The sequence below is a fragment of the Neovison vison genome, chromosome 1 (genome assembly GCF_020171115.1).
Source record: "Neovison vison isolate M4711 chromosome 1, ASM_NN_V1, whole genome shotgun sequence".
In the NCBI taxonomy this organism is placed as follows: Eukaryota; Metazoa; Chordata; class Mammalia; order Carnivora; family Mustelidae; genus Neogale; species Neogale vison.
Genome location: NC_058091.1, coordinates 162,341,786 through 162,485,082, shown reverse-complemented (window position 1 = coordinate 162,485,082; position 143,297 = coordinate 162,341,786). Strand labels below are relative to the sequence as shown.

General features: G+C 47.9%; 2 protein-coding genes and 1 pseudogene across 5 annotated transcripts; 1 reads left to right on the top strand and 2 right to left on the bottom strand.

Annotated features, from left to right (window-relative positions):
• Positions 1 to 42,600: 42,600 nt before the first annotated feature.
• Positions 42,601 to 44,579, bottom strand: LOC122915206 (annotated as a pseudogene).
• Positions 44,580 to 83,145: 38,566 nt separating this feature from the next.
• On the bottom strand, positions 83,146 to 89,697 carry JMJD4 (jumonji domain containing 4). 4 transcript variants are annotated; one of them, XM_044261864.1, is made up of 6 exons: positions 89,391 to 89,697; positions 89,116 to 89,281; positions 87,153 to 87,278; positions 86,626 to 86,893; positions 85,993 to 86,139; positions 83,146 to 83,458 (listed from the first exon to the last, which is right to left on the bottom strand). In XM_044261864.1, exons 1-6 carry the CDS (start codon positions 89,653 to 89,655, stop codon positions 83,408 to 83,410), a joined length of 1,023 nt encoding a protein of 340 aa, XP_044117799.1. In that variant the 5' UTR covers positions 89,656 to 89,697; the 3' UTR covers positions 83,146 to 83,407. The 4 variants fall into 4 exon arrangements, with proteins under 4 accessions (XP_044117799.1, XP_044117777.1, XP_044117784.1 ...); XM_044261842.1 differs by lacking the exon at positions 83,146 to 83,458 and adding an exon at positions 85,223 to 85,604 and having other exon boundaries at positions 89,391 to 89,694; XM_044261849.1 differs by lacking the exon at positions 83,146 to 83,458 and adding an exon at positions 85,223 to 85,604 and having other exon boundaries at positions 86,626 to 86,734; positions 89,391 to 89,694.
• Positions 89,698 to 89,919: 222 nt separating this feature from the next.
• Positions 89,920 to 135,231, top strand: SNAP47 (synaptosome associated protein 47). Its single transcript, XM_044261829.1, has 5 exons — positions 89,920 to 90,168; positions 96,461 to 96,990; positions 115,966 to 116,456; positions 122,770 to 122,894; positions 133,990 to 135,231. Exons 2-5 carry the CDS (start codon positions 96,506 to 96,508, stop codon positions 134,134 to 134,136), a joined length of 1,248 nt encoding a protein of 415 aa, XP_044117764.1. The 5' UTR covers positions 89,920 to 90,168; positions 96,461 to 96,505; the 3' UTR covers positions 134,137 to 135,231.
• Positions 135,232 to 143,297: the final 8,066 nt, after the last annotated feature.

The window sequence follows — 143,297 nt, the reverse complement described above, 5'->3', positions numbered from 1 at the left end:
AACTGAAATTCTACTTTATTTAATGAACAAAATCTATAAAGGCATTATACGGGTGTATATAAAACACAAATATTACAAAGAAGTCAATGACAGGGGAGGGGAAGAAATTTTGGGGGGCTGCAGCCTGCACCAGCTGCTGCACAGGGCCTGAGGATGGTTGCTCCACTGAGGCAGCTGGTGGTTCAGGCCATTCAGACATCTGAGGAGCAGGGGCAAGACCCCGCTGGACCTCCAGGTCAGGCTCAGGGGCTGATAGCTCTTCCATCTCAGGAGAGTGAATTAGAACCCTGAATACCACCTGCCCTGGGATCAACAGGGCAGGTGGTGTCCCTGGTCATCCTGACAGGTGAGTCACAGCAGCAGGGATGAGGTGGGCCAGCTCAGGCTCTAAAGATGCAGCAGTATCCAGAATGGGTGTGGGAACGAATTCCTGAGGTGGATCAGGATCTTGCTCTGGAGCTGGTGCTGTAGCTCCAAAAAGAGAAACTATCATCAGCATGACTGACTTCCCTTTTGCCTCATACACAAAAGAAACTTCCCACCACTCAATGTGCTCTGCATTCCATACCCAATCCCTGGAAGGTCTCCCCATCTGAAGCCCATGGGGACAGAGATCTGAGACTACTCATTCCTCTTGGCCTATGGAGGTTTACTTAGTGTTGCCCACCCTGTCTCCTCCTCAGGCCCACATCAGTCACTCCCAGTCCTCCTCACCCCCAGCCTCTGGCTCCATGGGTTCGACGTGTTGCAGCTATGAGAGCAGAACCTGGGAACAGCACTCCAGGTCTGAGCCTGGCACATTGAGACCCAGGTATGCCAGCAGGCTATTTAGGCTGGTAAATTCTGGGGGATGGAAAAAATCCCCGGGATATTGTTCCAGCAATATGCTCAAGATGGAATAAATGGTCCTAGGGAGAGACAGGTAGGCAGAGAAGTCAGAGGACAGGGCACTCTCCCAAACAAATATCCCAGGGAACCCTGTGTGAACCTGGGTCCTGGGTTTCCAGCTCCTTTCAGATACCAGTCCTATTCCTTGTTCACCTGCGATCTGGCAGTCCTGCCTGAGACAGACCTTGTCACAGATGGAAGGGTAGCTGAAATTCACTGTGAATGTGGATCCTTGATCAATGGTGTGAGCATTTCTGTCCTCTCCAGGAAAACTGGACACACTCCCCACCCTGTCTCTTTGCCCACTTGCCACTTGAATTCAATGGCATGTGTGCCCAGGAAGGTGTGGTGTCTGGCCTCTTAATTACCCTTACTGCACATGCCATTGCTTTAGGAAGATACAACCAAGATGAGAACCAAGGGACTCTGTCTCTAGCCAGAACTACCCAGGACCCTCCCAATTGCTCAAAAGTTACCTCCTGTGCCCCTGTGCTGCCTTATTCACTAGGTGCCATGAGAGAGTCTCCTTCCACTGACACTAATCTCTCACATGTATGGGATGTCTGGTCCCTGAGCTCCCACTGGGACTCCTGAGCACCCTCTGAGCATCCAGTATCCAGGCTCCAACAGACTTTTGTGTGATTGTTTCTAAATTCTCAGTTCTGGGTTCCAGTATTTAGGTAGAGATAGGGCTGGGAGGGGGCAGGCATGGAGAATGACCCTCTTAGGGGTTGAAGCTGTCCTCCATCCCCTTATGCTCTCCCACAGTACTCACACACCAACCACATCTCTCCAGGACATCGTCCCATTTTCCAGAAGAAGCTCTTAAACCTTTACCCTAAAGCAGGAATAACAGATATGTGGATGAAAGTCCAGAAGCCCCTCTAATTTACAGTGCCTCCCTACCCTGGTGGAGGGGGGAAGGCCCTCCTTTATCAGATCCGTGGATGTGCTCTAGCACAGATAAGAGGCACCTCAGGAATCCTCTTTTCACCCTGCCCAAAATGACATTGGTGTGAACAAGAAGGGATCACCAGGGTATCCACTGTGCTCAACCTCCTCTAGCCCATGGGCAGGAACACCCACATATTCCTCTTTCCCTAAAACTCAAGAGGAAGGGATAGGGCTGCCCTTGGATAGATCATAGGGGTGGGCATCACTTAGTCTTCTTAGTATTAAGTACCTTATGGCATCTCTTGCCAAATGCCCTGAGGAGTTGGGGGCCAGGTTTGAGCCAATGTCTGCAGCATGTGAAAAAGCCATTCCCCTGGTGTTCTGGAAGACAAAGCCCCATGAAATAGGCAAGCAGTAAGAGAACATCTTTCCATATCAGATGTCTCCAGCCAAGTAACCCTGATATTGGACTACACTAGAATATGGGTGCCTGGTTGCAGGGGTTCCAAGTTCTGTTGTGGTCTGTGGTCAAGGAAGTGACATCACTGCCTGGGATCCCCTACCACAGTCCACTCCTGGTTTGATACCTAGACAAAGAGTGCTCTGGCATGCCATTTCCTTATCCTCTTTTTCATGAAAGGTCACATCTGTACACAGTGACACCAAGAAGCCCCTCTGCACAGGCCCCCAGGGAAGATCTGGGTGCAGCCCTGGCCTCAGCTTGGAAACATCCCTGGTTTCAGACACAATTCTCTATTCTTCGATGGTTTTGACCCTAGATAAACCATTGTGCCTAACAGGGATGGTCCTCTCTGGAAAATACAGATGATTCTAGAATGTCCTTCTATCAGATATCGATAGACGTAGGTTGAATAATATCTATGATGTTAGAGGAGCGGTGTCACATGTAGAAAATACCTCCAAACAAATTTCATTCCTCTTATCAACTTCATTGAATCTGCTACTAGTCAGATCCCAGAGCACAGTCCCTACTGGTTTGTATGTTTTTGTTTGTACATGCACACTCGCTCCTGTGTGCACACATGTGTTAATCAGTGCTCACAATCTGGAGTCCTGGAAGAACAGGGTAAAAGCTTGGGTAATATCTTCCCAAGATCTTAGGCTTCTAATTTTCTTTCTTTCTTTTTTTAAGATTTTATTTATTTATTTGACAGAGAGAGAAGTCACAAGTAGGCAGAGCAGTACGCAGAGAGAGAGGGAAAAGCACACTCCCTGCTGAACAGAGAGCCCAATGTGGGACTCGAGCCCAGGACTCTGAGATCATGACTTGATCCGAAGGCAGAGGCTTATCCCACTGAGCCATGCAGGTGCCCCAGGCTTCTAATTTTCAATGCAAACCCTAAACAAGTGATTGGATCCTTGTCCCTTGATTGTCAGAATCCACCCTTACCCATAAAGACTGCCTGTCCTGTAATGTAAGCCCTTACCTTCTTTCCAAAGGGTGTGATGTCAATTCAGTGGATTGCCATGACCTAGGGTCCTCCTCAGACAAGAATATGGGGAGATGTATCCTATTTAAGATATCAATGATCAGTCTCATCCCATTACCATTTTCATGTCTATAGCCACTTCCTTCTAGACAACCTTTTCCTGAGCCACGAGTGAATGGCTAGATGTATCCAGGTCCCCACCTTTGAGGACACTGAAAGAGCTGGGTCCATGCCCAGTAAGCCTTCCTACCAGTCTGATCCTGGGCAAGGCATGGACCCTGCGGGGATCATCACTTTCTCCCCTCAGAGGTAATGTTAGTTCCCCAGATCCTCTGTAAACATCCTTGCATAACCCCCTCTGATGAGTGTGATCTGGATTTAGTCATTCACTTTCATTCCACAAAACATGGCAACATAACCAAAAGGCCCTGTTGAGATTTAGTTATAAAAGCTCATTGCTCACCCCCATGTTGTCTCTGACCGTTGTTCTCTTTCAGATCCTCAGACTGGAATACAAGCCCTTAGGTTGAACCACGACACAGGCATATGCACGTGGCCTAGCACTGTTGGTCAATAATAGAGAGAAGAACTCAAGTCTTTGAGATGGGCCATATCTAGCCAATGTCCCTAATTGAGCTCAGGTTCTAAGTGAGGCAGGTCCTTCCTTGGTGTTGCCAACAGCCCCAAACTAAAGAGACACTCTGGAAGGAACCCCTAGGTGAGCACTGATGGATTCCTGATCCCCTCAGACTGAGAAACAGTGTTTGTGGGTTCAGCCACTTAGTATGGGGGAATGTGGTCACACAGCACTGGGAGAAGGGCACTGAAACTGTCGAACTGCCCTGGACCCTTGTCCTCCTACCCTCCCTCTCTTCTCTCTTCCTCAGCTTCCTCTGGACACTCTGGCCTCCTTTCTAACCTCCACTCTGAAAACATCAAAGTCTGCCTCTAATCCTCTGTTCCATGGTGCCCTCTGACAGGCTTTGTACACTGAGATTTTTGTAGAGGCGTGTCCTTCTTTTCCTGCCACGGGAATTCTCAATGTCATCTCAGAATAGCCTTGTCATACCCCTCACTTGGTGGAGCTCAGGATTTAGTAGTAGTCCCTTGCTCTTTTCCTCTGGAGCAATTTCTCTTTTCATTCACGATTTTGTTTCTTGTTTGTCCATCTTTACTTCTAGACCCTGAGCTCTTAGAGGAAGAACCCGGTTGGTTGACAAGCACTGGTACCATCTGAGTGTGCAGTGTCCAGTGGTTGAATTAACAGGAGCCAGGATCCATCCCAACACTAACCAGCTCCATATTTTGAGCCCCATTGATTTTGCTCATGTGTAAGTCCTTTTGTTTTCTTTTGTTTTGTTTTTTAAACTAACTATGCCTGACGTGGGGCTCAAACTCATAACCCTGAGATCAACTATCCTTCCGTCTGAGGAAGCCAGGTGCCTCTTTGGTCATTTTTAAAGAATTTAGGCTGATAACTATTGAAGTTAACTTGGTGATTTCAACATGTTGTAGGTATATTACATTATGCTAAATTACCAAAGTAACTCCCCAAATTTTGGTAGCATGTCACTGCAGATTTCCCCCCATGACAGTGCTGAGTAGCTCTTCAAATTAGGAGACTGAAATCCTTTATGTGTTCTTTTAGGAATGCAGATTCCCTCTACCATGGGCCTTCTCACTCTCTGGGTTGTCATGCACCTCTGACACCATCAGCACAAGAGGAAAGATGACAAAGAAATACACAAAGGAGGGTGTTTCCCGCCAGGTCTTGAAGACCTAAATGTATACATTTATGCTCAGTATTTTATTTATTTTTTCAGGTTTTATGTCTTTATTAGAGGGAAAAGAGCACAAGAAGGAGGGGAGGGGCAAAGGGAGGATCACCAGAGAGAAACTGAGGTGAGGAGGACAGTGTTTGGCTGATATACACCTGTGGAGGGAACATCTTAGACCACACAGAGCAAGTCCTCATCAACTAGTAAGCTATGAGAAATCAGTACTCTCTCAGATCCCTGTGCTCATTACCTGCCATCAAGGGAGACCTTCCAGGGATTGCTTCATGGACTCAGAGAACATTAAATGGTGGGAAATTTGTCCTTACTTAGGAGGGACATGAAAGTCAATCATGGTGATGATACTTTCTCTTCTCGGACCAAGAGCACCAGCCACAGAAGAAGAATCTGAACCACTTCAAGAGCTCCTCTAGCTCCCACTGTGGTGCATGTGGCAGCTTCAGAGCTCAAGTGGTGTGTGTGGGAATAAGTTGTGTAGGTGATATGGCTGCAAAATTTTTATTGAAAATGAAGTGCATGATTGAAACACTTAGAAGTCTACTACTGTGGAGGACATTCCTGGCTTAAAAGTGTTCAAGTGGGGGCACCTGGGTGGCTCAGTTGGTTAAGCAACTGCCCTTGACTCTGGTCATGATCCTGGAGTCCTGGGATTGAGTCCCACATCAGGCTCCCTGCTCGGCAGGGAGTCTGCTTCTCCCTCTAACCCTCCCCCCCTCATGCTCTCTCTCCCATTCTCTCTCTCTCAAATAAATAAATAAGTAAATAAAACCTTTTAAAAAAGTGTTCAAGTGGTGAAGCAGGTTGGAATCCCAGGTGTGACAGCATGATCTTAGAATCCCAGGGTCAGAAGAAAAACAGATTGGGCCTGAATGCTTCAGAGTTCCCAGACATCAGTTAGGTCAAAATGGCTAAAAACCATGAAGCTAGGTCCTGGCTTTCTGCTCTGTGTAGCCCTATACCCCAAATCACAGATTGGTTGGTCATTCACTTTTCTGGGAGGGGTCCAGCAAAAAACAGAAGCATGGAAAGACCTCCAACACCCCCAAAAATGGTGTGGGTTTGTGCCACAAGAATCCATAGAAAATGGAGTTGGTGACGCCTGGGTGGCTCAGTTCATTAAGCAACTGCCCTCAGCTCATGTCATGATCCCAGAGTCCCAGGAGCTAGTCTCATATCGGGCTCCCAGCTCCATGGGGAGTGTGCTTCTCCCTCTGACCTTCTCTCTCTCTCTCTCTCTCTCTCTCTCTCTCTCTCTCTGTCTGTCTCTCAAATAAATAAATAAAATATTTAAAAACAAAAGAAAAATATTGGAGTTGGAACTCAGTTGCATGTCTGAGATAAAAATGCCTTTTCACTGGCAGGGTAAACACGAGTTCTGACAGAAACCGAGGAGTTAACACTGGTGGGTTTTTTTTGTTTGTTTTGTTTTGTTTTTCTGTGAGGGTTCACTGAAGAGCTTGGGAGCAAATTTTCACCTCCTGGGTAGAAAGCAGGGTGCAGCAAAATTCATCTCACACACTGGTACTGCAAGTCTTCAGGGAGTAAATCACCACATACTGGAATCCAAAGCTGCTTACATAGGGGCTTGTCTGCTGCTTAGGTGAGCTGCTTTTTCACTAGTTGAAGTACACTTGAGGATCAGAGCAAGAGGTCCCTCCCCTGAAGACTATCACGAATGACTCACTTCTCTCAAGTTTACTGATAATAGAGGGCTGCAAAGCTTCAGAGCTTAAGGAAAACACTTAGTAGCATTCTTTGTATTTTTATTTTGTAGGCTTTTAAAATTTTTTCAGGTTTTTCATCTCTTTTTTTAAATAATTTTTATTAGAGAAAGAGAGAGCGTGGGGGGCGGCTGTGCAGAGGCAGAGAATCTTGAAGCAGACTGCCTGCTGAGCACAAAGTCCAACTCTGGGCAGGGTCCCAGGTTGATTTCAGATCAATCTGAGCTCAAACTCAACAACTGAGCCATCAAGGCTCCCCTCCAAGAGTAGCTTTAATTGAGAAGAAATTAAAATAGGATTAAACTTAAATATGTATGAATAGACTTTCCCAGGATTGGGGGACAAGATGGCGGGGGCATAGGAAGAGGCGCCTTTTCAGCCGGTACCCCAAAGTGAGCTGATTACCTACCAAAGAACTCCAAACACCAATGAAATCAGCCTGAGATCAGAATTATACACGTCTGGATCTCTACAGGGGCAGAAGACGCCAGTGGGCAGGTAAAGCAGAATGGGAACCGGTGGACTGATATCGGAAGATAAACAAAAAGGGGAGGGAGCCACCAGAGGCGACCGGTGGGAAAGTAATACCCTAATACGAGCGAGAGTGTCCTGCGTCTGGGGACCAGCATTAACTTGGAGACTGGTTGAAAGCACTCCAAAAGAGCAAAGGATCATGGGGGGGAAATTGTGGGAATTGGGGCGGCTAGGGACAGGGGCTTAAGTCCCCGGCCCCAGACAGCCTCCATGGCGCTGAGGCAGAGAGAGTGCAGAGGAGAAACCGCTCTTGGTCCCTAAGCCGCCAGCGCGCCCGAGAGTGCGTGGGTTCTAGTTCCAGTGAGGGGATGGGAGCTTCGCCGGTATGCAGAACAGGCGCTAGCCCTACCACAAAGCTTGAGATATGCGCTCACGTCCCTCATGCTCCACTGAGTTACAAAGGCCCGGCCGGCGATCTTTGACCCGCGCCATTGTTTCAAAGCCTAAGCCGCACGCCTGAAACTCTTCCCCTGACCGAGCTGCACAAAAGCCCAGCCTGGGGCTTACGGACTGGCGCCCCATTCTCAGTGCCCCAGACGCGCGCCCGACCCATAGCCGCCTCTGAAAAGAGGTGTGTGCAAGCCAGGAACTCCCAGCCCTGGCAGGCGGCAAAATCTCAGTGTGCGATAGCTGCTTGGAACCTCTCTGGCGGTCGGGAGCTCCCAGACAGCCGCCACTGCCTTGGCTTTGGGTACGAGCAAAAGATCCTGCGCCCCCAGAATCTGCAACATGGAACCTGCTCTGCCAGCGGCCAAGGCGGAATTTATGCAGCTTCTGCACCCAGACTGAGGCTTCTCTCTGAGAGGGAGATCAGGGTGCGGTTTGATTTCTTCTAATACTACAAAAACCATCAAAGGCAGTCAAGGTGAGAGAAAAAAAAAAGTGAACAATCATAAAAACCGCCAGAGAACAAAAGCCTGAAAAAAAAAAAAAAACCAGTTTCCCCAGAGCCCACCCCCTTGTGGGGGGTGGGAGGACTCAACTCAGGAAACATCATAGACTGACAACCCACGTGGCAGGCCCCTCCCCCAGAAAACAAACCAAGAAAGAAAAAAAAAAAGGACTACAAGAAAACAACCACTACTTCATAGGAAAACTTGTATAGTTCAATCATTTCTACTATTCCGGTTTTTTTTTTTTTTTACACACATAGGTAATTTTTTTAACCTATTTACTATCACAGCGAACTGTACAGTACATCAAATTCCATAATACCGTTCTAATCTGAACTTTTTGATAAATACACCTATGTTTTTCTTTTGCATTTTTATTCTTTGAATTCCCTTTTTTTTCCAATTTATTTATTTTCAGAAAAACAGTATTCATTATTTTTTCACCACACCCAGTGCTCCATGCAAGCCGTGCCCTCTATAATACCCACCACCTGGTACCCCAACCTCCCACACCCCCGCCACTTCAAACCCCTCAGACTGTTTTTCAGAGTCTATAGTCTCTCATGGTTCAACTCCCCTTCCAATTTACCCAAAGTCCCTACTCCTCTCTAACGCCCCTTGTCCTCCATGCTATTTGTTATGCTCCACAAATAAGTGAAACCATATGATAATTGACTCTCTCTGCTTGACTGATTTCACTCAGCATAATCTCTTCCAGTCCAGTCCATGTTGCTACAAAAGTTGCATATTCGTCCTTTCTGATGGAAGCATAATGAATTCCCTTTTTTAAAAATTTTAGTTTAGTTTAGTCTAGTTTATTCCTTTTTATTTTTATCCTCTAATATTCATGTAGAATTAAACTTCAAAGTAATCCTCTTTCCCCAATTAATACTACCCCTATAGGTAAACCAATATTTAATCCCCTTTATCTTAGGAAAGTTGAGTCCTTTAACAAAGATCAAGATACATCCAGGAAGAATCAAAACAACCTTACTCGCACACACTGAGAATTTATAAGAACTCTCCCATCTTCTTCCACCAGTGTTTCTGTGTTTTTTGTGTTTGTCCTGATAGCATATAAATTTTACACTTGTGGCTCTTTTTGACGAGGTTCTTTCTTTATTTGCATATATATTTTTTTTTCTCTTGCCATATACTTGTATCAGTCTTTTTATCTCATTTTGTTTGTCTACTTCAAAAATCTTACCTTGGGGCCCATCTGGGATAAACCTTCTTTTTCATCTTTCCTTTCTTTCCTGTCTCTCTCTCTCTCTTTTTTTTTCTTTTTTATTCTTTTTCTTCTTCTTTTCTTTTTTTTTCTTTTTCTTTTTCATTTCTTTTGTCTCTCGTTTGGGTAGGGAATCCTGATTGCTCAGAGGTGTTCCAGGGTGCACCTTGACTGCACCAGAGTTGATACATCCAGCTGCATCTGTTCTGTCTTCTCCCACCAAAATGACTAGGAGGAGGAATGGCCAACAGAAGAAAAATAAAGAGGATGGACCTTCTGCAACAGAGTTAACAGCTATCAACATAGACAATATGTCGGAAAGAGAATTCAGGCTAACAATTATCCAGGCAATAGCTAGGTTGGAGAAAGCCATGGATGACCAAACAGAATTGATTAGGGCCGAACTGAAAGCGACCAGACAGGATGTTCACAATGTTAGGGCGGAGCTTAAAGCTACCAGGGAGGAGGTTCACAATGCTCTCAATGAGTTCCAATCTAGTCTAAACTCTCTCAAAGCTAGGGTAACTGAGACAGAAGATAGAATTAGGGATCTGGAAGACAAACAGATAGAGAGAAAGGATCAGGAGGAAGCCTGGAACAAACAGCTTAGAAACCACGAAAACAGAATGAGGGAAATAAATGATGCCATGAAGCATTGCAACTTCAGAATTATTGGAATCCCTGAAGAGGAGGATAAAGAAAGAAGTCTAGAAGATATCGTGGAACAAGTCCTTCATGAAAATTTTTGCAATCTCGCGAATGGAACCAGCGTTCATGTACTAGAGGCTGAACGGTCTCCACCCAAGATTATACATTCCATAAAAACATCACGACACCTGATAGTCAAATTAAGGAATTATAATTGTAGGTATAATCTCTTGAAAACCGCCAGGGCAAAGAGGCTTCTTACTTACCGAGGGAAGCCCATCAGAATAACGTCAGACCTCTCCACAGAGACATGGCAAGCCAGAAGAGGCCGGGGAGATATAATCAGGGCACTAAATGAGAAGATCATGCAGCCAAGAATACTTTATCCAGAAAGACTGACATTCAAAATGGATGGAGAGATAAAGAGTTTCCAAGACCGGCAAGGCTTAAAAGACTATGCAACCACCAAGCCGATACTGCAGGAAATATTAAGGGGGGTTCTATAAAAGAGGAAAAATCCCAAGAATAGCATTGAACAGAAATATAGAGACAGTATACAGAAAGAGAGACTTCAAAGGTAACTCGATGTCAATAAAAACATATCTATCAATAATCACTCTCAATGTGAATGGCCTAAATGCACCCATAAAACAGCACAGCGTTGCAGATTGGATAAAACGACAGGACCCATCCATATGCTGTCTACAAGAGACCCATTTTGAACCTAAAGATACACGCAGACTGAAAGTGAAGGGGTGGAGAAGCATCTTTCATGCCAATGGGACTCAAAAGAAGGCTGGGGTAGCGATTCTCATATCAGATAAATTAGACCTCAAACTAAAGACTGTAGTCAGAGATACAGAAGGACACTACATAATCCTTAAAGGGACTATCCACCAAGATGATCTAACAATTGTAAATATCTATGCTCCCAATATGGGAGCAGCCAATTACTTAAGAAAACTGTTAATCAAGATAAAGAGTCATATTGATATGAATACACTAATCGTAGGAGATCTTAACACGCCTCTTTCAGAATAGACAGATCATCGAAGTAGAAAATCAATAAAGAAACAAGAGCATTGAATGACACATTGGACCAGATGGACCTCATAGATATATACAGAATATCCCACCCTAAAACAGCAGAATACTCATTCTCTCAAGTGCACATGGAACCTTCTCCAGAATAGACCACATACTGGGTCACAAATCAGGACTCAGCCGATACCAAAAGACTGAGATGATTCCCTGCATATTCTCAGATCACAATGCTTTGAAACTGGAGCTCAATCACAAGGAAAAGTTCCGAAGGAACTCAAACACCTGGAAGCTAAAGACCACCTTGCTGAAGAATGCTTGGATCAACCAGGAGATCAAAGAAGAACTGAAACAATTCATGGAAACCAATGAGAATGAAGACACTTCGGTCCAAAACCTATGGGATACAGCAAAGGCGGTCCTAAGGGGAAAATATATAGCCATCCAAGCCTCGCTCAAAAAAATTGAAAAATCCAGAACACACCAGCTGTCTCTACACCTTAAAGAATTGGAGGATCAACAACAAATCAAACCAACTCCACACATAAGAAGGGAAATCATCAAGATTAGAGCTGAGATCAATGAGGGAGAAACCAGAGATACAGTAGAACGTATCAATGAAACTAGAAGCTGGTTTTTTGAAAGAATCAATAAGATCGATAAGCCACTGGCTACACTAATCCGAAAGAAAAGAGAGAAAGCCCAAATTCAAAAAATTATGAATGAAAAGGGAGAGATCACAACTAACGCCAAGGAAGTAGAAACAATCATCAGAAGTTATTACGAACAGTTATATGACAATAAGCTTAGCAACCTAGATGAAATGGATGCATTCCTGGAAAAATATAAACTACCAAAATTGAACCAGGAAGAAATCGACAACCTGAATAGACCGATATCTAATAACGAGATTGAAGCAGTGACCAAAAATCTCCCAAAAAACAAGAGCCCAGGACCTGACGGATTCCCTGGGGAATTCTACCAAACCTTCAAAGAAGAAATAACACCTATTCTCCTGAAGCTGTTTCAAAAAATTGAAGCAGAAGGAAAACTTCCAGACTCTTTCTATGAAGCCAGCATTACCCTGATCCCCAAACCAAGCAAGGACCATATCAAAAAGAAGAATTTCAGACCAATATCACTGATGAATATAGATGCTAAGATTCTCAACAAGATCCTAGCCAACAGGATCAAACATCACATTAAAAAGATTATCCACCGCTCGACAAGATGGCGGGGTACTAGGAAGAGGCGTCTTTTCAGCTGGTACCCCAAAGTGAGCTGATTACCTACCAAAGAACTCTGATCACCCATGAAATCAGCCTGAGATCAGAATCATACACGTCTGGATCTCTACAGGGGCAGAAGGCGCCAGTGAGCAGGTAAAGCAGAATGGGAACAGCGGACTGATATCGGTAGATAAACAAAAGGGGGAGGGAGCCACCAGAGGCGACCAGTGCAAAAGTAATACCCCGATACAAGCGAGAGTGCGCTGCATCTGGGGACCAGCATTAACTTGGAGACTGGTTGAAAGCATTCCAAAAGAGCAAAGGATCACGGGGGCAAATTGTGGGAATCGGGGCGGCTAGGGACAGGGGCTTAAGTCCCCAGTCTCAGACGGCCTCCCCGGCACGGAGGCAGAGAGAGTGCGGCAGAGAAACCGGCTCCTGGTCCCTAAGCCGCCAGCGCGCCCCAGAGCGCGGGGGTTCCGGCACCTGTGAGGGGACGGGAGCCGCGCGGGTCTGCAGAACGCGCACTCGCCCTACCACAAAGCTTGAGATGCGCGCGCACGTCGCTCCAGCTCTCCTGGGTTTCTAAGGCCCGGGGGCGCTTCTTGATCCAGGCCATTGTTTCAAAGTCTAAGCCGCGCGCGCGCGAAACTCTTCCCCGGACAGAGGCGCACAAAAGCCCAGCCTGCGGCTTCCAGACCAGCGCCCCGTTCTCAGTGCCCCAGACGCGCGCCCGACCCACAGCCGCCTCTGAAAAGAGGTGCGCACAAGCCGGGCACTCCCAGCCCCGGCCGGCGGCAAAATCTCAGTGTGCGATCGCTGCTTGGAACCTCTCTGGCGGTCAGGAGCTCCCAGACAGCCGCCACTGCCTTGGCTTTGGGGACGAGCAAAAGATCCTGCGCCCCCAGGGTCTGCAACTTGGAACCTGCACTGCCAGCGTCCAAGGGGGAATTTATTCAGCTTCTGCACCCAGACTGAGGCTTCTCTCTGAGACAGATCAGGAAGTGTTCCAGGGTGCACCTTGACTGCACCAGAGTGGATACATCCAGCTACATCTGTTCAGTCTTCTCCCACCAAAATGACTAGGAGGAGGAATGCCCAACAGAAGAAAAATACAGAGGATGGACCTTCCACAATAGAGCTAACGGCTATCAACATAGACAATATGTCGGAAAGAGAATTCAGGCTAACAATTATCCAGGCAATAGCTAGGTTGGAGAAAGCCATGGATGACCAAACAGAATTGATTAGGGCCGAACTGAAAGCGACCAGACAGGATGTTCACAATGTTAGGGCGGAGCTTAAAGCTACCAGGGAGGAGGTCCACAATGCTCTCAATGAGTTCCAATCCAATCTAAACTCTCTCAAAGCTAGGGTAACTGAGATAGAAGATAGAATTAGTGATCTGGAAGACAAACAGATAGAGAGAAAGGATCAGGAGGAAGCCTGGAACAAACAGCTTCGATCCCACGAAAGCAGAATTAGGGAAATAAGTGATGCCATGAAGCGTTCCAACGTCAGAATTATTGGAATTCCTGAAGGGGAGGAGAAAGAAAGAAGTCTAGAAGATGTCGTGGAACAAGTCCTTCATGAAAACTTTCCGAATCTCGCGAATGAAACCAGCGTTCATGTACTAGAGGCTGAACGGTCTCCACCCAAGATTATACACTCCAAAAAAACTACACGACACCTGATAGTCAAATTGAGAAATTATAATTGTAGGTATAATCTCTTGAAAGCTGCCAGGGCAAAGAGGCTCCTTACTTACAGAGGGAAGCCCATCAGAATAACGTCAGACCTGTCCACAGAGACCTGGCAAGCCAGAAGAGGCTGGCAAGATATATTCAGGGCACTAAATGAGAAGAACATGCAACCAAGAATACTTTATCCAGCAAGACTGACATTCCAAATGGATGGAGAGATAAAGAGTTTCCAAGACCGGCAAGACTTAAAAGACTATGCAACCACCAAGCCGATACTGCAGGAAATATTAAGGGGGTTCTATAAAAGAGGAAAAATCCCAAGAATAGCATTGAACAGAAATATAGAGACAGTCTACAGAAAGAAAGACTTCAAAGGTAACTCGATGTCAATAAAAACGTATCTATCAATAATCACTCTCAATGTGAATGGCCTAAATGCACCCATAAAACGGCACAGGGTTGCAGATTGGATAAAACAACAGGACCCATCCATATGCTGTCTACAAGAGACCCATTTTGGACCTAAAGATACACGCAGACTGAAAGTGAAGGGGTGGAGAAGCATCTTTCATGCCAATGGGACTCAAAAGAAGGCTGGGGTAGCGATTCTCATATCAGATAAATTAGACTTCAAACTAAAGACTGTAGTCAGAGATACAGAAGGACACTACATAATCCTTAAAGGGACTATCCACCAAGATGATCTAACAATTGTAAATATCTATGCTCCCAATATGGGAGCAGCCAATTACTTAAGAAAACTGTTAATCAAGATAAAGAGTCATATTGATATGAATACACTAATAGTAGGTGATCTTAACACGCCTCTTTCAGAATTAGACAGATCATCGAAGCAGAAAATCAATAAAGAAACAAGAGCATTGAATGACACATTGGACCAGATGGACCTCATAGATATATACAGAACATTCCACCCTAAAACAGCAGAATACTCATTCTTCTCAAGTGCACACGGAACCTTCTCCAGAATAGACCACATACTGGGTCACAAATCAGGACTCAGCCGATACCAAAAGACTGAGATTATTCCCTGCATATTATCAGATCACAATGCTTTGAAACTGGAGCTCAATCACAAGGAAAAGCTCCGAAGGAACTCAAACACCTGGAAGCTAAAGACCACCTTGCTTAAGAATTCTTGGATCAACCAGGAGATCAAAGAAGAACTGAAACAATTCATGGAAACCAATGAGAATGAAGACACTTCGGTCCAAAACCTATGGGATACAGCAAAGGCGGTCCTAAGGGGAAAATATATAGCCATCCAAGCCTTGCTCAAAAAAATTGAAAAATCCAGAACACACCAGCTGTCTCTACACCTTAAAGAACTGGAGGATCAACAACAAATCAAACCAACTCCACACATAAGAAGGGAAATCATCAAGATTAGAGCTGAGATCAATGAGGGAGAAACCAGAGATACAGTAGAACGTATCAATGAAACTAGAAGCTGGTTTTTTGAAAGAATCAATAAGATCGATAAGCCACTGGCTACACTAATCCAAAAGAAAAGAGAGAAATCCCAAATTCTTAAAATTATGAATGAAAAGGGAGAGATCACAACTAACACCAAGGAAGTAGAAACAATCATCAGAAGTTATTACGAACAGTTATATGCCAATAAGCTTAGCAACCTAGATGAAATGGATGCATTCCTGGAAAAATATAAACTACCAAAATTGAACCAGGAAGAAATCGACAAACTGAATAGACCGATATCTAATAACGAGATTGAAGCAGTGATCAAAAATCTCCCAAAAAACAAGAGCCCAGGACCTGACGGATTCCCTGGGGAATTCTACCAAACCTTCCAAGAAGAAATAACACCTATTCTCCTGAAGCTCTTTCAAAAAATTGAAGCAGAAGGAAAACTTCCAGACTCTTTCTATGAAGCCAGCATTACCCTGATCCCCAAACCAGGCAAGGACCATACCAAAAAGGAGAATTTCAGACCAATATCACTGATGAATATGGATGCTAAGATTCTCAACAAGATCCTAGCCAACAGGATCCAACAACACATTAAAAAGATTATCCACCATGATCAGGTGGGATTCATCCCTGGGCTACAAGGATGGTTCAACATTCGTAAATCAATCAATGTGATACAACAAATTAATATGAGAAGAGAGAAGAACCACATGGTCCTCTCAATTGATGCAGAAAAAGCATTTGACAAAATCCAACATCCGTTCCTGATTAAAACGCTTCAAAGTATAGGGATAGAGGGAACATTCCTGAACCTCATCAAATCTATCTATGAAAGACCCACAGCAAATATCATCCTCAATGGGAAAAAGCTTGCAGCCTTCCCGTTGAGATCAGGAACAAGACAAGGATGCCCACTTTCACCACTCCTATTCAACATAGTATTAGAAGTCCTAGCAACAGCAATCAGACAACAGAGAGAAATAAAAGGTATCCAAATTGGTAATGAAGAAGTCAAACTCTATCTCTTCGCAGATGACATGATTCTTTATATGGAAAACCCAAAAGACTCCACCCCCAAACTACTAGAACTCATACAGCAATTCAGCAGCGTGGCAGGATACAAAGTCAATGTGCAGAAATCAGTAGCTTTCTTATACACTAACAAGGAAAATACAGAAAGGGAAATTAGAGAATCGATTCCATTTACTATAGTACCAAGAACCATAAGATACCTGGGAATAAACCTAACTAAAGAGGTAAAGGATCTATACTTGAGGAACTATAGAACACTCATGAAAGAAATTGAAGAAGACACAAAAAGATGGAAGACCATTCCATGCTCTTGGATCGGAAGAATAAACATTGTTAAAATGTCTATACTGCCTAGAGCAATCTATACTTTTAATGCCATTCCGATCAAAATTCCACCGGCATTCTTCAAAGAGCTGGAGCAAATAATCCTAAAATTTGTATGGAATCAGAAGAGACCCCGAATCGCTAAGGAAATGTTGAAAAACAAAAATAAAGCTGGCGGCATCACCTTACCTGATTTCAAGCTTTATTACAAAGCTGTGATCACCAAGACAGCATGGTACTGGCATAAAAACAGACACATAGACCAGTGGAACAGAGTAGAGAGCCCTGATATGGACCCTCAACTCTATGGTCAATTAATCTTCGACAAAACAGGAAAAAATATACAGTGGAAAAAAGACAGTCTCTTCAATAAATGGTGCTGGGAAAACTGGACAGCCATATGTAGAAGAATGAAACTCGACCATTCTCTTACACCGTACACAAAGATCAACTCAAAATGGATAAAAGACCTCAACGTGAGACAGGAATCTATCAGAATCTTAGAGGAAAACATAGGCAGTAATCTCTTCGATATCAGCCACAGCAACTTCTTTCAAGATACGTCTCCAAAGGCAAAGGAAACAAAAGCGAAAATAAACTTCTGGGACTTCATCAAAATCAAAAGCTTCTGCACAGCAAAGGAAACAGTCAAAAAAACAAAGAGGCAACCCACGGAATGGGAGAAGATATTTGCAAATGACAGTACAGACAAAAGGTTGATATCCAGGATCTATAATGAACTCCTCAAACTCAACCCACACGAAACAGACAAACACATCAAAAAATGGGCAGAAGATATGAACAGACACTTCTCCAATCAAGAAATACAAATGGCTATCAGACACATGAAAAAATGCTCATCATCATTAGCCCTCAGGGAGATTCAAATTAAAACCACATTGAGATATCACCTTACACCAGTTAGAATGGCCAAAATTAACAAAACAGGAAACAACATGTGTTGGAGAGGATGTGGAGAAAGGGGAACCCTCTTCCACTGTTGGTGGGAATGCAAGTTGGTGCAGCCTCTTTGGAGAACAGTGTGGAGATTCCTCAAGAAATTAAAAATAGAGCTTCCCTACGACCCTGCAATTGCACTCCTGGGTATTTACCCCAAAGATACAGATGTCGTGAAAAGAAGGGCCATCTGTACCCCCATGTTTATAGCAGCAAGGGCCACAGTCGCCAAACTATGGAAAGAACCAAGATGCCCTTCAACGGATGAATGGATAAGGAAGATGTGGTCCATATACACTATGGAGTATTATGCCTCCATCAGAAAGGACGAATATCCAACTTTTGTAGCAACATGGACGGGACTGGAAGAGATTATGCTGAGTGAAATCAGTCAAGCAGAGAGAGCCAATTATCATATGGTTTCACTCATTTGTGGAGCATAACCAATAGCATGGAGGACAAGGGGCGTTAGAGAGTAGTAGGGAATTTGGGTAAATTGGAAGGGGAGGTGAACCATGAGAGACTATGGACTCTGAAAAACAGTCTGAAGGGTTTGAAGTGGCGGGGGGGTGGGAGGTTGGGGTACCAGGTGGTGGGTATTATAGAGGGCACAGCTTGCATGGAGCACTGGGTGTGGTGAAAAAATAATGAATACTGTTTTTCTGAAAATAAATAAATTGGGGAAAAAAAAAAAATAAAAAGATTATCCACCATGATCAGGTGGGATTCATCCCTGGGCTACAAGGATGGTTCAACATTCACAAATCAATCAATGTGATACAACAAATTAATATGAGAAGAGAGAAGAACCACATGGTCCTCTCAATTGATGCAGAAAAAGCATTTGACAGAATCCAGCATCCGTTCCTGATTAAAACACTTCAAAGTATAGGGATAGAGGGAACATTCCTGAACCTCATCAAATCTATCTATGAAAGACCCACAGCAAATATCATCCTCAATGGGAAAAAGCTTGCAGCCTTCCCATTAAGATCAGGAACAAGACAAGGATGCCCACTTTCACCACTCTTGTTCAACATAGTATTAGAAGTCCTAGCAACAGCAATCAGACAACAGAGAGAAATAAAAGGTATCCAAATTGGTAATGAAGAAGTCAAACTCTCTCTCTTCGCAGATGACATGATTCTTTATATGGAAAACCCAAAACACTCCACCCCCAAACTACTAGAACTCATACAGCAATTCAGCAGCGTGGCAGGATACAAAGTCAATGTGCAGAAATCAGTGGCTTTCTTATACACTAACAATGAAAATACAGAAAGGGAAATTAGAGAATCGATTCCATTTACTATAGCACCAAGAAACATAAGATACCTGGGATTAAACCTAACTAAAGAGGTAAAGGATCTGTACTTCAGGAACTATAGAACACTCATGAAAGAAATTGAAGAAGACACAAAAAGATGGAAGACCATTCCATGCTCTTGGATCGGAAGAATAAACATTGTTAAAATGTCTATACTGCCTAGAGCAATCTATACTTTTAATGCCATTCCGATCAAAATTCCACCGGCATTCTTCAAAGAGCTGGAGCAAATAATCCAGAAATTTGTATGGAATCAGAAGAGACCCAGAATCGCTAAGGAAATGTTGAAAAACAAAAATAAAGCTGGCGGCATCACCTTACCTGATTTCAAGCTTTATTACAAAGCTGTGATCACCAAGACAGCATGGTACTGGCATAAAAACAGACACATAGACCAGTGGAACAGAGTAGAGAGCCCTGATATGGACCCTCAACTCTATGGTCAATTAATCTTCGACAAAACAGGAAAAAATATACAGTGGAAAAAAGACAGTCTCTTCAATAAATGGTGCTGGGAAACTGGACAGCTATATGTAGAAGAATGAAACTCGACCATTCTCTTACACCGTACACAAAGATCAACTCAAAATGGATAAAAGACCTCAACGTGAGACAGGAATCTATCAGAATCTTAGAGGAGAACATAGGCAGTAATCTCTTTGATATCAGCCACAGCAACTTCTTTCAAGATACGTCTCCAAAGGCAAAGGAAACAAAAGCGAAAATAAACTTCTGGGACTTCATCAAAATCAATAGCAGCAATGGCCACAGTCGCCAAACTATGGAAAGAACCAAGATGCCCTTCAACGGATGAATGGATAAGGAAGATGTGGTCCATATACACTATGGAGTATTATGCCTCCATCAGAAAGGACGAATATCCAACTTTTGTAGCAACATGGACGGGACTGGAAGAGATTATGCTGAGTGAAATCAGTCAAGCAGAGAGAGTCAATTATCATATGATTTCACTCATTTGTGGAGCATAACCAATAGCATGGAGGACAAGGGGCGTTAGAGAGTAGTAGGGAATTTGGGTAAATTGGAAGGGGAGGTGAACCATGAGAGACTATGGACTCTGAAAAACAGTCTGAGGGGTTTGAAGTGGCGGGGGGGGTGGGAGGTTGGGGTACCAGGTGGTGGGTATTATAGAGGGCACAGCTTGCATGGAGCACTGGGTGTGGTGAAAAAATAATGAATACTGTTTTTCTGAAAATAAATAAATTGGGAAAAAAAAATCAAAAGCTTCTGCACAGCAAAGGAAACAGTCAACAAAACAAAGAGGCAACCCACGGAATGGGAGAAGATATTTGCAAATGACAGTACAGACAAAAGGTTGATATCCAGGATCTATAATGAACTCCTCAAACCAACCCACACGAAACAGACAAACACATCAAAAAATGGGCAGAAGATATGAACAGACACTTCTCCAATCAAGACATACAAATGGCTATCAGACACATGAAAAAAATGCTCATCATCATTAGCCCTCAGGGAGATTCAAATTAAAACCACATTGAGATATCACCTTACACCAGTTAGAATGGCCAAAATTAACAAAACAGGAAACAACATGTGTTGGAGAGGTTGTGGAGAAAGGGGAACCCTCTTCCACTGTTGGTGGGAATGCAAGTTGGTGCAGCCTCTTTGGAGAACAGTGTGGAGATTCCTCAAGAAATTAAAAATAGAGCTTCCCTACGACCCTGCAATTGCACTCCTGGGTATTTACCCCAAAGATACAGATGTCGTGAAAAGAAGGGCCATCTGTACCCCAATGTTTATAGCAGCAATGGCCACAGTCGCCAAACTAAGGAAAGAACCAAGATGCCCTTCGACGGATGAATGGATAAGGAAGATGTGGTCCATATACACTATGGAGTATTATGCCTCCATCAGAAAGGACAAATATCCAACTTTTGTAGCAACATGGACGGGACTGGAAGAGATTATGCTGAGTGAAATAAGTCAAGCAGAGAGAGTCAGTTATCATATGGTTTCACTCATTTGTGGAGCATAACCAATAGCATGGAGGACAAGGGGCGTTGGAGAGGAGTCGGGAATTTGGGTAAATTGGAAGGGGATGTGAACCATGAGAGACTATGGACTCTGAAAAACAATCTGAGGGGTTTGAAGTGGCGGGGGGTGGGAGGTTGGGGTACCAGGTGGTGGGTATTATGGAGGGCACAGCTTGCATGGAGCACTGGGTGTGGTGAAAAAATAATGAATACTGTTTTTCTGAAAATAAATAAATAAAAAAAATTTTTTTTCATAAAAAAAAAAATAATGAATACTGTTTTTCTGAAAATAAATTGGGAAAAAAAATAAGGGACTCAATATGAGAAAGGAGTTCATTATATATATATATATATATATATATTCCTGCTGCATAGTATTCCAATATATATGATATTGGATATCTCAATATCTCTCATGTTGAGAAAGGAGTCCATCATATATATATATATATATATATATATATAAGTATATAGTATATACATATATGTATATAGTATACAATGTATATAGTATATACATATACATATATAGTATATATATATGTGATGGACTCCTTTCTCAATATAGTATATACCTATACATATATGTAGTAGATATATATGATGGACTATATAGTACTATATATATATGATGGATATATATATATGTATACTATATATGTATTCCTGCTGCATAGTATTCATATATATATATATTCCTGCTGCACAGTATTCCTGCTGCACATATAATCCTATATATATATATAAAATATATATTCCTGCTATATATATATACAACTGTTTATGCTGTAATATATATGCTGTATATATATACAACTATAACTTTATAGTTGTATATATTTTATATATATAGGAATATTCCTATATATAATATATATATTAATATAGGAATATATATATATCTATGTATATATATTCCAATATATATATATTCCAATATGTGTATATATATATATTCCTATATATATATATAATATAATATTCCTGCTGCATAGTATTCCAATATATATATTGGAATTCTATGCAGCTATCAAATGAAATCTTGCCATTTGTGATGACATGGATGGAACTAGAAGGTATTACGCTGAGCAAAATAAGTCAATCAGAAAAAAAAAACAATATCATATTATCTCCCTGATATGAGGAAGTTGAGAGGCAATGTGAGGGTTTTGGGGGGTAGGAAAGGAATAAATGATACAAGATAGGATCAGGAGGAAGACAAACTACAATAGAGCCTTAATTTCACAAAACAAACTGAGGATTGCAGGGGGGAAGGAGAGGGTGGTTGGGTTATAGACATTGGGGAGGGTGTTTGCTATGGTGAGTGCTGTGAAGTGTTTAAACCTGGTGATTCACAGACCTGTACCCCTGGGGTTAACATTACATTATGTGTTAATAAAAAAATTAAAAATATATAAAAAAATTAAAAAGATTATAATCGGGATTTTAAAAATTAAGAAACGGGGCAAATTAAGATGGCACAGGTGTAGAGAGACCCTAAATTTGTCTTGCACCTTGAATACAACTATAAAGTTATAAAATCATCCTAACACCTGAGAAATCAATTGAAGATCTGAGATAACAAATACTGCAAGGCTCCAAGTAGAAAAGCAACCATCATTTGGAAGACAGAAGGTGCAGAGTTTTGGGTCCAGTGTGATAGAGCTGAGGATAAGGTGGAAGGAATGGAGCATGCTTAAGGAAGCTACCTTGAAGTATTAAAAGCAGTGGAGTATAAATTTTCAGCTCTGGGTCTAGAGATCAGAGTGCCAGCATTTTCATCCGTCACCTGTTTGGTGCTGAAACTCTTCAGGGAGTAAGACATCACTGCCTAGTGGAGTCAGAAGTTGCCTACTCTTACACCTGCCACCCTATACCCTGGAGAAGTATTTGCACTAGGGCAAGTCCACCTGAGAATCAGGACAACAGGCCTCTCCCTAAGAAGACCAACACAAACAACTGGCTGCCACCAAATTTACTGATCATAGAGGGCTGCAAATCTTCAGCTCTAGGGAAAATCACTACACAGTATTCTTTGTATTTTCATTATTCAATCTTTCAGTATTACATTTTCAGTTATATTTTTATTTTTTCAATTCTTTTTTCTTTTTTATATGAAAGAAAAATATATAGCTTTTATGTATTTATTATTTTGGCATCTAATTTATTTTTAACAAAAAGATAAAAACAAAAACAAACAAACAAAACCCCCCAAAACCCAAGATGTAGTTTTTACTGTTTTGTTTTCTTGTTATTGTTTCTGTTGCTGTTGTTATTATTGTTTTATTTTGTTTTGTTTTCTTCTTTTATCTTCTGGACAACATGATGAGTTGGAAAAATTCACTCCAATAGAAATAACAGAAGGTAGTACTCACAGGCAGGGATTTAACAAATATGATTTCAAGTAAAATCCCTGAAATAGAATTTAAAACAATTATAAAGATGGTAGATGGGCCATAGAAAAAACTAGAGAACAAAGAAGACACTAAAGAGCAAAGAAACTGAAGGAATAAACAAAAAAATCTCTCAACATACTAGAGTCCAAGGATGGATGGCTTCCCAGAGGAATTCTACCAAACATTTAAAGAAGAATCAATGCCTACTCTTCTGAAACAGTTAAAAAAGAAAAGAAAAGAAAGAATTAAAATGATATGAAAACTCCAAATTCATCTTATGAGGCCAATTTTTCCTTGACCCCCAAACCAGACAAAGACCCCACTAAAAAGAGAATTACTGACCAATATCCTTGATGTAAATGGATATAAAAGTTTTCACCAAGATAATAGCTAATGGGATCAAACAGTACATTAAAACTTTATTTCCCAGAACCAAATGGGATTTATTCCTGGGCTGTAGGGGTGGTTTAATGTCTCCAAAAGAATGTAATAAACCACATTAATGAAAGAAAAGATGAGAACCATTAGATCTTCTCATTAGATGCAAAAAAAAGGCTTTAAGAAAATACAGCATCCTTTCTTTTTTTTTCATTTATTTATTTTCAGCATAACAGTATCATTATTTTTTTCACCACACCCAGTACTCCATGCAATCCGTGCCCTCTATTATACCCACCACCGGGTAACCCAACCTCCCACCCACCCGCCACTTCAAACACCTTAGAATGTTTTTCAGAGTCCATAGTCTCTCATGATTCACCTCACCTTCCAATTTACCCCAACCCCCTTCTCTCTAACTCCCCATATCCTCTATGCTTTTTGTTATGCTCCACAAATAAGTGAAACCATATGATAATTGATTCTCTGCTTCACTTATTCCACTCAGCATAATCTCTTCCAGTCCCGTCCATGTTGCAATGAAAGTTGGGTATTCGTCCTTTCTTATTTTTTTCTGATAGGAAATGAGAGAGAACTTTATACAGCATTTTCTTTTGCAAAATATTTTTAAAAAGCATACATGAGATTGATGCATTTGGAGAACTATGGAGAACTTTCATAATTTCTTCTTTTTTTCAATTTATTTATTTTCAGAAAAACATTATTCATTAATTTTTAACAACACCCAGTGCTCCATGCAAGACGTACCCTCTATAATACCCACCACCTGGGACCCCAACCTCCCAATCCCCCCCACCACTTCAAACCCCTCAGATTGTTTTTCAGAGTCCATAGTCTCAAATGGTTCACCTCCCCTTCCAATTTACCCAAATTCCCTACTCCTCTCTAACGTCCCTTGTCCTCCATGCTATTGGTTATGCTCCACAAATAAGTGAAACCATATGATAATTGACTCTCTCTGCTTGACTGATTTCACTCAGCATAATCTCTTCCAGTCCCGTCCATGTTGCTACAAAAGTTGGGTATTCGTCCTTTCTGATAGAGGCCTAATACTCCATAGTGTATATGGACCACATCTTCCTTATCCATTCATCCGTCAAAGGCCATCTTGGTTCTTTCCATAGTTTGGCGACTGTGGCCATTGCTGCTATAAACATTGGGGTACAGATGGCCCTTCTTTTCACTACATCTGTGTCTTTGGGGTAAATACCCAGGAGTGCAATTGCAGGGTCGTAGGGAAGCTCTATTTTTAATTTCTTGAGGAATCTCCACACTGTTCTCCAAAGAGGCTGCACCAACTTGCATTCCCACCAACAGTGGAAGAGGGTTCCCCTTTCTCCACATCCTCTCCAACACATGTTGTTTCCTGTTTTGTTAATTTTGGCCATTCTAACTGGTGTAAGGTGATATCTTATTGTGGTTTTAATTTGAATCTCCCTGAGGGCTAATGATGATGAGTAATTTTCATGTGTCTGATAGCCATTTGTATGTCTTGATTGGAGAAGTGTCTGTTCATATCTTCTGCCCATTTTTTGATGTGTTTGTCTGTTTTGTGTGGGTTGAGTTTGAGGAGTTCATTATAGATCCTGGATATCAACCTTTTGTTTGTACTGTCATTTGCAAATATCTTCTCCCATTCCGTGGGTTGCCTCTTTGTTTTTTGACTGTTTCCTTTGCTGTGAAGAAGCTTTTCATTTTGATGAAGTCCCAGAAGTTTATTTTCGCTTTTGTTTCATTTTGCTTTGGAGACGTATCTTGAAAGAAGTTGCTGTGGCTGATATCAAAGAGATTACTGCCTATGTTCTCCTCTAGCATTCTGATGGATTCCTGTCTCACGTTGAGGTCTTTTATCCATTTTGAGTTGATCTTTGTGTACGGTGTAAGAGAATGGTCGAGTTTCATTCTTCTACATATAGCTGTCCAGTTTCCCAGCACCATTTATTGAAGAGACTGTCTTTTTTCCACTGTATATTTTTTCCTGTTTTGTCGAAGATTAATTGACCATAGAGTTGAGGGTCCATATCAGGGCTCTCTACTCTGTTCCACTGGTCTATGTGTCTGTTTTTATGCCAGTACCATGCTGTCTTGGTGATCACAGCTTTGTAATAAAGCTTGAAATCAGGTAAGGTGATGCCGCCAGCTTTATTTTTGTTTTTCAACATTTCCTTAGCGATTCTGGGTCTCTTCTGATTCCATACAAATTTTAGCATTATTTGCTCCAGCTCTTTGAAGAATGCCGGTGGAATTTTGATCGGAATGGCATTAAAAGTATAGATTGCTCTAGGCAGTATAGACATTTTAACAATGTTTATTCTTCCGATCCAAGAGCATGGAATGGTCTTCCATCTTTTTGTGTCTTCTTCAATTTCTTTCATGAGTTTTCTGTAGTTCCTCAAGTACAGATCCTTTACCTCATTGGTTAGGTTTATTCCAAGGTATCTTATGGTTCTTGGTGCTATAGTAAATGGAATCGATTCTCTAATATCCCTTTCTGTATTTTCATTGTTAGTGTATAAGAAAGCCACTGATTTCTGCACATTGACTTTGTATCCTTCCACGTTGCTGAATTGCTGTATGAATTCTAGTAGTTTGGGGGTGGAGTGTTTTGGGTTTTCCATATAAAGAATCATGTCATCTGCGAAGAGAGAGAGTTTGACTTCTTCATTACCAATTTGGATACCTTTTATTTCTCTTTGTTGTCTGATTGCAACAGCAGACTTAGTTCTTTCTAATACTATGTTGAACAAGATTGGTGAAAGTGGGCATCCTTGTCTTGTTCCTGATCTCAATGGGAAGGCTGCAAGCTTTTTCCCATTGAGGATGATATTTGCTGTGGGTCTTTCATAGATAGATTTGATGAGGTTCAGGAATGTTCCCTCTATCCCTATACTTTGAAGCATTTTAATCAGGAACGGATGCTGGATTCTGTCAAATGCTTTTTCTGCATCAATTGAGAGGACCATGTGGTTCTTCTCTCTTCTCATATTAATTTGTTGTATCACATTGATTGATTTGCGAATGTTGAACCATCCTTGTAGCCCAGGGATGAATCCCACCTGATCATGGTGGATAATCTTTTTAATGTGCTGTTGGATCCTGTTGGCTAGGATCTTGTTGAGGATCTTAGCATCCATATTCATCAGTGATATTGTTCTGAAATTCTCCTTTTTGGTAGGGTCCTTGCCTGGTTTGGGGATCACGGTCATGCTGGCTTCATAGAAAGAGTCTGGAAGTTTTCCTTCTGCTTCAATTTTTTGAAACAGCTTCAGGAGAATAGGTGTTATTTCTTCTTGGAATGTTTGGTAGAATTCCTCAGGGAATCCGTCAGGTCCTGGGCTCTTGTTTTTTGGGAGGTTTTTGATCACTGCTTCAATCTCGTTATTAGATATCAGTCTATTCAGGTTGTCGATTTCTTCCTGGTTCAATTTTGGTAGTTTATATTTTTCCAGGAATGCATCCATTTCATCTAGGTTGCTAAGCTTATTGTCATATAACTGTTCGTAATAACTTCTGATTATTGTTTCTACTTCCTTGGTGTTAGTTGTGATCTCTCCCTTTTCATTCATAATTTTATGAATTTGGGCTTTCTCTCTTTTCTTTCGGATTAGTGTAGCCAGTGGCTTATCGATCTTATTGATTCTTTCAAAAAACCAGCTTATAGTTTCATTGATACATTCTACTGTATCTCTGGTTTCTCCCTCATTGATCTCAGCTCTGATCTTGATGATTTCCCTTCTTATGTGTGGAGTTGGTTTGATTTGTTGTTGATCCTCCAGTTCTTTAAGGTGTAGAGACAGCTGGTGTGTTCTGGATTTTTCAACTTTTTTGAGTGAGGCTTGGATGGCTATATATTTTCCCCTTAGGACCGCCTTTGCTGTATCCCATAGGTTTTGGACCGAAGTGTCTTCATTCTCATTGGTTTCCATGAATTGTTTCAGTTCTTCTTTGATCTCCTGGTTGATCCAAGCATTCTTCAGCAAGGTGGTCTTTAGCTTCCAGGTGTTTGAGTTCCTTCGGAACTTTTCCTTGTGATTGAGCTCCGGTTTCAAAGCATTGTGATCTGAGAATATGCAGGGAATAATCTCAGTCTTTTGGTATCGGTTGAGTCCTGATTTGTGACCCAGTATGTGGTCTATTCTGGAGAAGGTTCTGTGTGCACTTGAGAAGAATGAGTATTCTATTGTTTTAGGGTGGAATGTTCTGTATATATCTATGAGGTCCATCTGGTCCAATGTGTCATTCAATGCTCTTGTTTCTTTATTGATTTTCTGCTTCAATGATCTGTCTAATTCTGGAAGAGGCGTGTTAAGATCTCCTACGATTAGTGTATTCATATCAATATGACTCTTTATCTTGATTAACAGTTTTCTTAAGTAATTGGCTGCCCCCATATTGGGAGCATAGATATTTACAATTGTTAGATCATCTTGGTGGATAGTCCCTTTAAGGATTATGTAGTGTCCTTCTGTATCTCTGACTACAGTCTTTAGTTTGAAGTCTAATTTATCTGATATGAGAATCGTTACCCCAGCCTTCTTTTGAGTCCCATTGGCATGAAAGATGCTTCTCCACCCCTTCCCTTTCAGTCTGCGTGTATCTTTAGGTTCAAAATGGGTCTCTTGTAGACAGCATATGGATGGGTCCTGTCGTTTTATCCAATCTGCAACCCTGTGCCATTTGATGGGTGCATTTAGGCCATTCACATTGAGAGTGATTATTGATAGATACGTTTTTATTGACATCGAGTTACCTTTGAAGTCTTTCTTTCTGTAGACTGTCTCTATATTTCTGTTCAATGCTATTCTTGGGATTTTTCCTCTTTTATAGAACCCCCCTTAATATTTCCTGCCGTGTTGGCTTGGTGGTTGCATAGTCTTTTAAGCCTTGCCGGTCTTGGAAACTCTTTATCTCTCCATCCATTTTGAATGTCAGTCTTGATGGATAAAGTATTCTTGGCTGCATGTTCTTCTCACTTAGTGCCCTGAATATACCTTGCCAGCCTCTTCTGGCTTGCCAGGTCTCTGTGGACAGGTCTGACGTTATTCTGATGGGCTTCCCTCTGTAAGTAAGGAGCCTCTTTGCCCTGGCGGCTTTCAAGAGATTATACCTACAATTATAATTCCTCAATTTGACTATCAGGTGTCGTGATGTTTTTTTGGAGTGTATAATCTTGGGTGGAGACCGTTCAGCCTCTAGTACATGAACGCTGGTTTCATTCGCGAGATTCGGAAAATTTTTCATGAAGGACTTGTTCCACGATATCTTCTAGACTTCTTTCTTTCTCCTCCCCTTCAGGGATTCCAATAATTCTGACGTTGGAACGCTTCATGGCATCATTTATTTCCCTGATTCTGCTTTCGTGGGAGTTGTTTGTTCCAGGCTTCCTCCTGATCCTTTCTCTCTATCTGTTTGTCTTCCAGATCACTAATTCTATCTTCTGTCTCAGTTATCCTAGCTTTGAGAGAGTTTAGATTAGATTGGAACTCATTGAGAGCATTGTGAACCTCCTCCCTGGTAGCTTTAAGCTCCGCCCTAACATTGTGAACATCCTGTCTGGTCGCTTTCAGTTCAGCCCTAATCAATTCTGTTTGGTCATTCATGGATTTCTCCAACCTAGCTATTGCCTGGATAATTGATAGCCTGAATTCTCTTTCCGACATATTGTCTATGTTGATAGCCGTTAGCTCTGTGCATAAGGTCCATCCTCTGTATTTTCCTTCTGTTGGGCATTCCTCCTCCTAGTCATTTTGGTGGGAGATGACTGAACAGATATAGCTGGATGTATCAACTCTGGTGCAGTCAAGGTGCACCCTGGAACACTTCTGAGCAATCAGGATTCCCCACCCAAACGAGAGACAAAAGAAAAGAAAAAGAAAAAGAAAAAAAAGAAAAGAAGAAAAAGAAAAAGAAAAAAGAGAGAGAGAAAGAGACAGAAAAGAAAGAGAAGATGAAAGAGAAGGTTCAGCTCAGATGGGCCCCATGGTAAGATTTATGAAGTAGACAAACAAAAAGAGATAAAAAGACTGATACAATTATATGGCAAGAGAAAGAAAATATATATACATATATACATATATATATACATATATATATGAAAATAAAGAAAGAACCTCATCAAAAAGAACCACAAGTGTAAAATTTATATGCTATCAGAACAAACACAAAAATCACAGAAACACTGGTGGAAGAAGATGGGAGAGTTCTTATAAATTCTCAGTGTGTGTGAGGAAGGTTGTTTTAATTCTTCCTGGATGTATCTTGATATCTTTGTTAAAGGACTCAACTTTCCTAAGATAAAGGGGATTAAAAATTGGTTTACCTATAGGGGTAGTATTGATTGGGGAAAGGGGATTACTTTGAAGTTAACTCTATATGAATATTAGAGGATAAAAATAAAAAGGAATATACTAGACTAAACTAAACTAAAATTTTAAAAAAAGGAATTCAAAAAATAAAAATGCAAAAGAAAAACATAGGTGTATGTATCAAAAAGTTCAGGTTAGAAAGGTATTATGGAATTTGATGTACTGTACAGCTCGCTGTGATGGTAAATAGGTTAAAAAAATTACCTATGTGTAAAAAAAAAAATATATGAACCGGTATAGTGGAAATGAGTGAACAGTACAAGTTTTCCTATGAAGCAGTGGTGGTTCTCTTGTAGTCCTTTTTTTTTTTCTTTCTTGGTTTGTTTTCTGGGGGAGGGGCCTGCCACGTGGGTTGTCAGTCAATGATGTTTCCTGAGTTGAGTTCCCCCACCCCCCTCAAGGGGGTGGGCTCTGGGGAAACTGGTTTTTTTCAGGCTTTTGTTCTCTGGCGGTTTTTTTGCTTGTTCACTTTTTTCCCTCTCACCTTGACCGCCTTTGATGGTTTTTGTAGTATTAGAAGAAATCAAACCGCACCCTGATCATCCTCTCAGAGAGAAGCCTCAGTCTGGGTGCAGAAGCTGAAGAAATTCCCCCTTGGCCGTTGGCAGCGCAGGTTCCAAGTTGCAGACCCTGGGGGCGCAGGATCTTTTGCTTGTATCCAAAGCCAAGGCAGTGGCGGCTGTCTGGGAGCTCCCGACCGCCAGAGAGGTCGTGCCGGGTTTGTGCGCACCTCTTTTCAGAGGCGGCTGTGGGTCGGGCGCGCGTCTGGGGCACTGAGAACGGGGCGCTGGTCTGTAAGCCCCAGGCTGGGCCTTTGCGCACCTCTGTCAGGGGAAGAGTTTCGCGCGCGCGTGGCTTAGGCTTTGAAACAATAGCGCGGGTCAAAGAGTGCCAGCCGGGCCTCAGTAACTCAGGGGAGCTTGAGGGTCGTGCACGCGTATCTCGAGCTTTGTGGTAGGGCTAGATGCGTTCTGCAGACCGGCGCGGCTCCCATCCCCTCACAGGAGCCGGAACCCACGCGCTCTGGGGTGCGCTGGTGGCTTAGGGACCAGGAGCTGGTTTCTACGCCGCACTCTCTCTGCCTCAGCGCCGGGGAGGCCGTCTGGGACCAGGGACTTAAGCCCCTGTCCCTAGCCTCCCTGATTCCCACAATTTCCCCCCGTGATCCTTTGCTCTTTTGGAGTGCTTTCAACCAGTCTCCAAGTTAATGCTGGTCCCCAGACGCAGCGCACTCTCGCTCGTATTGGGGTATTACTTTCCCACCGGTCGCCTCTGGTGGCTCCCTCCCCCTTTTGTTTATCTTCCGATATCAGTCCGCTGTTCCCATTCTGCTTTACCTGCCCACTGGCGTCTTCTGCCCCTGTAGAGATCCAGACGTGTATAATTCTGATCTCAGGCTGATTTCATGGGTGATCGGAGTTCTTTGGTAGGTAATCATCTCACTTTGGGGTACCAGCTGAAAAGGCGCCTCTTCCTACTACCCCGCCATGTTGTCCCCCCTCCTGACCTACCTTTTTGCCTGAGGAACTCACTGATAGTTTTACAGAGGCTGCCCTGTATATGATGAGTCACTCTTCTTTGGGTGTGGGTCTGTTTGTGTTTATCCTATTTGGCATTTGTTAAACTTGTATTGCTATATTCACGACTTTCCTCAGACTTGTGAAATGCATGGCCATTACTTCTCTGCCTTTTTCTCAATCATTTCTCCCCTGCATGTCCCATAGTGTCTATATTGGTCAGATGACGTTCTTCCATTATAAGTCTCTCAGGTTTTGTTCACTGCTCTTCCTTTTTCTCTCATTTTACTCTTCAGTCTCAATAGTTTCAAAGGACCTGTATTCAAGCTCACTGAGCCTTCCTTTCTGTTTGCCTCTGCTATTTAACCCCTCAAATGATTTTTTTTCAATTCAGTTTTGTATTTTTCATCTCCAAAATTTCCATTTGATTGTTTCTTTTTTTTAAAGATTTTACTTATTTATTTTACAGACTGAGATCACAAGTAGGCAGAGAGGCAGAGGTGGGGGGGAAGCAGGCTCCCTGCTGAGCAGAGAGCTGGATGCAGGGCTCCTTCCCAGGACCCTGGGATCATGACCTGAGCCGAAGGCAGAGGCTTTAACCTGCTGAGCCACCCAGGTGCCCCTCCATTTGACTGTTTCTAATAATTCCAAATACTTTGTAGATATTCTCATTTTGCTCATATATTTTCTTGATTTCCTTTATTTCTTTTGTCCATGTTTTCCTTTATCCTTTAGAGCATATTTAAGGCAATTGTTTTAAAGTTTTTCTCTAATAAGTCCAAAGCCAATGTTTCTTTAGGGATGGTTTCTGGAGATGTATTTTGTTCCTTTGAATGAGCCATATTTTACTTCTTCTTTGTTTACCTTGTGATCGCCTATTGAAAACTGGATATTATTAAAAACAGACCCCTCTCACAGGCTTTGCATGCTGGCTCCATGCAGGGGAGACCCTTGCTAATCAGCCTGGCATACAGTTTTCTCATGCCTGTGTTGTCCCTACATCTGTGCATGTGCTGTCTTCCCAGGTCTCCCATTGGTATGGCTGCTTTCAATGTCTTCCTCTCTGTAAGGCTCACACCCTTGCTCATTTTCAGGATGTTAGCTGTTCTTTTGTATTCCTCAATCAGTAATCCTTTGCCCCAGATGTCTGTGTCTGTAATTACCTTTAGGATGGTTTTCACAAGTCGTACCTGCTGCTTCCAGTGATTTTTCCCCTTCTGAGCTGTGAGCCACTTTTGGTTGTCTGAACTCTGTGTTGGGTGTCCCAAGACCAGTCCCTCAGGTATCCCCTAGACAGGTTAGAAATCAAAGGGTGGCAGATTAGTCCACTCTGCTCTCTCTGGTTTGCAAAGCGGACTAGCTTGTGGCGACTACTCTGCTCAAGGTGTTCTGCCCAGCACAGTCATGGAATTTCCTGCCCTGCCACATGTGGCTCATTCTTAACCACGCACTCACTTGGTCGCTGTGACCCTTTGGCCATTCCCATAGTTCCCAAAGGTTATTTTGGTCAGTCTCTAGTTGTGTATTTGGTGTTTCTGTGGAGGAAACAGGCCTGGAGTTTTCTTGTGTGTCATCTTGCTGACATCACTCTCCTGAATTTTTAAGTAAGTTTTTAAAATATCCAGTCTATTTCAAAATGTGCTGGTGCACACATGTTTGTGTTCTGTTATTTTCATCTCCCAGTTTCCATGTTTTTAAAATGAAAATACAGTGTGAGTGGGTTCCAGTCACTGCTGGAAGAATTCTTTACCCTTCCAGCCTGATATGTGTGATGCCTAAGAGGACCTTTAAACCGAGTGACCGTGTGTGAGTGGAGAGGCTCCTTCTTGCACACAGATGTGCTTCCTGCACTGAGGGCTGGTATCTGTCTCTCCAGATGCTGCTGGAAACAACAAGTGTCTGGACACTCATGGCATGAAAGGGCACTGTCAAGGCTCCCGGATACCAGGAAACACCCCACTGGTGCTCAGGCCATGACAGTTACTGTAATAAAACACTGGCAACAAAAGCAGCCTTCCCTCCTCAGGGGAGGTTAGTGGTCAGTATGTGACACTGATGGAGAGCTGGAACCCTAGCTGGGATGCAGCACTCAGACAGGCTCCTCACATGTCCCTGCCAACCTCCAGCCATGTCCTGTGTGCCTCTATCACTGACTCTGCAAAGCCCTTCTGCCCTTCCTTCCTCCAGCCCATTTTCAGGCACCCACACTTCCCATTTCCATCAGATGTTTCCTGAGGGCCATCTGGATGTGACCATCACCCAGGGGGGAAGTAGTGCCATCTCCGGGACTCACTAAATGACCACTTCTGCGGGGCACATCTTCACATCCCAGGGACCCCAACAAGTGCAGCAGGGAGGCCACTGGCAAAGTAAGGGACAAGTCCGCAGGCCACCTCTCAGGGCCCTCTCCAGGGCATCCCCTCCAGAGGAAGAAGGTACAGTCCTCTCCCTGACCTCAGGCTGTGGAGGGTCAAGGACTCGGGATCCACGTGAGTCTCGCAGGGTGCAGGCCCTCCCCCACGGGATCCCTGGGTGAGCCACATCCACACAAGAAGATGGGGACCATGTTTCCTGTGTCCCCCACCCACGCCCAGCTAGTCACTGGAGCTCTGCCAGATGCTGACTTCATGGCAGCTGGTTGGAAAAGAAGGGAAATCCAACAACAACAAAAGCCAGGCTGGACACCAGGAGGCAAACCACCTTGCAACTTTCTAAGAACTGATCTCACTCCATTTCACTCAGTCCTGATCACTAATTAGCTCCATTTCAGATACAGTCTGTAAAGATAGATTCCCAGCCCAGGTTCATAGAAGCCCCACTCCCCTCCCCAACTCCAGGCCCTGCAGGATCATCCCACTGGAGCAGGTGCTGGTCTGTACCCCAAAGCCTCCCCAGGTTCCCCTTGCCTGGAGACCACATTGCCTTTCCTGGCTCAGACACTCAGTACCCCTCAGAGTGTGACATCCTGACCCAATTTGGAGGCTCATCCCCTGGCCAGCCCATGTCCTGAACATACTCTCATGTCCCAGGGGCAGCCTGCCAGCTCCCTGTGTCCTCCTTCCAGCTCGGTTTCTTCCCTGCAGGTGTGCCCTGCCCAAGTTGTCCCTGCCCTGTTGGCCTCCATCTAAACTCTGTGCTGTGGAAACCCCGCATCCACTGCCTCCTCCTCCAGGGAGCACTTCCTGACTTCCGACGAATGCACCTACTGCATTTTGCCATGGACCCCAGGCTCTGGGGCTCCTAATCTGGTGGTGCTGGTTACTGGCCCACAGCCCCATCCTGTACAGCCCTGAGAGCCCGACTTCGGCCCCTTGCACTTGGTGTACAGTGTGTTTTCTCACCTGTCAGTCATTGGAGTCTTATAAGGAAAGTATTTACTGCATTTCCAGGTGAAAGCAGCTGACATCTCATAGAAAATAATCTTTTTAAATGATTCTTTGTATATAGAGCATATTGTAGTTTTATCACTGGTGGCTGGGCAGGTCTGATGTAAAATATTTTACAGGATTCCTAGTGTCCAGTCACCAGAGTGATGAAAGAAGGCAAGGACAGTTATGACAGCTTCTGCAGAATAATTTTGAATTCACAAAACCCTTTCATTGTAAGACTGAAAAGTCGTGTGTGGCATAAGCCTATGGTGACATCTACAAGCACATTGTTCTGGGTCTCCTGCCCTCTCTGCACAGGTTAGCCTCTCAACTGCATTCAGGACTTCTGAATTGCTCATGCTACAGTGTACCATAGCTTTATGGTCCATCTCATTTAGTAAAATGAGTCTTATAAATCACATTTGAATAAATACTGAGCAAAGGTCAAACTAACTCTTTTCTTAATCATAAAAAGATAATATCAGGAACTCTGTCTTTTTTGTAAAGCATTCCAAAATTATATAAGTTAAATTATGTTTACACACTCTTTTTTTAAAAATCAGTCATAGATGGTGAGAGATCTGAGGGACTGGCCTGCTCAGACAGAGCTGCATAGCCTCCTGTGCTAGATATCCTGACATCTTCTGATTCATGTTTTAAGAAGTTTCTTACTATTTTAAGAGACTGCGGCAGAAGTATGACTTCTTCTGTCTCAATCATTTGTCATGCAAGGTCCTCCTTCTAGTGTATTTTACACAATCAGAATTAACTAGTCATAAGCCATGGCTGATGGTCATGAGAACAGGGTCAGCCATGAGCAGGGAAGCAAGGATTTGGGGTGGAGAGGAACTGAGCTGTTGTGATTCACTGTGCAGGAAACAGGCTCTCTGAGTTCATCAGGCATCTAGGATGTAGGACACCTTCTAGAAGTCTGGTTTAGTAAGTCGCTTAGTTTTCCTGGACCACATGTATTTGTAATGAAGATTCTGTTTTCTGCCAATACCACTGTGTTGTGAGTGGGGGAGGTCAGTCCCCCTTGTAGGGTCTTTAAGGAACATTCCAGCATGGTTGTGGAAGTCACACACAGGAAAGCTAAGAAATGACCTGCCTTGTTGTGCTCACAGGTGCTAGGGAAGGAGGCACAACTGGCACTCCTTGCTGGTAGCCACATGGCAGGCGGGCCCAAGAGGTGACTGTGTCCAGCAGGTGCAGACCTGAACCACTGAGAACCCCTGGGAAACTCCCTGTATTTCAGGTAGGGATGGTCACAAAGCCTTGAGGGGATTTCACTGTCATGTTTGGAGTCCCTGGGTCATAGACAGGGGAAGGTGAGATGGGTACCTTGTGACAGGAGCCAGCCTGACCACCCTGATGGGACCATGATGGGGCTCACAGCCTCTGCCTGGCAATGTTGAGTCATCAGAGAGAGAAGAAATGCTAACAATTTATGATCAGTCTTCACCCTTTATTCTCATTTTCAACCTTATTTTCCTTCTAAGTTAAGAGAACCAAGACTCTGGTACTGCCTGGGACAGTTCCAAAATACATAAACAGTCTTTTGTCACATGAAACTGACAGAGGGGAAATATTTCAGTTCATTAATGGTAACGTGGAACTGAGATTTGTGCATCCAGCTGAGGTTCAGGGGTCCCTGGTGTCTGCAGGGCCCTGGACCCCAGCTCCCGGCCAACTTTCAGACTGTGCATCTGTTACTGTCTGAAAGAAAATGACACTGCACCTTTCTGTTTTCGTTCCTTCTTTTACTTCTTTCTTACTACCTGGCCTGGTTCCACAAATCATCGACCATGGATTCCTGTGCTTTCCTCTCAGTCTATAAATCACAAGCACCCCTTCCCTCCTCCATGGTGTGGGCTAGCCAGGGCGTGACTGTCCCTTCAGTTTTGCATGGAAAGAGTGGAAGTCCATGAAGAGTCAAAGATTTAGGCACAGACGCTGCAGGACAGTTGAACTCTGCATTAGAGCTACTTAACAGATACTGTTTTCTTCCCTGATCCATCACTGCCTAAGATTGCATGTATGTCACATGTGGGCAGAAGGTTCTTATAACCCTAGTTTGTAGCAGCCACCACTGCGTCCTGGGAGTGGGTAGCCAGGAGCTGAAGTGGGGTGCGGCCCCGGCGAGGGGGACAGGGAGCCCAGGGGAAGCAGTGCTAAGCATTCTCACTGCTCTTGATCTTCCTTGTTACTACCCTGGGCTGTGGTAGGACTCTGGGGGCAGACCATGTGGTCTCCAGGGCTCTCCCAGTGGGTCCAGCTGAGAAGCCAGGATCCTAGAACACAGAACCCCAGCAGTCTGGTAAACCGTTGTTGGCACAGAGCAGGGCAAGTAAGCCCAGTGATGGGACAGGCAGAGCCCACAAGAAGCAGCAGAACGTATCAGTGGACCCTCTGGGCTGAAGTGAACCTTCAAAAAACAGGCATCGAATGGAAAACACCACCCTTGTATCAGGACACCCAGCACACTTACATCACTTTCAATGCACAGAGTTCTCAAAAACACAAACTAAAAGGCTTCGAGGCATGAGAACGGAATGAGAGAATTATATCTTTTAATATTTCCACAGTATTTGAAGTGGGTTTCTACAGTGAAAAAAAAGTAGTCAAAGTATTTTTTTTTTCTAAATCATTGCTTAAGCAGCTATAAACCTTTAGAAGAAAAACAACCCAGGACAGAAATATAATAGAGACTCACACATTCATGAATCTGTCTGACCCCTAACAAGCTTAGCTTGGGAGGTATGGAGCATTTCCTATGTTAGAAGTATAATTATAAGTTGTTAAAATGCCCACTTGATCACAGTACAGAACATTTTTATGGCTTCACTTGAATGCTCACTTAAGAATTTTCTCTGAAATGTACTCAGAGCAGAGACAGTTATTATTGTAAGACCATAATACTAACTCAGGAATAGTTGGGGTAGAAACCACTGCTCCTGGCTCAGCCTTTCTGCATGTTATGTTTGTTTGTTCATTTGTGTTTTTTGGGGGGGTGGCAAGTTTTGAATGAAGGATGGTCTTTCGATGCTCATGGGAAGGAGTGCCAGAATTTTCTGCCTGCCTTTCCATGCGAAGCAGGCCTGTGAGGGGCTAAGCTGTACCTTTCTCTTCCAGATGTCCCTGGCTTCTTCGGATGTGGAATCTTGGCTCTCTCTGATGTCCTTTAAACTCCTGGGCACTGATGAAACCTTGTCATGGGGTCTTTCTTTTAGTCATTTTGTACAACTTCTGAGCCCATCCGTCTGAACCCTCCACGTGCTAACAGGGTAGTTGAAGGCATGAGAAATATGAAGGTTTGACTTAAGACAGACAGTCACTCAGAACCCTAGTCTCGATGTTTCTTTCTTGGCATTTCCCCCGAGAATTCCTACTTAGTGTTTCCAAGACTCAGCAATCCTATTTGGTAGGAAAACTGAGGAGTATGTGTAGATAAAACCTCCCGTCAGTAAGTGGATTCCTCCCAGCACATGCCCTAGTGTGGTAGACATTATTCCAGAAACCTCTCTCCCTCAGTCTCATGGGCAGGCCTCTTGGGGGATGACCCCTTGGCCAACCTCAACTTCTGTTTTTCTTTCTTTCCATAAAAAAATCCTGGTTAACCTTAACACACAGGGTCATGGCATGGATTTATTGAGGTCCTGCTTTTGAAAAAAATCACATTTTTTTGTGTCCTGGAAACAGTCAGATCTCACCACAGGTGAGCCCTTTTCTTCAGTTGTCTGTCTGTCTGGTTCAAGCCAGCAAAGAGGCTGATGGGGGGTCCTCTTCCAGGCTCCATGCTGACCCTGGCTGTTCAAAAAATACATTTGGAGAAAGAAACGAAGGAGATAACCTGATTTAAAAGAATTCTACAAAAGGGTGGTTCCATTTCAGAAAGAGACTTCTCCAGATTGAAAAACTTTTATGGCTCATGGTAAATCAGAAGTTTGAGGCCTCACCGGCCTCTCAGACTCTGTGGAGAAGAATAGGAGGGATGTTTTGAAAGGCAGTGACCATTTCTAGGACTTTTCAAATCCCACATCATAGTTTTCCCCATGATTGCAAAGTTGATGTCGCTTACGTGTATCATCCTTCTCTTAGCTGATTGACTGCAGGGCTCTGTTTGTCTGCGTAAGCCTCAGGTGTGAAGCTTCAATCACTAATTCGCTGTCTTGCTTTCTTAGCATTTACATGAATGAGATAAATCTTTGCTTTTATTCGTTTGTAGAAAATATTATATATTATATTGGCATCTCTGAAATGTTTGTGGGAAAGTTTTGTGATAAAACGTAGGAAGATCCACTCTCACACCTCACTGATCTGGAGGAGCTTCAGCTCTAACAACTCTTTGGCAGGCTTTCTCGAGGGGGACCTCCTGGAGCTCTCTCCTCAGTTGGGGACACATGACCTGCTCAGGCTCTTACATTGGTGCTGCAGTCCCAGCGGTCCTGGATGCTTGTGGGGCCACTGGCCACGGGGTCTTTGGCCATGCTGCACTTGGAAAGTAGATGTGTCTTCACTGGACTTGCTCTGGAAGCCAGACAGAAGTCCCTGAGAAGCCAAGATGTTGGCAGCGAGGAACAGGTTGGACTGACAGTCTTAAAAGAGACTCTCAGTCACACAGTCTTGAAGAAGGACCCCAGTTTCACAGTCTTGAAGGAGAACGGTGGGGGTGGCATCACGAGGCCAGTTTTCTGACTCCATCAACTTCTGGGGCTCCGATCCCCTGAGGCGTGCCTCAAGGCATAGCTCTTTGGGGTCTCAGGTGACCAACTTTGTAGGTTGCAGGGGGCTGTCACTATTCCCTGAAGACCCTGATCTTCTCAACTTGCCATGGAGGCTTTGGTTCTTGGCCAGCACATGAGGTTCTAAGGTGATTCTCCAGGCAGGGGCCTCCTTGACCTCCCCCACCTCCCCAGGCTCTTTGGCACTCAAATCCTGGGGCTCTAAATTGAGCTCTAGCACAGTCCCGTCCCATGAGGCCCGACCCCCATTCACCCTCCTTGGCTCCTTTGTGGCCATTGCTGGACTTGGACTTGACTCCAAGTTGCTGCTCATAAGAGTCCTATAGGCAGTCTCACTGTGCCAGATTCTGCCCACAAAGCTGTATGTAAAGGTCTGAGAAGGTGGCCTGGCCCCCTATGCAGCCAGAGGGCCACCCCAGGTGAGGTCCCTTCCAGAGCCTGTGGATTTCTTCACACGTAGGCTGGGGAGCACTGAGGGGAACCCCCAGCTGGGGTAAGACTCTTTCATCACCTCTCCTTGATAGAGCTGAGGAGGATTTCCCATGAACTTGGTGCCCGAGCTGGCCTTGGATACACAGGTGACTGAGCGGGGAAGGAAGGACTGGGAGAGGAGGAAGGCCTTCTTCAACTTGAAGAAGTTTATAGGCCTGAGAGCCTTGAATGGAAGGCCCCATCGGTGGTTCACGCTGAGCCTTATGTTTTGTGCTTCTAGCATCCGCTGAGCATATGGACTGAGGATGGAAAAATCGTGGGAGGGTTCCCAATACTTGGAAAGCAATGGATTTCCAGTTTTCCCATGAGGGCTTGGCTTTCCAGGAAGGTCCAAGGCATGGTGGGCAGCGAGCCTGGAAGGATGAACATCCAAAAGCATCTGACCCTCTCTGAACTGCCCCAACTTCCTGAAATGGGCTCTCAGGTCCTTCTCTGGGCGCTTCTCATCTGCGCTGCTTGTGTAGGGCTTCAAGTCTGTGTCTGACACCTCACAATTTCTTCCTGGAGTCTTCTCTGGAGAGCTTGTTGCACCCTGTGTAGATCCTTCCAGATCCTCCCAGCACTGGACCTTGAATCCTTGCCCAGTCTTTTTCCTGGCATGGTCCTTCCTGGGTATCTGGACCCAGTCTTCTGTGTGGCCTGGCAGCTTCCATCCGTAGACTCAGACTTCGACATGGGACTCTGCCAGCTGTGTGCCTGGGGCACCTTCTGGAACTCTTGGTGAGGCTGTATCTTCAGGGATAGTTGGGTCCTGCAGGATGGGCCCCTTCCTTTCTTCATGAGCCTCTTCCAAAGGTGCCAATCTGGTTGCTACCAGAGCTCAGAGTCGATCAATTCTCCAGGAAGGACAGAGACTGACCCATGGCCCTCGGGGGCCTGGTCACCCTGCAGAAGGTCAGGAGGACCTTGACTAAAGACTTCCTGAGATCTTTTCATTACAGGGGGTAACTTGCCCCTTTCTAGTTGCTTCTCTAGAAAGTGACATTCCAGGTTTTGAACAACAGTTGACATTTAAGATGGTGTCTTCTGGGCTACAGGGCAAGACACCTCACAGCTCCCTATCTTGGGTGGCAGAGAAGAGGTTCCCACTGGGAAAGAGGCTGCAATGCGTGCCTGGGACTGGGGCTGAGTTAGAGGTGGGAACTGGGGCTGATCCAGAGGGAGGGGCTGGGAATGAGACAGAGGCAGGGACTGGTGCTGAGCCAGAGGCAAGGGCAGGGACTGGAACAATCTCAGGGTCAAGGGTAGGGGCCCTGCCAAAGGGTCATGTAATCATGGGTCAGGGAGAGGCATGGAGCCACGTTGCCCTGAATCTGGAGTGGCAAGGCATGATAGAGCTCATTGAATATGACAGAAGAGAAATCCAGTGGGGGATCGGTCACCCTGACAGTGGCCACCAGGGACTCGCTGTGCAGAAAGGGGAGACCCCAGAAGAGCTGGAGGCATTTCTGCTCCAAATTGTCCCTTGGAATCTTGGGACATGGGGGCTTCTCAAGACCAAGCAGCTGTTTTGCTTTGCCCTTCATGATCCAGAAAGATGGACAGTCCATGGTGTCCTGCCCATCACCTGGGGACTTGAACGTTCTCCCGAAAGAGGTCAGCTAGTATTTTGACCTTTCTTTCTTTTCCTTCTCCCTCCAAAACTTCAGTTCTTTGCTCTTGGCAATGAGTACCTCCAGAAACTTCTGGAAGTCCGGGTTGATGGAAGGGGGATTTTAGTCTCTTCCTATCTGTGTGTGGGGTCTCCCCAGAACAAGGCCTCTGGTGGGCCATGGGACAGAGGTGCTTGATGGGACTCCAAGCATGTTGACGTGGACAGGTTCCAGGCATTGGAAGACGCCTGCCACCAGGACAGGGATGAAATGGTACAGCGTGAGTGGCCCAGGCCTGAGATGGCTGGGACAGGAGAAGCTGACCTGTCAGCTGACCAAGGCGTGTGAGGAGCTAAGCTCTATGGGATGGGGCACCACGGGGGTGCCCTTGAGTCACACTGAGGGAGAGTCAAAGGAGGGTCCAGCTGCTCTGGGGCCAAGGAGGCTGTCAGAGGCCCAGAGGAGGTCTCCAAAGGAGGGAGACATGGTGGGAAAAGGGGAAGAGCAAGTGGCTGGTGTGAAAAGCCATCCAGGGAGAGGAAAGGCTCTGCTATCCAGGAAGTACTCAGGGAGGAGTGTGAAGCAACAGAAATTTAGGAGGTCATTGGTCCTGCTGGCAGGGTGGAGGCCAGAGGCTGAGAGGACCTCATCAGTGGAGTTAGGGCAGGTAATGGGGCCACAGGGGGAGCAGCATCTTCCACAGGCTTCCTGCATGACTGACAGGCTCCATCTGGCACCTTTCGGTGCACCTGCCCAGGGGCTGCTTGACGTAAGAACTGGCGAAAGCCCCCCGGTCAGAGAGCCTCACCAAGTGGCTGTGGGAGACAGGAGGCGTGAGCTGCCACTGTAGCAGCTGGGGCTGGGAGCGGTCCCCACAGCCCTCCATGCCCCACACCCACATCACAATGCTCCTGCTGTCCCTCAGACAAGGGCTTTGGTCACAGTCTGTCCCCACAGCTCCTCCTAGCCCCCCCCCCGGAACAGTCCCAGAGGCTGTTCCCTGCAGCCCAGGGATCACACTATAGACTCGGGGAGGCCCACTCAGGGAAGAAGGGGGCAGATTCTTTACCTTTGCAGAAGAGAGAACAGGTCCTGAAACTTCCAGATTGTTCAGAAATTCTCTGAAACCTGGAAACAGGAGACCGGGTCACAGCAGAAGGCAGGGTCCAGGGATCTTATTGGAGGTTGGGTACAATGTCCCTTTAGGGGAGACCTTTGGGGGATTGGACACGGGAGCCCCAAACAGCACTGTCCAAGGCCACGTGCCTGCACGGTGATTACAGGATTCATGATGGGGATCGCTTTGTCTTTTCCAAAGTACTTCCTCTTTCATGACCTTGCTGGAGGAGGAAGGACTGCATAGCCTCACAGACGAATCTGAGCGGAGTTGAACAGCTTGTTCACAGTGGGAATGGGAGGTCCTGCCCCCAGTCCAGGCCCTGGGGCCCCTGCTGAGCGATAACAGTTTCCAGCCCCTCAGGGCTTCGTTCTGGCACAGAATCTGGGAAGCCTCTGGGTTCGCTTTCCCTCCTCAGAGTCCCCAACCCCCACCCAGGGCTCTGTTTCCTGAGGGATGGGCTCAGGCCCTGGTGTCCTGGAGACAGGAGGTCTGGGCCCTCAGAGTGGGGGACACAGTGTAACGGGCATGCAGGGGTGAGTGGAGGATGCTCATCTTTCAGGGTCTGATTTTTCTTGCTTCTGTTGCTCCTTCTCCGTGGCTCCACTTGGTACTGAGATAAGATAACATGGTGAGGCTGGGACCCCCACCCTAGCAGCAGGTGACCCAGTGCTAAGGGCCTGACCTCCACTACAGAGGCAGCTCTTAACCTCCGGTCCTTGGCCCATGGTCACTGTGTTTGGGATGCTGTCCTGGACGCCTCCACCACACCTGGACTCCAGCCCAAGATCTCTGGGGAGAAATCCTCATGTCCCTCTAACCCTTCCCTGGTATGGCTTGTTCTGGATGGATGGTGGTCTACTTTCTCCTGAGAATACCCGTTCTATTCTTTCCCAATTCAAGAGTCTCTCCAGTGACTCGGAAAAGTGGAAAGAATAATAGAAAAGATGATAGAATTACACTCTGCTGGGTCTGGGCTGAGTGTTCCTTACCTTCCTGCTCTTCTTGTATTTCTTGAATGATGGTGAGGACGGATCAGGCTGGAAATAGGAAAGTAAAAAGAAGAAGAGCCCCAGTCCACATACGAAGGCAAGGATGGCATTAACTGCCCAGATAGTGGGACTGGAGCTCAGCCAACTATCAGTAAGGAATTCCTGAGGGAAGAGATAATTCTCCATCTCTTTCCTCTGAAAAGCATTAGTGTCTGATCACACTGCTGCCCTTAGGCAACTGAGCCCTGGGTGTGTACTTGCAGACACAAGCCCCACACCTACATCACAGGGCTGTTGTCTGGTCACAAAGGGCCCTTGAGGACAGGTAAGGGACACAAGTAACTGGACCACATCCCCTCTCCTCCTCTAGCCCTGTAGCTCTGTCATCCCTCCACCCTCCCAGGCCTGACACTCCTACCTGCTCACCGTGCTAGAGACAGACCTTTGTCAATTTGCCTTTCATCCTGCATGGAGCTCAGAGAATACCTGTTCCCCTTGAGATCTCCAGTTGTGCTCCATCAGTTTCATAGCTTTTAAAAATCTGGAGTTGTCCTTGGAATTTTGGTTAAATCCCAGGAACTTTTGTCCTCTCTCTGTAGCTCCAGTCTCCCCACATATATTCTCGCCTTGCATCACCCTAGCACAAATGAAACTCATATTCCTTTTGTGCTTCTTTAGCCATGTGCATTTTGAAAACATCTTAAGATGTTTGATTTCAATTAATCTTCACTAACTTCAGCTAGAGGGACTTAGAAAATTGATGATTATTCAAAATTTACAAAGCTAAGGAGGTACAAAACTATTTGAAATAGTTAAACCTCCTAGGTAAGTTTCTCAGTCCTTTCTAGTGTTTTTCCTTCTGAGATGAGCAGAGAGTAAACTTCAGAAACACTTTCACAACATTCTGTATAGGCACACATGCACATGCTCACACACATTCCTTAACAAATCCAGCATTTTCAAATCTTGGAATCAAGTTTTCATTTTGGTTTTTTTTTTCAGTTCAAAGATTTCCTTTAGTAATTCCTGTAAGTTTGTGTATCTGGGAATATCTTTATTTTGCCTTCATTTTCGAAAGACAAATTTGCTAGGTATGGAATTCTGGGTTGATAATTTTTTTAAAGATTATTTATTTAAGAGAGAGAGAGAATGTGTGCATGTGTGCATGAGCAGGGGGAGGAGCAGAGGGAGAGGCTAGGAGACCCCTCACTGAGCAGGACGCCTGACATGGGGCTTGATCCCAGGACCCTGAGATCATGACCTGAGCTAAAATGAAGAGTCAGATGCCCAACATAATGAGCCACCCAGGCACCTGGACAAGTTTTTCTCTTTCAGCTTTTTGACTAGTGTCATTTCAGGGCCATTCCCCCACTGGTTCTGATTGGAAGTCAGTGATTAATCTAATGCAATCCTCTGTATATGAAGGGACGTTTTTGTCTTGCAATTTCAAAATTTCTCCTTTGTTTTTCCATGGTGTGACTGTGATGTATCTAAGAGTAGATCTGCTTGTTTTTATTTTACTGTAGGTAAATATTGACTTTATAATTAAGTGTTTCCATCAAATTTGATAAGATTTCAACCATTATTTCTATAAATATTCTGTCTTCCTCCCCATTTCTCCTTTCTTTCGGAGAACACCCCTTTAAGTAGGTATGAGTCCACATTTTTCCCAGGCTTGCAGCAAACTGCTACCCGAGAGCCCAAATTTCTCAACATTCAGTTGGTGTCTAGAAAGTAGCTTCAGTTCTGAAAATGTCTTGGGTATGGAGTGTTTTGCTGAGACCATGGAAAGCTGCCTGTGTGATGATGTCATCCCTGTGCCCATACGCTCTGACTGTGATGGGGCTGTGAGTTAGAACCATTGCTTTTGAAAATGCTGCACCATGACCTGGGCCAAGCTGAAGAGAGCAGGCCTTTTGAAAGAGTCATTCTGCTGCTAGAGCTAGAGAAGCTTCGCCATTTTGTAGTAATAAAAAACGAGGACCAATGCAGTACTGTTGAGTGGAAGGTATGTGCTCTGCAGTATCAGGCTCAAGTTACAGTGAACTACAGTGAAACATCATAAGTGTAAATTATGTAGACATGCTACTGAGGAAGAGATAAAAGTGACTTCCAGAAAAAATGTGCAGGACGGTTGCATTTGTCCTAGTTTCAAAACTATACAAAATCAAATATGATTTAGCGATGCATTTCCTTTGGTAAAAATATAAAGTAAACAAAGAGAATAGTGAACAGGACTGATGGACACGGGGAGGGATGTACAGATGACTCCAAAGATGTGGATGATACTGCATTTATTAGAACAGTTGCGATGTATACGGGTTTCTTTTCCTTATTCCTTACATCTTCTATATACTTCATAAATGTCAGCTTGTAGCTTTTAAACACTAAGATACACTATAATGTAAACAACCCCTTTGGAAATAAAATCAGACATAGCCAAAATAAAATGGCCAACAGGAAAAGAGGATAAAAAACAATTGTAAGATGCTGCCAAGACCTTAAAGATTTGGGGGGACAAGATGGCGGGGAAGTAGGAGGAGGCGCCTTTTCAGCCTGTACCTCAAAGTGAGCTGATTACCTACCAAAGAACTCCATTCACCCATGAAATCAGACTGATATCAGAATTATACACGTCTGGATCTCCACAGGGGCAGAAGACGCCTGTGGGCAGGTAAAGCGGAGTGGGAATGGCAACTGATATCAGAAGATAAACAAAAAGGGGAGGGAGCCACCAGAGGCGACCGGTTGGAAAGTAATACCCCAATATGAGCGAAAGTGCCCTGCGTCTGCGGACCAGCATTAACTTGGAGACTGGTTGAAAGCACTCCAAAAGATCAAAGGATAGTGGGGAAAATTGTGGGAAACGGGACAGCTAGGGACAGGGGCTTAAGTCCCCGGTCCCAGGACAGCCTCCCCTGGTGCTGAGGCAGAGAGAGTGCAGCGGAGAAACAAGGTCTTGGTCCCTAAGCCGCCAGCGTGCCAGAGAATGCATGGGTTTTGGCTCCTGTGAGGGGATGGGAGACACACTGGTGGGCAGAACGCGCGAGCCCTGCTACAAAGCCTGAGATACACGCGCACATCCCTCAGGCTCCCCTGAGAGAGTTACAAAGGCCCAGCCGGCGCTCTTTGACCTGCGCCATGTTTCAGAGCCTAAGCCACGTGCCCCAAACTCTCCCCTGAGGGAGGTGTGCAAAAGCCCAGCCTGGTGCTTTCGGACCTGCGCCCCGTTCTCAGTGCCTGAGACGCGCTTACGACCCATAGCTGCCCCTGAAAGAGGTGTGCGCAAGCCGGGCACTCTTAGACCCAGCAAGACCAGGCACTCCCAGCCCATGTCAGCGGGAAAATCTCAGTGAGCAATTGCTACTTGGAACCTCTCTGGCGGTTGGGAGCTCCCAGACAGCCGCCACTGCCTTGGCTTTGGGTACAAGCAAAAGATCCTGCATCGCCAGGGACCGCAACTTGGAACCTGCTCTGCCAGCGGCCAAGGGGGAACTTATTTAGGCTCTGCACCCAGACTGAGGCTTCTCTCTGAGAGGGAGGTCAGGGTGCTGTTTGTTTTCCTCTAAAACTACAAAAACCATCAAAAGCGGACAAGGTGAGAGAAAAAAAAAGTGAACAAACATAAAAACCGCCAGAGAACAAAAGCCTGAAAAAAAAACCAGTTTCATCAGAGCCCACCCCCTTGAGGGGGGCAGGAGGACTTAACTCAGGTAACATTATTGACTGACAACCCACATGGCGGGCCCCTCTCCCAGAAAACAAACCAAGAAAGAAAAAAAAGAGAGAGAGAGAAAAAAAAGAAAAAAAAAAGGACTACAAGAGAACAACCACTACTTCATAGGTAAATTTTTATTTTTCACTAATTCCCACTATTCTGGTTCATTTTTTTTACACACAGGTAATTTTTTTAACCTATTTACCATCACAGCGAGCTGTACAGTACATCAAATTACATAATACCCTTCTAACCTGAACTTTTTGACACATACACCTATGTTTTTCTTCTGTATTTCTATTTTTTGAATTCCTCTTTTTTAATTATAGTTTAGTTTAGTCTAGTTTATTACTTTATTTGATCCTCTAATATTCATATAGAGTTAAACTTCAAAGTAATCCCCTTTCCCCAATCAATACTACCCCTATAGGTAAACCAAGTTTTAATCCCCTTTATCTTAGGAAAGTTGAGTCCTTAAACAAAGATATCAAGATACATCCAGGAAGAATCAAAACATGGTTCCTCGCACACACTGAGAATTTTTTTTATATTTTTTCCCAATTTATTTATTCTCAGAAAAACAGTATTCATTATTTTTTCACCACTCCCAGTGCTCCATGCAAGCTGTGCCCTCTATAATACCCACCACCTGATACCCCAACCACCCACCCCCCCGCCACTTCAAACCCCTCAGACTGTTTTTCAGAGTCCATAGTCTCTCATGGTTCACCTCCCCTTCCAATTTACCCAAATTCCCTACTACTCTCTAACACCCCTTGTCCTCCATGCTATTGGTTATGCTCCACAAATGAGTGAAACCATAAGATAATTGACTCTCTCTGCTTGACTTAGTTCACTCAGCATAATCTCTTCCAGTCCCGTCCATGTTGCTACAAAAGTTGGATATTCGTCCTTTCTGATGGAGGCATAATACTCCATAGTGTATATGGACCACATCTTCCTTATCCATTCATCCGTTGAAGGGCATCTTGGTTCTTTCCATAGTTTGGCGACTGTGGCCATTGCTGCTATAAACATTGGGGTACAGATGGCCCTTCTTTTCACGACATCTGTATCTTTGGGGTAAATACCCAGGAGTGCAATTGCAGGGTCGTAGGGAAGCTCTATTTTTAATTTCTTGAGGAATCTCCACACTGTTCTCCAAAGAGGCTGCACCAACTTGCATTCCCACCAACAGTGGAAGAGGGTTCCCCTTTCTCCACATCCTCTCCAACACATGTTGTTTCCGGTTTTGTTAATTTTGGCCATTCTAACTGGTGTAAGGTGATATCTCAATGTGGTTTTAATTTGAATCTCCCTGAGGGCTAATGATGATGAGCATTTTTTCATGTGTCTGATAGCCATTTGTATGTCTTCATTGGAGAAGTGTCTGTTCATATCTTCTGCCCATTTTTTGATGTGTTTGCCTGTTTCGTGTGGGTTGAGTTTGAGGAGTTCATTATAGATCCTGGATATCAACCTTTTGTCTGTACTGTCATTTGCAAATATCTTCTCCCATTCCGTGGGTTGCCTCTTTGTTTTTTTGACTGTTTCCTTTGCTGTGCAGAAGCTTTTGATTTTGATGAAGTCCCAGAAGTTTATTTTCGCTTTTGTTTCCTTTGCCTTTGGAGACGTATCTTGAAAGAAGTTGCTGTGGCTGATATCAAAGAGATTACTGCCTATGTTCTCCTCTAAGATTCTGATAGATTCCTGTCTCACGTTGAGGTCTTTTATCCATTTTGAGTTGATCTTACACACTGAGAATTTATAAGAACTCTCCCATCTTCTTCTTCCACCAGTGTTTCTGTGTTTTTTGTGTTTGTCCTGATAGCATATAAATCTTACATTTGGGGTTCTTTTTTTAATTATTTATTTATTTATTTGATGGACAGAGATCAGAAGTAGGCAGAGAAGCAGACAGAGAGAGAGGAGGAGGAAGCAGGATCCCCGCTGAGCAGAGAGCCCAATGCGGAGCTCCATCCCAGGACCCTGGGATCAGGACATGAACCAAAGGCAGAGGCTTTAACCCACTGAGCCACCCAGGCGCCCCACTTGGGGTCCTTTTTGACGAGGTTCTTCCTTTATTTGCATTTATATATATATTTCTCTTGTCATATACTTGTATCAGTCTTTTCGTTTGTCTGTTTTTGGTTGTCTACTTCATAAATATTACCTTGGGACCCATCTGGGCTGAACCTTCTCTTTCATCTTCCCTTTCTTTCCTGTCTGTCTCTCTCTCTTTTTTTTTTCTTTTTTCTTTTTTCTTTTTCTTTTTCTTTTTCTTGTTCTTTTCTATTGTCTCTAATTTGGGAGGGGAATTTGGATTGCACAGAAGTGTTCCAGGGTGCACCTTGACTGCAACAGAGTTGATACATCCAGCTACATCTGTTCAGTCATCTCCCATCAAAATGACTAGGAGGAGGAATACCCAACAGAAGAAAAATACAGAGGATAGACTTTCTGCAACAGAGATAATGGCTATCAACATAGACAATATGTCGGAAAGAGATTTCGGGCTAAAAATGATTAGGAAATAGCCAGGTTAGAGAAAGCCAGGGATGACCAAATGAAATTGATTAGGGCCAAACTGAAAGCGACCAGAAAGGATGTGCACAATGTTAGGGAAGAGCTGAAAGCCACCAGGAAGGAGGGTCACAATGCTCTCAATGAGTTCCAATCTAATCTAAACTCTCTCAAAGCTAGGGTAACTGAGACAGAAGATAGAATTAGTGATCTGGAGGACAAACAGATAGAGAGAAAGGGTCAGGAGGAATCCTGGAACAAACAGCTTAGAAACCACAAAAACAGAATCAGGGAAATAAATGATGCCAAGAAGCGTTCCAACATCAAAATTATTGGAATCCATGAAGGGGAGGAGAAACAAAGAAGTCTAGAAGATAGAGTGGAACAAGTCCTTCATGAAAATTTTCCCAATCTCGTGAATGGAACGAGTGTTCATGAACTAGAGGCTGAACAGTCTCCATCCAAGATTACACATTCCAAAAAAAAACATCACGACACCTGATAGTCAAATTGAGGAATTATAATTGTAGGTATAATCTCTTGAAAGCCGCCAGGGGAAAGAGGCTCCTTACTTACAGAGGGAAGCCAATCAGAATAACTTCAGACCTGTCCACAGAGACCTGGAAACCCAGAAAAGGCTGGCAAGATATATTCAGGGCACTAAATGAGAAGAACATGCAGCCAAGAATACTTTATCCAGCAAGACTGACATTCAAAACGGATGGAGAGATAAAGAGTTTCCAAGACAGGCAAGGCTTAAAACACTATGCAACCACCAAGCCAACACGGCAGGAAATATTAAGGAGGGTTCTATAAAAGAGGAAAAATCCTAAGAATAGCATTGAACAGAAATATAGAGACAGTCTACAGAAAGAAAGACTTCAAAGGTAACTCAATGTCAATAAAAATGTATCTATCCAGGATCTATAATGAACTCCTCAAACTCAACCCACACGAAACAGACAAACACATCAAAAAATGGGTAGAAGATATGAACAGACACTTCTCCAATCAAGAAATACAAATGGCTATCAGACACATGAAAAAATGCTCATCATCATTAGCCCTCAGGGAGATTCAAATTAAAACCACATTGAGATATCACCCTACACCAGTTAGAATGGCCAAAATTAACAAAACAGGAAACAACATGTGTTGAGGAGGATGTGGAGAAAGGGGAACCCTCTTCCACTGTTGGTGGGCATGCAAGTTGGTGCAGACTCTTAGGAGAACAGTGTGGAGATTACTCAAGAAATTAAAAATAGAGCTTCCCTATAACCTTGCAATTGCACTCCTGGGTATTTACCCCAAAGATACAGATGTCGTGAAAAGAAGGGCCATCTGTACCCCAATGTTTATAGCAGCAATGGCCACAGTCGCCAAACTATGGAAAGAACCAAGATGCCCTTCAACGGATGAATGGATAAGGAAGATGTGGTCTATATACACTATGGAGTATTATGCCTCCATCAGAAAGGATGAATACCCAACTTTTGTAGCAACATGGACGGGACTGGAAGAGATTATGCTGAGTGAACTAAGTCAAGCAGAGAGAGTCAATTATCTTATGGTTTCACTCATTTGTGGAGCATAACCAATAGCATGGAGAACAAGGGGCGTTAGAGAGGAGTAGGGAATTTGGGTAAATTGGAAGGGGAGGTGAACCATGAGAGACTATGGACTCTGAAAAACAGTCTGAGGGGTTTGAAGTGGCGGGGGGGTGGGAGGTTGGGGTACCAGGTGGTGGGTATTATAGAGGGCACGGCTTGCATGGAGCACTGGGTGTGGTGAAAAAATAATGAATAATGTTTTTCTGAAAATAAATAATTTGAAAAAAAATGTATCTATCAATAATCACTCTCAATGTGAATGGCCTAAATACGCCCATAAAATGTCACAGGGTTGCAGATTGGATAAAACAACAGGACCCATCCATATGTTGTCTACAAGAGACCCATTTTGAACCTAATTATACACAGAGACTGAAAGTGAAGGGATGGAGAAGCATCTTACATGCCAATGGGGCTCAAAAGAAGTCGGGGGTAGCGATTCTCATATCAGATAAATGACACTTTAAAATAAAGACTGTAGTCAGAGATACAGAAGGACACTACATAATCCTTAAAGAGACTATCCACCAAGATGATCTAACAATTGTAAATATCTATGCTCCCAATATGGGAGCAGCCAAAAATTAAGAAAACTGTTATTCAAGATAAAGAGTCGTATTGATATGAATACACTAATTGTAGGAGATCTTAACACGCCTCTTTCAGAATTAGACAGATCATCGAAGCAGAAAATCAATAAAGAAACAAGAGCATTGAATGACACATTGGACAAGATGGACCTCAAAGATATATACAGAACATTCCACCCTAAAAAAACAGAATACTCATTCTCTCAAGTGCACACGGAACCTTCTCCAGAATAGACCACATACTGGGTCACAAATCAGGACTCAACCGATACCAAAAGACTGAGATGATTCCCTGCATATTCTCAGATCACAATGCTTTGAAACTGGAGCTCAATCACAAGGAAAAGTTCCGAAGGAACTCAAACACCTGGAAGCTAAAGAACACCTTGCTTAAGAATGCTTGGATCAACCAGGAGATCAAAGAAGAACTGAAACAATTCATGGAAACCAATGAGAATGAAGACACTTCGGTCCAAAACCTATGGGATACAGCAAAGGCGGTCCTAAGGGGAAAATATATAGCCATCCAAGACTCGCTCAAAAAAAATTGAAAAATCCAGAACACACCAGCTGTCTCTACACCTTAAAGAACTGGAGGATCAACAACAAATCAAACCAACTCCACACATAAGAAGGGAAATCATCAAGATTAGAGCTGAGATCAATGAGGGAGAAACCAGAGATACAGTAGAACGTATCAATGAAACTAGAAGCTGGTTTTTTGAAAGAATCAATAAGATCGATAAGCCACTGGCTACACTAATACGAAAGAAAAGAGAGAAAGCCCAAATTCATAAAATTATGAATGAAAAGGGAGAGATCACAACTAACACCAAGGAAGTAGAAACAATCATCAGAAGTTATTACGAACAGTTATATGCCAATAAGCTTAGCAACCTAGATGAAAGGGATGCATTCCTGGAAAAATATAAACTCCCAAAATTGAACCAGGAAGAAATCGACAACCTGAATAGACCGATATCTAATAATGAGATTGAATCAGTGATCAAAAACTTCCCAAAAACAAGAGCCAGGACCTGACGGATTCCCTGGGGAATTCTACCAAACATTCCAAGAAAAAATAACACCTATTCTCCTGAAGCTGTTTCAAAAAATTGAAGCAGAAGGAAAACTTCCAGACTCTTCCTATGAAGCCAGCATTACGCTGATCCCCAAACCAGGCAAGGACCCTACCAAAAAGGAGAATTTCAGACCAATATCACTGATGAATATGGATGCTAAGATTCTCAACAAGATCCTAGCCAACAGGATCCAACAGCACATTAAAAAGATTATCCACCATGATCAGGTGGGATTCATCCCTGGGCTACAAGGATGGTTCAACATTCGCAAATCAATCAATGTGATACAACAAATTAATATGAGTAGAGAGAAGAACCACATGGTCCTCTCAATTGATGCAGAAAAAGCATTTGACAGAATCCAGCATCCATTCCTGATTAAAACGCTTCAAAGTATAGGGATAGAGGGAACATTCCTGAACCTCATCAAATCTATCTATGAAAGACCCACAGCAAATATCATCCTCAATGGGAAAAAGCTTGCAGCCTTCCCATTGAGATCAGGAACAAGACAAGGATGCCCACTTTCACCAATCTTGTTCAACATAGTATTAGAAAGAACTAAGTCTGCTGTTGCAATCAGACAACAAAGAGAAATAAAAGGTATCCAAATTGGTAATGAAGAAGTCAAACTCTCTCTCTTCGCAGATGACATGATTCTTTAGATGGAAAACCCAAAAGACTCCACCCCCAAACTACTAGAACTCATACAGCAATTCAGCAGCGTGGCAGGATACAAAGTCAATGTGCAGAAATCAGTGGCTTTCTTATACACTAACAATGAAAATACAGAAAGGGAAATTAGAGAATCGATTCCATTTACTATAGCACCAAGAACCACAAGATACCTGGGAATAAACCTAACTAAAGAGGTAAAGGATCTATACTTGAGGAACTATAGAACACTCATGAAAGAAATTGAAGAAGACACAAAAAGATGGAAGACCATTCCATGCTCTTGGATCGGAAGAATAAACATTGTTAAAATGTCTATACTGCCTAGAGCAATCTATACTTTTAATGCCATTCCGATCAAAATTCCACCGGCATTCTTCAAAGAGCTGGAGCAAATAATCCTAAAATTTGTATGGAATCAGAAGAGACCCAGAATCGCTAAGGAAATGTTGAAAAACAAAAATAAAGCTGGCGGCATCACCTTACCTGATTTCAAGCTTTATTACAAAGCTGTGATCACCAAGACAGCATGGTACTGGCATAAAAACAGACACATAGACCAGTGGAACAGAGTAGAGAGCCCTGATATGGACCCTCAACTCTATGGTCAATTAATCTTTGACAAAACAGGAAAAAATATACAGTGGAAAAAAGACGGTCTCTTCAATAAATGGTGCTGGGAAAACTGGACAGCTATATGTAGAAGAATGAAACTCGACCATTCTCTTACACCGTACACAAAGATCAACTCAAAATGGATAAAAGACCTCAACGTGAGGCAGGATTCCACCCGAATCCTAGAGGAGAACATAGGCAGTAATCTCTTTGATATCAGCCACAGCAACTTCTTTCAAGATACGTCTCCAAAGGTAAAGGAAACAAAAGCGAAAATAAACTTCTGGGACTTCATCAAAATCAAAAGCTTCTGCACAGCAAAGGAAACAGTCAAAAAAACAAAGAGGCAACCCACGGAATGGGAGAAGATATTTGCAAATGACAGTACAGACAAAAGGTTGATATCCAGGATCTATATGACCTCCTCAAACTCAACCCACACGAAACAGACAAACACATCAAAAAATGGGCAGAAGATATGAACAGACACTTCTCCAATCAAGAAATACAAATGGCTATCAGACACATGAAAAAATGCTCATCATCATTAGCCCTCAGGGAGATTCAAATTAAAACCACATTGAGATATCACCTTACACCAGTTAGAATGGCCAAAATTAACAAAACCGGAAACAACATGTGTTGGAGAGGATGTGGAGAAAGGGGAACCCTCTTCCACTGTTGGTGGGAATGCAAGTTGGTGCAGCCTCTTTGGAGAACAGTGTGGAGATTCCTCAAGAAATTAAAAATAGAGCTTCCCTACGACCCTGCAATTGCACTCCTGGGTATTTACCCCAAAGATACAGATGTCGTGAAAAGAAGGGCCATCTGTACCCCAATGTTTATAGCAGCAATGGCCACAGTCGCCAAACTATGGAAAGAACCAAGATGCCCTTCAACGGATGAATGGATAAGGAAGATGTGGTCCATATACACTATGGAGTATTATGCCTCCATCAGAAAGGACGAATATCCAACTTTTGTAGCAACATGGACGGGACTGGAAGAGATTATGCTGAGTGAACTAAGTCAAGCAGAGAGAGTCAATTATCATATGGTTTCACTCATTTGTGGAGCATAACCAATAGCATGGAGGACAAGGGGCGTTAGAGAGGAGTAGGGAATTTGGGTAAATTGGAAGGGGAGGTGAACCATGAGAGACTATGGACTCTGAAAAACAGTCTGAGGGGTTTGAAGTGGCGGGGGGGTGGGAGGTTGGGGTACCAGGTGGTGGGTATTATAGAGGGCACAGCTTGCATGGAGCACTGGGTGTGGTGAAAAAATAATGAATACTGTTTTTCTGAAAATAAATAAATTGGGGGCAAAAAAACCATAAAAAAAAAGTTACCTACTGTGCCCATGTGCTGCCTTATTCACTAGGTGCCATGAGTGGGTCTCCTTCCAATGACACTAATCTCCCACATGTGTGGAATGTCCAGTCCCTGAGCTCTCGCTGGGTCTCCTGAGTACCCTCTGAGCATCTAGTGTCCAAGTTCCAACAGACTTCTGTGTGATTGTTTCTAAATCCTCAGTTCTGGGTCCCAGAATTGAGGTAGAGATAGGGTGGGAGGGGGAAGGCATGGAGAATGACCCTCTCAGGGGTTTAAGCTGTCCTCCATCCCTCTATGCTCTCCCACAGTGCTCACACACCGTCCACATCTTCCCATTTTCCAGAAGAAGCTCTTAGAACGTTACCCTAAAGCAGGAATAACAGATATGTGGATGAAAATTCAGCAGCCCCTCTAATTTACAGTGCTCCACTACCCTGGTGGAGAGGGAAGGCCCTCCTTTATCAGGGCCGTGGATGTGCTCTGGCACAGATAAGAGTCACCTCAGGAATCCTCTTTTCACCCTGCCCACAATGACATTGGTGTGAACAAGAAGAAGGGATCACCACGGTATCCACTGTGCTCAACCTCCTCCAACCCATGGGCGGGAACACCCACATATTCCTCTTTCCCTAAAACTCAAAAGGAAGGGGTGGGGCTGCCCTTGGATAGTTCAAAGGTGTGGGCATCACCTAGTCTTCTCAGTATTAAGTAACTTATGGCACATCTTGCCAAATGCCCTGAGGCATTGAGGGAGAGGTTTGAGCTAATGTCTGCAGCATGTGAAAAATTCATTCCCCTGGGGTTTCTGGAAGCCAGAGCCCTGGAAAGTAGGCAAACATCAAGAGAACACCTTCCCATATCAGATGTCTCCAGCCAAGTAACCCTGATACTGGACTACACTAGAATATGGGTGTCTGGTTGCTGGGGTTCCAAGTTCTGTTGGGGTCTGTAGTCAAGGAAGTGACATCACTGCCTGGGATCCCCCACCACAATTCACTCCTGGTTTGACACCTACACAAACAGTGCTCTGGTCTGCCATCTCTTATTGCCTTTCTGCTTGAAAGGCCACATCCGTACACAGTGACATCAACACACTCCTCTCCACAGGGCCCCAGGAAGATCTGGGTGCAGCCAAGGCCCCAGCTTGGAAACACACCTGGCTTCAGACACAACTCTATTTTTACCTGTTTTTTGACCCTGTATAAACCATTGTACCTGACAGGGATGGTCTTCTCTGTAAAATACACATGATTCTAGCATGTCCTTCTACCAGATATCCATAGGCGTAGGTCGGATAATATCTGTGATGTTAGACGAGTGGTGTCACATGTATAAAATACCTCCAACCAAATTTCTTTCCTCTTATCAACTTCTTTGAATCTGCTACTAGTCAGATTCCACTGCACAGTCCCTACTGGTTTGTGTGCTTTTGTGTGTATATGCACACTCTCTCCTATGTGAAACAGATGTGTTCATCAGTGCTCACATTCTGGAGTCCCAGAAGAACAGGGTAATAGCTTGGGTAATAGCTTCCCAAGATATTAGGCTTCTAATTTTCAATGCAAACCCTAAAGAAGTGATTGGATCCTTGTCCCTTGAGGGTCAGAATCCAACCTGACCCATAGAGATTGTCTGTCCTGTGATGTAAGCCATTACCTTCTTTCCAAAGTGTGTGAAGTCCATTCAGTGGGTTTCCATGACCTGGGGTCCTCCTCAAACAAGAACATGGGGAAATGTCTCCTATCTAGGATATCAATGATCACCCTCATTTTGATGCCATTTCCATGTCTATAGCCAGCTCCTTCTAGACAACCTTTTCCTGAGCCCCCAGTGAATGGCTAGGTGTATCAAGGTCCCCAACTTTGAGGATACTCAAAGAGCTGGGTTTATGCCCAGTAAGCCTTCCTTCCAGTCTGATCCTGGGTAATGCACGGACCCTGAGGGATCATCACCTTCTCCCCTCAGGGGTACCGTTGGTTCCCCCCAAATCCTCTGTAAATACCCTTGTGTAAGTCCCTCCTCTGAGTGTGATCTGGATTTAATGATTCACTTTTATTCCACAGAACATGGTAACATGACCCAAAGGCCCCGCTGAGATTTAGTTATAAAAGCTCATTGCTCAGCCCCATGTTGACTCTGACCCATGTTCTCTATCAGATCCCCATACTGGAGTACAAGCCCTTAGGTTGAACCATAACACAGGCATATGCACGTGGCCTAGCTCTGTTGGTCAACAACAGGCAGAGGAACTCAGGTCTTTGAGATGGGTCATATCTAGCCAACGCCCCTAAGTGAGCTCAGGTTCTCAGTGAGGCAGGTCCTCCCTTGGTGTTGACAACAGCCCCAACCTAAAGAGAGACTCTGGAAGGAGCCCACAGGTGAGCACTGTTGGATTCTTTATCCCCTGAGACCGAGAGACAATGCTTGTGGATTCAACCACTGAGTACGGGGAAATTTGGTCACACAGCACTGGGAGAATGGCACTGATACTATCAAAATGCCACAGGCCCTGGTCCTCCTACCCTCTCTCTCTGCTCTCTTCCTCAGCTTCCTCTGGCCACCCTGGCCTCCTTCCTAACCTCCACTCTGGGAACATCAAAGGCTACCTCCGATCCTCTGCTCCAGCCCTCTGACAGGCTGAATACACTCAGATTTGTGCAGGACTGTCTCCTTCTTTTCCTGCCACAGGAATTCTCAATGTCTTCTCAGAATAGCCTTGTCATACCCTCACCTGGTGGATCTCAGGACTTAGATGTAGTCCCTTGCTCTTTTCCTATGGAGCAATTGCTCTTTTCATTCACAATTTTGTTTCTTGTTTTTACATCTTCTCTTCAAGACCCTGAGCTCTTAGAAGGAGAACCTGGTTGGCTGATAAGCACTGGTACCATCTGAGTGTGCAGTGCCCAGTGACCAAATGAACACAAGACAGGATCCATCCTAACACTGACCAGCTCCATTGTTTGAGCCTCATTGATTTTGCTCATGTGTAAGTCCTTTTGTTTTCTTTTGTTTTGTTTTTTAAGCTAACTATACCTGACGTGGGGCTCAAACTCATAACCCTGAAATCAAGTATCCTACTGTCTGAGGAAGCCAGGTGCCTCTTTGGTCATTTTTAAAGGATTTGGACTGGTAACTATTGAAGTTAACTTGGTGATTTCAACATGTTGTAGGTACATTACATTATGTTAAATTACCAAGTAACTCCCCAAATTTTGGTAGCATATCACCAAAGATTTCCCCCCATGACAGTGCTGGGTGGCTCTTCAAATTAGGAGACTGAAATCCTTTATGTGTTCTTTTAGGAAAGCAGATTCCCTCCACCATGGGCCTTCTCACTCCCTGGGTTGTCATGCACTTCTGATGCCATTAGCACAAGAGGAAAGATGACAAGAAATACACAAAGGAGGGTATTTCCATCCAGGTCTTGAAGGACTAAATGTATACTTTTATGCTCAATCTTTTATTTATTTTTTTAGGTATTTATTTCTTTATTAGAGGGAAAAGAGCACAGGAAGGAGGGGAGAGGCAGAGGGAGGAAAACCAGAGAGACACTGAGGTGAGGAGGACAGGGTTTGGCTGATATAGACCTGTGGAGGGAACAGTTTAAGCAACACAGAGCAAGTATCCATCAACTGGTAAGCCATGAGTAATCAGTACTCTCTCAGATCCCTGTGTCCATGACCTGCCATCAGGATAGACCTTCCAGGGATTGCTTCATGGACTCAGAGAACATTGAATGGTGGGAAAACTTTCCTTATTTAGGAGGGGCATAAAAAGTCAATCATGGTGATGATACTTTCTCTTCTTGGACCAACAGGACCAGCCACAAAAGAAGATCCTGAACCACTTCTAGAGCTCCTCTAGCTCCCACTGTGTTGCCTGTGGCAGCTTCAGACCTCAAGTGGTGTGGGTGGGAATAAGTTGTGCAGGTGACATGGCTGTGGATACAGCATATGAGAGGTGCCTACTACAAAGTTTTTATTGACAACGAAGTGCATGATTGAAACACTTAGGAGTCTACTACTGTGGGGAACATTCTTGGCTTAAAAGTGTTCAAGTGGTGAAGCAGGTTGGAATCCCAGGTGTGACAGCATCATCTCAGAATCCCAGGGGTCAGAAGAACAGGTGAGGCCTGAATACATCAGAGTCCCCAGACATCAGTTAGGGATAAATGGCTGAAAACCACGAAGCTAGTTCCTGGCTTTCTGCTCTGTGTAACCCCATACCCTGAATCACAGCATGGTTGGGCATTCACTTTTCTGGGAGGGGTCCAGCAAAAAACAGAAGCATGGCAAGACCTACAACACCCTGAAGGTATTGTGGGGGTCTGTGTCACAGGAATCCATAGAAATTGGAGTAGGTGGTGCCTGGGTGGCTCAGTTGTTTAAGCAACTGCCTTCAGCTCAGTTCATGATCCTACAGTCCCGGAAGCGATGCCATATTGGGCTCCCAGCTCCATGGGGAGTGTACTTCTCCCTCTGACCTTCTCATAAATAAATAAATAAATAAATAAATAAATAAATAAATAATAAAGTAAATAAATAAAATAAAATATAAATAAATAGATGAGGAGAGATGATGATGATGATAGATAGATAGATAGATAGAAGATAGAATCTTTAAAACAAAAAAATATTAAGTTGGAACTCAGTTGCAGGCTTGAGATAAAAATGCCTTTTCACTGGCAGGGTGAACACAGAGTTCTGACAGAAACTGAGGAGTTAAGACTGGTGGATTGTTTTTTTCTGTGAGGGTTCACTGAAGAGCTGGGGTGCAAATTTTCAGCTCCTGAGTAGAGAGGAAGGTGCAGTGATATTCATCTCACCCATTGGTGCTGCAAGCCTTCAGGGAGTAAAACAACAGCACATACTGGAATCCAGAGCTGCTTACACAGAGGCCTGTCTCTGCTGCTTAGGAGAGCTGCTTTTGCACTAGTTGACTTACACTTGAGGATCAGAGCAAGAGGTCCCGCCCCTTGAAGAGGATCACAAAGGACTCCCTCCTCTCAAGTTTACTGATAATAAAGGGTTGCAAAGCTTCAGAGCTTAGGGAAAACACTAAGCATTCTTTTTATTTTTATTTTGTAGGCTTTTAAATTTTTTCAGATTTTTCTTATTTTTCTTCTCTTTTAAAATAATTTTTATTAGAGAAAGAGAGAGTGAGGGGTTTGGGCAGAGGCAGAGAATCTTGAAGCAGACTGCCTGTTGAGCACAGAGTCCAACTCTGGGAAGGATCCCAGGTTGGTTTCAGATCAACCTGAACTGGAACTCAATAACTGAGCCACCCAGGCTCCCCACAAAGAGTAGATTTAATTGAGAAGAAATTAAAATAGGATCAATCCTAAATATATATGAATAAAAAGGAAGAGTAGAAGAAAGAAGGGAAAGAAGAAAGGCTTTAAAATCAGAGAAAGAATAGTCACGGAGTAATATGAATTTTACTAAAGTGTGGCATGAGACAAAACTAGAGAGAAAGAACTTTATTAGTAGTATCTTTGGGGTATGACCAAATGTGTTTTGTATTTATTCTACATGCTTGAAAAAGTATCTTTCTATTTTTTAAACTATGCATGAATTATTTCATTTATATCTTTAATATTGAAAGAAAAGAAGTTATATAATTTACTTTCTCAAATGTCTTAGGACTTCTGGCAGGAATTCTCCTCAACCGCACTGTATCCCACCAAAGGTCGTGGAGATGATCCTTGACTGTGTTCTCGAACATGAAACAATAATAGTAGACATTCCTGCATCATGTTTGTTTCTTTTTTTGTCCTTAGTGCAATGATACATAGTAATTAATTTAGTTATGTACATATTAAGTGTCTTTTTCTCTGTCACTTATCAACTCCAAAAGGGCAGTCATCTTTTCTGTTTTATTCACCAATATAGAATCAATTGCCTAGCACAATGACACATAAGTTAGGAACTCAATAAATACCTTGGAATGAATAAATATGTAAACCAAGAAAGAGAAATTCTTTCACAATTTAGAAGTATAATTGAAAATCTATAAATATGAAATAACAATTGATTCATTGGAGCAAATGGTAGCAAATTTGTTGTCACAAAATGGGCCATTAGTGTCTAGATTTTTTTCCTTTTTACTACTCTTTCATTACTATTTTTCACTAAGATTTGTTATTCCCCAAAGTGAAAAATAGCCATATTGTCTGAGAAAAGAATAAATAATTGTTTTATATGTAGTGTAAACACCAGAACCAGCACTAAGCTGAGGCAATTGATGCATCCAGAGCACAGGTTGTCAGGAGACATGCACACCTAGGTTTGTGCAAGCCTCATCCATGAATCTTCATGACCCTGCAAGTGACTGGCCCCTTAAATTTTGTATCCTAGTCGCCTCACTTGTCTCATTATGGTATCTCTGGTAATTTATTCTTTCTATAAACTTATCCTTAAAAGAGAAATGAGTGCATCTCCAAGTTATCTCAGCTTGCCAGCAATAGGATCATGAATGTCCTTCTTTTCATATATAGCTTTCTTTCCATCTCTTGACTGCCTGCAAAACCCACATAACAAAACTTGCAGATTGATGACAACTATTTCCTTTCCTTCAATCCCATACTGCTAATTGTGACCAAGCTTACTGGCTGCACTAAACATTTTTGTTAACCAGTCTTAGCTGGTGTGTAATGAGACTTCTTACTCTTTTCTTCTTCATCACTTTGTGCAGGCCAGAAATTACAAATGAGGTGTTGGATCTCATTGCATAGACACCTTTCTTTGCCTTCAACATACTTAATGTTAACTACTTCCCAACATTTAAAATGATCAATTTTATAGGAAAATCCAGATGTAAAAAATCTCAAAAATGAAGAAAACACATTTTAGAAGATTTTCCTTTATTTATATTATAGAAGGAGGGACAGATGTGCATGTGCATGAGATGGATGAGGGTCGGAGGCAGAGGGAGAGGAAGAGAAATCTAAACAGACCCCATGCTGAGCAGGCAGCCCCACATAAGTCTTGATCTCACAACACTGAGATCATGACCTAAGCCAAAACCAAGAGTTGGATGCATAATCAACTGAGCCACCAAGGTGCCCCATAAAATACATTTTTTAAAAGAAAATCTAATAAGGGTCTTTTAACACATGGCTCCCGTCAGTTGGAGCTTTCTTTTTTTTTTTTTTTTCTGCTAATCCCTGCCAGCATCTGGGCTCCCAGGGTATTCTTTTTTTTTTTCCAAATTATTTATTTTCAGAAAAACATTATGCATTATTTTTTGGGGGGTGGATTTTTTTAATTTTTTTTTATGTTTTATTTTTTCCAATTTATTTATTTTCAGAAAAACAGTATTCATTATTTTTTCACCACACCCAGTGCTCCATGCAAGCCGTGCCCTCTATAATTCCCACCACCTGGTACCCCAACCTCCCACCCCACCACCACTTCAAACCCCTCAGATTGTTTTTCAGAGTCCATAGTCTCTCATGGTTCACCTCCCCTTCCAATTTAACCAAATTCCCTACTCCTCTCTAACCCCTTGTCCTCCATGCTATTGGTTATGCTCCACAAATAAGTGAAACCATATGATAATTGACTCTCTCTGCTTGACTTATTTCACTCAGCATAATCTCTTCCAGTCCCGTCCATGTTGCTACAAAAGTTGGGTATTCATCCTTTCTGAAGGAGGCATAATACTCCATAGTGTATATGGACCACATCTTCCTTATCCATTCATCCATTGAAGGGCATCTTGGTTCTTTCCATAGTTTGGCGACTGTGGCCATTGCTGCTATAAACATTGGGGTACAGATGGCCCTTCTTTTCACGACATCTGTATCTTTGGGGTAAATACCCAGGAGTGCAATTGCAGGGTCGTAGGGAAGCTCTATTTTTAATTTCTTGAGGAATCTCCACACTGTTCTCCAAAGAGGCTGCACCAACTTGCATTCCCACCAACAGTGGAAGAGGGTTCCCCTTTCTCCACATCCTCTCCAACACATGTTGTTTCCGGTTTTGTTAATTTTGGCCATTCTAACTGGTGTAAGGTGATATCTCAATGTGGTTTTAATTTGAATCTCCCTGAGGGCTAATGATGATGAGCATTTTTTCATGTGTCTGATAGCCATTTGTATTTCTTGATTGGAGAAGTGTCTGTTCATATCTTCTGCCCATTTTTTGATGTGTTTGTCTGTTTCGTGTGGGTTGAGTTTGAGGAGTTTATTATAGATTCTGGATATCAACCTTTTGTCTGTACTGTCATTTGCAAATATCTTCTCCCATTCCGTGGGTTGCCTCTTTGTTTTTTTGACTGTTTCCTTTGCTGTGCAGAAGCTATTCATTTTGATGAAGTCCCAGAAGTTTATTTTCGCTTTTGTTTCCTTTGCCTTTGGAGACGTATCTTGAAAGAAGTTGCTGTGGCTGATATCAAAGAGATTACTGCCTATGTTCTCCTCTAGCATTCTGATGGATTCCTGTCTCACGTTGAGGTCTTTTATCCATTTTGAGTTGATCTTTGTGTATGGTGTAAGAGAATGGTCGAGTTTCATTCTTCTCCATATAGCTGTCCAGTTTTCCCAGCACCATTTATTGAAGAGACTGTCTTTTTTCCACTGTATATTTTTTCCTGTTTTGTCAAAGATTAATTGACCATAGAGTTGAGGGTCCATATCAGGGCTCTCTACTCTGTTCCACTGGTCTATGTGTCTGTTTTTATGCCAGTACCATGCTGTCTTGGTGATCACAGCTTTGTAATAAAGCTTGAAATCAGGTAAGGTGATGCCGCCAGCTTTATTTTTGTTTTTCAACATTTCTTTAGTGATTCGGGGTCTCTTCTGATTTCATACAAATTTTTGGATTATTTGCTCCAGCTCTTTGAAAAATACCGGCGGAATTTTGATCAGAATTGCATTAAAAGTATAGATTGCCCTAGGAAGCAAAAACATTTTAATAATGTTTATTCTTCTGATCTAAGAACATAGAATAGTCTTCCATCTTTTTTGTCTTCTTCAATTTCTTTCATGAGTGTTCTGTAGTTCCTCAAGTACAGTTCTTTTACCTCTTTGGTTAGGTTTATTCCCAGGTATCTTATGGTTCTTGGTGCTATAGTAAATGGAATCGATTCTCTAATTTCCCTTTCTGTATTTTCATTGTTAGTGTAAAAGAAATCCACTGATTTCTGTACATTGACTTTGTATCCTGCCACTTTACTGAATTGTTGTATGAGTTCTAGTAGTTTGGGGGTGGAGTCTTTTGGGTTTTCCATACAAAGAATCAAGTCATCTGCGAAGAGAGTTTGACTTCTTCATTGCCAATTTGGATACCTTTTATTTCTCTTTGTTGTCTGATTGCTGCTGCTAGGACTTCTAATACTATGTTGAGCAAGAGTGGTGAGAGTGGGCATCCTTGTCGTGTTCCTGATCTCAACAGGAAGGCTGCAAGCTTTTTCCCATTGAGGATGATATTTGCTGTGGATCTTTCATAGACAGATTTGATAGAGGAATGTTCCCTCTATCCCTATACTTTGAAGCGTTTTAATCAGGAACAGATGCTGGATTTTGTCAAATGCTTTTTCTGCATCAAATGAGAGGACTGTGTGGTTCTTCTCTCTTCTCATATGAATTTCTTCTATCATACTGATTGATTTGCGAATGTTGAACCATCCTTGTAGCCCAGGGATGAATCACACCTGTTCATGGTGAATAAACGTTTGAATGTGCTGTTGGATCCTGTTGGCTAGGATCTTGTTGAGAATCTTAGCATCCATATTCATCAGTGAAATTTGTCTGAAATTCTCCTTTTCAGAGGATGTTTGTCTGGTTTGGAGATCAGGGTAATGCTGGCTTCATAGAAAGAGTCTGGAAGTTTTCCTTCTGCTTCAATTTTTTGAAACAGCTTCAGAAGAATAGGTGTTATTTCTTCTTTGAAGTTTGGTAGAATTCCCCAGGGAATCCGTCAGGTCCTGGGCTCTTGTTTTTTGGGAGGTTTTTGATCACTGCTTCAATCTTGTTACTAGATATTGGTCTATTCAGGTTGTCAATTTCTTCCTGTTTCAATTTTGGGAGTTTATAGTTTTACAGTAATGCATTCATTTCATCTAGGTTGCTTAACTTATTTTCATATAACTGTTGGTAATAACTTCTGATGATTGTTTCTACTTCCTTGGTATTAGTTGTGATCTCTCCCTCTTCATTCATAATTTTATGAATTTGGACTTTCTCTCTTTTCTTTTGGATTAGTGTAGCCAATGGTTTATCGATCTTATTGAGTCATTTAAAAAACAAGCTTCTAGTTTCATTGATACATTCTACTGTATCTCTGGTTTCTAACTCATTGATCTCTGCTCTAAGTTTGATGATTTCCTTTCTTATGTGTGGAGTTGGTTGGATTTGTTGTTGATTCTCCTGTTCTTTAAGGTGTAGAGACAACTGCTGTGATCTGGATTTTTTTATTGTTTTGAGAGAGGCTTGGAAGGCTATGTATTTCCCCGTTAGGACTGCCTTAGCTGTATCCCATAGGTGTTGGACCAAAGTGTCTTCATTCTCATTGGTTTCCATGAATTGTTTCAGTTCTTCTTTGAAGAAATGGTTGATCCAAGATCCTGGTTGATCCAAGCATTCTTCAGCAAGGTGGTCTTTAGCTTCCAGGTGTTTGAGTTCCTTCGGAACTTTTCCTTGTGATTGAGCTCCAGTTTCAAAGCATTGTGATCTGAGAATATGCAGGGAATAATCTCAGTCTTTTGATATCGGTTGAGTCCTGATTTGTGACCCAGTATGTGGTCTATTCTGGAGAAGGTTCCATGGGCACTTAAGAAGAATGAGTATTCTGTTGTTTTAGGTTGGAATGTTCTGTATATATCTATGAGGTCCATCTAGTCCAATGTATCATTCAATACTCTTGTTTCTTTATTGATTTTCTGCTTCGATGATCTATTTCTGAGAAGGTGTGTTAAGATCTCCTACTATTATTGTATTCATATCAATATGACTCATTATCTTGATTAACAGTTTTCTTATGTAATTGGCTGCTCCCATATTGGGGACATAGATATTTATAATTGTTACATCATCTTGGTGGATAGTCCCTTTAAGAATTATGTAGTGGAAGACAAGATGGCAGGGAAGTCGGAGGAGGTGCCCTTTCAACCTGTACCCTAAAGTGAGCTGATTACCTTCCAAAGAGCTCTGACCACCCACGAAACCAGCCTGAGATTAGAATTATACACGTCTGGATCTCTACCAGAGCAGAAGATGACAGTGGGCAGGTAAAGCAGAGTGGGAAAGTCGGACTGATATGGGAAGATAAACAAAAGGGGGAGGGAGCCACCAGAGGTGACCCATTGGAAAGTAATATCCCAATACGAGAGTGCCCTGTGTCTGGGGACCAGAATTAACTCGGGAGTCTGGTAGAAAGCACTCAAAAAGAGCAAAGGATCACTGGGGGGAAATTGCGGGAATTGGGGTATTAGGGTCAAGGGCTTAAGTCCCCAGACCCAGGACAGCCACCCCTGGCACAGAGCCAGAGAGAGTGCGGCAAAGAAACCAGGTCTTGGTCCCTGAACCACCAGCACACCTGAGAGCACATGGGGCCCGGCTCCTGTGAGGGGCTGGGAGCCTCCTCAGCCAACAGAAGCACAGCCTTATTGCAGTCCCCATGCGAGTGCCCTGCTGTGCCATCAGAGTCCAAGTCGCATCCCACGCCCTCCCCTGAGAGAGGTGAGCACAGGCCCCAGCCTGGTGCTCTCAGACCCAGAAAGACCAGGCACTCCTAGCCTGAAAATCTCAGTGTGCGATCGCTGCCTGGAACTTCTCTTGGCAGTCTGGAGCTGCCCAGACAGCCACCACTGTTGTTTTGGGTACAAGCAAAAAATCCTGAGTCCGCAGTGACCGCAAATGGGAACCTGCTCTGCCAGTGGCCAAGGGGGGATTTATTTGGGCTCTGCCGCCAGACTGAGGCTTCTCTCTGACAGGGACCTCAGGGTGCAGTTTGCTTTCCTCTAAACCTACAAAAACCATCAAAAGCTGTCAAGGCAAGAGAGAATAACAAAAGTGAACAAATATAAAAACCTCCAGAGAACAAAAGCCTGAAAAAACCAGTTTCCTCAGAGCCCACCCCCTTGAGGGGGGCGGGCGGACTTAACTCAGAGAACATCATTGACTAAAACACACGTGGCAGGCCCCTCCCCCAGAAAAACAACTGGGAATGGAAGAAAAAAAAAAAAAGACAAGAGAACAACCACCACTACTTCATAAGACAATTTTTATTATTAATTCGTTCCCACTATTCCGGTTCATTTTTTATATAGATAATTTTTATTATTATATAAATAATTTTTAACCTATTTACCATCACAGTGAGAAGCCCAGTACATCAATTTCCATAATAACCTTCTAACCTGAACCTTTTGATACATACACCTGTGTTTTCCTTTTGCATTTCTATTTTTTAAATTTCTTTTTTTAATTTTAGTTTACTTTAGTCTAGTTTATTCCTTTTTAATTTTTATTTTCTAATATTCATATAGTTAAACTTCAAGGTAATCCCCGTTCCCCAATCAATGCCACACCTATAGGTAAACCAATTCCTAATCCCCCTTTATCTTAGGAAAGTTGAGTCCTTTAACAAAGATAGCAAGATACATCCAGGAAGAATCAAAACAAACTTCCTCACCCACACTGAGAATTTACAACCACTCTTCCATCTTTTTCTTCCATCAGTATTTCTGTGTTTTTGTGTTTGTCCTGATAATATATAAATCTTACACTCAGGGTTCTTTTTGATGAGGTTCTTCCTTTATTTGTGCATATATATATATATATATATATATATATATATATATAAATTTTTCTCTTATATATATTTCTCTCTCTCTATATATATATATATAAATTTTTCTCTTGTCATATACTTTTTTTTCAATTTATTTATTTTCAGGAAAACAGTATTCATTAATTTTTACCACACCCAGTGCGCATGCAAGCCATGCCCTCTATAATACCCACCACCTGGTAACCCAACCTCCCACCCCACCACCACTTCAAACCCCTCAGACTGTTTTTCAGAGTCCATAGTCTCTCATGGTTCACCTCCCCTTCCAATTTACCCAAATTCCCTACTCCTCTCTAACGCCCCTTGTCCTCCATGCTATTGGTTATGCTCCACAAATAAGTGAAACCATATGATAATTGACTCTCTCTGCTTGACTTATTTCACTCAGCATAATCTCTTCCAGTCCCGTCCATATTGCTACAAAAGTTGGGTATTCATCCTTTCTGATGGAGGCATAATACTCCATAGTGTATATGGACCACATCTTCCTTATCCATTCATCCGTTGAAGGGCATCTTGGTTCTTTCCATAGTTTGGCGACTGTGGCCATTGCTGCTATAAACATTGGGGTACAGATGGCCCTTCTTTTCACGACGTCTGTATCTTTGGGGTAAATACCCAGGAGTGCAATTGCAGGGTCGTAGGGAAGCTCTATTTATAATTTCTTGAGGAATCTCCACACTGTTCTCCAAAGAGGCTGCACCAACTTGCATTCCCACCAACAGTGGAAGAGGGTTCCCCTTTCTCCACATCCTCTCCAACACATGTTGTTTCCGGTTTTGTTAATTTTGGCCATTCTAACTGGTGTAAGGTGATATCTCAATGTGGTTTTAATTTGAATCTCCCTGAGGGCTAATGATGATGAGCATTTTTTCATGTGTCTGATAGCCATTTGTATGTCTTGATTGGAGAAGTGTCTGTTCATATCTTCTGCCCATTTTTTGATGTGTTTGTCTGTTTCGTGTGGGTTGAGTTTGAGGACTTCATTATAGATCCTGGATATCAACCTTTTGTCTGTACTGTCATTTGCAAATATCTTTTCCCATTCCGTGGGTTGCCTCTTTGTTTTTTTGACTGTTTCCTTTGCTGTGCAGAAGCTATTCATTTTGATGAAGTCCCAGAAGTTTATTTTCGCTTTTGTTTCCTTTGCCTTTGGAGACGTATCTTGAAAAAAGCTGCTGTGGCTGATATCAAAGAGATTACTGCCCATGTTCTCCTCTAGCATTCTGATGGATTCCTGTCTCACGTTGAGGTCTTTTATCCATTTTGAGTTGATCTTTGTGTATGGTGTAAGAGAATGGTCGAGTTTCATTCTTCTCCATATAGCTGTCCAGTTTTCCCAGCACCATTTATTGAAGAGACTGTCTTTTTTCCACTGTATATTTTTTCCTGTTTTGTCGAAGATTAATTGACCATAGAGTTGAGGGTCCATATCAGGGCTCTCTACTCTGTTCCACTGGTCTATGTGTCTGTTTTTATGCCAGTACCATGCTGTCTTGGTGATCACAGCTTTGTAATAAAGCTTGAAATCAGGTAAGGTGATGCCGCCAGCTTTATTTTTGTTTTTCAACATTTCCTTAGCGATTCGGGTCTCTTCTGATTCCATACAAATTTTAGGATTATTTGCTCCAGCTCTTTGAAGAATGCCGGTGGAATTTTGATCGGAATGGCATTAAAAGTATAGATTGCTCTAGGCAGTATAGACATTTTAACAATGTTTATTCTTCCGATCCAAGAGCATGGAATGGTCTTCCATCTTTTTGTGTCTTCTTCAATTTCTTTCATGAGTGTTCTATAGTTCCTCAAGTACAGATCCTTTACCTCTTTAGTTAGGTTTATTCCAAGGTATCTTATGGTTCTTGGTGCTATAGTAAATGGAATTGATTCTCTAATATCCCTTTCTGTATTTTCATTGTTAGTGTATAAGAAAGCCACTGATTTCTGCACATTGACTTTGTATCCTGCCACGCTGCTGAATTGCTGTATGAGTTCTAGTAGTTTGGGGGTGGAGTCTTTTGGGTTTTCCATCTAAAGAATCATGTCATCTGCGAAGAGAGAGAGTTTGACTTCTTCATTACCAATTTGGATACCTTTTATTTCTCTCTGTTGTCTGATTGCTGTTGCTAGGACTTCTAATATTATGTTGAACAAGAATGATGAAAGTGGTCATCCTTGTCTTGTTCCTGATCTCAATGGGAAGGCTGCAAGCTTTTTCCCATTGAGGATGATATTTGCTGTGGGTCTTTCATAGATAGATTTGATGAGGTTCAGGAATGTTCCCTCTATCCCTATACTTTGAAGCGTTTTAATCAGGAACGGATGCTGGATTCTGTCAAATGCTTTTTCTGCATCAATTGAGAGGACCATGTGGTTCTTCTCTCTTCTCATATTAATTTGTTGTATCACATTGATTGATTTGCGAATGTTGAACCATCCTTGTAACCCAGGGATGAATCCCACCTGATCATGGTGGATAATCTTTTTAATGTGCTGTTGGATCCTGTTGGCTAGGATCTTGTTGAGGATCTTAGCATCCAATTCATCAGTGATATTGGTCTGAAATTCTCCTTTTTGGCAGGGTCCTTGCCTGGTTTGGGGATCAGGGTAATGCTGGCTTCATAGAAAGAGTCTGGAAGTTTTCCTTCTGCTTCAATTTTTTGAAACAGCTTCAGGGTAATGGGTGTTATTTCTTCTTGGAAGGTTTGGTAGAATTCCCAGGTAATCCGTCAGGTCCTCGCTCTTGTTTTATGGGAGGTTTTTGATCACTGCTTCAATCTCGTTATTAGATATCTGTCTATTCAGGTTGTCGATTTCTTCCTGGTTCAATTTTGGTAGTTTATATTTTTCCAGGAATGCATCCATTTCATCTAGGTTGCTAAGCTTATTGGCATATAACTGTTCGTAATAACTTCTGATGATTGTTTCTACTTTCTTGGTGTTAGTTGTGATCTCTCCCTTTTCATTCATAATTTTTTGAATTTGGGCTTTCTCTCTTTTCTTTCGGATTAGTGTAGCCAGTGGCTTATCGATCTTATTGATTCTTTCAAAAAACCAGCTTCTAGTTTCATTGATACGTTCTACTGTATCTCTGGTTTCTCCCTCATTGATCTCAGCTCTAATCTTGATGATTTCCCTTCTTATGTGTGGAGTTGGTTTGATTTGTTGTTGATCCTCCAGTTCTTTAAGGTGTAGAGACAGCTGGTGTGTTCTGGATTTTTCAATTTTTTTGAGGGAGGTGGATGGCTATATATTTTCCCCTTAGGACCGCCTTTGCTGTATCCCATAGGTTTTGGACCGAAGTGTCTTCATTCTCATTGGTTTCCATGAATTGTTTCAGTTCTTCTTTGATCTCCTGGTTGATCCAAGCATTCTTAAGCAAGGTGGTCTTTAGCTTCCAGGTGTTTGAGTTCCTTCGGAACTTTTCCTTGTGATTGAGCTCCAGTTTCAAAGCATTGTGATCTGAGAATATGCAGGGAATCATCTCCGTCTTTTGGTATCGGCTGAGTCCTGATTTGTGACCCAGTATGTGGTCTATTCTGGAGAAGGTTCCATTTGCACTTGAGAAGAATGAATATTCTGTTTTTATAGGGTGGAATGTTCTGTATATATCTATGAGGTCCATCTGGTCCAATGTGTCATTCAATGCTCTTGTTTCTTTATTGATTTTCTGCTTCGATGATCTGTCTAATTCTGGGAGAGGCGTGTTAAGATCTCCTACGATTAGTGTATTCATATCAATATGACTCTTTATCTTGATTAACAGTTTTCTTAAGTAATTGGCTGCTCCCATATTGGGAGCATAGATATTTACAATTGTTAGATCATCTTGGTGGATAGTCCCTTTAAGGATTATGTAGTGTCCTTCTGTATCTCTGACTACAGTCTTTAGTTTGAAGTCTAATTTATCTGATATGAGAATCGCTACCCCAGCCTTCTTTTGAGTCCCATTGGCATGAAAGATGCTTCTCTACCCCTTCACTTTCAGTCTGCATGTATCTTTAGGTTCAAAATGGGTCTCTTATAGACAGCATATGGATGGGTCCTGTCGTTTTATCCAATCTGCAACGCTGTGCCGTTTTATGGTTGCATTTAGGCCATTCACATTGAGAGTGATTATTGATAGATATGTTTTTATTGACATCGAGTTACCTTTGAAGTCTTTCTTTCTGTAGACTGTCTCTATATTTCTGTTCAATGCTATTCTTGGGATTTTTCCTCTTTTATAGAACCCCCCTTAATATTTCCTGCCGTGTTGGCTTGGTGGTTGCATAGTCTTTTAAGCCTTGCCGGTCTTGGAAACTCTTTATCTCTCCATCCATTTTGAATGTCAGTCTTGCTGGATAAAGTATTCTTGGCTGCATGTTCTTCTCACTTATTGCCCTCAATATACCTTGCCAGCCTCTTCTGGCTTGCCAGGTCTCTGTGGACAGGTCTGACGTTATTCTGATGGGCTTCCCTCTGTAAGTAAGGAGCCTCTTTGCCCTGGCGGCTTTCAAGAGATTATACCTACAATTATAATTCCTCAATTTGACTATCAGGTGTCGTGATGCTTTTTTGGAGTGTATAATCTTGGGTGGAGACCGTTCAGCCTCTAGTACATGAACGCTGGTTTCATTCGCGAGATTCGGAAAATTTTCATGAAGGACTTGTTCCACGATATCTTCTGGACTTCTTTCTTTCTCCTCCCCTTCAGGAATTCCAATAATTCTGATGTTGGAATGCTTCATGGCATCATTTATTTCCCTGATTCTGCTCGTGGGATCTAAGCTGTTTGTTCCAGGCTTCCTCCTGATCCTTTCTCTCTATCTGTTTGTCTTCCAGCTCACTCATTCTATCTTCTGTCTCAGTTACCCTAGCTTTGAGAGAGTTTAGTTTAGATTGGAACTCATTGAGAGCATTGTGGCCCTCCTCACTGGTAGCTTTAGGCACCGCCCTAACATTGTGAACATCCTGTCTGGTCGCTTTCAGTTCGGCCCTAATCAATTCTGTTTGGTCATCCATGGCTTTCTCCAACCTAGCTATTGCCTGGATAATTGTTAGCCTGAATTCTCTTTCTGACATATTGTCTATGTTGATAGCCATGAGCTCTGTTGCAGAAGGTCCATCCTCTGTATTTTTCTTCTGTTGGGCATTCCTCCTCCTAGTCATTTTGGTGGGAGAAGACTGAACAGATGTAGCTGGATGTATCAACTCTGGTGCAGTCAAGGTGCACCCTGGAAAACTTCTGAGCAATCAGGATTCCCCACCCAAACGAGAGACAAAAGAAAAGAAAAAGGGAAAGAAGAAAAAGAAAAAGAAAAAGAAAAAAAATAGAGAGAGAGAGAGACAGGAAAGAAAGGGAAGATGAAAGAGAAGGTTCAGCCCAGATGGGCCCCAGGTAAGATTTATGAAGTTGACAAACAAAAAGAGATAAAAAGACTGATACAATTATATGGCAAGAGAAAGAAAAAAATATATATATATGCAAATAAAGAAAGAACCTCGTCAAAAAGAACCACAAGTGTAAAATTTATATGCTATCAGGACAAACTCAAAAAACACAGAAACACTGGTGGAAGAAGATGGGAGAGTTCTTGTAATTTCTCAGTGTGTGCGAGGAAGGTTGTTTTGATTCTTCCTGGATGTATCTTGATATCTTTGTTAAAGAAATCAAGTTTCCTAAGATAAAGGGGATTAAAAATTGGTTTACCTATAGGGGTAGTATTGATTGGGGAAAAGGGATTACTTTGAAGTTAATTCTATATGAATATTAGAGGATAAAATTAAAAAGGAATATACTAGACTAAACTAAACTAAAATTTTTTAAAAGGAATTCAAAAAATAAAAATGCAAAAGAAAAACATAGGTGTATGTATCAAAAAGTTCAGGTTAGAAAGGTATTATGGAATTTGATGTACTGTACAGCTCACTGTGATGGTAAATAGGTTAAAAAAATTACCTATGTGCAAAAAAATATATATATATGAACCGGAATAGTGGAAACGAGTGAATAATACAAGTTTTCCTATGAAGTAGTGGTGGTTCTCTTGTAGTCCTTTTTTTTTTTTCTTTCTTGGTTTGTTTTCTGGGGGAGGGGCCTGCCACGTGGGTTGTCAGTCAATGATGTTTCCTGAGTTGAGTCCCCCCGCCCCCCTTAAGGGGGTGGGCTCTGGGGAAACTGGTTTTTTTTCAGGCTTTTGTTCTCTGGCGGTTTTTTTTTTGCTTGTTCACTTTTTTCCCTCTCACCTTGACCGCCTTTGATGGTTTTTGTAGTATTAGAAGAAATCAAACCGCACCCTGATCTCCGTCTCAGAGAGAAGCCTCAGTCTGGGTGCAGAAGCTGAATAAATTCCCCCTTGGCCGCTGGCAGCACAGGCTCTAAGTTGCAGACCCTGGGGGCGCAGGATCTTTTGCTCTTCCCCAAAGTCAAGGCAGTGGCGGCTGTCTGGGAGTTCCCGACCGCCAGAGAGGTTCCAAGCAGCGATCGCACACTGAGATTTTGCCGCCGGCCCGGGCTGGGAGTGCCTTAATTGCGCGCACCTCTTTTCAGAGGTGGCTGTGGGTCGGGCGCGCGTCTGGGGCACTGAGAACGGGGCGCTGTTCCTTGAGCCCCAGGCTGGGCTTTTGCGCGCCTCTGTCCGGGGAAGAGTTTCGCGGGCGCACGGTTTAGGCTTTGAAACAACGGCGCGGGTCAAGGAGTGCCCGCCGGGCCTCAGTAACCCAAGGGAGCTGGAGGGACATGCGCGCGCACGCGCGTTCTGCAGACCGGCGGGGCTCCCATCCCCTCACAGGAGTCAGAACCCCCACGCTCTGGGGCGCGCTGGCGGCTTAGGGACCAGGAGCCGGTTTCTCCCCCGCACTCTCTCTGCCTCCGCGCCGGGGAGGCCGTCTGGGACTGGGGACTTAAGCCTCTGTCCCTAGCCGCCCCGATTCCCACAATTCCTCCCCCCCCCCCCCCGCAATCCTTTGCTCTTTTGGAGTGCTTTCAACCAGTCTCCAAGTTAATGCTGGTCCCCAGACGCAGGGCACTCTCGCTCGTATCGGGGTATTACTTTCCCCCTGGTCGCCACTGGTGGCTCCCTCCCCCTTTTGTTTATCTTCTGATATCAGTCCGCTGTTCCCATTCCGCTTTACCTGCTCACTGGCGTCTTCTGCCCCTGTAGAGATCCAGACGTGTATAATTCTGATCTCAGGCTGATTTCATGGGTGATCGGAGTTCTTTGGTAGGTAATCAGCTCACTTTGGGGTACCAGCTGAAAAGACGCCTCTTCCTACTACCCCGCCATCTTGTCCTCCCAAGCACTGAAGAGAAATTTTAAAAATAAATAAAAATTAAAAAAAATTAAAGTCAGGGTATCCTCCAAAAGGTGAATTAATAGCCTCATGAGGTACATGTAAGCACCCATGAATGGAATACTAGTCAGCAGTATGAAGGAATGATCTCTCATGTCCATGCAAGAACACAGATGGATCTTAATGCATATGATTACATGAAAGCAGCAAAGCTGAGTGGATTATATGCTTGTGCTTCCCTCTATAGGACATTATGGAAAAGGAGACATCGGAGATCCTGAGGAGAATAGTGACCAAGAGCAGATGGGACAGGTGAATAGAATAGGGTGATAGGTGGCAAGATGGCTGGGTCGCAGTGGACAGCCCTTCAGGGGATTGCCAGTCAAGACCACAGCCTGTGTCTCCTCACACCCATCAGAAGTGCTATTATAAAAACAATGGACATGAGTTGGTGAATGTGAAGAAACTGGAACCCTAGTATATCACTAATGAGAATGTAAAACATCTCAGTTGCTGTGAGATTTAAGATATGATCTCGCAATTCTGCTCCAACTCTGAACCCTCAGCACTAAACCCACACTCCAACCTGAACACAGACCCTCAGAAACTGCAGCTCTACTCCAGCCCAGAAGCCCACTCCCTACTGCCTGGTCTGGCTCAGCACACTTCACCCTTGTCTCTGACACAAGACCACTGGTTCTATATTTCAACCTACTACGCTCACTCAACTCTTCCCACAGGCTATGTTTTGAGAATGAGATCTCCCAGGAACATGATGGATCTCTCCTGTAATCTCTGTTCCTCTGGGCATCCTCCCACCCCCAGCCCTCACACGCAGAGACTTCCAGGTGGGGAGCATGGGTGGGGAGCCTGAGGAGCAGACGCTGGAGGTGGCAAGGGTGGAGGAGAAAGGCTGAAGACAGCTCTGCCAGCCTAGTAGCAGGATGCCCAGGCCCAGAGGGAGAGGAGGGGGAAAATGCCAGGCTGACGCACCATGGGGCCTGCCTGGGTCAGGGCCATTGGTGAAGCATCCTGGAGAGGATAGGGCCTGTGCCCAACCCTCATGTGGATGGACTACAGGAGAGAAGGTCTATTTCCTCCTCTACAAGTTGGGTGTGTGAAACAGGTCACCTGAAGCATTCTGCATGATCAGAAAAGTGTCTGTTGGACTCCTCCAGGGATGTCCTACTGTGTTGAAGACCCGTGGTGGTCCTTCTAGTAAAGTGGCTTAGGGACTCAGGAGATCAAGGAGCTGGTGTGGTTCAGAATGTGGCCGAGCATTAGACTCCAAATCCAGCCAGAGTCTTGAAAGATGACCACCCTCATTAGAGCTTTGGGTCTTCACTTGGCAGTGGGGCCATCATCATTGCCCAGGCCTGATAAGATGGCTTTGGAGTGAACTGGGCACCCAGGGACACAGGGGAGGCTCACAGTCTTTCTCCTAGCCCTGGAACCTACCACCCACTCCTCTGACCACAGGGCACTGGGGAGCCACGCCTGCTCACACCCACAGGTGAATTTTATTCCCCAGCATCACACCTGATCTGCAGTGTGAATGTTATCCACCAAGGGCCCCAAGGGAGCAACAGGCAAGGGATGGTTATTCTGGTGTCTGGTGGGAACTAGTTCTAGGCTTGTGGTGGAGTTAGCTCTTACACAGAATCTGGCGCTGTTTCTAGCTCTGGAACTAGTTCTAGACTGAGAGCCCTTTCTGGAGCCAGCACAGGAGCTGGTGGCATTGCAGTCTCTGTCTCTGTGTCTCTGTCAGTGCCAGACCTGATGCTGGAGTTGGCATCTTTGGTGGCTTCAAAGATGGTGTTGACCCTCGCTCCAGAGCCAGCCTGGAGCTGGTGCCAGTGCTGCTCTAACTTGAGAGCTGAGGCGAGAGCTGGAGCTGCCGTTGACTCCACTCTGTCTGGCACTGCAGAAAATGCCAGGCTCTGGATCTGGCTTTGACGCTCTTTAATTTTGAAGCTGTCCATAGAGCCGTCGGGACACTTGGAGCTGATGTTAGAACTGAATTTCACTTTAATATTTGTGCTGAAGCTGGAGCTAGCTCTGGAGCTGTGGTAGAGATGGCAGTGGAGCTTTCTCTCTTCTGGTAGCTTGTGCTCATGCTCGCTCTGGAGCTGGGTAGCTCTGGGATGGGACTCAGCTCTGAAGCTGGTGCTAGCCTGATGCTGTGCTAGCACAGAACTGGTTCTGGAGCTGGAGCTGGAGTTAGTTCTGCAGTGGGTGCTGGAGCTGGAGCTGACTCTCATTCTGGAACTGGTTCTGGTGCTGAAGCTGGAGCTGGTTGCAGAGCTGGTTATAAGTCTGTAAGTGGCCCTGGAATGGAACCCAGAGGCAGCTCTGGGTCTACACCTGGTTCTGGAGCTGGTGCTGGGGGTTGTGCTGACGACACAGCTGTCGTTAGCTCTAGAACTGGCCTTAAAGCTGACTTGAGCTGCAGGCAGAGGACTGTTTAACCCATACGATCACCTTACCATGTGACTTCCCCAAAACAGAAAACACCCCCATTGCCTTGAGGAGAAACCCAGACCAACCCCAGAAGCACATCCTAAGAAGTGCCCCCAGACTGCAGTTCACCAGAGTCATGGGCTGAGGTCACTCTTTGCTCCTGTCTTACTTGGCCATCCCCCTCACTGTCATCTGGCTAGGTCTCCTGGCCCTCTGGCTCTGCCTCCATGGGGTCCAGCTAGGCAAGAGCATCTGGGCAGAGCAGCAGGTCCAAACTAGCATGTTCAGGTCTGCTTGGCCCACTAGCATCTTAGAGAGGAAGGTATGGAAGCTGACAGAAACCCTCCAGGAACTAGTCCAGCCAGGCATCCAGGACTGGGGAGAAGGTGCTGGGGGAAGGCAGACAGGCAGCAGATTCAGAGGACACCCAGGCAGAGGAGCCCATAGCAGTACCCATACAAACCCCTATAGCCCATACTTGGAGGAGCAGTCCTTCCCCCAAGGAGTGGACAGTCCTCATTATGAAGAAGGAGACTGACACAGATGGTCACTTTCCCTCTTCTGCCTAGAAGATCGCCACAGAGAAGCAGCCAAAGTAGGGTCTGGAGAGTTGCTGTCTACCGGTGGGCAAACATCTTGGTCTCTTATTTGGGGGATGAGAATTGGAGGTAATTTTTCTTTAAATGTTTAGTAGGATTCACCAGTAAAAGGTTTTATACTTTCTCTGTTTCTAGGAATTTGTGTATTTCATCTAGATTATCCAATTTGATGTTCAGTTGTTCATAGTCTCTTATAATAAACCCTTTTAACTGAGTCCTGTCTACATTTCTCTTAGTCAATCTAGCTGTTCTTACAATTTTTTTCATTTTTTTTAATTTTATTTTATTTCTTTTCAGTGTTCCAAGATTCATTGTTTATGCACCACACCTAGTGCTCTATCAATCTGTGCCCTCCATAATAACCCCCACCAGGCTCACCTAACCTCCCCACCCCTCCCCTCCAAAACCCTGTTTGTTTCTCAAGAGTCACAGTCTCTCATGCTTCGTCTCCCACTCCAATTTTTTTAAAAAGCAATTTCTGCTGACTTTCTCTACTGCTTTCCTATTCTGTTACGTTAGTCACTGCTCTAACATTCTTTTTAGGTTTACTTTGTTTTAGTTCACAAAGTGCAATGCCAGCCTCAGGATTGCCATCTCTAGGCTACTGTTGACTGGGTAGCTGAACACCCACAAACTGGAGTCGTCCAGGCCAGCCTCCCCTCCCCCCAGCAGGCCAGCCCAGGTCACCACAGATGCTGAACTTCCCCTGTGGCTACGGGTTAACAGCCCAGCCTGGAACACTGTGGAGCACCTGCTGCCTTAGGCACTGTTTGCTTTCTGAGAGCCCGAGGACTAGCTGACCCCAGCCGAAGAGCACAGCCAATGGGCACAGAGCCCTGCCTGCAGCCAGGAATTCCCCTCACCCCTGCACAGCTATGGTCTCCTGCCACTTGTGCCCACAGGCACAACAGAGCACTCGCTTACATGGGGGGTCTGATGACTACCATTGTCTCCTCATGTCTGCATCTGCCCATCCTGAGGGTCCAGGCTCTGTTTCCCACTGCTCTAGACTTTCTCAGGGTGGGTGGAATCTCAGATTCTATCATCAAGGCCAAAGGTGAGCGAGAGTCCTCCCCCCCCCCGCTCCTCGCCCAGGAGAGGAGAGACCCTCTTCACACACCTTGCTCTTTTCCAAGTGAGGAGGGGCAGCTGTGTCCCACTGATACTCTCTCGTGCCCCTGCCAATGCCAGGCACCAGGCACCAGCGGTTTTGAGACCACAGGAGTTGTGGTCAGTGGGAAGGGACAGTTTCAGAAGAGCTAAAAGAGCAATTGAATTTTTGTACAACAGGAAAAAAAGTTTACCGATTTGGACATTAATGTAGCAAAAGCTACACTTGACTGACTACTGTTTTAAAATCCTCTTCCTACCACAGCTGGCAGTTAGGATTGTGTTATTTCATTTCCTGTGTTTATTTTTTTTTCCCCAATTTATTTATTTTCAGAAAAACATTATTCATTATTTTTTCACCACACCCAGTGCTCCATGCAAGCTGTGCCCTCTATAATACCCACCACCTGGTACCCCAACCTCCCACCCCCCCGCCACTTCAAAACCTTCAGACTGTTTTTCAGAGTCCATAGTCTCTCATGGTTCACCTCCCCTTCCAATTTACCCAAATTCCCTACTCCTCTCTAACGCCCCTTGTCCTCCATGCTATTGGTTATGCTCCACAAATGAGTGAAACCATATGATAATTGACTCTCTCTGCTTGACTAATTTCACTCAGCATAATCTCTTCCAGTCCCGTCCATGTTGCTACAAAAGTTGGATATTCGTCCTTTCTGATGGAGGCATAATACTCCATAGTGTATATGGACCACATCTTCCTTATCCATTCATCCGTTGAAGGGCATCTTGGTTCTTTCCATAGTTTGGCGACTGTGGCCATTGCTGCTATAAACATTGGGGTACAGATGGCCCTTCTTTTCACGACATCTGTATCTTTGGGGTAAATACCCAGGAGTGCAATTGCAGGGTCGTAGGGAAGCTCTATTTTTAATTTCTTGAGGAACACAGACTCACTCCCCATTCACTGAGACACACCCAGATGCCCTTTGCTCGGAGGACACTTCAGTCTGGGGACCCTGGACATGAGCAGAGACAGCCCCTCAGAATCCTGGCTTTTAGAGGTTGAAGGTACTTTCACAGGCATAGCGACCACTAAAATGTGGGAGCCTTTAAGAATAGCACTTGCCAGGACCATTCCCATTCTCAGGACAATTTGGGGGAAGAGGGAACGCACTCTGCCTCTCTTGCTAAGATTTTTTCTGACCACCGATTGGGAAATTATAATTTTCAAGAACAAAAGCCAGGACTTCATCAGCCCTGAGTGGGGAAAATCGTACAAAAGCAAAAAACAAAACAAAATGAAACAGTTGAGAATGTGCAATGTGGAAAGGATGAAGCCAAAGGAAGATGATTGGTGAGTGGACTAAAGGCAGGCAGGAAATGGCCTCCATAACTCCCCCCAAAGGCCTCACGGCCAACCCTTTACCTAGATTTACTTTTTTATTATTATTATGTTCAGTTAGCCACTGTACAGTCATCATTAGTTTTTGATGTATTGTTCAATGATTCAGTAGTTGTGTATAACACTCAGTGTTCATCTTAGCACGTGCCCTCCTTAATACCCATCACTGGGCTATCCCCACCCCCCATCCCCTCCTCTCTGTAACCCTCAGTTTGTTTCCCAGAGTCCACAGTATCTCATGGTTTGTCTCCTCCTCCGATTACCCCCCCCATTTATTTTTCCCTTCTTTCTCCTAATGTCCTCCATGTTATTCCTTATGTTCCACAAGTAAATGAAACCATATGATAGTTGACTTTCTCTGATTGACTTATTTCACTCAGCATAATCCCCTCCAGGTCCATCCATGTCCATGTAAATGGTGGGTATTCATCCTTTCTGAAGGCTGAGTCATCTTCCATTGTATATATGGACCACATCTCCTTTATACATTCGTCCATTGAAGGGCATCTCGACTCCTTCCACAGTTTGGTAACTGGTCATTGCTGCTATGAACATTGGGGGTGCCAGTGCCCCTTCTTTTCACTGCATCTGTTTTTTTGCTTTACCTAGACTTAAATCTTCCTGGGGTTCTGTCTGGGACCTCAGAACTCCTTTTACTGCTGGTTTCTTATCCACGGTAAAGATTTGTGATGCAGAATTTAGACACAGAGTCACCTTGTTCCATAAGCATTCCTGCTTCCTGTACACAAGGAGTTCCAGCATCCCCACAATGCCTTGCACAAGAGTTCACCCCAAGAATGGTACCCACTGTGGTCACTCCTGATTGGGTGATGCCTGATGACTGTGTCCTGGTTAAGTCATGGGGGGTGCAAACTTTTCCCATGAGAACCCGAGCAGAGGGGAGCTACCAGAAAGGATGATCCATGGGCAGCACGCACACTACCTCACCCATGAAATACCGGAAAGCTTCCAATCCGGCTGGGAGACACACGTGCCCTGAGCTGGCTGTAGTGCCCTTCCAGGTCCTTCCCCGGGAAGGAGCTGAAGGGCTGCACCAGGCAAGCCAGGGAGTCTCCAGTGCACCCAGTCTCCTACTGCCAACATGTCCCACTGCAGAGGCAAGAGCCGGGTGAACGACGGGGACCATGCTGAGTGAGCCCCCTCCTCCCCAACGGTGCAGATGTCACCCACTTGCCCAGCACGGCTCAGGCCCAGGCCCAGGCCCAGTGACAGTGCAGACTGTCGAATGCAAGTGGGTGTCCAAGAGGGGGACAGAAGTGAGAGCAACATGGAGCCGGCAGCTGGTGAACCACACATGGCAGTTCTGGATGGTTTAGTGGGGTGGACGGCACAGCATGAAGGCGCCAGAAGGACTGATGAACCACCGCGTGTGCCGTGGTCATGGGCTTTCACTCGGAAGGCACAAGCCGCACTGGATGGCACACCGTGGCTGTGGAGGCACAAGCCCCGCTGGATGGCACACCGTGGCTGTGGAGAAGGAACCACGAGGAGCACTACGACGCCGAGTTTGCATCTGGCCTGTGAGTGTTCAGGGAGACGTCATCAAATAGCACCAAGTGGGTGTGCTAGAACCAAAGGCCTGATGGAGAGAAGAGGAGGAGCAGCTGTGAAACCGCGCAGGTTTGCTGGAGGGGAGCCCACACGCACAGGTCGTTGAGCTGCACAAGGCAAGTGTGCAAACCATGCAGCTGACTGGAGAGGAGCCTGGGCACTGGTGTCAGAGGGACATGCGGGGTGTCTGGGAGGAGTGGAGGGACATGTGGGGTGTCTGGGAGGAGTGAGTGCATGTAGAGCAGAAGTTCCAGGGGTGGAGACCGACGGGACAAACAAGTATGCAAAGAACAGCTGAACCACCCTGTAAGTGTGAGCCCCAGCATGGCTGGACGGCACACGGGAAGGTGTGCAGGCATAATGTCCAGCAGCAGAGTGTGCGTGTGTGTGTGAGGGGGACAGGTGCCAAGGGCTATGCACAGGGCAGTGCAGGACTGCCCAAGGCTGCTGGGAAAGGAGCAGCTGCTGCGTGTTGAGGTGGGCATGGGACAGACTGGCATGCCTAGAGTCCCAGAATGCACAGGGGAGGGACTATGTTGGTCAGCTGGACACCTTGACTTGGCCAGGCCACAGTGCCCGAGCTCTTGCTCAAATGCCAGTCTCCGTGCTGCTCTAAAGGTACCCCTCAGATGGATTAACTCTGAACTGCACAGACCTTGATAAACAACCTTGATAATCAGGGTGGGCCTCATCCAATCAGTGGAAGGCCTGAAGGCAAGGACAGAAGTTTCCCAAGGAAGCAATTCTGCCTCCAGACTGAGTTTGCAGATTTTGGACCCAAGACCACAACGTCCCCCTTCCCTGGGTGCCTGGCCTGCCCTGCCCCTCTCCCCCACCATCTCTTGCTCCATCCTGTGGGTTCCACTTCTCTGGAAGTGGAACCTACTTCCTACTACAACTACTACTGTCACTGTTGAGCGGCACTGAATGGTGCAGATCTGTGCAGGGGTTCTGAGCAAAGTCATAGGCTCAGACATCAAGCACACGGGAAGGGTGAGGAAGGGATGACAGGGGGCCCTGGACTCCTGGCGCAAGGTCCAGGCCGTCGCCGGGTGCGCAATCGCAGAGGTGGACCCAGAGCCTGACGGACAAAGGCAGTGCTGTCACAAGTGAGGTAAAGTTACAGGGCCAGTCAACCCTGAGGTGCCTGTGAATGATGTTCCTGTGATGGCTGGGGGCCTGCACAAAGGGCAAGGTAGGCGGCCTGGCCCAGCGCCCCAACCACACAGACGTCTTTAGCTGCAGACTCTGGGTGGGAGTGCAGGGGACCCACAGGCCAGTAGAGGGAAGGCAAGCTCTACATAAATAGTGGGGGTCCTGGGGGGACAGACACCCTGGGCCCAGAGTGCCCCCCCTACAGAGGGGCTTGCAGGGGAAGATGTAGAAGAGCAGGGACGCAGTCCCACTGCAGAGGGGTCCCGCGAGATGAGCCAGCCTCCTCACACTGCTGTCCATGGGAGGCCTGTGGGCTTGGACGCTGGTCGTTGCTGAGGGAAGGCTGAGGCTGTCAGGAATCCAGCCACATGCTGCCCCCACGCATGGGTCCCCAGGCACTCTTGCGGCCTCCTGGCCGCAGATCTCATTTCACAGGGTCTCCATACCCACCCCTCACTGGATCCAGAGCACTCGGCCCAGCCGAGCCTCAGGAAGACGAGGGCCCCAAGCCCTCTGCACAGGCACCAGGGTCCCAAGATGCCAACAGAGAGCCAGGAAAAGAGCACACCCTTAAGAGCAGGAGACACAGCTAGGACACCTGAGGCCACGAGGCTCCACGGAAAGGTGACAGGTCCCATGGCACACCGTATACAAAACTTTATTTCCGGAAGGGACTGTGGGACAGACAGCCTGCCTTCCAGGCCAAGCCTCATGCACTAGATAGACTCAGTGCTGGCCACGACCTCCTCCAGCTGCTGCAGGAGCTCCTCCGGCCGCGGGGAGAACATGCCAGTGTCCACCTTCTGGAAGTCGGGGTGGGCCACCACAGATGCCAGCACCTCCGTGATCCGGCTGACATCAAACGCAGCCTGATGGGGACCCAGCCCAGAGCCTGCACCGCCCTCCATGGCACCAGAGTCCGTCCCTTCCGCCAGGAGGAGGAGCCTCCGTTCAGCAATGACCTTGAGAAAGTGGTAAAATTCTTCAAAGTTGATTCCAGTGCAGGACCTCATGATGACCTGGCCAGAGAAGATCAGCTGTGAGTCGCAGCTTGCCCACAGCTGTAGACAAGGGTCTATGGATGATGGGCAGGGCCCAGAGCTTCCTGGGAGCCAGCTGGAGATGGGTCTGAGTCTTGCAGCCTGGAAGCCCCAGCGTCCCGCCTCAGGATCAGACTGACCTTCACAGGCAGGAGAGCAGCGACCATGTCCCCAAGACCACAGCTCTGGCCTCATAGACCAAAACCTGCTCTGAGAACGCAGGCTGCCCCATGCCCTCCACCACTGCAGACCTATTCACAGTGAGCTCCACCGGTCAGCCCCCGAGGCAGTCCTAGCCCTGGTCCTGCCAGGGTCCTGCAGAGCCCCCTCCCCTCCCACTCCTTCCCTCCCACCCTGGCTCGCCTACCTGGCAATGATGGTGCCAGTCTGGCATAGTTTCCTTCCACTGGCTGACCTCCTGCTGCACGGCCCGGAGCTCTTGCTGCAAGAAGTGCCACATATTGGCCAGATTACAGCCATTGACCCAGTTGTGGTTGATGGAGATGGTGTCCTCCTGTATGGGGTGGGGCAAGATGTCCCCATGAGCCCACTGCAGACGGTCCCCAGCCCCTGTCCTGAGGTCCCAGAGTACCCTCAGCAGGGAAGGGCTGCCCTATCTGCCAAGAGATAGGAGCTGTCTTCTGAGTACACAGCTAACCAGGAGCGGGGCTCCCCTGGGAGCCAGGGAAACTCCGGGTGTATAGGGACCCACTGTGGCCCAGGGAACAAGGACGGGGGTGGCGTCCTTCTCTGGCATCTGTGCAGACCCTCCCAGGAGGCAGTCAGCCCACTGTGGGATCAGGAGGGGTACCCTGGCCCTCTCTCTGTGGAAGGCATCTAAAAACGTGTCCAGGGAGAGCAGTGGTGCCAGGCAGGCTGAGGGACAGATGGATGGAGAGATGGGTCCTCCGGGGCCCCAGGGTGGCCCCCGACCTGTCTGGGCCAAGTCGCAGGTGCACGTGGTGGGGTGTGTACACGCTGTGGGGTGAGCCCATCCTACCAGGTTGTGGACTTGGTGGTGCCAGCCACTGGGCACAAAGACCATCTCGCCTGCCTCCTGCGTGAGCTCCAAGGCCGGGCTGCAGTGCCCACGCCTGGGGTACAGGTGGCTGTCGAGGAGTGCGGGCGAGGTCACGTCATAGGGCAGACCTCCGTGGTGATCCCGCAGGGCTTCTTCCTGCCCCGGAGGGAAGAAGAGCCACTTTTTCCTCCCACAGATGTTGGCAGACCAGCTGAAGGAGCGGAAGATGTCGGCATGGAACGGTGACCTGTGGAACCTCCTGTTGGCATCTGGTGAACCACAGCCGGTCTGGCTCTTCAGGAAGACGGCCGCAGACACAGGTCCACGAGCTCACACCTCCCCCGTCTGAGAGCCCCAGGGCAAAGTGCGCAGGGAGACTGGGGACCCCTGGCAGCCTTCCCATGGCCCAGGCATCTCTGAGGCCCTGACGGAGCAGACAGGGTGGGGGGAGAGTGTGGGGGGCACGGGCGAGGCGCAGAAAGGGGATCAGGAGAGGACACACGTACCAGGAGCCAGCAGGCCCCATGTAGACAAAGCGGTAGTCGTCCACGTCTAGGGCGTCCCAGTATTCATTGAGCCAGTCAGACGAGAAGTACACAGGCAGGGTGAACACGTCCTCCGCTGAGGAGTCCCTGCAGGGAATACCATGAGCCTCTGGCGGGAAGGGCCCCCTCCTGGCACCTGTGCCACAAGCCCGTGAGACAGCCAGAGGTCTGGACAGGCACGAATGACCCTGAGCCACCTTCTGCAACCAGTGTCCACACTAAGGCTGATCACCTGCGCTCGTCCAGCCACCACGTGACAACAGCCCCAAGTGACCGCACCTGAGCGCCGTCCGGGGAACGAAGCCCCATCATGAGCAGGTGAAACAGCATTGGGGGCCGTGATGCTGCTTAAGTGACCCACACAGGCAGCCCCGCAATTGTTCCAGCCCCCTCCTGGACCAGGTCCAGGACCTCTGGGCTCTAAGTACCTCATCTGCATCCTGCTGCTCTCCAGGACCCCTGGGCCTTACCCATGCTCTCGCCCCGCCTGTGACCTCAAGTCCGCAGAGTGAATGCACGACCACTGGCCCATGTCCGCTGAGGTCCCTCTCCCCTACCCCACAGCCGTCCACTCCTCCTGATCCAAAAGCCTGCCCCACCACCAAAACAACGGTCCCTCCAAGGGGAGTCACCAACCCAGCCCCAGGCAGAGTGCACCTCTCCCTGCAACACATGGAGCAAGCTTCCAGAGTAGCTCACACATCACTTACGGTCGGTCGGAGGCCACGATCAGGGAGAGCCCAAAGAGCACCCAACCTCTTGTTCCCTCTGCCGCCATGCCTTTGCGACCGTCAGACTCCCATGGAGCCCTCAAATCCTTGCTCAGGTATCACATGCCCTTGGGCCACCTCTGTCTTCCTGACGTCCCTCTACTGCTTATTCCAGTTTCCAGAGAAAATACGTGATATTCAGTCCAAACTGACCTCCCAGCAACAGGCAAGTCTCCAGAACAAGTATGTCCCATGTAATACCCAGAACTCACTCCATGAGCCACAAGCCCACAGCCACCATGCAGGAGCACTGGGTCCAGGAGTCGTAGGTGCCCCTGGGTCAGAAGTCCCTGGGGGCCTCGACCAGGGCCTGGGTGTCCCTGATCCACCCCCTGGCCAGCTCTCCCTGCCAGACAAGATGCAGCAAGACAGGGAGCATTTAGGGCACGACGGGTTGAGATGCACCTTTGCACGGGTCTTGCGAACCACAAGAAGCCTTGGTTTTCATGTTAGGAAAACCAGAATTCAATAGCTGACTCGCTTATACAGAACTGACTGAGCCGGTACTGTATCTGTGACAGCTGCTGGGGTGAGGAAGACGGTCTCTGCTTGTGCCAGCACACCGCTGGGTGGGGAATGGGCACAAAACCCAAGCAGCCCCTCTGAGCATGGATGTGGATGGGGTGGGGACCCCACCAGTGTGAGCTACGTCCCAGAGTACCAGTGGTAGCTCCCCGTGGGGAAGAAGGCTGTGGCCGGACCCCAGGTCTCTGCTAGTGAGTGAGGAAGACGCTGTGCGGGCCAGGCCCAGCCTTGCTGAACCGAGACAGGGGAGCAAGATGGTGCCAGACGGGAGGGGGTGGGGGGAGCCAGCGTAAGCCAGAGCCGGCAGCACAGCTGCCCGGAAGGGCTGAACCCAGTGCAGGCCCCAGACGGGTAAGGCTTGCACGGGAGGTTCCAGCCACCAGGACACAAGGGAGGCACAGGCCTCAGCCCACCTGGGCTCCCCACCACCCGAGCGTGGCCAGCCCCATAGGGGACGGAGCCCGAGGTGCACGCAGAGGAAGGACCAGCCACCCTGGGTGGGGGTGGGACATGCCCCCCCCCCCGCGCACCTCACCTGCACAGGTGCCAGTCCTTGAGGGCGGGGAGCCCGTGCGCACTCGGGCCGCCCGGGTGGGGGGAGGGACGGGGACGCTCCCCGAGCCCCTCACCTGCACAGGTGCCAGTCCTTGAGGTACAGGCAGCCCCGCGGGGACGAGTAGCCGCTCTCGATGTGCTCAGTCCAGTAGCGCAGGTAGTCGCGCAGCAGCATATGCTCCTTGGGGTGCGCGTTGTACTCCCGCCGCCCGCAGTCGGCCACCGGCACCACGGCGTCCCCTGCGACACCGACAGGTGGTGACGCCCGCGCCCCGCGCCGCCCCCCGAGCCCCGCGCCCCCCCCCGAGCCCCGCGCCCCCCGCCCCGAGCCCCCGGCCCGCGCCTGCACCGTAGGTCCGTAGCAGGTGCTGGAAGTCCGGCCGCCCGCCCGGCGTCACCCAGCGCCGCCTGCAGCCCCAGCCCTCGGTGAAGGCGCACGAGAAGACGCACGGCACGTTGGGGAGGAGGTAGCGCTGGAAGAAGTCAGCGTACGAGAAGGAGGCGGGGCTCGCGATGAAGTCCACGCGGCCCGGGGGCGCGCCTGCCCCGCCCGCCGGCTGCCCCCGCAGGCGTCGGAAGTGGCTCTCGGCGAACGCGCGCGTCTCGCGGTCCATCCCCGGCCAGGCCCGGCCCGGCCCCGCCTCAGGCCCCTCGCTGCCCGGCCCTTTAAACCAGGAGGCGACGCGGAAGTACTTGCTACAACTACTTCCGGAGCAGACGCCTCCGTGCCAGCCGGTGCGAAAACCGCGCGGCACAGGCTCTCGGAGACTGAGGTCGGCCCGGCGCGGGCGAGCGGAATCAAGAGAACGCTGCCACAGTTCCTGCCCGAGGACGAACCTCGGTGCGCCGGCCCCTGGGCGCACGCGCAGAGCAGCCTACGGCCCCCGTTTTGCGCAGGCGCGGCAGCGGCCCACAGCACCTCTGGAGCTAGGGGTCCGTCCGGCGTCCCACAGCTCCAGAGCCGAGTCTAGCCGTCTGCGCACCTTCGCGGTGACACAGGTTAAACCGCGCCCCCAGTCCGCGGTCGGGCCTGGGCCGCAGTCCTTCCGGCCCTCCGGCTGAGTCCCGCCAGCTGCTGCTGCCGCGATAAGAACTCCCGTTCTGACCGAGGGGCGCCGGGGCCAAAGGTGGGGTCCGGGGGGCGGTGGGGTCCGGAGCGGAGCGGCGGGAGCCCGGAGGGGGACAGTGGGGAGGGGGGCCCGGAGGGGATTCTGGGGGCTGAGAGGGGAGACGGTAGGGGGACGGTGGGGGCCCGGAGGGGGTGCTGGGGGCCCGGAGGGAGACAGTGGGGATGCTGAGGAGATGCCGGGGGCTGAGAGGGGAGACGGTGGGGGGATGTGGGGGCCCGGAGGGGGGCGGGGGGCCCGAAGGGGGTGCTGGGGGCCCGGAGGGAGACAGTGGGGATCCTGAGGAGATGCCAGGGGCTGAGAGGGGAGACGGTAGGGGGATGGTGGGGACCCGGAGGGGGCGGGGGGGCCGAAGAGGGTGCTGGGGGCCCGGAGGAGGCCCTGAGGAGGATGCTGGGGGCCCGGAGGGAGACAGTGGGGATCGTGAGGAGGTGCTGGGGGCCTCGGGGGACAGTGGGGGACCTGGAGGGATATTGGGGACCGGCGGGATTGTGGAGACCTGTAGGAGATGCTTGGGGTCCAAGGGGTGGTGGAGTCTTGCAGTGGGTGGTAAGGGAATGCCAGTGTGGGGAATGCAAAGTGACCATTTGAGGCTGCACATCAGGACGGAAGCGGGGGGGGGGGTGCGTAGGGAGGGGTGACAGGTCGGGGTCTGAGCGTGCTTGGGGTCCAAGGGGTGGTGGAGTCTTGCAGTGGGTGGTAAGGCAATGCCGGTGTGGGGAATGCAAAGTGACCATTTGAGGCTGCACATCAGGACGGAAGCGGGGGGCGGGGTGCGTAGGGAGGGGTGACAGGTCGGGGTCTGAGCGTGCTTGGGGTCCAAGGGGTGGTGGAGTCTTGCAGTGGGTGGTAAGGCAATGCCGGTGTGGGGAATGCAAAGTGACCATTTGAGGCTGCACATCAGGACGGAAGCGTGGGGGGGGGTGCGTAGGGAGGGGTGACAGGTCGGGGTCTGAGCGTGCTTGGGGTCCAAGGGGTGGTGGAGTCTTGCAGTGGGTGGTAAGGGAATGCCGGTGTGGGGAATGCAGAGTGACCATTTGAGGCTGCACATCAGGACGGAAGCGTGGGGGGGGGCTGCGTAGGGAGGGGTGACAGGTCGGGGTCTGAGCCTGCTAGCGGAAACGTGTGAGCGCCAGCCTGCCCCGAGTCTGGACGGGAAGAGCGCAGGCTCCTTGCTCCGGGAGCTTGCAGATGGCACAAACGTGGAGCGGGCACCGGAGGATGCAGGGCTGGGCAGAGCCTCCCCGGTCTCCCACCTGATCAGGCGCAAGAAGGAACCACCAGGGCCGCTCATCCCCGTGACTGAGGGACAGATGCACCTGGGCAGTCTTGCATGCGGTGAGAGGGGCCTGACTCAGCCCTGCAGCTGCGCATTTACAGCTCTGACTTGGTGACCATGTCTCCAGAAGTCTGGGTGCCGTCAAACGTCATTCCTGAACAGAGGGGACACGCTGAGTGACAGGGTGGGCTGCGTGGGGTGAGTGCCGCCCCTCTGTCAAATGAAGAAGATGCCATCCTCTTTACCTTTGCAGGGGAGAGAAGGGAGGTCTCCCCAGGTGGGACTCTGAGCTTTGGTGGGGACTGGAGGGGGAACCCTGGCCACGTTTCCTGAAGCTTACCCCGAAGGAGAGCAGGGTGGACCGCAGATCAGGAAAGGCAGAGCAGAGGGGGCTGGGAATGGGATGAATTTGGGAACGTCTGCGTCCTGGGCGGAGCTGAGCGCACCAGCGAGGCGGGCAGATGGGGCAGCACGGAATGTGTGATCCCGTGTGTGCTGAGCTGCCTGCCCCAGTGGCCTTGCTATGCCTGGTGTGGTGCATGTGTGGGGTTCCTCACGGGGCCAGTGTGTGCATGGAGTCAGGGAGAACATGTGAGGCGGTCATTGTGGGGAGGACCCCCCCGGTCCCGTGCACGCTGGACTCCTCGACACATTTTGAAATGCACATTTTGAAATGCAGCTATTTTTACAGGCACCCCTTCATTGCTTCCTGTGTGAAGTCTCTCTCTCCTCCTTTCCCCGCCCCATACACACATACACACACACACACGTAGTCTCTGAAGTGTGTGTGTAAGCGTCTACTGTTTCTAGGCTTTTTTAAAGAAAGTGGCCATGCACTGTCCACATCTTGCTGCAAATCGACTAAATGCTCTCTGATTTTTGGATTGCAGTTGTGAATGCAGATCATGGGAGGCAGTCAGGAAAAGTGTGGGAAGCAGTGTTTGCTGTTGTCCGAAGATTGAGAAAACGTGAGGAAAGTGTGTGTCTCCGGAGAAATACGAAATTGAGACAGGTGTTGCCTGGAAAGAATCCCGCGATTTTGACTCCTTGAAGCTCGGGTCTGGAAACCAAGTTTCCTACAAAGGGGGAGGCTTTGGGCCAGAGGTCCGTGTGCTCCCCAGGATTGTTGGCACAGATCAGCCAGGAGCCAGGCTGGGACATGGGACATTGGGTTCCGTGCTGTGCTTCCTCTCGTCCACACGGTGGCCCTCTGGTGCTGGACCTCGGGCTGCAGCGCCAGCTGTGTCCCCAAAGGCCCCCCAGCACCTTCTGGGAACCCTGAGAGACGTCCTTTCTTGAGCCCCACTCAGACCTACTGAGTCAGAGCGTGGGGGCGGGCAGGATACTGCTCTGAGCCCTGACAGGGCCCAGCCATGCAATGTGCCCACAGCCGGAGGGGACGGTCACGTCAGTGTGTGGCTGAGAATGCAGCAGAAGTAGGAACAGGTCCTCATTCTCCTTTCCGAGGGTGAGAAGGATGGTGCACGCCATGGGAGTAGGCCATGTTGTGGCCCTGAGACCCCCCAGCAGCTCATGTGAACCTCCCAGGTTGAGAGTGGGAGCAGGAGGTAGAGGTAATGGAAAAGGTGGCCGCAGACGCCGGGAGACACTGCTCCCACTGTTCTGCCTCCAGACCGCCTTGTGTTCAGGAGGCCTTGGAACAGGCGTGAGACGTCACTGGTTCTGTCCCTCTGGAAACTGACTAAATATAGGGTGTTTACTTGGTGCCGAGGCCCACTCCAGGCCACAGGCCGGGCACCGGCGCTGAACGACGTCCACATCCAACAGTGCATCGTACGGAGGGCCGTACGGAGGGCCCCATTCACATGCCTGCGCACACCTCTCGCCATGAGTGTCCTTGTAGTGCTGTCCTGGGGTCTTCCCATCTTCATTCAGCTCCATCCCAGGGTCAGCTCAGGGTGACGTGGGCTCCAGGCTGAAGAGGCGAGGACGAGACAAGGCCTCCAGGAACATAGCATAGATCAGACACCCAGGTCAGCAGGAGGGAGGAGGAAGGCCAGTTGAGGTGGATGCAGTCACTGTTTCCATGTGTTTACCTGCTGCCCACGATGGGCTGGCCTTGTGCCCATGGCACCCTCCTCCTCATGTTAGCCTTGTCTGGTGTGTAGACAGAGCCTGTCAGCATGTAGGCTCCTGGATGCTCTGGCAAGTGCCATATGGTTAGCATAGGGTCTGTTACCAGGGAAAGGGAGCCCTTGGAGGTGGCCGTGGGCAGGAGAGGGGAGGGGGCCGCTGGAGGCCTCGGGGCTGGGAGTGGGAGACCAGGGAGGAAGCATGCCGTGTTGGACAGAGGTGGGCAGTACATTTGGCCACCTGGAGGCCTGGGTGGAGTAACCCATACAGGGGGAGGTACCTGGCGGTGGGACCGTCTCTGGGAGGAACGGTGATTGGAGAGGGCTGTGGGGAGGTGGGGAGGGGCCCCTGATCTGCCCTAAGGCGGAGAGCTTAGGGAGTCTGTGCTAACTGGGGAGAGGGTCTAGGACAGGGAGGTCAAGCGTTGTGGCCCCCGTCTGGTGAGTGAGGACAGACACAGCCCTGTGTCTGCCGTCTCCGGCTGCTCCCACTGTACGATGCCAGAGCTGTGCTCTTGCCACAGGGACCATGGGTTCACAAAGCCTAAGGCACTCACTCTCTGGCATTTGGAGAAGTGGTATGGCCAGGGGTGGGAAGGAAGGATGGAGAGGAGGGTGTTGTTGGAATGGGATGGGATCGAGGGCATAAGAGCAGGGGCGCTGCTTCCCCCCATCAGTACTGGGGGACAGGGGACCCGCAGAACACCCAGGGTAGGTGTGGCAGGTGAGCTTGCAGCTGAGGGAGAGTGAGGGCGTAGGATTGTTCTTGCCCCGGCCATCCCTTTCATCTTGTTTACTCGTCTGTAAGCCTGTGGTAGAAAGCACGCTGGCCATGGCTTCTCCCTGTGCCTCTTCTGGAATCGCCAGGCCTGACTGCTGTCCCCACAGCACTCACACGTGGTGCACAGTCTGTCTGAAGAGTGGCTCGGGCAGAGCAGGGGACACGCAGTCCTCACATTCAGTACACAGTCTGAAGAGTGGCTTGGACAGAGCAGGGGACATAGGGGACACAGGTCCTCTGTTCTTCCTGCTCACGGTTCATTCCTGTCTCTTTGTCCTTGGTCTTTGAATTCTGGCGGATTTCAGAGTTGGTGCTGTTCCTCAGTCTTCAGTCACTTTAGTGGAGGATAAACAGACCCAGAGGGGGAAGGAACGTGCTGCAGACCCTGCAGTGCCCTACCCCATCACTGGAGTTGGAGCTCAGTAGTCCCCAGGACACAGGCTTTTGTTGGGAGGGACTCAGTGTCCACACCGCAGCAAGCTCGCCAACACGGACAGTGCTAAACAACATAGGCCTTCCCTCTTTGTGGGTGGGAGATGGTGTGTGGCTCGGGTGGCTGAGTGGCAGGAGGGTCCCTTCGGCCAGGAGGACCAGGGCCAGACCGGCTCCAGGTGCTGACCGCCACAGCCAGCATGGTCTGGGGTGGGGCCCCAGCACCTGGACTCTGACTTTGGTCTTGGACTGGGAAACACCAAAACTTTAGTTGGTATTCCCTGGTTCTAAGAATAGAGGTCTTTCCACCCCGATCAGTCCGTGTGACAGCAGCGGCCTCATGGCACCAAGGTGCTGGTGGGGACCTCGCGGGTCTGGGCTGATAGGCCCCCAGGCGGGCCGCACCCTGTAGTCTGTGTTTGTTCCAGAGTCAGGTGGATGTCCCTCTTGCTGGGGACAGACGTCTGAGCAGGACACATTTGCTCTCTGGTTCCCTCTGTCCAGCGAGAGACGAGATCCCAGAGGAGAGGCAGCCACACCATGTCTCGTGTGCGAGCTCTCTGGAAGGTGACTTGGTGTTGGGCCTTTACTGGCCCCTCCCAGAGCCCTTCTGAGGTCCCATGGGGGCTTGCTGTCTGCTGGATGCGTCGCCTACTCCCCTGGCACTTGGTTCTGTGTAATTAGGAAGCTCCCTGCGACGCAAGATCTTTTCTCATCTTGCCCATCCTTTGTTGCCTGATGGGGCATCACGGAGCAGTCTGGGTCCTAGTACAGTGTCACTCCATGAAGGAGCCGATCAGGTTTCTGTGGACGCTGAGCTGCAGCAGCCAGGGACCATGTCAGTGTCGGCTCCATGGGGCCTGCTGCTCCACAGGGACTGTGCGGCCTAGAGCCCACGGCCAAGATTCAGAGACTCCCTGAGGCCCTGGCCACACTGTGAAGGCCACGCTTCTTGGTATCGTAAGAGGTGACAACAGTGATTTGTTCTCCCATGTTTACAAGTGAGGCCATTTCATGACCGTGTGTGCTCGTGGCAGCAGGAGGCAGGGGGGTGGAAGACAGGCCCCAGACAACTGGACCTCAGGCCACGAGGGAGGTGCATGAGGCACTCCCAAGCCTAGCTGTGGCCAAGTCCTCATCACGTACTTGTGGTGTGACCTTGCAGAGGTTGTCCTTCCCGGCTTTGTGGGTGCTCTCTGGTCAGTGAGAGGGCGCACACGGTGCTCTGGAAGGGTTGTCTCACATCCATCATGCCTGGCTGCAGACTCTGTCAGCAAACGCAAACTGTAGATGTGAACAGTGCACCTCTGCTGCTCATGGTTGTGTAAAAGTGGACAGGTGTATACCTGGAGCTAGATGACGACACAGAACATGATGAAATTTGTGGGCAATGCAGGAAGAGAAAGGTCTGCCCGTAGGATGGTTTCCTTATGATGAAGACTTCAAGAGGAGATCGTTAGTGTGGGAACGTGTGAGGAGTATGTGTTGGTGGGGTTGTCACAGCAGAAGTGGTGTTCTTGTGAAGGGTCTGGCAGTCGCATCGAGCCATGGACCCTGGCTCGGGTGGGGTGGGCCTCCATCCTGCCTGTACCGGGGTGGTGTGGGTCCCCAGTGTCCCCAGCACCCTGAGCTGTCCTATTGTCTGCAGTCTAGGTGTGCTGACACATGCTCGCCTCACCCCTCCACTAATCTGTCCCTCTCCTCCAGAGGCAGAGTGGCCGTGGCCGTGAGACAGACCAGCCTGGGAGCCAGATGAGCAGAGAGATCTGCGTGCACTCCTGGCCTTGCTCCTACTACTTAGAACCGGAGAAGCAATGGGTTTCTGGAAAGCTTTTGTTGACATCGCACTCCCTGAGATTTGCAGCTGATAAAACTGGGGAGGCCCTAGTCAGCTTCCCCCTGTCCAGTGTGATTGAGATCAAGAAGGAGGCTTCTCACTTTGTCTTCAGTTCCATCACTGTGCTGGAGAAGGACCACGTCAAGCACTGGTTCAGCTCCTTGCAGCCCAGCCGGAATGTGGTCTTCAGCATCATCGAGCATTTCTGGAGAGAGTTGTTGCTGTCTCCGGCAGAAGTGCCGATGCCTGCGACTAAGGGGAAGCAGCTGACAGGTCTGATGGCCTGTTCCCAGAAGCGCCTGGAAGAGACCGCCCGTGTCCTCCACCATCAGGGTGAGCAGCTGGACAGCATCACCAGGGGCCTGGAGAAGATGGACTCTGACCTGGATGTGGCTGACAGGTACTGGGGTGCTTCGGACATGGGGTTACGCCCCTGCCGTGCACGGTTCTAGTGGGCCGGCATTGGCCTGGTGTAAAGCTCCAGTTTCATGTGAACAAGGGGTATGGCTCATTTCATCCCATGGGGAAAACTGGCCAAGAGGCCAGGTCACACACACAAGGTGTGCTATTCTGCACAGCCCTGTAGCCACAGGGTTTGAGCTGAGGCTCTGGCTCCAGGAGCTGCCACTTTTGCTGCCACAACAGCCACTCCCAAACCAGGGACCCTCCCCTTCAAACATCAGGGACCCCAAGGGCCTATTGTTTATGTGAGTATGTATGCCAGTCCTGCTATGTTTTTGTAAAAACTGAGACATTGAAAAATCATGCGCTGTTCATTTGAAAAGTGTGATAACAAACCCACGACCTCATAGCGTACGTACCTTTGTCCACGAAGTCTAGCTTTGTTGGAGCAGACGTGTTTAGTGGGAAGAGTGGCACCGTCAGGATTCCACATCTCCTTCCAGAAGGACTTTGTCAGACACAGGCAGGCGTCCCGCCTGCTTCGGCAGCCTGCCTCCCGTGTGCTCCTGTGTCCCGGGGCTGCGGGTGCTCCCTGCACATACAGGACAGCGAGGGCAAAAAGCTGAGTGGCACCTGGTGCCACTGTGAAGAAACAGACCCCAGAGGGTCCCGGATAGCCCAGCTTGTCCAGCGCGGCACTGCCCCTAAGCTGCGTTCTGTGTGAGAGGCACTTAGTGCTTATGAAGGCTGCCTGAGAGGTCCGACCAGGTGGCCACCTCTCGCTATGGACCCTGAGCATAGCCACCAAGCCTCACATCAGAGCTGCACAGCCCCACGTGACCCCACTTTGCGGTTAAGCACCTGTGGCTCTTTCGGGATATTCTGTCCTGAGTGCCTGCTTGGTAAAGGGCTAGCACTGCAGGGGACAGGGCCCCCCATCTTACCCTTAGGAGGGGTGCCTGTGGCGACCAAGGTGGGAGGTCCTCAGATTTCTGTGAGTTTCTATCCTGGGAACATAGCTGGGCAGTTTCCACCCTTTTGTGCCATCGTGGGGCCAGGGACATCATGGGACTGAGTGGTGGGCAGGAGTGACGTAGGTCACTTCCAGGCCTAGTCTCTGAACCCTTCCCACCCCACCTGCCGTCCATCTTCCCTCACTTGTGGCCTCGTGCGGAGAACCTACTCTGGGACCCTGGCCTGAGCTGGACCTTGGTGGCCACATGGCCTTGCGGAGCTGGCCAGATAGTCTTCTGGAGTCAGTGCAGCCCCAGCCCTCCGCTAGAGAGCTACGTCGGCATTCGACAGTGAGAATCTAGGGAAGAAGACCGCACCAGCTGGAGGGTAGTGAACCAGCATTGTCACACACTGCTGGTGGTTAACCCTTTCAGAGAACAATCTGCCGGTTTAGAAGTGTTCTTTTAACAAAAGGCAAAGTGAGAAGATGGACCTGAGGAGAGGAGAAGATGCTGTAACACGCATTCATGTTCCCACCCAGGGATGTATACCTAGCTGGGCAGAGAGCTCGCAGGACAGAATTCAGTAGAGAGATGGCTGGAGGCTGTTGACTGAGAGCCAGCTGCTATGGCAGAGACCCCCCAATCCTGGGGCTGCTTCCCCACACGGAGGTGCAGAGGAAGGTCGGTGTCTCGGGCAGGTCGCGGGCTGTGCTCTGGCTCACGGCCCATGGCCCCATGTTGGCTCCATGGCTGCATCAGAAGCTGCTGGTGGTATTCTACCAAGCCACTGGGAAGGGGCACAGGGAGGGCTAGGGCCCATAGCCTTGTCTTTAAGCGGGTGAGCCCAGCCCCCGAAAGAGAGGTACTGGCACCCCAGTAAGTAGAGAAAGGTAGATTAAACCAACACGTGTAGGTGTGGGATAACACCGACGGCTGGACAGGGTGTGGGTCGGGATGAGAAGTCTCGTGTCACCATCACTGACAGGACTTGGCTTGGCCACCCGTAGGACCTAGCAAAGCCGAAGGTGCACAGACCCCACGACCAAGCCCTGTGTATGTGCCAGGGCACGCGTGCCGGGGCAGCCGTAGTCATTCGGCCTTCAAGGGGATGCAGTGATGAGTCACAACTCTGCAGTGTTTGAATGGAGGTTGGTCAGAGCTGCCAGCTGAGGAAGAGTTCTTGAGACACCTTCAGTGCATGGTGGTCATTTCATCAAAGCTTGGGCACAGGACCTGTGGGCAGAGAGAGCTGCTGCTCCCTGCTGCCACCTGCTGCCACCTGCTGCCGGGGTTACGATGAGCAGAGGGTTCTGTACTTTGGGGGTGAGGGAAGTAAAGACAAGGGAGGTTCAGAAGGGTCTTTGTCTGCTAAGGAAGACACAGGATACCGGAGCCCTTGCTTTGTCAAGCCAAGGTGGTTCTCCTTATAACAAGGGAGCTTCCTGGAGGAGCGGGATAGCCTGCCTGCCTCAGGGGTTTGCCAGCGGGCTGCAGGTTAGGAAAAACAGTTAATTTCACCTGCCTGTCCTTCTGCCTTTGTTTCCCACATCACTGCTGACTCAGACGCAGTGCGCGGATTCCTGTGGAGCTGCACAAACCGACTTGGATCCACTTCAAAGCCGGGTTATAAAACAAAACCAAGCTGCACGTAGACGTGGACAGCAGAGCACCACTTTAAGGGTTTTCAAATGGGCAAAGTAGCAGGATGGCAAAAACACAGGGAGCGCTGACCTGCGGAAGCCCGAGCCGGAGGGGTGTGCACCGGCCATACGTGCCACAGCTCTACGGAGAGCTCCCACAGAGCTGCCCAAGGGCCCTCCTCATAGGGGCCTCCTGGCTCGTGGGGGTCGTTGGCTCAGGTGTTTGGTGAGACATGTTCTACCTTTCCCTCCACTCCAGAGAGTGCTCCTTCTGGAACTCTCGTCGGCTAGCTATGGGCCATTCTGTTTGGATCTTTGATAATGTTCACATTCTCTCCTTGTTTGTTCTACTGCTTTTTGAGTTTTGTCTTCCTTCTACCCTTCCATTTTTGTGATCTTTTTAATTTCTAAGATTTATTTCATCTTCAAGTGTTCCTTTTTGGATAGACTGTTTTGTTTTCTGGGCTGCTGTTTTCTTTATCTCTTGGGATTTTCTGGATAGCCTTTTGCAGGAGGGGGCTGGGGTATGTGTCCCAGCTTGGGTGAGGCATCTGCTCCCATTTCCTGCTTTCAGCTCAGCACGCCCCTTTCCATGGTGACCAGACAGAGGTGGGGCCTAGCAGCACCAGTGGGTGATGTTGGTGATCCAAGCACGCTCTTGTTAAGGGAACTTCTGGTCTGTTGGGTTTCAAGGCCCAACTTCACACCTGTTTTCAGAGATCCCTGGTATTCTGTCTCTTCCTACATAGAGGGCTCCGCAGTGGGCATAACTTGATCCTGGGGTGGTGCGGCCAGATGCTGGCCCTTGTCCACTGAAGACAAGCGGGATGATCACCATAATGGACAGCAGAGCCAGAGCCATGATCAGAATGGTCTGACTCCCAGACATCTGTGCCCTTGGAGGAGAAGTAGACGGACAGTCAACCCGGTTCTTTCTCAGGCTAGGCCGAGTGAGCAAGCCTGTAGTTTGAATGAAAAAGTGGTGCTGGCCCCTGAATCAGCTCCCAGACTTGAAGACTGAGTTTGCAGGTCTGAAACCCCTTGAGTGAGGGGGAAGCTGGAAGGACCCCAGTTTGCTGCTAGAGGCTTACACCTGTTCTTTCTCCCAGCCTTCTCCCACGGAAATTGTGGCATCAAACCAGGGTGGCTGTGCATTGGGGAGCGGGAAGTTCTCAGACTTTTTGGGACCCTTGGACGCTGATTCCAGCAGACCAGTCAGAGTAGGGGCTTCCGGGGGTTACAGGATCAGTGGAGTTTTGGCTCAGGTCCGCCTCACAGGCTCAGAGTGGGCCTAGTAGGCCTGGACCTATCCCAGGGCTATTTTCCCAGTCCTGGAACACATCATTGAGCCACTGGCGGAATTCCACACGGTTTCTCTGACCTGTGTGGTGAGGGCTTTTCTGCTGGCTGAGGCCAAGCAGGAGCCTCTGGATGGCCTAGAAGAGTAAACCCTTCTTGGAGGAATTTTGGAGGTCCATGTCCCCAGCGAGGACTGGAAGGGTGCGTGGACGGGGAGCCCTGCACCACCGGCCCTGGGCTCACGCACCCGATGTGCAGAACCAGGAGGGGCTGTCTTTAGCTTACACATGGCACTCTAACTCCAGCCACTGCTCAGGTGCTTACGTGGATGAACACGGCCTCTGGAACCTGCTGTGCGGTGGTCCTTCTGGCAAATGCTGTCTTTCTATGCTGCCAGGGAGGACCAGCAGACCTTTCAGCCACCATCCCCGCTTGGGGATTGCAGCTCTGCAGCCCTGGGTCCTGCTGTGTATCACAGGGCCCCGACTGTCTTTCCCATCCCAGGATAACATGCTGGCCTACTACCTAGGGGGCCCCACATGGGTCAAGTGAGTAAGAAGCAGGAGCTACTCTGCATGCAGTGGAAAGATGTCAACAGAAGTTAGGGACTTTCCTCCTCATGGAAATTTCTAGGGAGCCAGTGGAGTGGGGCTCCCTGAAGTATCTCTTTTATGGTGAAGGATAAGTTCTTCTTACAATGAGAAAGAAGGCACAGTTGGGGTTCCTGGGTGGCTCAGTCTGCTAAGTGCCCAGGTTTTGGTTCAGGTCATGATCTCATGGTCATGAGGTTGAGCCCCATGTCCTACTCCACACCAAGATGGGAGTCTGCTCGAGACTCTTGCCCTCCCCTCTGCTACTCCCTGACTCACGCACATGCTTGCATGTACTGTCTCGCTCTGTCAGAAAAATAAAATCTAAAACAAGACAGAAAGGAGACACCACTTAGTGAGCCCCTTGACATTTTGGAGGCAACATAGTCCTCATTTGGGTGTGATGCTCTGGCCAGCTTACCAAGTGACATGGTAAGTTGCTAGTTTTGAGTGGGGCCCAGAGCAGGAAGGCTCCATGCAGGTCCAGGTGCTACTGGGGCACACGGTCCCGTAGATGCCATGGCATGCCAGGTATCTGTGGGGTGCTCTTGGGAGCCACAGGCACACCTCTGTAGGGAGTCACAGGGCCACGGTCCATGCCTATAGGGTTTCAGAGCAAAGTGCCCCCGCCATCCTCTATAGATAACTTCTTTTTTTTTGAGAAACAGCTCTTGGCCTGCTTCTGGGCCTTTGTAGAAACAGAACACCTGAACGTGGACAACCAGATTATCGCGCGATCTGAGGTAGGTGTTGTCTGACCCACTGAGCTGTGAAGTGTGGCATGCACCACAGAACGATTGGGTGCAGGAGAGCAGGCTTGAAGCAGGCCCTGAAAGCACAGGTGAGGTCACAGGGACCACACTCCTGCCACTCCGCCTCTCTCTCCCTGCCTGCACCTAGGGCACCAGGGCACACTTCCTTCATGGGGAGAGCCCCACGGTCAGTTGACTGAGGAGGAGAATAGTGGGACCTGGGTTACAGATGGTTTTGTGCAATGTGTAGGCATCACCCAGGAACCCTTCAGGCCATGTACCTGGAAAATTCATTGTGCCGGGAAGGCAGTCTTGTGCATAAAGTCTGTTAGCCCACTCTCAGCCTCCTAAGAATGGGCTTAGGGGTGGAACCACAGCCTGTGCCAGGCTCATTCCCTTGTAGGGAAATACCTTTCCTTGTTACAAGCTCAACCGGGGCTCTTTGTTCTACGGAAACATGCCTGTCAGTGGCTTTCAGGCCCCCCCAGCCTCTTATAGTTGAGACTCTGTTAGGGCAGAGTGGTCCTTGAACTGCAGCATTAGAGGGAAGTATGTAAGCCAGTTGTCCTGCATCAGCTTCCAGGAGCACCTGCTGGCGGCGAGAGACCAGTGTCCGCTACTGCAGCTCTGTCTTCTGTATGTGAGCAAAGCCTGACCATGTTGTGTTCTGTGGTAACCCCAACACCAAGAGGCCGTGGGCAGAAGTGTTTGGAGTTCCTGAAAGGTGACCGTCGTGTGGTACTCTGCTAAACAGGTTCCTTGGAAGGACATATGGCCAGAGGCTCGCTGTATACTGATGGACTGTGGCCAATGGTTTGGCTGGATGCGTGGGGAAGGGAAGAAATTCGATTGGTAACTTGATGACAGGGAGGTCTGGGGTAGAAGAATATGGCTAGATGTCCCACTTCTGTGAGTGGGACAGGAAGCAAAGATGCGTTCCATGAGAACACTCACCACTGTCTCTTCAGCAGAGGAGGATTGTGATAATTAAGGGGATAGGGTGACCTGTTCTCCAGATCCCAGTCAGCCTGTTTCCCCAGTGTCTCCTGTGGTTGCCCAGTGGGCCCATGAGTAAAGTGGCCGTGGTGACAGAGACAGAAGCTATGATGGGTCTCAGCAACATGGATGCCAACTCACCGAGGCCAGCTTGCCCATGGCCACTGCCGCATACCCAGTCTGGAGACCAACACTGAGTCTCCACTGTGGCTGTTCAGCCAGTTACTTAACCACTTCTTTTTTTTTCTTTTCTTTTAAATTTTTTTTTATTTATTTTCAGCATAACAGTATTCATTGTTTTCATACCACACCCAGTGCTCCATGCAATCTGTGCCCTCTATAATACCCACCACCTGGTACCCCGACCTCCCACACCCCCGCCCCTTCAAAACCCTCAGATTGTTTTTCAGAGTCCATAGTCTCTCATGGTTCACCTCCCCTTCCAATTTCCCCCAACTCCCTTCTCCTCTCTAACTCCCCATGTCCTCCATGATATTTGTTATGCTCCACAAATAAGTGAAACCATATGATAATTGACTCTCTCTGCTTGACTTATTTCACTCAGCATAATCTCTTCCAGTCCCGTCCATGTTGCTACAAAAGTTGGGTATTGGTCCTTTCTGATGGAGGCATAATACTCCATAGTGTATATGGACCACATCTTCCTTATCCATTCGTCCGTTGAAGGACATCTTGGTTCTTTCCATAGTTTGGCGACCGTGGCCATTGCTGCTATAAACACTGGGGTACAGATGGCCCTTCTTTTCACGACATCTGTATCTTTGGGGTAAATACCCAGGAGTGCAATTGCAGGGTCATAGGGAAGTTTTCTTTTTAATTTCTTGAGGAATCTCCACACTGTTCTCCAAAGAGGCTGCACCAACTTGCATTCCCACCAACAGTGGAAGAGGGTTCCCCTTTCTCCACATCCTCTCCAACACATGTTGTTTCCTGTCTTGCTAATTTTAGCCATTCTAAGTGGTGTAAGGTGATATCTCAGTGTAGTTTTAATTTGAATCTCCCTGAGGGCTAGTGATAATGAACATTTTTTCATGTGTCTGATAGCCATTTGTATGTCTTCATTGGAGAAGTGTCTATTTGTATCTTCTGCCCATTTTTTGATATGCTTGTCTTTTTTGTGTGTGTTGAGTTTGAGGAGTTCATTATAGATCTTGGATATCAACCTTTTGTCTGTACTGTCATTTGCAAATATCTTCTCCCATTCCGTGGGTTGCCTCTCTGTTTTGTTGACTGTTTCCTTTGCTGTGCAGAAGCTTTTGATTTTGATGAAGTCCCAAAAGTTTATTTTCGCTTTTGTTTCCTTTGCCTTTGGAGACATATCTTGAAAGAAGTTGCTGTGGCTGATATCGATTACTGCCTATGTTCTCCTCTAGGATTCTGATGGATTCCTGTCTCACGTTGAGGTCTTTTATCCATTTTGAGTTTATCTTTGTGTACGATGTAAGAGAATGGTCGAGTTTCATTCTTCTACATATAGCTGTCCAGTTTTCCCAGCACCATTTATTGAAGAGACAGTCTTTTTTCCACTGTATATTTTTTCCTGTTTTGTCGAAGATTAATTGACCATAGAGTTGAGGGTTCATATCTGGGCTCTCTACTCTGTTCCACTGGTCTGTGTGTCTGTTTTTATGCCAGTACCATGCTGTCTTGGTGATCACAGCTTTGCAGTAAAGCTTGAAATCAGGTAACATGATGCCCCCCGTTTTATTTTTGTTTTTCAATATTTCCTTAGCAATTCGGGGTCTCTTCTGATTCCATACAAATTTTTTGGATTATTTGCTCCAGCTCTTTGAAGGATACTGGTGGAATTTTGATCGGAATGGCATTAAAAGTATAGATTGCTCTAGGCAGTATAGACATTTTAACAATGTTTATTCTTCCGATCCAAGAGCATGGATATTTGACCACTTCTTATGGTGAACCTCTTGAATGTGGCAGGCCGCTTGTGCTCTGGTTTCAACACTTTAACTATAGCATGTCTTGGTCATGATCTTTTTACGTTTATCTTTCTGGGGGCAGGAGCTGGGGCCTCTGTTGAGCTTGAATGTGCACATTCATGCCTTTCATCAGATTTCATCAACCATTGTTTCCTCAAAGGAGTGTTCTGTCCTCTCTCTTTCATCCATCTAGGATTTCTACAATGCATTTGTAGATGTTTGCTGGAGTCCCACAGGCCCTTTAAGCTCTCTTCATTTTTCTTCCTTCTTTTTTCTTTCTTTCCTCAGACTGGGCAGTTTCAAAGGTATTACCTTCAAGTTCACTGATTCTCTGTTCTCCCTGCTCAAATATGCTATTTAATCTCTCTGGTCAGTATTTCATTTCAGTTATTGTTATTTTTCAGCTCTAGAATTTGCTTCCTTTTCATAATTTCTTTTTACTGATGTTGTTATTTTATTCAGACATTTTTTTCTGATTTCTTTCAGTTATTTGTTATGTTCCTTTAGCTTGTTGAACACATTTTAAGATTTTGGTGTAACATCTCTAACTAGTTAATTAAAATATTAGAGATTCCTCAGACACGGGAATGGGCTTTATGAATGGGCCATATGTCCTCCTTTCTTTGTATGTTTTGTAATTGTTTTCTTGAGAACTACACATTCTATTATGTTGTGGTAAGTCTGTTATGGACTAAGTATTTGTGTCCCTGAAATTAATATGTTGAGGTCACCCCTCGGTGTGATAGTGTTAGGAGGCAGTGCCTTTGGGAAGTGATTAGGGTTAGATGAGGTCACGAGAGTGGAGCCCTCACAGTGGCATAAGAGGAAGGGGCTGGAAGTCTCTCTCTGCTGTGTAAGGACACAAAAAGGCAGCCATCGCCAAGCCAAGGGAGAGATCTCTCTCCGAAAACTGAGTCTGTTGGCCCTCCAATCTTGACCTTCGCAGCCTCCATAACTGAGAAATCAGGCTGTTGGTCAGGCCATGATGTGTGCTACTTGTTACAGCAGCCTGAGCTGACTTTTTCCATCTGGAACCCTAATTTTCCTACTCCTTGGGGATCGGTGGTCTTCGCTTATTGAGGGTCGGGGTGGACTTTTGTGTCCTTTCCAAACTGTGTTTGCAAACCATGTCTCTCTTGTGTGTGGTCATTGAAGTTTCTCTTCCTTTGTCTCTCTCCATTCAGCTAGTGGACTGAGAAAGATGTTCTTAGACACCTGCCTCCTGTGAGGGGAGAAGGAAATAGATCTTGCCCCCTTGAATCTATATGGCTGGAAAGCTGCCTCAGTCCATGGTAGTTGAGACCTCTCTGCTGACCTCCCCACGGTCACAACCAAAAGCAGCCAGAGGGCCCCACTGACATCTAGATAACAAATTTGTTTATATACGCTAAAACTCTGGGGTATACGTGTCCTACTTTCTGGTATTCCGTATCTCTCTCTAAATTAAACGAACACAAGTTGGTAACCTGGTTTTGATATTAGGAGTTGGCTGGAATCTAGTTGTGATTACTTCGGTTGTATTTGCACTGCTGTGTGTAAGTAAGCAGTGTGGCCTTGGTGTCACATGTTGGAGGGTGGCACTCTTGAGTGACTGTTTGACTTCATGGTTGAGCCCGATGTAGCCCAGCACTTTGAGGATGTTTTCCACTGTCTTCCTCGTGTATGTTAGTGCTAAGTCGGGTAGGATTGTGGCTGCTGGTTTCGCCCCTCCTAGATACACGATGTTTTATTCTGAGGTGTCTTTGTAGACTGTGTACAACAGTCGTCTCATTTATATACCATAAAACCTACTTGTTGTATGTGAACGAGTCAGTGATTTTTAGTAAATTTACAGAGTTGTGCAGACTTCACTGTAGTCCAATTTTAGGACCTCTCCGTCACTCCCAAAAGTTGCCTCGAGCCCTTTGGCAGTCACTCTGTCCTCATCCTGCCCAGGGCACCACTGATCTACTCTTTGTGCATAGCCTTGGCTCTTCTAGAGAGTTTGCATAAGCATCATGTCTTTGGTGGGCTCTGTGCCCAGCATGGGGCTTGAACTCACAACCCTGAAGTTAAGAGTCACATGCTCTTGACTGAGCCGGCCAGGCATCCTGCTGCTCTGTGTTTCTGGCTAATACTCCATTGTCTGATGGAGCACGTTTTATTTATCCGGCGACCAGTTTGGACAGGTGATTTGTTGTTTCGGCTTTGCTGCTGTTAGGAGTAGAGCTGCTGTGGATGTTTGTTTTCATCTCCCTTGGGAGGGAAATTGCTGGGTCTCCTCAGCATTTCGAAAAACTGACCAGTTGTTTTCCAAAGTGGCTGCACTAGTTTACATCCCCACCAGTAATGTGTGAGGGCTCTGGTTTCCCCACAACCTCACAACACTTTTTCTCGTCTGTCTTTTCTTTAGTAACCCTCCTAGTGGGTGTGAGGTGGCATCTCACTGGGGGGTTTGACTTCCATTTTCCTCACGATAATGAGCTTCTTTTCATACACTTTTTTCCATGCGTATGATTTGTTTTCAGTCTTTGACCATCTTTTATGTGCTTGTGTTTTTATTATGGAGTTTGTAAGAGATTTTTTTGTTTTGTTTTGTTTGTTTTTTTATTTATTTGAAAGACAGAGATCACAAGTAGGCAGAGAAGCTAGTCAGAGGAGGAAGCAGGCTCCCCGCTGAGCAGAGAGCCTGATGCGGGGCTCGATCCCAGGACTCTGGGATCATGACCTGAGCCAAAGGCAGAGGCTTTAACCCACTGAGCCACCCAGGTGCCCCGTAAGAGTTTTTTTATATATTCTGTAAGAAGTCCCTTTATTGGATATATGATTTGAGAATATTTGTTTCCTTTCTGTGGATTATCATCTTATTTTTTTTTTTAAGATTTCTTTATTTATTTTAGACCTGTAGTGAGGAGGGACAAAGGGGGAGAGACAGAATCTCAAGCAGATTCTCCACTGAGCACAGAGGTATGAACCCCAGGGGCTCAGTCCCACGACCCTGAGATCATGATCAAGAGTTGAAATCAAGAATTGGATGCTTAACCAACTGTGCCACCCAGGTGCCCCCATTTTACTTTCTTGAAGATATTCTTTGAAGCAGAGAATTTTAATTTTTTTTCTCCAAGGGATCCAACACAAATTTATTTTTGAACTAAATAGGACAGATTGAGTGAAAGAAAGTTTTATCCTCAACTTTCCCAGTAGACATTTTCTCCTCAGACTGCATGTTAACAATTTTAAGTCCCATCAGTGGCCTTCATGATATTCACAAAAGATGTACAAAGTGTGTCATTTGGTTGAAGAGTCAGGTTTGAAAATAATAATCTGTCCACTTTTAGTGCTTCAGATTTTTTTCAAGTATTCTCTCTGCCAAATGTAGGGTTTGAAGTCATAACTCCGAGATCAAGAGTCACATGCTCTGTGGACTGAGCCGTCCAGGTACTCCACTTTGCTTTAGAACAGCTTTCAAAACATGTTAGGATGCTCCCAGCTCATACCTGTTCATTTTTTCTTCCTAAAATAACTTAGAGCAAGAGAATCGTTTACTTCGTACGTGTTAAAAAACAGAATTCCTCCCCCATCTCCTGTGTTCCTGCTGGGAAAAACTGATCCATCCTGACAGACGAGGTGTCTGTGTCCTATTTTGGCTTCTCTGTTTTAAGTGACCAGAGAAAATGCTTTGTTGTTTTTATTTTGGCTTCAGCATAAGAGTACCAAGTGTCCCTTTCTTACTCGTGTTCTTTTTTTTTTTTTTTTTTTTTTTAAGATTTTATTTATTTATCAGAGAGAGAGAGGGAGAGAGAGCAAGCACAGGCAGACAGAATGGCAGGCAGAGGCAGAGGGGAAAGCAGGCTCCCTGCTGAGCAAGGAGCCCGATGTGGGACTCGATCCCAGGACCCTGCGACCATGACCTGAGCCGAAGGCAGCTGCTTAACCAACTGAGCCACCCAGGCATCCCCTTACTCGTGTTCTTGATACAGCATGCAACACTGATCTGCTTTCAAGCAGTGAGCATTTCAGAGCTTTGCAGTTGCCTCCTCCACACACTGCCAAGCAGACTTCCTTCCCTGGAGCATGGTTCGACTGTGACAGATGACCATGGCAGACGTGCACCTGGTCCCTGTTTTTGGCCACATCCTCAGCTCCTCCTCGGGATGCCAGAGTCCCAGGGCCTGACCGCCTTCCCTGCTTGTGGCTCAAGCCTGCCTGGGTGCCAGCCTAAAGGATTTAAAGTTTTACGAGGTCCAGTGTATCTGACTTTCTTTGATCATTTGCCTTTGGTGTCATGTCTGCTTCACTGCATGGTCCAAACTTTAGCTGTTCTGTTAAGGTCTGTGATCCACTTGGAGTTCACGGCATGAGAAATGGGCTGAACTTCTTTTCTTTGTATGTGGATATCCAGTGGGCTCAGCAGTATTTCAGTTCAGTGCTTCCCTGGTGAGCTGTCTTGTCATCCTCGCTCTTGGCCAGCTGACCCTCCGCATGAAGGTTTGCTTCTAGACTGATCGTGTGTCTGACCTTGGGACAGCACCACACCAGCTTCACGTCCAGAGCTTTGAGGTGGGGTTTGCACACAGGTGGTGGGGTCCACCAGCTCGTTCTTTTTCAGAACCATTCTGGCTCTTCCGGGTCCCTTGCATTTCTTATGAACTTTAGGGTTCACTGGCCAGCTTCTGCACGGGAGCCAGCTAGGAGTCTGACAGAAAGGGGACTCAACGTGGAACAGTTTTGCCATCCTGGCGATATAATTATTAGTGTGGTGTAAAAACACTGACATCTGCTGCTCTGTTTTTGTGTTACTTGTTCCCTCTGTTGTTTTTTTCCTTCCCCCCCACCCACCTCCTACAGGTTACCTGAAGATTATCTCAGAACTCCATGGTGACTTCCGTGCACTGTCCTCAGTGTGCCTCCTCACACAGACCCTTCGCCGGTCACTCTAGGTACTATGTTGTATACACGCAGTTGGGCGCAGTGTGCTGGCGTTGACGTGTAACTGGTCAGTGCTGTGTAGGAACCTAACCTGTCTTTATGTCTCTAACTTACAGACGATTTGTGGGAATCCCGTGGGGTGATTATCTTAACTTGGTGTACCTATTTGAGAACCACTTTTACATATTTTAGCCAGCTCAAGAGGAAAAGTGAGTGTATTTTAGTTCCCTGTATATTTACTCTATTTCTCTACCCTCCTTCCTGATGTTCCAGAATTGCTAGCTACCCTTTTCAGTTCCTTTCTGATTCGACAACTTCTTTGAGACGTTCTTTCAGGGCAGACCTGCTAGCAGCAGTTTCTCTGTGGGTTTCTTCCTCTGAGAGTAACTCAATTTCCTCTTTATTCCTGAAGAAAAGTTTCACTCAGTGTGGAATTTTGAACTGACAGTTCTTTTCTTTGAGCACTGAAACCACTGTGCCACTTCCTTCTGGCTCCATGATTTCTGACAAGAAGTGTGCTGTCATTCGATTTGGTTTTCTCCTGTAGGTGAGGTCTCTCACACCACTGTCAAGATCTTTTCTTTGTTTGTTTAACATAAAATTTCATAGTGATTTCTTTGGTATGCTGTGTGGGTCTGATTAGTGTATTTTGATCCTACGGGCTTATGTATTTCTGCCTAATTTGGGAAATGGTCAGCCAATATTTGTTTGAGTACTTTTCCAGCTTGTAGTCTTTCTCTTCTGCTGGAGTGCTGGTGATTTGAATGTTCTGTCTTTTGTTTTGGACCCTTGGGTTTGTTCTCATTGTTGTTTTTGGTGTTTTCTCTCTGCTGTTCTCTTCTTTGACCTTTAATCTCATGGATTCTTTTATCTTTCATCTCTGGCTGCAGTCTCCATCGACCCATTTTTTAGATCAGTAATTGTATTTCTAAGTTCAAAAATTCTCAGATACTTTACTGTGTCTTCTGTTTCTCTGCTAAGACTGTGGTTTAATTTATTTCCAACATGTCCATAATTGCTTGTGGAAATACTTTTCTGATGGTGCTTTAGAATCCCTGTCTAGTAATCCCATCAGTTTCATCCTGGCTTTGGCATTTGCTTGTATTTTTTATTTAAGAGGAACATTTCCTGGTTCTTTTTTTTTTTTAATATTTTATTTATTTATTTGAGAGAGAGACAGTGAGAAAGAGCATGAGCGAGGAGAAGGTCAGAGGGAGAAGCAGACTCCCCATGGAGCTGGGAGCCCGATGCGGGACTCGATCCCGGGACTCCGGGATCATGACCTTAGCTGAAGGCAGTCGTCCAACCAACTGAGCCACCCAGACGTCCCCATATCCTGGTTCTTGATGGGGTGATTCTTCATTGTTTCCTGGACAACTCTGGGTCTTGTTTTTGTTTAGTTTTCCCTGATGATGCCCTGGGAGTAAGAAGCTGATTCCTCTTAGGGCACCTGGGTAGCTCTGTGGGTTCAGCTTCCAACTCTTGATCTCAGCTCAGGCCGTGACCTCAGGGTGGTGTGATCAAGCCCCAGCATGGAGCCTGCTTGAGATTCTCTCTCTCCTTCCCCTCTCGCCTTCTGTCTTCCAGAAAAAAGAAAGAAAGAAAAACACTGATTCCTCTTACTGCCATGTGAGGGCAAGAGACCCAATTCCGCACTTGGCCCTAGTTTGTACCTTGCAGTAGTTACAGACACCTGTCACTGCTGGCTGGGGGTGGGATTTCACTTCCCTGCACCTGTACCCTGGCTGGGAGAATTAGGGTGGGGTCTTGTTACTGGCCCCCTCTACTGAGCTGGTACAGTTTCCCTTGTTACCTGTGACTTCTCACATAGGTTTTCAGACACTGCTCCAATTAGGGGAAAGCACACTACAGGACAGCTCACTGAAGGAGGACGTCCAAGCTCTGCCTTTTTTTAACTAAGTATCATTGACACGCAATGTTGTATTAGTTTCAGGTGTGCGATGCAGTGATTTGACAGGTGAATGTTATGCCCAGCACAAGCGTAGCTACCATCTGTGTTGGTATTACAGTATCATTGACCATATTCCTTAGGCTGTACCTTTTACCTCCATGATTTATTTGCTCCATACTGGAAGCCTGTACCACCCTCTCCCCCAACCCTGCCCTCTAGCAACCATCCCTTCTCTATTTATGGGTCTGTTTCTGCTTTTTTATTATTCTTTTGCTTAGGTGTTTAGATTCTACATGTAAGTGAAGTCATGTAGCGTTAGTCTTTCTCTGTCTTATTTCACTTGGCGTAATACTGTCTAGCTCCATCCACAGCGGAGTCTTGCAAATGGCAAGACTTCATTCTTCTTTGTGGCTGAGTAATAGTCCCTGGTGTGTGTGTGTGTGTGTGTGTGTCTCCTCTTCATTATCGATTCATCAGTGGAGAGACCCTTGGGTTGCCTCCATATTTTGGCTACTATAAATAATGCTGAAGTAGACATAGGGATACAGATATCTTTATCACTAGTGTTTTTATTTTCTTTGGGTAAATACCCAGTAGTGGAATTATTGGATCATATGGTAATTCTATTTTTAATTTTTGAGGAACTTCCTTAACCATTTTCCAGAGTGGTTGCACCAATTTGCATTCCCACCAACAGTGCATGAGGGTTCCCCTTTCTCTGCATGCTCACCAACTCCTATTTTCTCCTGTGTTGTTAATTTTAGCCATTCCATATCTTAATGTGGTTTTGATTTGTATTTCCTTATGATGAGTGATGTTGAGATATTTTGGTGTGTCTTTTGGCCCCATGGATGTCGTCTTTGAAAAAATGCCTATTCAGATCTTCTGCCCGTTTTTTAATTGGGTTGTTTGTATGTTTTGGTTATGAGTTATATATCTTTTGCATATTAACCCCTTCTCAGATGTATCATTTGCAAATATCTTTTTCTATTCAGAAGATTATTTTTTTGTTTTGTCAGTGATTTCCTTCACTGTGCAGAAGCTTTTTATTTTGATGTAGTCACAATAGTTTGTTTTCACTTTTGTTTCCATTGCCTCAGGAGACATATCTGTAAATATGGTACTAAGGCTGATGTCAATGTGATTTTACTGTATATGTTTTCTTTTAGGAGTTTTATGGATTCAAGTCTCCATTTAATCCATTAATCCATTTGGAGGTAATTTTTGTGTATGGTATAAGAAGGGGTCCTGTTTCATTCTTTTGCATGTGGCTGTCCCGTTTTCACACCATTTGTTGAATTTGTTGAGACTCTCCTGTTGTCTATTCTTGACTCCTTTGTCACAGATTAACTGACCACATCAGTGTGGGTGTATTTCCGGGCTCTCTGGTCTGTTCCTTTGATCTGCATGTCCGTTTTTGTGCCAGTACCATGCTGTTATGATTACTACAACTTGGGCATAAGTCCTGAAATCTGGGATTGTGATACCTCCAGCTTTGTTCTTATTTCTGAAGATCACTTTGGCTAGTTGAGGTCTTTCGTCGTTCCATACAAATTTTAGTATTATTTGTTCAGTTCTGTGAAAAAAATGTTCTGGTATTTAGATAAGGATTGCATTAAATCTGTCTGTTGTTTTGGGTAATGTGGACTTTTAAGCAGTATTAATTATTGCCATCTGTGAGCATGGTATGTATTTCCATTTGTTTGTGTCTTCAGTTTTTGTTTTTGTTTTCAGAATACAAGTCTTTCACTTCCTTTGTTCAAATTATCCGTAAGGTATTTTTGGAATATTCGTAAATGAGATTTTTTCCAAATTTCTCTTGCTGCCACTTCGTTATGGGTATTTATTTTTTTTAAGAGTTTATTTATTTATTTGATAGAGATCACAAGTAGGCAGAGAGGCAGGCAGAGGGAGAGAGGGAAGCAGGCTCCCTGCTGAGCAGAGAGCCCGATGTGGGGCTCGATCTCCCAGGACTCTGAGCTGAAAGCAGAGGCTTAACCCACTGAGCCACTCAGGCACCCGGGTATTTATAGTCATAAACTACTTCTTGCTGCAGTTTTGGAAGGTTGGGTGTTTGGAGTACTTTATCTCTTTCATGTAAGCTGTCCCATTTCTTAGTGTGAAGTTGGATATGATATCCCCTTATTTCAAGCGCTAAAGAATCAGTGGTAATGCCTTTTTTGTTCCTGATATTGGTAATATGCAGTTTCTTTTATTCTTTTTTTTTTTAAGATTTTATTTGTTTATTTAATGGAGACCAAGAGAGCACAAGCAGGGGGAGGGGCAGAGGGAGAGAGAGAAACAGACTTCCTGCTGAGCAGAGAGCCTAATGCGGGGCTCAGTCCCAGGACCCTGAGATCACAACGTGAGCCGAACGCAGAGGCTTAACCAACTGAGCCACCGAAGCGTCCCTCTTTGTTTTATTCTTGATCATTTCTTGTAAGGGTTTACTTTTTAAAAATGACTTCAAAAAACCAACTTTGGGCTCTGTTAATATTCTCTTTTTTTCTGTTTTCAATTTCATTGATTTCTGCTTTTCTGTTCTACTTTGGGTTTAATTTATAACTTTTTGGATCAGAAGCGTAAATCACTGATTTTAACCCTTTCTAAGACATTTTCAGATGCATGCATTAAGAGCTATTTCCTCATGACTGCACTGTTTGCATCCTGCCATTTCCTACATAAGGTTTTGTTTCATTCACTCCATTTTGTTTCATTCACTTTTCCGATTCCCTTTATTTAGAATTATGCTTAATCTCCAGATATTTGAGGAATTTGTATTAGTCTTTTGTCATTAATTTCAGATTTCATTTTTTTGGGGACAGATAGTATGCTCTGTAAGGTTTCAGACCTTGGAATTTATTGAGATGTGTTACTCGTTTTTCTGAAAGTACTTTAAAAGAGAGTGCATTCAGTGGTTGGATAATGTTCAGTAAACACCAGGCTGAGTGAATTGAATAGTGTTTATGTTCTTACTAGTCATTTTTGTCTTCTTGCTATATTAATTATGGAGAAAATTTGTTAAAGTCTACAACTGTGATTGTCTATTTCTCCTTATAATTTTGTTAATTATTGATCATTGCATTTTGTTAGATATACATGTTTAGCAGTAAGTTTTTTTGTCAAATTGACTTTCTTATTATTGTGTGTTGTCTGTCTTTTTCCCTGGTAACACGCTCTGTCTGAGAGCTTTCTTTTGGCACAATGTATCTCCCCCCGCCCTCCCCCGTCCCCAGTGTTTTTGATGTTTCTGTGTCCTTATATTTCACAGTTTCTATTGTGAAGAAGATGCCGCTGTATGTTGTTGGTTTTTTCTTTAATCCAGGCTGACAATCTGCCTTTAAATTAGAGGATTTCATCTATTTATATGTAGCGTAATTACTAATATGGTGGAGTCTAACCTCACCCTCTTGAATTTTATTTTCTGCTTATGCCATTTGATCTGTGTTCCTTTGCTCTTTCTTTTCTGCTTCCATTTTCTTGCTACGAGGTAGATCTCTTGGTATTTGTGGATATTTCACAGTGGTCCCATCAGTGTGGTAGCCACTAGCCACAGGTACTTTGGTTGAAAATTCAGTCCCCCCTTACGTCAGTCACACTCGGGTGCCTGTAGACCCATGTGCTTGTTACCACATTGAACAGGACAGGTTACTGCAGATTATTTTGAGTCAGAATTTCCCAGAGTCCAATGTGAAAAGGGCAGCATTCTAGTCAGAGGACGTGTGTTCCTGTTGTGTGTTTACTGCTTATGGGCTTGTGTCTGTAACCCTAAGAGACGCTGCTCTTAGCCTCAGTTTTCTTTTCTAAAACAGGCAGAGTGCTTCCTGCTCTTCTGCTTCATGGGTTGCTTGTGGAAAAGAACACTATAAAAAGGCTAACTGCTTTATGAAGGCTAAAGTGGTTCTCAAAAAAAACATTAACACTCAGTTCACTGTGTTTCTGTGTTTTGTTTGGGCTTTTAGGTTGCTGACAGAGCTGGAGTCCCCTTCTTGGTGGCCCTTTAGCTCCAAGCTTTGGAAGATGCCGGCAGAATCGAAGCCCAAGAAAGGCACCGCAACGGCTGGTCCCAAAGCGCTTGGAAAAGAAGGGGTGGTGGTCCGAATTCCTGCTGTTGTCACCCAGGGGACTGGGTGTCATGTTAAAGCAGGAAGTCTCACCCTCCTTGTGTCGGGGTTGGAAATCCATGACGCAAGCTCTTTGCTCATGCACAGATTTGAAAGAGAAGATATAGATGACATTAAGGTTCACACGCCTTATGAAATTAGCATTCGCCAGCGGTTCATTGGGAAGCCAGACATAGCTTATCGCCTAATATCCGCCAGGATGCCAGAGGCTCTCCCCATTTTGGAGGTGCAGTTCAGCCAGAAGATGGAGTTGTTAGAAGGCGCCTTGATGCCCAAAAGTGCCAGAATGTCTTCCCCAGCAGAGAAGGGCTGCACCGTCTGGCAGGCGGGTGAGTGAGCTCCGGCCCGCACCGGCCTGCGCACTAGTCTCCAAGGTCGAGGTCGGACACAGCACGCCTGCAGTGCACCACTGACTGTCCATTGTTTGTAAATGAAGACCCTGCAGATCATTCTCCCTAGTCCCAAAGCTCAGGTGTGTCTCGCACCTGAGGGCTGGATGGGTTGTGCCTGAGGTTGGCAGGGCTTGGTGGCCCTTTCAGAACAGAGGAAGGCTCCACATGAGGCTTTCCTCCTTTCCTCCATGGGACTTGCTGGTACCGACCTGCCCACCCTGGTGGGCGTCCAGTCCCTCCACCCCTGAGCGCAACATCAGAGTCATCCTGGCCCACCTTCCAGGGACTTGTTTGCAAATCAATCTCTGAAAACTGCGGCATAGTTTCTTTGGGTCTGCAGGTCTTCCTCCTGTCCCTCCGAGTCTCTCTGTGGGGAGCATGGAGCTGGGCAGTTGCAGCAGGGGTCCTGGGTCCAGGGTCCCAGCCCAGGGTCGTCTGACATCCCGGGTTTGCCATCTGGATGCTGTCAGGTGGCATCTCGTTCATGTGTATTCTCATGTGATTGACGGTGACATGGAGAGTCTGATGCTGCTTACTTGTTTTCGGGCATCATGAGTTTTCTCTGCGGATTGCCTTGTCTGTGTTTGTTTTCTGCTCTGCTGTTGCTTGGTTTCCTGGCTCTGTAGGAGTCCCTGCCATGCTGTAGCTGTGCGTCCCGTTGGCTTCGGAAGCTACCTGTCCCTCTGCCAGATTGTCATTCTCCATGACAGAAATCCTTACCTGGGTAAATTCCCCGTCAGCTTGTTTTGTGCCCAGCCTGAGAAAGCACAAAGTCACAAAATACCCTATTTTCTGGTACTGTCCCAGGTGAGCTTGTGTCTGTGTTACCGTGATCCTGCTCAGAGGCCAGGAGTCCTTCCTTATTAACTCTGATTGCTGGATGTCTGTTACAGGAGGAGTATGCTTATGACTGTTCTAGGTTCTTTTTGCTCTGAAGTGATTGTTTTTCAGTGCTAATGTGTAACCTGGTTCCCTAACACATAAATATTTTTATGTTAATCTACGTGACTTCGTGTTTCAAGAGAAATGTACTTGAAAATAGATGTGGTCCCATAAGCACCAAAGTATCAAAAGTGTTAGTGTACAAATATAATTTTGTGGCATTTCCAGATTTTTCTCTGGCCCTTTTCTCAAGGCAGCACTGGGCAGCCCATAAAGGGGCTGAGAAGGGGTGGCAGTTGCAGTGAGCCTGAGAGAGGCCTCAGGCAGGACATTGTCTGCCCCCACCCTCCTGTTTCTCTGGGAGGGGCCTGGGTCATGAGGAGCCCCAGGGCTGGTAGCTCCTCCAGCCATTCATTCTGCCAGTGCTTATGGGGAACTCCCTGGGCCAGGCACTCGCCATCCTGTTCTCTCTGAGCTCCAGCACATCCGTGGGTGGTTCCAGAGAGAGGACACGGCACAGAGTGTCACGAGACAGGTGGCAGGGGAAGCACATACCATACAGGGGAGAAGAGGCTGGCTGAGCCCCCTCTGACCCTGCGTGTCCAGGTGCAGACAGGGAGGGAGGGTGGGAGGTACATGCCAGGACTGTGGTCCCCCGGCAGGAAGCCAGGTGAGTGCAGGTTCCCCAGGGCCCGCCGTTGGGAGGGGCACACGGGCTGCACGTCTTCCTCCTCGGGGAGAGCACAAACAGCCTCCCTCACGAAAGGTCAGCCGGTGCTGGGCCCTCACCACATCCTCAGACACCTTCCCAGCAGGACCTGGACTGGGAATATGCGGCCTCACCCATCACCGTCACAGACCACGTTATGTGTGCAGAGGGAACGGGACCACATTGTGATGACAGATGAGTGTTCACCCTGGTGCTCACTTGAGCCTCGGGGGCGGGAGCAGGGGGAGTTCCCACAGTGTGTCTTGTCTACGTGGACCAAGAGGTGCTATCCTCCCTCGGTGAGGCACCCTGCCTCCAGAGTATGGGGGTGCTTGTGGGGGAGGAGGGGAAGCAGGGAGGAGTCCAACACGTGGGACAGTGTCCCGCTTGCCAAGGGCTCCGCGGGAGGTCTGGGCAGGCCCTCTCTGTCTCCCCTACTGCTTTTTGCCAGCACCGGTGTTTTCCCTCTCCCACGCTGGAAAACAGAGGCCGTGGAGGTGGAAACCATGACTTGACTTCTCAGAAACAGATGCCTCTCCTCCAGAAGCCTGTTGGGTAGAATGCATGGCCAGCAGGTGGCAGTGTTGCCACGGGACCCGGGTTTGCCTTGAGTCAGCATCTAGAGAACTTTCCAGAGACCTCCAGTCCTGCGTGGTGGAGGTAGATCGGCCAGGGGCAGGCGCCAGGGTCTCCTGGGCTTCAGGGGCTGGGAATGACACTGGTGGACTGCATCCACCCTGGGGAAAAGCAGCGGAAAATGGCTGTTTGTGTGTGTAGCACCTTTAAAGTAGGGTCTTTTCAGGCTGGGGGACAAGCTGGGAGGATGGTCCCCTGCAGCTGCCATCCTCTCTGTCACAGCTAGCAAGTCTGTCCACCTTCTCTCCAGATCCCCCCGTGCTTGCTGTCCCAGGACCCTCGTCTGGACTCCCATGTGACTTGTGGCAGCTCCCTGAGCTCTCCTTGTTTTGAGGGTCTCAGCAGCTTGCAGGAGTTGTGCTGAAGTTTTATAGACTATCTCTCAGTCTGTGTTTCATGTTGTCTCAGGGTCCTGGCATGACAGGTTTTAGGAAGAAGACTTCACAGCATGGCCCATGCATAGCATTTTATGGTCTTTTTGGTACTTATTTTTGTCTTTGTTGTTTGCCAACTGCCACCTTGGAGAGAAGCCTTCTCTGACCACCTCATTTAAGAGATAACACTCGCCCTCCGGTGGTCTGCCACACTTTCACGCTGGGACATGTACTCTGTCCGGACTGGACCCAGCGGGTCTCCTGATGACCACCTCTCCAGTACCCAGAACAGCCCCTGGCATCAGGAGCACACACATCTATGTCACAGTAATACACGTTGGGGACACTGTCATTTAAGACTTGGGCTTCAAGTGGTAGAGTTCCAATCCCAGGACACAGACACCACGCTGACCACAGACAGGCCCCCCCACCCATGTGGTCACTAGGACACGGACATCACGCTGATCACTCACAGACCCCCCACCCACCCATGTGGTCACTAGGACACGGACATCATGCTGACCACAGGCAGACCCCCCCCTCCACCTATGTGGTCACTAGAACACAGACACCATGCTGACCACAGACCCTCCCCGTGTGGTCACTAGGACATAGACCCCACGCTGACCACTGACAGACCCCCCCCCAGCTGTGCGGTCACTAGGACACGGACGCCACGCTGACCTCTCACAGACCACCCCTGGCCCCTGTGGACCTTTGGGGGCTGTCGGTTCTCACCCACTTGATTTTCCGAGGACTCTTGCTTGGGTCCAAGAAACATTTGCCGAGGGCTTTACTTTCACTCTGCTGAGTAGGCTTGCCCTCTCTGTTACCTTCCTGCAGTGTTGAGGGCTTGGGCACTTGGGATTTTGTGGAAGGGCTTCCCACCCCAGTTCTCTAAGCTTCTGGGTCCATCCCTGGGTAAGGTAGGCATTTCCTTCCCTGTGTCATGGATGAGGCTTTTGGGTCCCAGGGACAAGGAAGAAGATGGGCCCGTGAGCAGACAGGCTTTCGGGTGAGGGTGGGCTGGGGAGTTCTTGTTCAGATGCAGACCTGTCCATAAAGGACACTGGCATCTGCAGATGCCCCTGCCAGCCCAGCTGTTGTTCCCAAGAAATGAGATCATGCGTAAGTCCCTTTGCAGCTTGAACACTTTGTGCTGATTGCGTTTGACTGTGATCATTAGTGGCTCTAGAGACAGAAACCATCTTAATCGATGTTTTCAGAAGATAGCTCACAGCGTTGAACTGAGTCGGTGACTCAGGTCTCAGTACAGAGTACCAGGGGTGCCAAGCTCCGTGCCAGGTGTCATCCTGCTGGCCATGAAAGATACTGTGACTCAGTGTATTCCAGGAAGACAAATTCTCTGTTTGGGCTTTCTGCTTAAGTAAAACCTGTTCCATTAAATATTCAAAGAAATATTAGCATGTCCCTCCGGAAGATAGCTCTGGGTCTTGGAATAGAAAGCACAGCAGTGCTAAAGGGACCCAGGGCCAGGCCCTCGTGTGAGTCAGATGCGGGCCTTGGTCTCAGAGAAGCAGTGCGGTACCAAGCACGTTAATATCAAAGGTGTGCAGGCGGAATGATGGCAGGACAGGTGAGGGAAGGTTGTCACTCATAGAGACGCAGTCACACTTGTGCTAGGGGCTGTCTGTGTATGTGATGTGTGCAGATGAGGAGCAGGACGGGCAGGGCCCCTGGGCCCGGGGGCCAGGGACGGAGTAGCAGTGGGCCAGGGACAGAGGACCAGTGAGCTGGGGACGGGATGCCAGAGACAGAGGACCAGTGGACCATGAACAGGGTGCCAGGGACAGAAGACCAGGGGGCTTGGGACAGGGTGCCGGGGACAGGGCACCCACTAGCAGGCCGTGGATGGGGAGCTAGGGATGGGGACCGGGGATGGTGTGCGAGCCTCCAGGGATGGGGCTGCCGGGCTGGCTGGAGCAGGAGTCCGTGAGCCTGGGGAGTAGAAAGCTGGGAAGGGGAGAGCCAAGGCCGAGTAGGGAGGTGGAACCAGTGTTTGTCATCACATTAGCACCGAGGACTGGTTAACATCGTGGGCATGGGTTGGCCTTTTCTTGAGGCTAATAATAGCTGGTAGTTCACGTCTGTGTTTGCTATTTCTGCCATCATGTCTTCCAGCTCGCTCTGATGGTTTCAGAAAAGTGCTTGTCATTATGTAACGTTTTAGGTAGTGACATTTAGATCCCGTGAGGCTGAACAGTGCTGATTTGCATGCTGCAGAAAGTTCCTTGCTAATTAAAAGCCTTTAGGGAGCGGGACTGGGACATAGCTTTGCGGTTTAGAACACAGGTTGTGAGATCAGTTTGCTGGGTTGCGATCAGCTTTTATTTTTCTTACAGAAGGACGTAGACAAGCAGACATCTGTTGCATGGTGTACAGTAAGGGTTTTTTCTAGCTTCCTGAATACACCTGCGGTGTGGTGGGTCTCTGTAGGCTCTCCCAGGGTGCACACAGAGCAGGGGGTTTCTGCACACAGCTTCCTCCAGCAGAGGCAGGCCGGAACCCGGAGTCCTGCCTCTGCACAGCTCTTGCTCGTGCACCAGTCCCCAAGCTTTCTGCATCGGGCCTGGTCCCTCTTCTGCTCCAGAACCCTGAGAACCCTGTGTCTTCTCGCTCCAGCCTGCTTCTCTCCTGGACGAGGCCATGCTTGCTTTGCTCAGCCAGGCTGTCTTCAGGGATTACTTTGAGAAATGAGCATAGCAGGGATATTTCTGTGTGTGCTGGGGATGGCCAGTATGGCTCCTACTCTTCAGGCCTGGTCCTTCCCCTCCTGATGGTGTGTTCATCACGCAGCTCTGCTCCCTGCTGCCAGGGTCCTATGAGCCTTCTGGGCCTCCTGTTGCTGAGGAGCAGAGAACTGCTCAGAGGAGCTGGTCTGGCCTCCGGACAGCTATCTGCCTCCCGACATCGCTGTCCATGAACGTGGCTGTGCTGTGTCCTGGGGGGAGGCCCTTCTCTGGGCCCTGTGGTGCCAGGGTTGGGGTTCAAGTCAGCACTTCAAACAAAGGATGGGTTGCACGCCACGGCAGTCTTCAAGATCTCCTTGGTTATCACCGCATCTCCAGGCTGCCCTTCCACCCCTTGGGGAGCCTGGCCAGGTGCAGGCCCCTGAGCGGGGCCTGGCCATGTGCAGGGCTCTGATGCACCCCCGCATCCCTCAGCCACACAGCCAGTGTGGCTTGGCCCAGCCCACTGGCCCTTTCCTGCACTCAGAGAGCCTCAGTACCATGTGGGGGACAAGATGATGCCGCAGTTTCCAGCAGGGTGTTCTGTGTGCGTTTCTCCAGGCTCCTACCTATAGCCCTTCCCCCAGAGAAGAGAAATGTCTGCATGCCGATGAAGGCCCTTTCCTGCAAGAGCAGTTATGGAGCCAAACCCAGAGCATAGTCTGTGCCAGCTCTAATCAGAGCCGGGTGTGGAGGCAGCTTGGGCAGGGGTCCGAGGGCACATAGGCAGCCCCTACCCCAGCTCAGCATAGCAGAGCTAAGCCCTGCCAGACCGTGGGTGAGCTGGAAACACTGCGTCTGTCCAGAGAGCCCTGATGGCCTCCCATGGGAAGGTCTGAAAGATCTCACGTGGTTCACACCTCTGGACGATGTCATTGCCGTTTGGTTTTCCATTTCAGCATCTGGGCTTATGGACCGTGCTGTGCACCGCGAGCCCTGCTTGGCGAGCCAGGAGGCCCAGCTGCTTCCACCGCAGATGAGTGAGCCATTGGTTTCCGAGGGGGATGCCCAGGAGCTAAGACAGGTACTGTGTACTCACAGGGTCACCATGCCCCTGCATGGGGCTCCTTCCTGCCTGCACACAGCTCCCCGCTGCTTGATGCTGGCCCCTTGTCAACAGGGCCTGCCGTGTGCCCACCCGCTTTGTTCTCTCTGGAGCTGGAGAACATAGAGCAAGAGTGGTGCCCAGTAGAAGCTCCTGTGTTTAATGGCATGCACATGCAGTCAGCCTATGGCTGCATCCCCCTTTAGAATGTGTGCATATGCCCATGTACATGTGGGCTGTGTGAGTGTGGGATATGCAGGCACATGGTGGCTTTCTGTGTGTGTGCATGTGTGTGCCGTCCCCGTGTGTGGTAGAGGTACATGTGTGCACGTGTGTGTGCTCTGTATATATGCTGTGTCTGTCCGTGTGTGTGTGTGTGTGCATACTGTGCATGCGTCCATGTGCATATTGTGCAGGTATGTCTGTGTGCATGTTCGTGTGTATCCGTGTTTGTGCTTGCTGTGCGTATGTCTCTCCGTGTGTATACTGTGTAATTGTCCACGTGTGTGCTGTGCAAGTGTCCGTGTGCGTGCTGTGCGTGTTGCATGTCTGTCCGTGTGTGCATGCTATGTATGTGTCTGTGTGCTGTATGTGTGTATGTCTGTCCATGTGCATGCCGTGCATGCATCCATGTGTGTACCATGCATGCGTCTGTGTATGTCTCTCCGTGTGCATGCTGTATATGTCTGTCCATATGTGAACTATGTGCGTCTGTGTGTATCTGTCTGCGTGCATGCCAGTCTATGTGCATACTATGCATGTTGCAGGTCTGTCCATGTGTGAGCATGCTGTGCATGTGTCTATCCATGTGTGTACTGTGCGTGTGTCTGTCCGTATGCATGCTGTGTGTGTTGCATGTCTGTGTGGACGCTGTGGATGTGTCTATCCACATGAGTGTTAAGCATGTGTCTGCGCTATGCATGTGTCTATCCATGTGGGTGCTATGTGTGTGTCCGCATGCACGCTGTGTGTGTCCATGGTGTCTATCCATGTGTGTACTGTGCGTGTGTCCATGTGCGTGCTGTGTGTGTTGCGGGCCTGTCGTTGTGTGGGCATGGCTCCACAGGTACACGTACAACGGGAGCATGCTCACTCTCCCAGATCTCTGTCAAGGGCCTGCCAGTGGATTCTTGAGGATGCTTGCCATTTTGTGTCCAGCAAGTAGAAATTTAAACAATGTTTGATAGAACTACTTTTAGGTTCTCTTCAACCTAGGGCTGGATGATTCAGTGCTTTTTCTTTTTCCTTTTCAAGTAATTCTGAAGTAGATGCCTAGACATTGTGTCTTATCACTCACACAGACCTCCGTGCACATCTTTAGAACATAGAAACTTTTTTTTTTAAGATGTTATTTATTTATTTGACAGATCTCAAGTAGGCAGAGAGGCAGGCAGAGAGAGGAGGAAGCAGGCTCCCCACTGAGCAGAGAGCCCGATGCGGGGCTCGATCCCAGGACCCTGAGATCATGACCTGTGCTGAAGGCAGAGGCTTTAACCCACTGAGCCGCCCAGGCGCCCCTAGGACGTAGAAACTCTTAAAAAGCCCTACGCCATGGTGTGCTTGCCTCAGGTCATCAGACACCAGCTGTCTGGTTCAGGGACATGTGCTGCGTGTTTGTTGGCTCACAGCCCACTTGAGGCCTGTGCCGGCCACTTAGCAATGACTGTCTTAGGGATGGCTTCCCTCTGTCCTTGTCGTTTGCTTCTCGGTGTATTTGTAGGAAAACTATATTGTTTCTCCATTGAGATTTTGGTTTGCCCCTGGTTCCTTGCTCAGGGGTTCTGCAGATCCGGGCTCTGCGTGAGGAGGCCCTGTCATCATGGTGCCGCAGACTTCCACCAGGGCACAGGGGGACCGTGTGTCTTCCCACGTTTTTAAAGAAGTCTTCCTGACATGCCTGCATCAGCATCGTCTCCTTTAAGCTTGGCCCTTTTCCTTTCTGGAAAAAAAGCACTCATCTTTGCTATGGGATATGTTAAATATGCACGATTTGTCACTCTTTCCCCGGTCTAACTTAGTCACTCTGAGTGACGACCCACAAAAACGCTGCTTTCTCGCTGCAGCCAGCAGCTTCTGCAGCTTACTAACCCCAGAACATGGCTTCGGGGCTTGAGAAACCCTCATCCTCTGCAGGAAATGCTCCCCTTCTCCTGAGGGTGGGTGCGAGCCAACATGCCTCTGGTTGGTGGGATTGGGGACCCTTTGCCCACCCTTGTGCAAAGGCATCCCATGGATTTGTGTGGGAGATGTCAGGATTCTCTAGTCTCTGCCCTAGAAGCTGAGATGGCAGCGGTCATGATGAAGATACAAGCTGCTGTGTCCACGAGAGAGTGACCGTGGGGTCGGCCCTGAGCCCTCTGGTGTCCGTACTGGGAGCAGCAGAGGCCGCAAGTCAGGACACTGAACGCAGGCCAGGGAAGTGGTGACCCCTGAGTCGTGGGGTTGGGGAGGGCTGCCGCGGGAGAGCAGGGATTCACATCGGCTGGCTGCCCATCCTCCTCCCTGCAGGGACTGTCCAGTTCGCCCAGAGACTGTCTTCTGGAGGTAAAACACATGTTTCCTATTTAGAGAAGAATTCTTAGCTGTGCACTTGAAGCTCTAGCATAAGTAGGAATGAGGTAAATTTCTGGGGAAAACAGAAATGCAAGAACCCCCCCCCCATGTTCAGCTGTGGTTTCTGTGGTGGATGCCATTACCGTCCTTACGTGGAAGTGGGTCCTGGTGACTTGCCCTGCAGCAGGATGCTGAGAGACACGAACGGCTGTGGTTTCCCCGGGGCCAGTGTGCTCCCTGCCTGTGCCAGCTCCCACCCCACAGAGCCCCGGACAGCCGTCATTGCAGTGTCTACCAGCCATGGGGAGGGCGTGCGGTGTCGGCGGCCGGAAAGGAAGTGGATGTGCTGGGATGGGTTTGGCAGAGCGCCCTGAACCCTCTCTGGTCTGATGTGTTGGCCTGTCCTGCCCCAGAGCTGCTGCTGCTGCTTTGTTATGAAATCTGTGTCTGTCCCCTGGTTAGGTCACTCCTATTGTTTCAGGGCATCCCAGTGTCCCCAGCTTCTCTTCCAGACTTTCTCCCCTCACTGCTCTGTCTGGTCCCGCCTCTGCCTTTCCGCACCCCAGACCTGAAGAAACTGAGCACGGCACAGGACAGGGGACAGTAGGCGCTCCTGTCCTTCTCAGGGATTCGGGGCTTCAGGTCGCTGTCCCTATGGTGGGGGTGCGGCATGGGGACCCGGGGCTTCGGGTTGCAGCCTCTGTGGTGGGGTGACACAGGGACCCTGGGCGTTGGGTTGCAGCCCCCATGGCGGGGCTCCAGGGTTCAGGTCGTGGTTTTGGACTTACCTGTGGTTAGGCAGTGCAGGCGTTCTGCCATCCACGTGTGATTCTCCATAAGCAGGAACCACAGAGCCCAGGATCCAGCAGGGAGACCGAGGGTTGGTTCACAGATGACACAGGGTAGGGCTCATGGCGGGAGGGAGCACAGGAGCAGCTCAAGGACCAGCATCCCCTCTGCCTGTGCCTTCTCCTGCTGGTGCAGGCTGGGTGCTGGGATTCTGCAGAACTAGTGTCTCATTCCCGTGTAGGAGGAGTAGAATTCCTTTCACGTCAGCTCTTCTCTCCCTTGTCTATACTCAGTATTCAAGCCTGTCCTAGTGCCCATGTATCCTTTCTCAGCCTTTCTCCCATACCGCCTTGACCCAAGAGCATCAGGCTTAACACATTTTTCTTCGCCTCGAAATTAATGTCTTGTCCGTGTCGCACTTTCCATGGTCTGGGCGTGTTAACGTCTGGAGGGACGACAGAGCTTGGATTTTTGGATGGCTACCCGCGCAGAGTCCCGGGGTGTCACGCCAGCCATGGAGCCCGCCACCGTGCTTCCCATCTGTGGCGATGGTAGGACAGGCATTCCAGAATTGACATGTCCCTGGAAGAGGGGTTGGCTGTGCAGGTAGGTGGGTGAGAGTGCAGGCTAGGGCTGATGCCTTCCAGCCCGGGGAGGGCATGCAGGTGCCTGGCTGGAGTGCGCTATGCGAAGAGCCACACGTGTCCACAGACCCGCCGACCCGCACCTTTGTGCCAGGCAGGGGAGACAGGTCCTGTGAGCTGTTTTCCAGGTGGTTCGTTCCTTTCATTACTCTCGGGGCACAGTAAAAAGGGGAGGAGGTTGTCAGCGTTTGTATTTGTGGCTTTAATACCAGTCCAGGTGTTATTCACAAGTGTTCGTCCTGTCCTGTGTCATCTATTAAACCATGAGAAGAGCCTGGGTCAGGGGGATGACCCAGGGGCAGCCTTGTAGTTTATGACGTCTGTGACAGTTGACATTTCAGCGAGAGGACATGTGTCACAGGATGAGCCCTGCCCTGTCAACCCCAACATCCTTGGGGGGGGAGGGGCGCGTGCCTCCCTGGGCCAGTCTCTGCCTTCTGCAGAAACGTCCACAGTGACGCAAGCTGACTCACAGGACAACGTCGTGGGTTTCCCATCTGCTGTGCCATTACCATGGTCCCTGGTAGCTTTGAGCCTGCTGTCACACCCCCCACCCCGCCCCGGCCCCCTTTGGTTTCCTGTGCACCCTCCCCTGGGCTGGACTGCTGCAGGGCTCATGTTCTGTCAACTGTGGCCCCCACTCCAGGGCAGGCCTGTGTGCTGTCTGGGCTGGTGGGCCCTTGCCCTCACTGACCGAGCTGGGACAAAGCTGGACCACGTGAAGGCACAGACCACATCCCGTCCCCTCTACTGTCCCAGAAACACGAACAGGGTGGGAGTGCCAGATAAGGGGCCTTAGGGTTCCAGAGATTGTCGTGACTCAGCAAGCATCTTCAGAGCGGCTGCAGGGCTGTGCCAGGGAGGAGCGCAAGGGCCTCTGAGGGCCAGGGAGCAGACGCCTTCCCATCTTCCTGAAGTGCTCACCTCTGCTGTGCGGGAGTCTTACTGTCGAGCGCCCTGGCTGTCTTCTAGAATGCTGATTTTAGGGTGGTGCCTTTCCACCCAGCCATGGCACTCGAGCGCCGTGCTGTGCCCCGCCCCAAATGGTCTTCTCTCTGTCACACACATGACCTTCCATGCCTGGCTGTCCTCACTTCCCACTGTGTTTTCGAGCTGATCTGTCTTTCCTTTCACAGTGGAGTAGTGCAGGATGGCTCGCTGTCCGCAGCGGTCATGCGAACATCACACATGGCGTCTGTGGGTCGTGTCTCTGCTCCTCGGGGGCACATAGCATGCACAGTGTGGAATTGCTCCGTTCCGGGATAATTCCACGTGGACTTCATGAGCAGCAAGGCTGCTCTCCATAATGGCCACAGCGTTTCACGTTCCCGCCGGCGACGGGTGAGGGAAGTGAATCTTTCAGCTTCCTTTTTCTCTTTCAGGATTCCTCCAGGGCACCTGGGGGGCTCAATCAGTGAAGCAGACGCCTGCCTTGGCTCAGGTCACAATCCTGGGGTCCTGGGATCGAGTCCATATTGGGCCCCCCGCTCTGCAGGGAAGCTGCTTCTCCCTCACCCTCTGCAGCTCTCCCTGCTTCAACTCTCACACAAATAAAGAAAAGGATTGTTATGGCTCCCCGCAGTTCTGAATGGATTTGCGGATCCTTTTTTCCATTTCTGGGGGGGTAAAGAGGCTGCTGGAAACCTAATGTGGATTGCGTTGACTATGTAGGTCACTTGGAGGCGTCTGGGCGTCTTGCTCATCCAGGAACACAGGACCCCCCTCACTGTTTCGGTCTTCTTTAATTTCTTTCTGTGCGATGTGTGGTTTTTAGGACTTCCATCTATTTTCTTACATTCTGGGATGAATCCTATTTGGACCCATCATGACCTGGTAACGAGCAGTCCAGTCCCCAGGGTCCCCTAGAGGCCCTGGGAGGTGTTCACCATATGCTGGCTGTGTCTGGACCTTGGGAGGCCACTGGGAGCTGCAGTGAGGGCCGACGGATCCCTGAGAACTCCGTGCTCAGAGTCTGGCTTTGGGAATGCAGTGCTATGGGGACCTGGAGCGTCAGCTTTCCCCTACAGCTGCTCGGAGGGATGTGGAGGAGGGGCCGCTGCAGGGGCCTCCCTGGAAGGAAGCCTGTGCTGTTGTCCACAGATGGCCCTTGTGGCCTGCAGGAATGCAGCCGAAGGGACGGGTGGGACGTGGGGGTGGTCTGTGAGTGCTGAATGTGACATATCGTAGCCTAGAATGTTCTGTACAGTCTCCAGAATTCTGACTGTGCTGGAAGCCACTTTTTCCCTCTCTGCCTTCTCTGTAGCACTTAATGGCCCCAACTGGTAGAACTGTTTGGACGTGCAGACAGCTTGATTTATCCCAGCTCTGTTCTTAAATGGTTGCTAATTTCTCACTGCAAGAAAATTCACAGTTTTCCAGTGAGTCAGCTGCACAACAAAATGAGGGCAGATAGTCTAGCTCATGCTAAACTCACTGTAGGTGCTTCTTGTGAACATAGGAGTGCTCTGAATCCTGGAGTCTCATCGCAAAGTACAACAGAACGTCTTCCTTCAGACCCTGGGTGAGGCCACAAGCACACTACAGGGTCGTGGGAACACACTGTGTGCCCTCCCCTGCTGCAGGTACGGGGTGGACACCCAAGGCGGAGCCCTCCAGGACCTCGGGCTCCCCGAAGCCCACACTGGGACAGCCTCTTCGAGGGGCATACGTGTGGTTAAGCACATCTGCCTCAGTGAGCGTACCTCCTTGGTTGGAGGAGCCATTCCCCCGTCTGTATGCACACAACGGAGACGTCTCTGCGTCTGCTTGTGTCTGCTGTTGGCAGATAGAAGCCATCACACCATGTGTGTCCAGGGCAGCAGAAACCACAGGAGTGTGTGCTCTGTCCCGGGGACCATGTCCTGCTTCCAGCCCAGGCTCTAGATGCGCGTGTCCCCACCGCCTTCTGGTCTCGGATGCACCCCATCCGTGCGCAGACCTGGTGGAACGTCTGCGGCCCTCGGGCTGCAGATCGCTGAGCATTTCTGCGGTTTCTCTCCTGATGCTGCTCCAGGACAGAGTCTGCGCTGCTTCCCCCTCGGCTCTGTGCATGTGCTGTGTGGGGGTAGATGCATCCGCAGACAGGGCCAGTTGCGGGCCCACTTCTAGCGAGGCAGGGGCTCCAGGAAGAAAGCGCACAGCTTCCTGCCAGCTGATACTTCAGAGTCTGGCAGCCTGACACACTGATGACTGGACAGCTTGTCATTCTGGGCCGCAGAAGTCACAGCTGCGTGACGGTCTGGCCAGACTTGGCGTTCCCCATTCTTTCCACCCATGTTCTTCCTTAAAGGGAAAAGCACCGGACCAGTCAGTGCTCCAGAGGGACCCTAGCTGGAAGCTTCCTCAGTCCTCTCTGCAGACTCACGAGCCGTGCAGGTTCCTTGGGGTTTTGCACTGTGAGGTCATTTCAGGTGCAGTGTGAGGCATTCACAGCTGCTGGGGGGGGGGGGTGGTCCCAATGAGACGGTGTCATGGTTGGATCATTGAACAGGGAGGGGGGATCCCAGTGAGACAGCGTTGCGGTTGGACTGATCGACAGTGTCGGGGGTCCCATTGAGATGTCGTCACGGTCAGACCATTGGACGGGGAGGGGGTCCCAAGAGACGGCATTTTGGTCGGACCAATCGACAGGGTTGGGGGTCCCAATGAGATGGCATCGCAGTTGGACCATTGAACGGGGAGGGGGGTCCCGGTGAGACAGCACTGCAGTTGGACCAATCGGCGGGGAGGAGCCCTGTGTGGACGCCCCAGACTCCATGAAGGGTTAGAGTTGATTGGTCTTGCTCACAAAGGGAGTGCAGTACCTGTTACTGCTGCGTGTCTGTGCGTGAGTGGGCCACCTGTGGGCCATGGTGGTTCTCCTCTGGGCGGGGGATAGTGGGGCCATCCCAGAGCAGGGCCCTCAGCCAGGGAGCCCTGTGGACATGTGCAGAGAGCACACCATTCATCAAGTTGCAAAGGACCAATCTCGTTCATTATTCTGTGTGTTAACTTTCGTGCAGAGACGATGACTTTTTATCTGATTGGGTCACACCAGCGATGTTTCTCATTTTTGCAGGACACCAACTGGCTCCATTGGAGCCGACTAATCTTGGGGTCATAAGTTCGAGCCCCATGTGAGGATGTAGAGATTACTTAAATAAATACTTAAAGCATTTTGAGAAATGCTTCTTTTTTACCATTAAGAATGTGAGCGTTGGAGAATCTAAAGTCACAGGTGTGGCTCTCCTTACGTGGGAACTTTTTTTTTTTTTTCTTTTCAGTGTAACCAGTATTCATTGTTTTTGCACCACACCCAGTGCTCCATGCAATCCGTGCCCTCTCCAATACCCACCACCGGTTACGTGGGACCTTTGCCATAGCTGCTCTCAGCTCCAGGAGCAAAGCAGGCTCTCGAGCCCCCTTCCCGGGGCTGTCTGAATGGCTGCTGATCCCTGGGAAGGTCAGTTTGCCTTGTTAAGGGACGTGTGCTATTCCTGTCAGTGCCGGTGCTGTGACGTCTGTGTCATCACGTGGGGACACGCAAGCGTCGGCTCTTTGCATCTGGGCAGTGCTGTGGGCCAACTGCAGACAGAGTGTGGGGTCTTGGGCATGCCCTCTCAGCCCAGTGTGTGAAACAGTCCATTTGAGGGTTCCTAGAGCCCCGCGGCCCTCACCCTCATTCAGGACAGGTGGGGACAAGGAAGCAGGAGACGGAGCTGCGTGGACAGGGTCACGCCCCTGTGCCACTGCTCGTCTGAGCGGGTTCCGGACGTTTCCTTTTATTCTCTAGTCCTGTGTCCTGACCTTCTTGCAGCATGAGTCCTGGAGCAGGACAGTGCTGACAGCTCACAGAGCCTACTGGGCCCGAAGGACCATCATTGTGGTTGACGAGGACACAGAGGTTGTCCACAGCACGTGCGGCCTGAGGGACCCACACAGGGCAGAGGCCGTTCATGGGTTTTAAGCCGGGTGTGAGCTTGGGTCCACGGCCAGCCTCCCCAGGGCTGTGGTGTGCATGTGCCCGGTGCAGGGGGACCTGCAGGCCGATGGGGAGGGGTCTTTGAGCAGAGCGGCACTGAGGACCTGCCTCCCACGGTGCTGAGCTGACTGTTTACTGTGCCGTTTGGGCCTCAGCCACATGAGGTCATAGGAACGCGGTGGAAAAGACCTCCTACATGAGGTCATGCAGCCCATCCCTCGGAGCCGGCTGACCCCACAATGTACTTTCCAGAGCCACGTCCAGGTTTTCCAGTGACTCAGCGGCTCCCAGAGGGCACAGAGCCTGGCGTCTGAGCCTGCTGCCTGGGTTGGGGATATGCCCCTGCGCCCGAACGGGGCTCCCAGGGATGAGGCCATGTGTGCACACAGAGGTGCGGTATAGCCTGCCTGTGTCCGAGCACCTGACTGCACACAGCCTCAGACCCTCCATGGCACGGGTGCAGCGGGGCCCCTGCCGTGGAGCCTTCCAGGACTTGGCAGGGGCTCCTCACGCCCCACTTCATAGTTTTCACAGCTTGTTCGCATTTGTGAGCTCATTCTAGCCTCCCCGCTCCTGAGGAAGGGCTTGATCTTACTAGCCTCTGACCACCTCCCTGCCTCTGATCTGGTCCACGTGGTGGTGGGCGGCACAAGGCTGCCTCATGGAAGCGCACGGGCACTGTGGCCACACCGTCCCCCTGCCCTCAGGGTGCCACATGCTCTCCTCAGGCTGGGCCGCTCCCAGTCTGCAGTGCCACCGGCCAAGCCATGACCATGACATTCGTGTGTGGCGTGCTGCTGGCTGCATTAGGTCTGGGGCCCTCACTGCTGACTCCCATCCCCATGGGGCAGCGGACTTGGAACGCAGCTGTACCCGCTAGATCCCTTGGGAGTTGGTAAATGGTACCCAGGACTCCTCAGAGGACCCACAGTCTGTAGGTCCTTCATCCTAACGCAGCCAGGGGCCTGAAACTCTCCTTCCAAGAGGTAGTAACACTTAACTGCAAGTAGGTGGTCATTATTATTCCTCTTAAAATCATTCCTTTTTGTTGTCAGCTTGAGGGTATTAAATTTTTCAGCACAGGCTCACCACATTTCACAGTGCTAGTAGTCTCGACGGGCTTGCAGGAAAGCGGCCGTTCCAGCAGTGCCTGAGACGCCTGCAGCATGACGTGAGTCCCCAGAAGGCTGAGGGGCCTGCTTTTCCAGGGTTAGCCCCTCTTCTTACAGGGCCCCCAGGGCTGTGTTTGGTAGCTGCTTCCTCCCCTCAAGCCGTGTGGAGGTATAGTGAGGTGTTTTCTACAGATCAACAAGAAACAGGGCTGGCTTTTCCTTTTAAATCCCATTCTGCAGTCAGGACATGGGTGTAGACAGGTAATGAAGACCAGGACTGGGTCATACTTGTGCCCTGGGCCAGCCCTCCCTGCTCCTGTGTGACTGGAAGAGCAAGCAGTACCCCAGGGACTTTGTCAGGAGGCATGGGGGCTGTGGCCTGGAGCAGGGCCAGAGGGCTGATTCCTCACCTTTCTTTGAGCTCTGCTGCCCTGGGGCTTGGTGCATCCTGGGGGCCAGAGCTCCCTGGGGGTCGATGCCATCCTGGCTAAGAGCTCCCTGGGACTCACTGTGTCCTAGGGGTCAGAGTTCCCTAGGGGTCAGAGCTCCGTGGGCGTTGGTGCCATCTTGGGTCAGAACTCCCTGGAGCTCAGTGTATCCTGGGGGTTGGTGCTGTCCTGGGTCAGAGCTCCCTGGGGTTCAGTGCATCCTGGGGGCCAGAGCTCCCTGGGGCTCACTGCGTCCTGGAGGCCAGAGCTCTCTGGGGGTCAGTGCCCCCTGTGGGTCAGTGCCATCCTGGGTCAGAGCTCCCTGGGGCAGTGCCATCCTGGGTCAGAGCTCTCTGGGGTTCAGTGTGTTCTGGGGGCCAGAGCTCCCTGGGGGTTGGTGCCACCCTGGGGGTCAGTGCTGGTGAGCTGCAGAGCTGAGACCCAAACCCAGGATGGGAGGACAGAGTGTTTGTCATCCCCCCAACTCACAATTTCCAAAGTACTGTAAAAGTGATGGAAAGAGATAATGTCTGTTTTTGAGAGTTTAAGAAATGACAGCCCCTGCTGCTCTGTGCGCTACTCTTACAGATCCTGAGGAAGCTGAAGAGTCTCGCCCTGGACACGGAGACAGAGCTGGAGAGGCAGGATGAGGCCCTGGACGGCATCACTGCGGCCGTTGACCGGACCACCTTAACCATCGACAAGCACACCCGACGTGCCAAAAAACTGACCTAGCACAGGGGAGCGAAAAAGTGACTGGTTTTGATGACAGTCACTGCCCTGAGTACTTTGTTCTCAGTACCTGCACGCGGGAGTCACCCCAGGGGCTCGTTAGTAGTCAGAGGCTGTGTGCCAGAAGGCACAGGCTTGCCTCAGGGTGGAGGGCTTGTGTGATGTGACCCGGAGCACAGCACATGCAGGAAGGAGGAGGCCCCGGAGAGGGGAGTTCTGCCTGCATATCCAGCAGGCCACCCCCTAGCCCCACACCCACTATGGTCGCCCCAGTTCCTTCTTCCCCTGCAACCTGTAGGCCCCAGCTCCCTTCTCCCCTGCCTTCTGCAGGTCCCTGCTTCTCGAGGGCCCCAGTTCCTTTTCCCCGCTGCCTCCCACGGGCCCCAGCTCCTTACTCCCCTGCTTCCCTGGTCCCCAGATCCTTTTCCCACGCCCCCCCTCAACAACCTGCAGGCCCTAGCTCCCTTCTGCCCCCCTGCCCGCAGACCTCAGCTGCCTTCTCCTCTGCCTCCCACAGGCTCCGGCTCCCTTCTCCCCTGCTCCCTGCAGGCCGCAGCTCCTTCTGACCCCTTCCCTGCGGGGCACAGCTCCTTCTGCCCTGCTCTAGGCAGGCCCAGGCTCCCCATTCATACTTGAGCGCTTCAGAGGGTCAGCAGCAGGACAGCCCTTCCCTGCAAGGCCGGCTGCACACAGTACTCATTGACTGCTTTGCATGGCCAGCATCCCCACTGGCTGAATTGTCTTCTCTTTCTGTTCTTGCTAGCTGTAAAAGGGCAGTATAAATCTCTGTGAAAGAAATGTGCTGATTTCTGAGTCCGCCCATCTGGACCCTGCCTTCTGTGTTCATAGAACTTCTTCTCCAGGACCATGTTGAGGCCCAAGCCTGCCTCCCATCTGAGGCTACTCTGCATGTGCCCCTCCCTAGTCGCAGGTTCTGGTTTTCTCTGACAGAGAGGCTGGTTTCTTGTTGGTCAGACTGTGACTTTTTACCTGAAGTCCAGTATGTCTCAAAGTTGTCCTGCGAACACTGGGATATTCTTTTCACTGCTCACCTGTAGCCAAGTGTGAAGATAATACATATTGTACCTATTTTAAAAACTGTTGATTTTTTTTCTTAAAATGCCCCATTTCTATCCAGAAAAAAAAGAGCAATCATAGTTTTAGAATATATTTTGAAGACATGCATTTCTGCTGCTTTTTGCTTGGCTTTGAGTGTCTTATTGGGAGGACCCCTCGGGGAAGGACAGACAGGGCAGAGTGGAGAAGTAGGTGACCCCTTCCCCTGTCCTGGCAGAACAGGCCCCCTCCAGACTGCCGTTGGAGTAGGGTCCCTGAGGGCAGTGCACCCACAGCTGCCCTTGGGCCTTGTCAAGCTGACCCTTTGAGGCGCCGTTTCTCTGGTTCTCCTCCGCAGGCCCTGTCCAGGCATTCTGAGTCCCAACTGGTTTTCTGGCGCTGCTAATGAGTGACCACAAATGAGGGGCCTTAGGACAGTAGGCTATGTCCTCTCCTGGGTCTGGAGACCAGGAGTCTGCCAGCAGGGTGTCACACGGCCCTATTCCCTCTGAAGGCTCCAGGGGCTCCCTCCTTCCTCTCCCAGCTCGGGGGGGACGGGACCAGGGATCCTGGGCCCATGGCTGCATCTCCTCCCATCCTGGCCTTTGCCACTGCCCACTCTGAAATCCCCCATCCCTTCTCTCATTGGGCCCACCTTTGTGTTGTGTGGCAGTTTCCACTAAGGTTGCATTGCAAGGTTTGGTGGAGTCATCTAGGAGCACTTTGCCTTCTGGAGGCTGACCTGTTCATGAAGACACAGGAAGGAGCCGTCACAGAGAATAGCCTTCCCAGGGTCCTTCCAGTTCTTCCCTCTTTCTGTGTCCTGAATTCTATTCCTCATCTCCGGCTGCCATATTTGCTCTGTACTCCACAACCTTCCTGATGAGAAGTGCTCCTGTCCTCTCTAGCACTGGCGCGAGGGGTTGCTCCCAAGCTTTCCCAGCACAGTGAGGATGAGGACTGCTCTCTCTCCATATCCGTCTGTGGAGAGAGCCCTGAGCCAAGGGGAAACAAACCTGCTCATCTGTGACACTGTCCTGAATCACTAGAGGGTGCTTCTAGGAAGGTCAGCCAGCGTCCACTTGTCCTGAAGACAGGCCCTGCTCAGCACCTGCGGGGCCCAGGGACTGCACACACCTTGGCCAGTGACAGGAGTCTGCCCAGAGCAAGTCTGCTGTTGGGATGCTTACAACCCTGGACATCAGACGAGAAGATCTGTGGGACTGAGGCATTGTACCATTATTAGAGGGCTGTTGTCTGGGCTGTTCTCTCCCACAAACACCTCAGTGATAGAAACTACACTCTGTTTCTCTGCGGAATTAGAGTGTTGAAAAGAAAGGTCTATCAAGATCTTCTCATAGTATTTACTCACCTTGATTTGACCCCAGATGTGTTCACCTTAGACCCTTCCAGTGGCAAAAAATCCATCGCCAAACCCAATTGGCCTGGAGCCTCAGCACCAAACTCTACCTGTGGCACTGACTGCTCGTCTCCACGGCAGACACAGAAGTACCAGGCAGTAACTTCAAGCCCAACTACAGCCCAGGTGTTCCCCCCACCTCCCACTGTTCCCACAACTGCTCCTCACCCTAAGTACTCTAACTCTATCCCCACTTCTCTCCACCCCAAGTACTGTAACCGCACGCCCCACTGCTCCCACCCCGAGTGCTCTAACTCCACCCCCACTGCTCCCACCCAGAGTGCTCTAACTGCACTCTTCAGTGCTCCCCTCTTCAGGTGCTTTAACTTGATCCCTATCACTCTTCTCTTTATGTGCACTCACTCCATCTCCTCCTACTATACCCTGGTTTGGGTTGCCTGCCTCTGCCTCCACCTTTTGGAGTCTTGTAGAGAACATAACTGGGAGTGGCCACAACATAGCTCCTGGAAGCTGGACTAGGGGAAGCAGGTGAGTAGTCTGGCTTAGGGTCTCTCCTGTGATCTTCAGGTAGCCTGGGAATTGCTGTGTTGGCTGGAGCCGAGTTCTCTGGGTCAGGTGAATAGATTCTCTGGGGAGTGTGAGGAGGACCATCCTGGTCTGACTGTAGTCAGCAACAGCCGGCTCTTTGGAATGGGGCCTCTGGCTTCTCCTCCCTCCTGTTTGACTTTCCTGTTGTGCACTTGAACTCTGACATTGGCACTCGGTCCTGGTGTGGGGTTGAGGTCCCCAGGTGCTTTGTTCCTGCATCAAAATTAGTTTGCCTTTCAACTGATGAGTGGGATTGTGTTGGTCCCTTGTCACCCTGTGAGGTGTGTGCACACCCTGAAACACAACATGCTTTAAGTTGGGTTTTGCTCGGCATAACTGGACTAGAAGCAAGACTCTTTGCAGCTGCTATTCCAGCCTTGTGCTGACAGACTGCTGGTTCTCAAGACCAAACAGTCCTGAGTTACTCCGTGTTTTGGGGCAGGGATGGGCACATATCTTCTATAAAAGGCCCAAAGTAACTCCTTCATCTTTTGAGCCGTGGGATGCCTATTGCAGCACCTGAGGTGGCTGTTTACAAGACAGCAGCCTGGACTTGGAAGCAGATGGGCTTGCTGTGTTCAGATAAAGCTGCCCGTGACATCTCAGTGGCATTAATTCCATGTGTTGTGAAATGTTTCTTTTCTGGATGTTACCTTTGAACTACTTGAATTTTAAACTCGTCCCAGCACGCAAGCTGTAGTACGCATGGCAGGCCCACCACCTGCACAGGGGTGTGTGTTCCTTATGAGGCTGCACTTGGCCTGTCCTGGAGGGTGACACATGGCCCTCTTCAGCCCCAAACTAGAGTGTGGCCTGGGCCGAGAGATCCCCACATGTTCCTGGTCCGCGCTCAGCTGCCCCGAGCTTCAGAGGCTGTAGCGATGGCAATAGTCCTATCCCCTTAAAAGGCAGAGCTGGGAGGGGAGGAGGGTGAGGGGAGAAATGACTGGTGCTGGTTTCTACAGTGGTTTTCTCTACAGGCCCCCAAATCCGCACACGCAGAAATTTTAGGAGAGGAAAAAACAAACATCCTTGAGATTCTCAGACACCGCACACACCAACACTTGACTATGTGCAGGTAGTCAGGGTGGGGGCTCTTTCTTGGGTTTGGGGTCTGATAAAACTCCCACTCGGAGGCAGCTCTGTTGGTTGGGGATCAATCCTGGCGTGAGACCCCCAGCCTCACCTGCAAGGAGCCCCCTCCATTCTCACCTGCTGCCAGTTTAATTATTAGCTATGGGTTTGAGTAAAACTTGAAAGATGCAAATTGTAGTCAGTTTTCACATTTGCAACTGATTTCCACATTCACATAATATTTCAAACTTCTGGCACCCATCTGGAAACTTGGAACAGCAATGAGCCTGTCCAGGAGGTAATTTTCCCTGATTCATTTTGAAAGTGGAAAGCCACAGGGCTGGAGGCAAGGGTGGTCCTGCTTCCCAGAAGGGCGGCTCAGTCCCGGCCCCTGGTTTCCTCAGCACAAGCAGGCAGGCAGCAGCAGAGGGAGGGTATCACTCTGCAGATCCCAGGAGCTCCTCCCAGCCCAGGAGAGCCACACGGGCTGCGCTCCGTGTCCAGGGTGGGGGGCCATGCTGCCCGGTAAGCAGCCCTAGGCTGCGGGGGCAGGGAGTGGTGGGCAGGACCAGCATGCAGACTGGGCTCCATCAGCCTGGCCTGCACGCCCAGGGCTCCAGCAGGTGTGGGCAAGCATGTCCTCCAAGCACAGTTGGTGCCTTGTCAGGCACACCTGCCATCCCAGGGCAGTGGCTCCACACTGACCCTCTGGCTCATTCTCCCACCAGACTCCGCAGGGTCCTTTAGATGTTGCTCACCATCTCCTGTCCCCACCTCTGCCTTTTTCTCTCACCCTAAGAAGAGAAGTTGAGCCAAGGACAGATGGCTTGCTTTCCCCAATTGACCTGCTTGGAGCAGACAGGGAGGTTAGGAAAAGTGCATCTTCCCAAGAAGGAGCAAAGGGCTTGTGTCCCTCTGGTTGCAGGGCGCAGAAACCCAGGTGTAGGTGGAGGAGGGTCAGGGCCTCACAGGCCTCCCGGGAAGTGCTCACAGAGCCAACACTACTGCCCTTGAGGCTGCCCACCCACATACAGTGGCCTAGCCATGCACTGGCACAGAAGTTGGTGAGGCCGATCCTTGCGTAGAGGTGCCCAGATGCCCTGGGGAGGGTGGGGGCAGCAACTGTAAGGCAAGGAAGTGAAAATGAAGGGAAGAGTCCCTAAAGTTGACTCGAATGCTAGCCAGGGAGGCCAGAAGGGGTGCATGAATTGCTGTCATTTCAGAATCACAGACCCCGAGAGAAGCTCGCTCAACCAGAAAGTCATCAGTTACAGGCCTGGAAGGAAAAGGTATGCACTGCATGTTCTACCAGAAATCGACCACCCTTCAGTCCAGCCGATGAGAAGTGGTTAGTGTCAGGAATTGCAATTCTGTCTTATCCTGGAATAAACCCATTCTTGCTGATAAAATAACTAGTTTAGTTGAATTTCCTTGATGGCTAATGATGAACATTTTTCCATGTGTCTGTTAGCCATTTGTATGTCTTCTTTGGAGAAGTGTCTGTTCATGTCTTATACCCATTTTTTGATATGATTATCTGCTCCTTGGGTGTTGAGTTTGAGGAGTTCTTTATAGATAAATCAAAACCACATTAAGATACCAGCTTAAAGGTTGATATCCAGGATCTATAATGAACTCCTCAAACTCAACACACACGAAACAGGCAAACACATCAAAAAATGGGCAGAAGATATGAACAGACACTTCTCCAATCAAGACATACAAATGGCTATCAGACACATGAAAAAATGCTCATCATCATTAGCCCTCAGGGAGATTCAAATTAAAACCACATTGAGATATCACCTTACACCAGTTAGAATGGCCAAAATTAACAAAACAGGAAACAACATGTGTTGGAGAGGATGTGGAGAAAGGGGAACCCTCTTCCACTGTTGGTGGGAATGCAAGTTGGTGCAGCCTCTTTGGAGAACAGTGTGGAGATTCCTCAAGAAATTAAAAATAGAGCTTCCCTATGACCCTGCAATTGCACTCCTGGGTATTTACCCCAAAGATACAGATGTCGTGAAAAGAAGGGCCATCTGTACCCCAATGTTTATAGCAGCAATGGCCACAGTCGCCAAACTATGGAAAGAACCAAGATGCCCTTCAACGGATGAATGGATAAGGAAGATGTGGTCCATATACACTATGGAGTATTATGCCTCCATCAGAAAGGATGAATACCCAACTTTTGTAGCAACATGGACGGGACTGGAAGAGATTATGCTGAGTGAAATAAGTCAAGCAGAGAGAGCCAATTATCACATGGTTTCACTTATTTGCGGAGCATAACAAATAGCATGGAGGACAAGGGGCATTAGAGAGGAGAAGGGAGTTGGGGTAAATTGGAAGGGGAGGTGAACCATGAGAGACTATGGACTCTGAAAAACAATCTGAGGGGTTTGAAGTGGCGGGGTGGTGGGAGGGTGGGGTACCAGGTGGTGGGTATTATAGAGGGGACGGCTTGCATGGAGCACTGGGTGTGGTGAAAAAATAATGAATACTGTTTTTCTGAAAATAAATAAATTGAGAAAAAAAAAGATACCAGCTTACACCAGTTAGAATGGCCAACATCAACAAGACAGGAAACAACAAGTATTGGAGAGGATGTGGAGAAAAGGGAACCCTCTTACACTGTTGGTGGGAATGCAAGTTGGTGTAGCCACTTTGGAAAACTGTGGAGATCCCTTAAGAAATTAAAAATAGAGCTACCCTATGACCCTGCAATTGCACTATTGGGTGTTTACCCCAAAGGTACAGATGTAGTGAAAAGAAGGGCCATCTGTACTCCAATGTTTATAGCAGAAATGGCCATGGTCGCCAAACTGCAGAAAGAACCAAGATGCCCTTCAACGGACGAATGGATAAAAAAGATACAGTCCATATATACAATGAAGTATTATGCCTCCTTCAGAAAGGATGAATACTCGACTTTTGTATCAATGTGGATGGGATAGGAAGAGATTATGCTGAGTGAAATAAGTTAAGCAGAGCCAATTATCATATGGTTTTGCTTGTTTGAGGAGCATAAGGAATAACACGGAGGACCTTGGGAGTTGAAGAGGAAAAGTGAATTGGAGGAAATTGGAGGGGGAGACAAACCATAAGAGACTGTGACTCTGAGAAACAAGCTGAGGGTTTTGGAGGGGAGGGTAGTGGGGGATGAGTGAGCCTGGTGGTGGGTACTAAGGTGGACACATATTGCATGGAGCACTGGGTGTAAAACGCAAACAACGACTCACAGAACACTGCATCAAAAACTAAGTATTGTATGGTGACCAACATAGCAAAAAAACTTTTCAGGTTAACAAGGAAAAGCAGGGAACATAGAGCCTCATGATGTAATCTCGGGTGTCCCCATTGGAACCACAGGCTGTGTTTCCCAGTGGATGTGACACTGGTTCCAAATGTGGCAATGGCTCTGAGAGGCACTGCTGGGGTTGGTCAAGAGGGTTAGGCCCTGGCACCACACTAAGTGCTGAGTGAATGCTTCAGTCGCGAATCAGACATGTCTGCCCCTGTGTGTGGTCTTGCTCTGAGGGCTCATGGAGAGGCCCCAGAGTAGCCCTGAAGCCTCTGGCAGATACCGTCCACTCTGCACATGAAATCCCAACTGGCCAGCAGGAACGACCCTGAAGGGAGGACAGTGTGGAGGGAAAGGAAGGGGAGGGGCTCAGGTCGCAGGATGGGGCACCAGGGCTGCTCAGCGTGTAGATCCAAAGCCACCCTTGTATGCCCCATCCCACAGGAAATTGATTTCCTTCTGGAATCAGTGGCTGCCTGCTAAACCAGCTTTCTTTGTAACTGGCCTATCCACACAGGACATGGCCCAGACAAAGGGTGTCACTCCAATTTTGGAGAAATTGCTGGGGGAACAGAGCAAGACACCATGTATAGCAACCATGCCGTGATCCTTCCAGACCAGCCCAAATCAGGAAATTAGGAGGTGCCCAAACCTGCAGCCTCACGTGCTTTGTGTGCCCTCAGAAGTGTTCAGGTCATGAGAAAGGAAATCGCTGCATCTCGTCCAAGCTCTCTCTGACCTCTACATTTGGCAAAGTAATTCACACCCTGACCCTAGGGTACGGTACCCACAGCCCAAGACCTGCTACCATGAACACGCTCCCTTGTCACACAGCCAGTGTAGGAACCCAAACCTCACCATGCACAGAACTGCCAGCCTGGGTGGGGTCTCCCTATCACCTAGCCTGGAAAAAAATTATGGGTATGTGATGTTACTGGGGCTCCCATAAGGAACTACTGCACTTGGGTGCTTGGAACAACAATTTATGCTCTGCAATCAAGGTGTGGTCAGGGCGTCACTACCCTCAGGGGCCCCAGAGGAGACCCCCTCCCCACCTCTGTACCTGCTGGTGCCCTGAGACTCTCTCCATCTCCCCCCACATTGGCGTTACTGCCTTACCCTCTCTGTGTCTGTCTGGAGGATGCTTGTCATGGATCCCGTGCCCACAAAATAACCCAATAGGACCTCCAGCTCCTTGACATAAGTGCACCTGCAGAGACCTTTCTTCCGCGTGAGGTTGCATTTACAGGGTCCTGGAACCAGGACTTGGGACATATCTTTTTGAGGGCAACAAGTCAGCCCATTACACTCTGCCCTCTATTGCTCTGAACTCACATGCCACATACAAAATATGTTCACTCCATCCCAACGTCTTCAAAAGTATCAAATCTTTACACAACTTTGCCTAGTCTCATCTACATTTCACTGGCTCCTTCATTATCTGAGTCCCCTCAGTCTGGTGCTGGAGGGGGAGACTCAGTGTGGCCACCCTGGGGCAGCACTCCTCTCCATCTCTGGCTTCTGAAGCCAGAAAGCAAATCACTTGCTTCCAGACTACTTGGTGGGACAGGCATAGGACAAGAGCAGCAGACTGTCCCTACTCCAAGAGAAAAACATGGAAGTTAGAAACATCACCATAGTTCTGCTCTGGTCACCCACACTGGGAGCTGAGAAGTCTCCACCCCATCCCAAAATCCAGCCAGACAAAAGCTGAATGAAGTGAGAATGCAGCTCTCTTTTGGTCCCTCAGAGAAGTGA

Excerpts from the sequence above, each read along its gene's own strand:
- JMJD4 (XM_044261842.1), bottom strand. The coding sequence starts at position 89,655 with ATGGACCGCGAGACGCGCGCGTTCGCCGAGAGCCACTTCCGACGCCTG. Across the intron at positions 87,279-89,115 it reads AAGGACTGGCACCTGTGCAG|GGACTCCTCAGCGGAGGACG; the intron begins GTGAGGGGCTCG and ends TATTCCCTGCAG. Across the intron at positions 85,605-85,992 it reads ACTGGCACCATCATTGCCAG|GTCATCATGAGGTCCTGCAC; the intron begins GTAGGCGAGCCA and ends TTCTCTGGCCAG.
- SNAP47 (XM_044261829.1), top strand. The coding sequence starts at position 96,506 with ATGAGCAGAGAGATCTGCGTGCACTCCTGGCCTTGCTCCTACTACTTA. Across the intron at positions 96,991-115,965 it reads GACCTGGATGTGGCTGACAG|GTTGCTGACAGAGCTGGAGT; the intron begins GTACTGGGGTGC and ends TTGGGCTTTTAG. Across the intron at positions 122,895-133,989 it reads ATGCCCAGGAGCTAAGACAG|ATCCTGAGGAAGCTGAAGAG; the intron begins GTACTGTGTACT and ends CTACTCTTACAG.